General features: G+C 59.5%; 5 protein-coding genes across 13 annotated transcripts; 1 reads left to right on the plus strand and 4 right to left on the minus strand.

Moving 5' to 3' along the window:
* Nucleotides 1-17,974: 17,974 nt before the first annotated feature.
* On the plus strand, nt 17,975-47,913 carry LOC116499020 (protein unc-13 homolog A). Of its 9 annotated transcripts, none has more exons than XM_032203581.1 (44): nt 17,975-18,038; nt 21,004-21,033; nt 21,296-21,395; nt 21,636-21,753; nt 21,992-22,115; nt 22,245-22,318; nt 22,397-22,451; nt 22,930-22,965; nt 23,465-23,675; nt 25,548-26,114; nt 27,128-27,221; nt 28,004-28,053; nt 28,589-28,667; nt 29,797-29,802; nt 29,889-29,960; nt 30,200-30,419; nt 30,667-30,894; nt 31,316-31,457; nt 31,631-31,800; nt 32,106-32,221; nt 32,324-32,487; nt 32,672-32,834; nt 34,602-34,670; nt 34,798-34,887; nt 34,975-35,109; nt 35,289-35,422; nt 35,644-35,729; nt 35,964-36,090; nt 36,180-36,276; nt 36,407-36,550; nt 37,045-37,128; nt 37,367-37,444; nt 37,679-37,767; nt 37,897-38,049; nt 38,173-38,296; nt 39,446-39,451; nt 41,180-41,218; nt 43,116-43,172; nt 43,283-43,363; nt 43,473-43,620; nt 44,186-44,242; nt 45,391-45,483; nt 45,582-45,741; nt 46,197-47,913. In XM_032203581.1, exons 1-44 carry the CDS (start codon nt 18,017-18,019, stop codon nt 46,483-46,485), a joined length of 5,181 nt encoding a protein of 1,726 aa, XP_032059472.1. In that variant the 5' UTR covers nt 17,975-18,016; the 3' UTR covers nt 46,486-47,913. The 9 variants fall into 9 exon arrangements, with proteins under 9 accessions (XP_032059472.1, XP_032059473.1, XP_032059476.1 ...); XM_032203582.1 differs by having other exon boundaries at nt 32,672-32,822; XM_032203585.1 differs by lacking the exon at nt 44,186-44,242.
* A 463-nt stretch (nt 47,914-48,376) lies between these two features.
* LOC116499130 (unconventional myosin-Vb-like) lies at nt 48,377-62,166 on the minus strand. The gene is made up of 38 exons (XM_032203758.1): nt 62,140-62,166; nt 61,081-61,191; nt 60,664-60,826; nt 60,434-60,578; nt 60,144-60,300; nt 59,858-59,998; nt 59,650-59,731; nt 59,370-59,471; nt 59,032-59,144; nt 58,687-58,952; nt 58,419-58,500; nt 58,063-58,203; nt 57,862-57,984; nt 57,498-57,581; nt 57,273-57,275; nt 56,902-57,045; nt 56,711-56,808; nt 56,495-56,581; nt 56,308-56,419; nt 55,836-56,047; nt 55,574-55,730; nt 55,066-55,305; nt 54,291-54,500; nt 54,073-54,166; nt 53,809-53,954; nt 53,354-53,467; nt 52,992-53,219; nt 52,820-52,914; nt 51,336-51,522; nt 51,074-51,167; nt 50,723-50,857; nt 50,410-50,561; nt 50,066-50,155; nt 49,662-49,812; nt 49,050-49,320; nt 48,790-48,964; nt 48,623-48,703; nt 48,377-48,535 (listed from the first exon to the last, which is right to left on the minus strand). Exons 1-38 carry the CDS (start codon nt 62,164-62,166, stop codon nt 48,377-48,379), a joined length of 5,172 nt encoding a protein of 1,723 aa, XP_032059649.1.
* A 2,452-nt stretch (nt 62,167-64,618) lies between these two features.
* MEX3D (mex-3 RNA binding family member D) lies at nt 64,619-75,252 on the minus strand. The gene is given in 3 exon segments (XM_032203756.1): nt 64,619-66,047; nt 74,672-74,856; nt 74,858-75,252. Coding segments are annotated over 3 exon segments (1,848 nt in total). The 3' UTR covers nt 64,619-64,779.
* An 11,541-nt stretch (nt 75,253-86,793) lies between these two features.
* MBD3 (methyl-CpG binding domain protein 3) lies at nt 86,794-101,626 on the minus strand. The gene is made up of 8 exons (XM_032203826.1): nt 101,560-101,626; nt 100,259-100,381; nt 94,953-95,112; nt 93,200-93,337; nt 90,791-90,881; nt 90,142-90,319; nt 88,732-88,929; nt 86,794-87,101 (listed from the first exon to the last, which is right to left on the minus strand). The coding sequence occupies exons 1-7, from the start codon at nt 101,571-101,573 to the stop codon at nt 88,737-88,739; spliced, it is 897 nt and encodes a 298-aa protein (XP_032059717.1). The 5' UTR covers nt 101,574-101,626; the 3' UTR covers nt 86,794-87,101; nt 88,732-88,736.
* A 7,123-nt stretch (nt 101,627-108,749) lies between these two features.
* LOC116499048 (cytochrome b-c1 complex subunit 10) lies at nt 108,750-111,803 on the minus strand. Its single transcript, XM_032203627.1, has 3 exons — nt 111,734-111,803; nt 110,406-110,540; nt 108,750-109,014 (listed from the first exon to the last, which is right to left on the minus strand). Exons 1-2 carry the CDS (start codon nt 111,781-111,783, stop codon nt 110,420-110,422), a joined length of 171 nt encoding a protein of 56 aa, XP_032059518.1. The 5' UTR covers nt 111,784-111,803; the 3' UTR covers nt 108,750-109,014; nt 110,406-110,419.
* Between the last annotated feature and the right edge of the window lie 8,028 nt (nt 111,804-119,831).

A 119,831-nucleotide genomic window follows, 5' to 3' on the forward strand; every position in this document is an offset into this window, starting at 1 on the left:
CGGAGCTACCGCAGAGCGGGGAGGAGCCGCGGGCAGCGCCGGGGCCGGGCGCCCCCGCCCCTGCACCGGGCGTCGGGAGGGGCGGCCCCAGGCTCCAGCCCCCATAACCCCCCCCATAGCCCCCCCCCCCATGCCTGCGCACCCCCACCCCGCGGGCACCCCCGTCCTTGCTCCGTGCCCCCCCCATGCACCGTTATCCCGCTTCCATCCCACGGATGCCCCCCCCCATCAGACCCCCCCCCATCATCCCTGGACCCCCGCATCCCCAGACCCGCCCCCCCCCCAGTATCTCTGGTCCCGGCGGACACCCCCAGCCCGCCTCCCCCTCCCTATTGCCCGGATCCCCCCAGCCCCCCCCGTTCCTGCCCCACGGTCACCCGATCCCCACGTGCCCCCCCCGCCCCGTCCTGCACATCCCCATCTCTGCCCCCCCCCGGGGGGCTTCCCCATGCCCCCCCCATCACTGCTCCCCCCTAGCCCCTTTCCAACCCCCCTTTTCCCCAGTTCCCCCCCAAAAATCCTCCATCCCTGCCCCCCCACGTGCCCCATCCCTCTCCCCCCACAGTCCCCATGCACCCCCTTCCCTGTGCCCCCCCCCGTGCCCCCCCCCCCATTTCTACCCCCCCTCTCTTAAAGCCACAGGCCGCTTTGCAGCACCCAGCAGACCCAGCCCCAGATTTGGGGGTCCTGGGGGGGGGGGACACGGGCACTGCCACCTGCTCCTGAAGGCCCAACTGGAGGGGGGGTCGGGGGGGGGGCACCCACCCCGCTGGGCCCCACTCCCAAACTTCACAGGGACCGGGTTGGGCTGCGGGGGGCAGCTTTTTTTGGGGGGGGGGGTCCCCGTCCTTTCCGCCGACCCCTTGAGTGTCTGGAGCTGTGTTTTTTAAGCCTTGTTACGGAGTAATCCTTTAATCTTTTAATCCCCTCAAATAACCATATTTTTCTATAGGAAGGCAACAAAAATTAGATATTTTTCTTTCCCAGTTTGTTACGGGGCGAAGCGTGCGCTGCGCGCTGTATTTTTAGGCACGCTGCGTAGTCCTGAACAAACAGGAACATAATCTCCGTCTGTCTGCTGCTCAAATGATTCCAGCGTGATAAATAACACACTAAATAATTTATTATATATTTTAAAATAAAATTAAAGCAAGCTACACTGCCATTCCCTTTTTTTTTTTTTTAATTTATTATTATTATTTTTTTATTTGCAATTTCCTCCCTCCTTTCTTTCTTTCTTTCTTTCTTTCTTTCTTTCTATTTTTTTTTTCACCCTGCTACGAGGGGGCTCGGCGAGCCCTGATCATTTTTACAAGGGATCAGCCCGATTTTAACAGGGATTCTGTGGACGCCCGAGGTTTATTTCATCCGTCCCCACATCCCCCTGGCCGCTCACCCCGCGGTGCACAGACCGAGGTGCCGGACGGTGCTCGGCAGGATTTGCGCCTCGCGGGGGATATTTTACCGAGCTGTTTGTCAGGCATCGAAGTACGCGGCCGGCCTTATGGAAATGAGAGCTAATTTTGTTGCAGCTTTCTATCAAAAAATACATTTTTTTTCTCTTTATATTTACAAGCTAGAAAACTTTTTTTTTTTTTTTTTTTTTTTTTTAATTTTTCGATCACCATCTGCTACCCCCAGAAAAGCCACTTCCCTCTTTCTAAGCCGAAAAAGGCTCCGAGCGCTTCGCTCGCCTCGTCCCGGCTCAGCCCGCCCCGGGGAACGCCGACCCCGCCGAGCTCCCGCTCCCCTGCCCCGCGCACACCCAGCACCAAAACCCCACCCCGGGCACGATTTCCCCATTTTTCTCCCCGCTGCCAGCCCGGCCTTCAGGCTCCCGCAGAGAATTTTTGGGGCTAAAACCCGCGCTCCATGTCCCCGGGGGGGGAGCGGGGATGCTCTGTTGAACAGCCCAGCCAAGCACTGCCAAGAGGGGGGGGGCAGAAAAAAAGGCAAAAGAAGGGTGGTTTTGGGGAAGGGAAGGCAGGGCTGGGTTTTTATTTTCACTTCTGCACGGGCCCGGCTGCAGGGACGGCCAGGAAGGGTTTTTGCACGAGCGGGGCCTGCCGTCTTTATTTATTTTTGCAACGCTCTTAAAATATTTCCTGGATGCTCCCGAGGCTGGGACACCCCGAAGGATTCCCGGCCACCGGAATTCGTCCCGGTCCTAAATCGTCGAGGGGCTCGCACCCACCCCAGCTGCACCGTGCTCACAGGGGGCTCGGGGCACCCAAGGGTGTGGGCTCAGGGTGCAGCACCCATGGGTGCATAAATCACCCGGCCCCCCGCTGCCATCCCAGCCACGGGACCCCCCAGCCTCAGCCTGAATCCCTCGTGGCAACCACAGGCTAAAAATCCGATGATCCTTATTTTTTTATTATTATTATATTTTTTTTTTCAGCGCTACAAGAGGAGGTAAAAAAACACCAACCAGACCAACCCCGATTTAATTTTCCCGTGCAGGTCACCGCTGCTGCCTCGAATAAAAAACCAAAACCTCGGGGTGCGGCGCTTCCCTGCTGGGATTTCGGGTCGAGTTAAGCCCGGGGGTTACCCCTGGTTACCCCCCCTCGCTCCGAGTGCCTGGATCAGGCCCTTTGCTGAACTGCTGGGGTTTGCATCCCCAAATCAGCACTGGGAGCAAGTGGGGAAATTGGGGAAATCCCCCCCCATGCAACGTCCTGCAGCGGGGGGCTCCCCTCACCCCCCCTCCAGGGCCCAGTTTTGTTTCCAGGGGCATTTCGTGGCTGGGCGGTGCTGCCAGGGCGCCAGCACCAACTTTTGGGTACAGGCACCCGCTGGATCACCCCCCCAGAACCATCGCCGAAATCCCCCCGAGCCTCATTAGCCCTATTTTGGGCTCTTTTCTAGCATTTCTCCCATTTCATTTTATATTTTTCAAAGGCCTCGTTCGGCTGGGGTGCAGCACCCGGCACCGCCGAGCCGCGTCCCTCAACAGAAATGGGGAGAGAAAGGGAAATTACCGGCGTACGGGCGGCTTCGCCGTCTTACGGCAACTTTAGGGAGAATATTCTGGTTTTGACCAGAATTTATTTACTTTATTTCTGCATATGGCTCTTGGCCTGGGTCCCAAGCAGGCAGAGGTCTGTCCCGGCTCAATTCAAAGCCAAAACGTGCAATGAAAAATAATTTCTCTTTTCTTTTCTCTTTCTTCATAATCAGGTTTTTAACTGGTGAAATCACAGCTGGAGGGGGGGGGATTTCAGCTCAAAAAAAAAAAAATTGCTGGCAGATTTCAGGGAATTATTCTGCAGAAATTTCAAGTGTTTTGAGGATTTTTTTAGGATTTTTTTTGAGATTCAATTTGCATGTTGGAAGTAAAAATAAAATAAAATAAAATAAAATCCGCATTTTATTTTTTTTCCTTCTGTATTTTTCAATCAGCCCAAACACTCTGTCCCCGATCCGGGGGAACCCACCCTGAAAAACCCCCTCGTGCAGCCTCCACTGGGAAGCTGTTGGGAGGCCTGGCCTCATCAGGGCCCGTCTCCCCAAACCGAACCTAAATCTCATTTCTTTGCCCCAAAAAGGGTTTTGTATAGCATGTTACACGTGTGGTGCTCCCTGAGATCGGGGCTTTCAGCGACGCGACTCTCGCTGCATGGAGCCGGGCACCGTGAACTCCTGCAACCACCGAAATCTCACTCGTTAAATAAAAAAAAAAAACACAAAACCAAATGCAACCAGGAAATGTTTCCTCGCATGATTTTTTTTTTTTTTTTTAAAAGAAAGAAATCAAGCAATCAAGCACAGCCGTTATCCTGGGGCCCAGCAGAGCTTTTGTCAATCTTTGGGAATTTTTGGAAATTTCTGAATTTGGAACAAGGAGCTCAGCATCCCCTCCGCATCGCTCGGCCCGAGCACATCGAGGTTGCCTTTTTTTTTTTCCCCTGCCTCCAGCGACCCCCAGAGCTCCCCCCAAAAATAACGTCCCTGCCCAGGATCCCAAAATAATGCTCCCAGTCCCTGCAGCGGGAGCATCCCGGTGCCATGGATGGGGCCGTGGTGCCACCGCGTGCCTCGGGGCCACCAGGTGCCACGGCCACCACCCCACAGCCCTGGTTGGGGGGGTCCTGGAACACCAACGGAGGGGGCAGTGCTGGGGGGTGACGGGGAAATGAGGCCAAATCTCACTTTTCTGGTTCGGGTGCAAGGAGCAGAAAGCGAAAGCAGGCGGCGGTGAGCCTGGGGGGAGTCAGCGCCCCGTCCCCATGCCGACAGGTCGGGGCCTCCCCATGTGTAAGGGGGACAAAAGGGGGCCGGTGGCTGCGTTTTGGGGCCTGAACAAGGAGGGTGAGGAAAAAATATATATATATAAAAACTGGTGGAATCGGGGTCGGTTGCCAAAGCAAGCAGCACCACGGGGAGGGGACGAGCTACCTGATGGGGGGGCAACGCAGGCCGGGCCGGGCCGGGCCGCCGGTGGGAAAAGTTTAGCAACTCGCACGACCAATTGCCAACATACTTCTATAGCTAAATCCAATTACTACAGACAAATTGGCATGGATATTCGCCTCGCAAACCTCTCCATCCACACAAAGGGCTTTTTTTTTTTTTTTTTTTTTTTCCCTTTTTTTCCCCCCCTTTCCCTTCTATGATTTTATGAGAGAGGAAAATTACTCAGATGCCGAATGTACTGTAAGTAATAAGGGCTTTGAAAATAGGCTCCTAATTAAAAATGATACCACTGCTCATTTGTTTTTAAGAACACATTCAACTTTTTCTTCCCTGCTGCATTCAAATGTTGGGGTTGCTGGCGTGTTTTTTTTGTTTTTTTTTTTTTTTTGTGAAAACTGGCTTTCCGTTTCGCGATTCTGGTTTTATTTGCCTCCCCCCGCCCCCCTCCGGGGTCTGCTTTGAATTAGCGAAATCCAAATCCAAGAATCTGCAGCGGGATATTATAGAATTTTCCATGTCCTTATTATTTTTTTTATTAGCGGGACCGGGCAGCTCGGGTGAGCGGGGAGGAAAAATGGCTTTTGTGGTTTCGGCAGTGGTGCGAGCCGTGGGTGCTGGGGCCGTGGGGACGGCAGGGGGCCGGGGGGGCGATTTCCAAACGCTTGGGGCATGGGGAGATGCTGGGCAGTGGGAATCTGGGGCTGGTTCATGGGGGCCAGGGTCGCTGCAGCACCCAGGGGTGGTGCATGGGGAGCCAGGGTAGCACCCTGGGGCTGACCGGGGGATGCGGGGATGGGCAGGAGGGAGGCAGGGATGGTCCCAAGGGTTGTAGGAATGGTCCCAAAGGATGTAAGGATGGTCCCAAGAGAGGTAAGAATGGTCCCAAAGGATGTAGGAATGGTCCCAAGGGATGTAAGGATGGTCACAAGGGATGCAGGGATGGGCAGGAGGGAGGCAGGGACAATACCGAGGGATGCAGGAATGATCACGAGGGATGCAGGGACAGCCAGAGTTGTTGCAGGGACAGTCCCAAGGGATGCAGGGGTGCTCCTGAGGGATGCAGGGATGGTCCTGAGGGATGCAGGGATGACCACAAGGGACACAAGGATGCCCCAGAGGATGTGGGGTTGGTCACAAGGAGTGCAGGGGTCACGAGGAATGCAGAGACAGTCACAAGTGCTGCGGGGAAGGTCCCAGGGGAGGCAGGGAAGGGCATGAGGGAGACAGGGACAGTCCCAAAGAACACAGGAATGGTCCCGAGGGATGCAGGGATGGTGGCAAGGGGTGCAGGGACAATACCAAGGGACACAAGGATGGTCATGGGGGATACAGGGACAGTCCCAAGGAATGCAGAGATGGTCAGGAGGGATGCAGAGGTGGTCCCAGGGGATGCAGGGATGATCCCTCAAGGCGCAAGCATCCCCTGGGGGCTTTTATCCCAGCACCCCGGGCATCCAAGAGACGGCAGTCACCGTGCATTTTGGCAGCACCCAGCGGGCAGCAGGTGCTGTACCTGCACCCAGGGCCAGCTCCTGGCAGGGGAACCGTGGCCGGTGCAGCAGCTCAGTGCCAGGGCGCCACGTGCTGCGCACCATTCAGGGCCCTTCCCTGCCCCAAAGAGCTTTAGGTGGGTGGAGGAAAAGGGCTGGGCAGGCATCAGGCCCCAGCACCGTGTATCTGGCTGCAAAAAATCTCCTAAAACCAGCCCTTTAGGGTCCTTTAGGCTGCCTTCTGGCCATGCTTTCTGTGTTTCTGGGCTTTTGCCACCTCCCCACGTAGGGCTGGGGGTGGCCCTGGGGTGTCCGATACCCCTGGGGATGGGATGCAGGGGCTGTTGGATGGCTGTGGGCTGGGATTCGATAATAAAGGGAAAATGTGTGCAGGAAGAGGGGCTGGGGATGGGGCGTTGCAGGATGCTTTGAGGGACCCCAACCCCTTTAGCACCCGTGCCTCAGTTTCCTCACGTGCACGGCTCCCAGAGAAAATTCGGCTCTTCCCTGCTCGGCCCGGAGCAGGGCCTGGAGAGTTAAAGGCGGCGACAAGAGCACATGCTCTGCCCAGCCCTGAACCGCAGCCAGCTCCGGGCCGAGGCAACAACAGCCGCTATTGTGTGCCAGCGGCCCCGCGCGAGCGCCCAGCTGCTGCGGCGGGCGGGAGGCAGGAATTTCGCCGTGACAAGTGGACTTTGTATCCGCTCGCTGGGCTGCTGGGGAGTTTTTTTCATAGGAAGTGCAGAAATCAGGGCGTTCGGCTCCCCCGGCGTTTCTCCCACCCTGCTTTATAGAGAACGAGGGGGAAAATATTTTTTTAAGTTTTTTTTTTTTTTTTTTCTTGGTCTTCTTCCTAGGGCAGCCGGCGGCTGCGGATGCACCTCCTCGGAGGGGCCGTGTTTACCCAAGTGGCACCGTGTTTGTCACCGGGGCCGGTTTGCTCCGGTGTGTAAATATGTGGTGGGAGCCACGTGAGAGCGCTGGCAAACATCCTCCTGCCGCTGCCACCACCAGGCCTTCCTCCTCCTCCTCCTCCTCCTCCTCCTCCTCCTCCTCCTCTTCCTCCTCCCTGCCCTGGGAACGCAGCCCAGGCATCCCAGGCAGCGCTGCCCTTTGGGCCGAGCCCAAACCTGCAGCTGCTTTGGGGTCCCAAAAGGGCTCTGTGGTGCCGAGGACAGGCTCCGTCCCTGCCGTCACATCCCCTCGGAGCACGGACAAACCTTGCTAATGGGGAAACTGAGGCACGGCAACTGGCAGGGCCAGGCTCTGGCTTTTTGCCGTCGATTGCAGTGGGCGAAGGTTTGGGGACAGGGACGGGGGGGGGCAATTTTCCATCTGAATCCCACAGCCCTTTGGAACAGCATGGCTTTGTGTTTTGGGGTGAAGGCAGCTGCTGCTGCAGGCACAATCCCTGCTCTGGGTGCTTTCCCCGAGGGACGTTGGGTGGTGCAAGAGCGAGGGCGATTGCGGGAGCCTTGCACAGGGCCAGCAGGGACCCACGGGGGGGTGTCACCGGGATGGGACCTGCCCGAACTGGGCAGTGGGGAGGTGTGGGGGGGACAGCTTCACCCAGCCCGGTGCCAACGATGACTGCTGGGTTTTATTCACCATCCTCCAGCCCAGCAGGACGTCGGCTCTGTGGTGGTGCCACATCCAGCCAGCCCCACCTGCGGGTCCTGGCCATGCTGAACGGCTCGGGGGTGCTGGGGGTGCTGGGGGGTGCTGGGGGGTGCCGGGGGTGGAGGCACCCCGAGTGCAGGGCTCGTTTGTGGGAGCAGGATCTGTGCTGTGGCTGGGCACCGTGCGAAGCCACGTCCCAGGTCCCACCCCTGCTGCTCTCAGAGGGGGACAAACGTACCAGAACCTGCCTGCCCTAAACCAAACCTGCTGCACAAAGCAGGGCGGGGGCAGCTGTTCCCCCATGGTGTGAAGCTCGGTGCTGCTCCCCACTCCCTCTGGCACGCAGAGCCCTCAGCCCCATGGCCAGCATCGGGGCTGCACCGGGGCAACGCACCCTGGCGGCACCCGGAGATGGGGAGCGGGTCCGCGGGGTGCCCCCACATCCATCCCCAGGATGGGAGAGGGGCTTCGGGGAGGGTTTGTTCCCCCAGATTAAGGGCAGATATTGCACCGCTCCTGCCCCGTCTTGGGCATGGCGGGGGCACGGTGCTGGGGTGCAGGGGGGCCCCGCGCTGCCCCCCCCAGGAGCCCGGCTCCAGCCTCCCAACTGGGAAGGCCGTCTGGAAACCAGTCTGACTAGAATAACTGGGAAGGCAACTGTGGTTTCTTTTCAGGAAAAAGAGATCTTGAAAAAGAAATGAAACTGTTTTTGCTTGGACAAAAATATTCCTAGACATTTTTCCACGTTTTGCCAGCGTGCAAGAGCATTTGCTTTTCATTTTTCAATGGAAACCCAGAGAAATATAATTGGAAATGATGCTTTCCCTGAGAAGAAAAAAAAAAAAAAAGGCAATTACTGCCGAAAATCCATTTTGGTAAAAACAAAGCAACTGGGTGAAAGAAAACCCTTCCAAACCCGGGCCGTGCCTGTGCTGACACGGCTCCCCCCAAGCCCTGCTCCTGCCTGAGGCCAGCACCAGGCAGGATACGGCCTCGCCGGAGCTCCCTTCTCCACGAGGAGCCGCCGTGGGGATGCCACGGGCTGGGTTTTGGGATGAAATCCGACCCAAATGGTGCCCGGTGGTGCCCGGGGCTGGCGGGTGAGCCGGGGTGCTGTGGTGGTGCCGGGGGCGCTGCTGGCAGCGGGGTGCAGCCGGCGTCCCCCCCGCACCCCGCGCCGCCTGCCCACATTTTCGAGAGGGGTGTGAAGCAAACATGAGCCAGCCTCAAACGCTCGGTCCCATGGTGCTTTTTGGAATAGTGATAATTAAATTCAGACTTTTTTCCTTTCAAAATGCCCTGGAAAAATCCAATCACTTTGCAAATCAAAATAAGCATTTCCAATTAATCCTCTAACTCGAACCACATGGCTTTTAGGGAACGCGGTTGCACTCTGCTGAGACGCTATTTTTAAACCGGTGACGGCTCCGGCGATGCTCTGGGCGTGCTGGAAGCGGGCGCGGCGCGGCCGGAGCTGGGCTCGTGGGGACGCCGGCCCCATCCCATCCCGTCCCTGCCCCCCCTGGGGGTGACATCTCCGCTGATGGCCTCGGTGGCCCCAGGGGACCCGCTGAGGCTTCCCGAACGCATTGTCGTGCTGTCAGTGTGGTGGCAGTGAGCCCTGCCCGAGGGGCTGAGGCCGTGCAAACTCATTGCGGTGCTGCCAGGGCCATGAGGACACTCGGCCCTCGCCGTGAAACATCCGCCTGGGTTCACCAGAGAGAAAATCCCCTGCCCTGCTCGGGAGGCCAGGAGAGCCTGGCACCGCTCCCAGTAAGACCAGTGGGAGGAACTGGTGTCACCGCTCGGCCACCGCCCCCTTGCTGCCTCCCTTCACCCTGGGGACAAGATCCTCTGGGTGCCCTGGGGCAGGTGAGGGTGCCTGGCAAAGCGACAGGGACAGCTCCTGTCCCCCTGTCCCTGTCCCCCCCCCACGGTGGTGGCATTTCCAGGGCCCCTTGGCGGCGGTGCCAAGGCGGTGCTGAGCGGTGCCAGCTGCCACCCGCCGAGCCCGGGGGCTATTTTTAGCCCTGGCTGGGGATTTGGGTGCTAAGCAGCCGGCACCTCGCAAGCTGATTTGAGCGCTAAGCTGAAAAGCTGGGGACGGGGCCAAGGCGGGTGTGCATCCGTCCCCGTCCCCCACCTGCCCCGGGGTGGGGAAAGTGGTACCCGGAGCAGCCTGGGGAGGGGGTCCTGGGTGGGTGCACGATGCTGCGGGGTGGCTCCCCCATCCTGCCCCCATGGGTGACGTCCTGTGCCCAGTGGGGCTGGCACTTGAGAAGCTGCCGTGGGCAGGGCGAGGTGCGGGTGGGTGCCACGGTGCTGAGCCAAAGTCAGCTCAGCCATCGCCGTTCCTGGGCTGGGTGCACACAGGGTGATGCTCCCCCCACCCCTCCTCCTCCTCCTCTTCATGCCACTTTTCCTCCTGGATAACCCTGGGAGCAGCCAGGAGCCCACAGCGAGCGGTGGCGGAAGGGGCAACCTCAGCCTGTCCCTGGTCCCCTACCGCTGGGCGCAGGGAGGTGCCCGCCGCTCGCCAACACCCCGCGGCCTCCCCGCCGTGCCAGCTGGCCCCCGTCCCTGCCTGGCACCCGCTGCCTGCCCGCTCCTGCCTGCACACGCTGCCGCCGGGGCCCTCGCCCTCGCCCCCGCCCCGGCGCGCTCAGCACCCGCCTGCGCCCTGCCCCGAGCCCCGGCAGTGCCAAGGAGCCCAGCCTGACCCCGCTCCCCGCTTCTTGGGGCGGCGCAGTCTGGCCCCGCAGGTATATGGGTTTTGCAGGTACAGCGATGATGGATTTATCGCCCGTAGCCAGGGAAACTGAGGCAGGGTCCGGCCCCCGCCTGCCAAGCAGCAGCAGGGGCAGGGCGGGCGCCCCAGGGCATCGTCTGCGGCCGCCCCGTGCTGGTGGGCGTTCGGCAGACGGGAGCGGGGGCGGATTTCGGCACCGTGCCTGTGCCAAGCTGCTGGTGCACGGTGCCTGGGACGGACTCTGGCTCCTCCGCTCTGCCCCAGCACCCTGGGGTGCCTGTGGCTTCCCAGGACCCCGATGGGATGTGACTGGGGGGCACCAGCCCGTGGGACTTTCCCACAGTTGGCGCCGGGGGCAGAGTTAAGGGTATTTTGCAGGGAGGAAGGAGGCCACCGCGCTCATCTCGGATCGAGGCAAGGTTTCCAAGCCGCTCGCCATTCATTTCTTAGCTTATTAAGAGCTGGGCTTTGTAAATAAGGCACCATGTAAAGCGCATTGTTGTCTCTTAGCAACCTTAACTGGTTTAAGAAGAATTTTGTTTGTTTTTTTTCGGAATATAGAAGAAACGCACCAGGAAATGGCTGCGCCAGCCGGGTTCATCCGGGAGCAGCAGCTCTCCCGCGCGCGGCGGCGGCGCAGCACAATGGCTTGGCCCCGGCTCCCCGGCGCCCGGCCCCGGCTCCCGGCGAGCCGGCCCCGCTCCCAGTTACAAAACGGGAGCACTGGGAGGCTGCTGGGGGGTAAAAGGGGGGGACGGATGTGGGCCCGGTGACAGCCGGCGGGGACGGGCGATGGTGGCTGAGGGTCACCGTGCTGTGATGGGCTGGTGCAGGGTGTGGTGGGAGCGTGGCCCCTGGGGACAGGAGGGAGACGTGGCCGTGCCGTGGCCGTGCCGTGGCCGTGCCCTCCCCGTGTCCCCGGCACACGGAGGTGGCCGTGGTGCCAGGACCCGTGTCACCAGCCCAGCGGTGGCAGAGGGGAGGGGACCCCGGACCTGCCCAAGCAATGGATGGATGGGAACAGGGCTCCCGTGCTGGCCGTGTCCCAGCACAGCCCCACTCGGACCATACTGGGAGGACTGGGCCGCCCTCCCTGTGGAGCCGGTTAATGGCAAACGGCGCCGGGGAGCATTAACCGAAGCGGGCGGGGGGGGTGGGGGGGGGCTGGGGTTTATAAACAAGCACAGAAGGTGAATCTGCAACCGCAGGAAGTCAGTTATTAATTCGAGTAAGACATTTTGCCCCTTGATTTCCTGTAATCGCGCCTTTATGTAACGGCGGGGGAAGGGCGGGCGGTGGCACCGGGGGTGGGGGGGCAGAGGGGGGCTCAGCATCCCCCTGCCCGCACCCCCCCCAGCCCCCGGCTGCCCCTCGAGACCCCCCCTCCTGTGCCAGGGGGAGGTGGGTGTCAGGGCTGGAGCTGGTGCCATTGCCGTGCCGGGGAGGGCGTGGGGGCCCTGAGCACGTCCCCCCCCTTCCCCACCACCCCCCGGGGGCTGCTGTCCCCCCTCCAGGGCCTCGTGTCCTCGTGTCACCTCTGGCGTTGGGTTAACCGCCCCCTGCCTGGTGGCCTTGTGCCAAAATGTGTGTGTTTGTGCACGGATGTGCTGGCACCTGGGTGTAAGCGCGTGTGTGCATGCGTTGGGGGGATGCACACGTGTGTGTGTGTGTGTGCACTTGTGTGCTCGTGCACATCAACATGCACACATGTGTATTTGCACGCATGTGCCCATGCACTTCTGCACACCGGGCATGCTCACGTGCACGCGTGCACACCGCTGCACGGGTGTGCGCCATGCAGCACGCACCACAGGGTGTGCAAACACGCGTGCACACGCAGGCCCAAGCCTGGGCTGCCCCACGCCGGGGGGGGGGGGCACACACACACAGGGCCCCCCCTGCCCCCCATGCACGGCTGGGGCTGCGGGGCCGGGGGGCTGCACCACTCCCCCGCCTCCAATTGGCTGAGCGGTAAATAAATAAAAGGGAATTAAATAAATAGAGGCGAGTCGGTTTATATAATCGCTGGTACAGTTTGTCCTGAACCTCTGCACGGATTAGAGAGCTGGCACCGGCCGTGGGTCATTAGCAGCTGGGCTGAGCCCCCCCAGCGCGCCCGCCTGGCCCCGGCCACCCGGCCAGCGGCCCCCAGCCCCGCGCGCTATTTACCTACCCGGGTACTTTTTAACAAGCAACCTTGGGAAGGGCCGTGCACGCGTGTGCAAGCGCCTGCGGGTGTGCATGTGTGTGTCTGCAAGGGTCTGCAGGCGCGTGTGCACGGGCAGCTGAGGGCACCCAGGGGTGTGCGTGTGGCTGTGGGTGTGCCTGGGTGCGTGTGGGTGCACGGCTGTGTGCATACGTGCACGAGCGTGCATGCGTGCACCTGTGTGCGTGTGCTTGGCAGCACGCGTGTGCTTCTACATGTGCTCTCACGTGTGCTTTTGGGGTGTGCATGCAGGGGGATGTGTGCACGCCTGTGTGTGCACGTGTTTGCACGTGTGGGTGTGCCAGCACACGCGTGTGCCTGTGTGGGTGCGTGTTCATGCGTGTGTGTGCACGCGTGTGTGTGCTGGCACCCAAGGGTGCCCGTGGGCCAGCAGGTGCCAGCAGGCCGAGGTCCCCCCCGTGTCCCTGTGTCCCCACGAGGAGCAGAGCCGGAGGTGGGGTTCAGGACCCCCCCACACCCCCGTGACCGCTCCCCCGGCCACCTCCAAACCTCCCCCACGCGGGGAAGCCCCACGGCCGTGCCCAGCAGCCCACGGCAGGGCCGCCCGCGGGGGCACCCACGGGAGATGCGGGCTGTGCCCGGGCACCCACCCGGTGCCACGGAGCCGTGGGGACGCGTGGCCGTGGCCGTGCGCGCTCTTCTGCTGCCACCTAGTGCTCGCGGGACACGGAGCCACCCGCCCGTGGCCACCGGCGACCTCCACGGGTGGCCCACGAGGGGAGCCCATCACGCGTGGCCCCCGGCCACCGCCGTGCCACCGCCCGGCGACGGGGCTCTGGGGACCCCAGCGCCTGGATCGCTGATTTTGGGGAGGTGCCGCTAGGGCAGGACCCCCCCCCAGGACCCCAGGCTGTGGGTTTGGGGGGACCCCGCGCCCCGTGGGGACCCCCAGCAGCATCGTGGGGGTGGGAGCTGCTGCTCGGCCCTGCTAACAGCTCGGGGGGGGGCTGCGTGTCCCCCGAAAACCTGGCCTTTCGGGCAAAATCCTGCAAATATCAACGCAAGGGTGTGATATTTTTATTATTATTATTTTTTCCCAGCTCAGCCAAAAGTCTCTTCTGAGCACACAGAAAATTCCCTTTAGAGCATTTTTAGCCCCAGCCCTATCAGTGCTCCCATCCCGGCCTCCAGCATCGCTCACCGGGCCACAAACACCCCCAGGAACCGGGGAGCAACCCCCCCTTTCCTATAATAACCCCACCCAGCCACGATGCCAGGGGAGGCTTCGGTGACATCGGGACACCCCTGCGCCCCAAACCACCCCCTTGCTGGACACAGGCTGGGTGCAGGACCCTGACTGCAGCCAGCAGTGACCCCCCCGCTGCGTTTCACCCCCATCCTCAAGGAGCTGGGCGCAGAGGGGCCCCACACCCCACACCTTCGTCCCCACATCCCCGCGATGTCCTCACCCCGCGCCCGAGAGCTGCTGACTCAGGGCCCCGCGCTGACACTGACGGATGGGCACGCCACAGCCCTGCCGGGGCTCGGCTGCAAATCTCGCCAAAAAAAAAAAGATGCCAAAAAGATAAAAAAAAACTTGCCACATGCTGCTGCGCGGACGCTCGCGCCAGCCCCGCGGTCGGGGTGATGGATGGGGTGTCAGCAGAGGCTCGGGCTCCCTGCACGCTTTGCTTGGGGACGTCTTGTCAGGAGGGGCCGCGGAGGTATTTTTAGCCCCGTAATTCACGGTTACCTCCAGCCTGATGAATTTTTTCCCCATCGGTCAATCCATCACGCGCCCTTCGGTGGCTCGGAGGTGCGCGCAGGGAGCTGGGCGTGCAGGATGGGGGCTCTGAGCCGGAGCCTTTGCTGCCGTGTTGTGTGGGATAACACAGAACTGGGGACCGCTGGGCCCATCCCGTGTGTTCCCAAAACATTTTGGGTGTTCAAAGCAAGTGGCCAACTAGCTCGTCCCTTGTCCCTTGTCCCTTGACAAGCCAGAACATGGCAGACCACGTCCATGGTGGGCTGGAAGGACCGGGAATTTTGAGGCTTTACAGCCACTTTGGGTTCTTTGCCACCGTTTTCTGTGCGTTTGCTCACCTCCCATGCACCCACATCCCGACTGCGCTCCCCCACACCAGCACACGCGTTACCCCGCTGCCCCCAGGGGGGGGGGTCCCGGAGCCCCTGGGTCCCCGCCAGCCCCTTTCCAGCGTCACCGCCACCCCGGCGTCCTGGCGCGACCCAGCTCCCCCACGCTGGCGGCTGCGGCCGGAGGAAGCGCTGGGCCGCGGGCTGCGGGGGCTGCCTCAAAGGCCCCACTTTTCTCGCTCTGAAGCCCCAGCTCTGTTCGCCAGCGGGCGGGCAGGGCTCGGGGCCGCGTGGGCGAAGGGGCACCGTGTTCCCGGAGGGGATCGGGGGGGGGCCGGGAGGACGATGCCCTCCACCTACGGCCCTTTGATACCAACCCAACCTCTTGCCCTGGAAGCTGCAGCCGCCCACGGTGGGGCAGGGCAGGATCCGGCCCCGGCTCCGTCACCAGGCTGCAGCCTCGCCACCGCTCCGCCGCCCGCCTCCCTGGGTGCGATGCCCGGGTGGGGATGGGGAAAGCCGCGGGTCCCCAGGGTCTGCCCGTCCCCGAGAGCCCTGCGCAGCTCATGGCTGAGCGCCGGTGCTTCCCGGCTCTCCCGCACGGCAGGAACCAGCTCAGCCCATCTGCTTCCCAGAAAAACCCTTCGGCATCTGGGTAATATCCGCACACGGGGGACGGGCGCTGGGGAGCTGCCGCAGACGCCTTGGCTGAAGCCGTCACTGCCCCGTGGGGCCCCGACACAACACCCTGGGGGTTTGAAGCCACTGAGGGATTCGTCTCATGCCCGAAATCAGCTCAGGGCCACGTCCAAAGCTGTGCCTCGAGCCGCAGTGCGTGCTGGCGGGTGGCCGCCAGGTCCTGTCCTCGCGGCACCGTCCCAAGGATGGGGCCCGGCCGCGTGCGGGCGATGCTCAGGTGCCAGGCAGCCCAGCAGGGGGGTGCTGCTCCTGGGGTTTCCCCCAAGAAGCGTTTTTGGAAGCCGAGCAGCCGGGGTGAGCCAGGGCAAGACCCAGAGCAGGGCCAGTGCCAGCAGCGGAGGGCACGAACCCAAACTCCTGCTGCACACAACCTCGGTCCCAGCCCTAATCCCCCGTTTCCTTGGCGCACAGCCCCGCTTTTGCCTCCAGATCCTTCTCCCCACCCCAAAATCGGTTTCTCGTGCAGTGACCCCCCCCGGCCGGCCGCCCCCACTCACCATCCACCACGTCTTGGCCGTCACGTCGTAGCACAGCTGCCAGCGCACCGAGCTCGCCGCCGCCGCCGTCCCCGTCGCCTCCATCCCCTTCTGCCGCCCACGCCTGGCCCCAGTTCCCCCAGTGTGCCCGTCACCCCGCTCCCAGTGCCATCGAGGGCCCTAAAACCACTTGGGGGCTGGAGGGAGAGGAATGAAGCAGGCGCTGGATGAGCCCCAGCCCGGGATGTCCAGGGCTGCCCGGCTGGGGAGGCGGGGGGGTGTCACCGAGCCTGGGGGGGGTGTCACCGAGCCTCAGGGGGGTGTCACTGTGCCACAGAGGCTGTCCCAGGGCCGGGCACGCCTGTGGGACCGACCCATGATGGGGACACAGAAGCATCCCCACGGGCTCCGTGCAGCCCACCCGCACGCATGCATCGGGGGCTGCGCCCCTCTCGCCCCTACAGGGACTGCAGCCTCGTGTGGGGACGTGGGGCTTGTGGTGTGACCCCAAGGGATTTGGGGTGGCAGGGGCTGGGCATTGGGGAAAAGAAGCTGCAGGGTTGTGGTTTTTTGGGGGGGTTGGGGTTTTGTTTTTTCTTTGTGTTGGCGTTCCAGGGGTCATAGGAAAAGCTGGATTTAAGCCCAATGGGGATCCGGTAACATTTGGGGTTGATCGGAAGCTTTTGGGGTGAGGCTGGGCTCTGCCAGCACTGGGACCTGGGGGGGGGGGAAACTGCTGGGGGGGCAGTTTGTGGGGATTCGGCTCCTGGAAATGGCTTATTTCACGGCCTGGAGACTGCTCTCTGATTTAATACAGCACTTAAATCCTTGTTTCTGACCCCAAGCTGGATTTTGGGGAGGCGGGGAAGAAAAAGGAAACATTTCACCAATATCTCCCCTTCGGGTGAGGCTCACTGACACCCAAAATAGGGTTTGGGGCAGGAAACAGACCCAGGCTGCAGCCCTAAATCGGCCCCCCCGCCCCCCACTAAGGAGTGTGCGAACCAGAGAGCCCCGCCCCGGGGCAATGGGGGCCGGACAGACACCCCCCACCCTAAAGCCAGGACAGACCCCTACGTACACTAGGGTTGTAGGGGAAAGACCCCCCCCCAATACACTGGGGTCATACAGAAGGATTAACCCCCCCCCGCCTCCTGTATGAGCAGGAGCCCCTCCCCAGAGCCATAGGGGCAGGACCCCCAGTGTTATATGGGCAGAACAGATCCTATCCCCGATGCTTATAGGGGCAGAAAAGAGCCCCCCCACCTCGCCCTCCACCCCGGTGCTATATGGGGGGGGGGGGGGGGCAGGATCTGCCTTGTGTTAAATGGGCAGAAAAATTCCCACCCCCCAGGGTCATAGGGGAGAATGGATCCCAGCGATGCCATAAGGGCAGCATAGATCCCCCCCCAGGGTCATAGGGGCAGAATAGACCCCCCCCAATTCCATAGGGGCAGAATAGACCCCCCCGATTCCATTGGGACAGAATAGACCCCCCCGTCCCAGTGCCATATGGGCAGGACCCCCCACCCCACCCCGGTGTTATATGGACAGAGCAGCTCCCCCCCCCCGGTGCTATATGGGCAGGACCCCTTGTGTTAAAAGGGCAGAACAGACCCCCCCGGGGCTATAGGGGCAGAACAGCCCCCCCCCCCCACTGCTATAGGGGCAGAATAGACCCCCCCTCCATTTCCATAGGGGCAGAACAGACCCCCCCAGTGCCATAGGGGCAGGATAGACCCCCCCCCGATTCCATAGGGGCAGAACAGCACCCCCCCCCAATACCATAGGGGCAGGACCCCCCCCACTCCGCTGTGATATGGACAGCCCCCCCCCGTTATACCGGCAGGATCCCCCCACTACCATAGGGGCAGAACAAACCCCCCCCGGCTGCCCTACAAACGCTACCACACGGCCAAACCCCCCCCATCCCCAAACCCCCCCCATCCCCAAATGCCCCCCTCTCCCTAAATCCCCCCCCTTCCCCAAACCCCCCCATCCCCAAATCCCTTTCCCCAAATCTCTCCCCCTCTCCCCAAGTCCCCCCCCCTTCCCCAAATCCCCCCCCCTCCCCAAATCCCCCCCCCTCCAGCAGCGCTACACAAGCAGCCGCCCTTCCACCTTCCCATCAAAAAAAAAAAAAAAAAAAAAAAAAAATTTTTTTAACCCCCCCCCCCCAGACCCCCCCCCTCTCCTTGAAGCCCCGGGGCGGGGGCGGCGGGGGGGGGGGGGGGGGCGCTGCTGACGTCAGCGGCGCTGTCCGAGGTGCTGAACAAGATGGCCGCCCGCTAGCGCCGGGACCATGTCTCTGCTCTGCGTCCGAGGTGCGGGGGGGGCCGGGGGGGGGGGGAGGGCACCGAGACCCCCCCCACACCACCACGGGGGTGGGGGGGGGCACAGGGGGAGGCCCCGGCTCTCAGCTCGTTTTTTTTTTTTTTTTTTTTTTTTTTTTTTTGAGGGGGGGGGTGGGGGGGGTGGGGGGGGCGGCTCCATTCATAAAAATAAAATCGCGGCGGGTTTGTGAATGGAGTGGGGGGGGTGGAGGGGGGGGGGGTGGGGGAAAGGAGGGGGGGACAACCCGGGGGATGTGGTGGTGCTGGGGGAGGTGGGGGGTTTGGGGGGTGGGGGGGGTTAAACGAGGCCCCCCCCCAGCCCCCACATCGCAGGGGTGTCCCCCCCCCAAAAAAAAGCAGCTACCCCCCGTTCCCGTCCTGCACCCCCCCCATCCACCCCCCATCCACCCCCCCGCCCCCCCCCGCATCCCCCCATCTCTCCCCGAGCACCCCCCCGCGGACCCCACGCCCCCGAGCACCCCCACCCTAAAGCCTCCCCCCCCACCCCCCAACACCCCCCCATTTCCCCCCGCTCCCCCGGATGCGCCCCATCCATCCCTGCCCCCCCCATCCACCCCCGACCCCCCCATCTTTCCCCAAGCACCCCCCGAACCCCAAATAGCCCCCACCCCATTACACCACCAGCCCCAATGCCCCCCCATGCCCCCCCAGCCCCAGCCCCACACCCCCCCACCCCCAACCCACATTCCCACCCCCCCATCTGTTCCCAACCCCCCCATCTTTCCCCAACCCCCCCAAACAGCCCCCACCCCAATTACACCCCCCCACCCCAATTACACCCCCATTCCCCCCCGTTCCCCCCCCCAGCCCCTAACACCCCCCCAAACAGCCCCCCCACCCCAATGACACCCCCATTCCCCCCCAGTTCCCCCCCCAGCCCCTAATACCCCCCCATGCCCCCACCCCACCGCGGGGGGGGCCGGGTTCTCCCAGGGGGGTCAGGGCAGCAGGAGGGCGGCTGGGTGCTGGGGGGGGGGCAACTGGGGGTGCCGGTCACGCCATACTGGGAATAACTGGGAGGAGCAAGGGGGGGTGCAGGGGGACTGGGATTCCCCCTCCAGCGTTCGGGAGGAAATTGGGGGGCCCCCCCGTGCCCCCCCCCATGTGTCCCAGCCCCCGCAGCACCCAGGGAGCAGCTCTCGGGGTGGGGGCAGAGTCTGGGCACATCCCCATGTGCCCCCCCCCGGTTATAGGGCAGCCCCTATGCCCCCCCCAGATTTGGGGGACCCCCCAGATTTGGGGTTCCCAGGGGGGGGCCGTGCTGGAGGGGCTGTCCCAGGGGGTGGCACCCGGGGGAGGACGGTGACACACGGCCCCCCCCCGGCAGCGCTCCTCCTGTCACCCTATTTCTGGGGCCACGGGGGCGGAGGTGCCACCTCTGCGCCCCCGCCCCCCCCCTCCCCAAATGTCCCCATCCCCCCCTTCCCGAGGGGCTGCAGCCACCCACGGCACCCAAAGGAGCTGTGACGGGGGGGGGGGGGGGCACCAAAAGAGGCCCCTGGGGGTGTGGGGTGACCGACGGACAGACGGACGGGGGGCAGGATGGGGGGGGGCAGAGGGATGGGGGGGGTGGACGGACAGACGGACAGGGGGATGGGGGGGTGGCTGGACGGACAGACGGATGGACAGGCGGGTGCAGGGGTGGATGGACAGGGGGACAGACGGACGGACGGACGGGGGGGTGGACGGACGGACGGACAGGTGGGGGGGTGGACAGACAGATGGGGGGGGGCGGATGGATGGATGGACAGACAGGGATGGACAGACAGACAGACAGACTGACAGACAGCCCCCCCCAGGCCCTGGGGTCCTGCTGTGGGGGGCTCGGGGGGGGGGCCGCAGATGGTGGCAGATGACAGCCGGGGGGGGGCCGCGCGTTCCCCCGGGGGTTCGTTCCGTCACCTCGGGTATTTTTGGAGCTTTCCCCAAATATTCCCGGGCTATTTTTGGGGGTTTTTCTCCCGTTTCGGGGGCAGCGGCTGGCGGAGGGCGCACGGGGCCTGGATGCCCCCCCGGTACCGGGGTGTCCCCCCCCAGCCCCCCCGAGGCCACACCGCCCCCCCCCCCCCCCTCAGCACCCACATCCCCATGGTGCACGTGCTGCCCCCCCCCGCCTGATTTCCCCCCCCCAGGGCTGGGCAGGGGCCACCCACCCCATGTGCCCCCCCCCCGTGTCCCCCTGTCCCCCCCTCCCCGTGCACGTGGCCCCCGCGGTGGCACGGCCCCGAAATGCAATCGCCTCGGATAGCGCCAGGGCTATTTTCATCCCTCCTCGGTCACGTTGTTCCCCCCCCCCCGCCACCCCCCCCCGCCACCGCCACCCCCCCCGCCGCCCCCCCCCGCCCGCTGCCACCCGCGTCATTCCCCCGTTCTGCGGGTGCTGTGTCATCCTGCCCCCCCCCCACGTCCCCTCCTGCCACCCCCGGGACACCGCTGGGGACCCCCCCAGCTCCCCCCCCCCAAGCTGGGGGTGGAAATTTCCCCCCCCCCCCTCCATAAACCCCCCCTCCCCATCTCCTGGCTGGGGGGGTCGGCGGCTGCCTGCAGGGTGGGCTTGGGGGGGGGCGGCTGGGGGGGGCGCTGACCCTGCTCACCTGGGGCGTTATTTCCCCAAAACGGACCCAGATTCAAAAGGGGACCCCCCCCCCGATTTGGGACCCCTCCCCCCAAATTTGGGACCCCCCCCCCCAGACAATGAAGGCTGCTTCATTTTGGGTTGCCATCGCTTGTCCCACACCTTCTGTGGGTTTTCTTTTTGGGGTGGGGGGGCTTTGCTGGGGAGGGGTCCCACCGCCTCCCCCCTGTCTCAGGGTTTGGCTGCAGTGGGGGGGGGGGGGGACAGGCCTGGGGACCCCCCCACCCCCTTGGCAGCCTCGGGGGGGGTCCTCAGCCCCCACCCCGGCTGAGCCCCCTCCCTCTGTCTCTGTCCCTGCAGTCAAAAAGGCCAAGTTCGACGGGCCCCAAGGTGAGCGCCCCCCGCCTGTCACCGGGGGGGGGGGGGGGCTTGGCTGTGGGGGGGGGACACAAGGGGACCCCAGGCTCAGCCTTACCCCTGGGGACATCGCTGGGGGGACAGGGCTGGGGGTGCCCTGGATGGAATTGGGGGGGGGGGGGGGGGTCACGGCCAGGCCACCCCAGCAGCGGGGGGGGGGTGTTTGGGGTGGGGGGGTGGGGGGGGGGGCACACACTGGGGGTCCCCTCACCCCCCCCCCCGCTCGCTCCCGCAGAGAAGTTCAACACCTACGTGACGCTGAAGGTGCAAAATGTCAAGAGCACGACCATCGCGGTGCGGGGCAACCTGCCCGCCTGGGAGCAGGACTTCATGTTGTGAGTGTCCGGGGGGGGCACCCCCAGCCGGGACCCCCCCCCAACTCCTCTCCCCTCCCCTCCCCTCCCCTCCCCTCCCCGCCGCTCCCTGCGGCCCCCAGAAGGACCCCCCCGGTCCCTCCCCGCCGCTGCTCCCTCTGTCCCCAGCCCCGGCTGAGTCCTGGGGGGCTGGGGAGGGGGCTGGGGGGTTGGACTGGGGTGGGGGTGACCCCTTTTTTTTTTCCCCCCCCACCCCCCCAGTGAAATCAACCGGCTGGACCTGGGCCTGACGGTGGAGGTGTGGAACAAGGGGCTCATCTGGGACACCATGGTGGGCACGGTGTGGATCCCCCTCCGCACCATCCGGCAGTCCAACGAGGTAGGGCCCCCCCCCCCCCCCGGCACCCCAAATGACACGGAGCCCCCCCCCCCCACCCATGGGTGGCTCCCCCGTCCCTGCACCCCGTGATTTGGGGGCACCGGGAGCCCCCTTGGGTGCTGGCCCCTCGGGGTGTCCCCGCACCAGGGCTGGGCGCCTGGGTCACCGAGGGGCGCGGGGGTGTCCCCGGTGCCCCCGCTGAGCCCTGATTTCCCCCCCCCCCAAAAAAAAAAACCAGGAGGGCCCCGGGGAGTGGCTGACGCTGGACTCGCAGGTCATCATGACCGACAACGAGATCTCGGGCACCAAGGACCCCACCTTCCACCGCATCCTCCTGGACACCCGCTTCGAGCTGCCGCTGGGTGGGTGCCCCCCCTGGGGGCTGCACCCTCCTCCGGGGAGAAGGGGGGGGTTCAGGGGATCCGATCCTGCAGCCCCCCGCCCGCTTTTTGGGGGGATCTGAGCTTTTTTTGGGGTTTTTCCCCCTGCAGATATCCCCGAGGAGGAGGCGAGGTACTGGGCCAAGAAGCTGGAGCAGCTCAACGCCATGCGGGACCAGGACGATGTGAGTGGGGGGGGGGCTGGGGGTGGGCAGGGCTGGGGGGGCCACGGGCAGCCCTCACCGCCCGCTGTCCCCCCCCAGTACGCCTTCCAGGAGGAGCAGGAGAAGCCGCTGCCCGTCCACGGCTCCCAGTGCTGTAAGTGCTGCCCTGGGTGCCCCCCCTTTATCCTGCCCCCCCCATGCGGTGGGCTCGGGGCTGCTGGACCCCAGCCCAAGGGGGCTCAACCTCACCCCGCACCCCGCACCCCGCACCCCGCACCCTGTCCCTGTCCCTGTCCCTGTCCCTGTCCCTGTCCCCACTTTCCGTCCCTCCCCTCTCTGCTGGTGTTTTGTCGCCCTTGCGTGGGACCCCCCCGTGGGGCTGAGCCGTGGGGGACAGGGGCAGGGGGGACATGGGGGTGGCACGGGGAGCCTGGGGGCTGGTGTGGGGGCTGCTGAGTGGGGCCAGGAGCAGGGGGCCCCGGGGGCAGCTTGTTTTGTCCCAACCCGTGCCTCAGTTTCCCCCTTTGCAGTCGCTCCGGGGCCGTGCCCAGCCCTGGCGCTGTCCCCAGCCCAGCTCGGTGCCACCCCAGAGCCGCCACCATCCTTATTTCCTCTGCCCCTTTTCTTTGTAGGCAACTGGAATTATTTTGGCTGGGGAGAGCAGCAGAGTGAGTATCCCGTCCCCTCCTCGCCTTCCAGCCCCACGGTCCCCAAGGCGTCCCCTTCGCCCTGCCACGGCCTGGGCTGGGGTCCCGCTGGTGGCTTTGCGCTGTGGCTCTGTGCTGGGCGAGGACGGGGACACCGAGCGCCCTGTCCCGGGCAGGGTTGTCCCTAGGGGCTGGTGGGGACACAAGGCTCTGTCCCCTCAGGCTGCCCGGGGGCCGACGAGCAGCTCAGGCTTTGCCTCCGTGGCACAGCATCCTGGGGGCGCAGGGGGGTCCCCGCACCCCGTCCTCCTCTCCCCCCTTCCATGTATCCTATTCCCCCTCCGATGTCCCTGGAACGGGACACACACCCTCCCCTCGCCCCCAAGTCCCCTCTGTGAGGGGTCCCACGCAGCCCCCCAGCCCCTTCCCCGCATCCTGCTCCCTGCACCCTCCCGTGGCCGTGGGGACGCGCGGTTTCGGGGTGCCCCCCCCCCATCCCGCTCACGACACCCCCTTGCAGACGACGACCCCGACAGCACGGTGGACGACCGGGACAGCGACTACCGCAGCGAGACCAGCAACAGCATCCCCCCGCCCTACTACACCACCTCGCAGCCCAACGCCTCGGTCCACCAGTACCCGATGCGGCACCAGCAGCAGAGCTCCCGCGACTCCTACACCGACTCCATGCAGAGCTACGAGCTGGACTACTCGGACCAGCGGCCCATCAGGTAGCCCCCCGGCGGCCGGCGCCCACCTCAGCCTGCTCTTCCCACCCTCCCGCGGGTGGCCGAGGCCAGTGGGGTGGCACCGGGGACATTAAGGGTGACGGAGGGACGATGGAGAGGCGAGGAAGAGGAGGGGGACGGTGCCGGCCCCGAGCCTCTCCTCGCTGGGGACCGCGGAGTTCTCCAGCTCGCTTGGGTCAACTCGCCCTGTCCCCAGCGGCGTCCCCAAACCATGAGCGAGCCGGGGACGCAGACGTGGCCATAGGGCAGGTGGGGGACGAGCCACACGGTCACAGCTCCCCGCCAGCACAAGGTGCCAGCCCCGTCCCCAGGACGGAGCCCCCCCAGCCCACGTCCCCGCAGCGGCGGGGGGATGCTGGGGCACGGCGGGTGGCGGCGGCGGCGCGGCGCCGGGACCTCGCTCACCATCGTCTTCCTCTCCTCCCCGGCAGACGCTACGGTAGCGTAGACTCTGCCGCAAACGACGCTGAGTCCGCTTCCGCGTCGAGCAGGCGGACCAGCCGCCAGCCTTCCCTTGAGAGCAGGCGGTCCCTAGACCTATCGGATAGGTGGGTCGCGTCCTCGTCGCGTGCCGTGTGCCGTCGCAGAGTGCTGTGGTCGCTCCTTGCAGCCGCGGTGAGGCCAACACCAGTCCCGGCAAGGGCGGCTTCGCGCCCCGCCGTGGGGTCCCCCCAGCACGGGAGCAGCCTTGGGATGCTCCGAGGTGGGGGGGAGGAGGAGGGGGGGGGGTATTTTCGCCCCTCTTGCTGCTGTGCCGGAGCCGGCGGTGGGGATGTGCCCGTGTCGGGGCGCAGCGATCAGGTCCCCATCGCGGCGCGGGAGCCGGTGCCGCGGGGACACGAAGGCCGCCTGCGTCCCCGACTGCCTCCCAGGCTGCTACAGCTCGCCAGGCAAAACCCCCCCACAGTGATTTGGGACCCGAGACTCACCCAGGGGTCCCCCTCGGGCCAGGGTCAGGCCGGGTTTCCAGGCATGAGCCGTGTCTCCTGCACCCCTGTGCCCCAAGCCCCCTTCCCCGAGGAACCCCTCTGTTGCCGGATGATGCCTGCGCCCCTGGGTGTCCCCAGCACCCCTGGGTGTCCCCGGCGCCCTGCTCCCCGCAGCGTGTCCCCATCCTCCTGCTGGCTCCCTGCCTTCCCCAGGGCGCTGCCCGACCCCTTCCCGTGTCCCCCTCGCCCACCCCGAGCCCCGGCTGGAGACGTGGTGTCGGCCTCTTCCTAGGCATGTCCCTGTCCCTGTCCTGTCTGCATGTGTGCTTCTGTGAGTCCCCGCAGCCCCGCGGCCACCGGGCCACCCCGTCCCCAGCAGCACCTGGGGTGCGAGGAGTCCCCCCGCCCTGCTGCACCCATGGGTGCCGGCAGCAGCGAGAGGAGGGTGCAGCGGGAAGGGGGCGGTGGAAAGGGCCTGGCCCCACAACAAGAGCAGAGAGGGGACCCCAGGGGGTGTCTGTGGGGAGGGGGCATCCGTGAGGGGTGCAGGAGAGCAGGGATGGGGTCTGGGGGCAGATTTTGCAGGAGGGGGGGGCAGGAGGCCAGAGCTGGCTGTGGGTGCCACCCTGCCACGCTGTGCCCCCACCCTTGGCAGGGGTGAGCCCAGGGGACAGCCACGAAGGTCCGGCCCCCCCAGCACCCCCCACCAGCCTGGGGGTCCGGTCCCAGCCTTGGGTTCGTGCCTTCGACCACCAGGACGAGGAGCCCGGTGCCCACCCAGGGGCACGTCCCGGGGGAGCCCCCGCCACGCCAACCCCATCCAGCCCTGCTGCCGCGGGGTCCTTGGGGGGCGAGGGGGTGCGGGGCGGGCGGTGTCGTGGCACGGACCCACGGGAACCCCGTCCTTGTCCCCCTCGCCCCGCAGCCCCACGGGGAGCAGCCGCTACGCCTCGTCGGCCGAGCTGAGCCAGGGCAGCTCCCAGCTGAGCGAGGACTTCGAGAACGAGAGCCTGCGGGACTCGGAGCTGGACGAGCGGGACGGCGACTCCTACCACTCCTGCCACAGCTCCGTCAGCTACCGCAAGGACTCGCCGCGCTGGGAGGAGGATGAGGACGACGACCTCTACCTGGAGGAGGAGGAGGAGGAGTTCAACGAGGACTACAGCGAGAATGAGGAAGGCTACCCCAAGGAGGAGGAGGAAGAGGAGGAAGAGCTGCGGGAGCCGGGCACCTACGAAGCCCCCGAGCATGATGCCTACCCCCCGACACAGAAGGCGCAGCAGCAGCAGCAGCAGCAGCAGGTCCCACAGCCCCAGCTGGTCCCGCAGGCGAAGCCACAGCAGCAGGAGAGGAAGGAGGAGAGGAAAGAGGAGAAGAAGGAGGACAAGGACACCTCTGTCCCACAAGAGACCCCGGAGGCCCAGCGGGGAGGGGACGAAGCCCCCCTGCCAGAGGCAGAGCCCGAGCCTGAGCCCCCCAAACCAGCTGAGAGGTAGGAAGGCGATTTTGTCCTGGGGTGGCACTGGGATGGCACCATGGGGATGCTCTGGACCCTCCAAACCGGCCGTGGTGGCTCTGCTGTCACCCCTGTGTCCCCTGCCTGGAGATTACCCCAGCCAGCAGCTGGGCACCAACACGGTCAGAGAAGGGAATTTGGTGAAAGCTCGGCCGTGGTCCCCCGTGCTGCACAGAGGGGGTGGGGGTGGCTGAGTCCCTGGCACGGCGCGTGGATAATTCAGGTGCCGGTCGCTGCCTTCAGTTTCTGAATGCACCCATTGTGCCATGGTTCGGTGAGCACAACAGCTCCGCGCAGAGGGGAAGCTTTCTGGTCTTTTATTTGGTTTAAATTATAGACTGGGCCTGGGGAAGCTCTGATTTAAAGGAAGACACAATGATTTTTTTGCATGAAAAAAAAAAGTCTTTTTTAGGCACAAGGGCTGGCGAGAGCCCTGGCAAAGGTGCCGTCGGTTCAGGTCTGCCTGCAGGGCCCGTTCTGTGGGCAGCCACTGGGTGGCCCCTCACAGGGGACCACCCAAAGCACAGGTGAGGTCCCGCAGGGTGTCCCCAGCTCCCCGTGGCCTCATCCAGGCACCAGCCCCGCTGCCACTTCACACCGGGCAGCCTGGGAGGTTGGGAGCATTTCTTTTCCTTTCCTCCTTTTCTGGATTTTACAAAGAGAGGAGGAAAACAACCCCATCAGCACGTCCAGGCTGGAAATTCATCCCTGGGCGCATCCACCTGCTCCTAGCCCTGGTGTGGTGGGAAGCCCTCCAGCTCCCTTGGGTGCCCAGGGCAGGGTCCCCTAAGGGTGAGGGGACTCTGGCTTCTCCTCTCTCTGCCTTGAGCCCTTTCCTTGGGACCTGCCACCACTGCAGAGCCCTCCCTGGTAGGAAAGTGACATTTGCCATGGCCACGTTTGCTCAGGACCCATTGGGACCCCTAAACCTCATCCGTGCCCGCGTCCCGGTGCCGTGCGGGCGGTGAGCGGGCTGTGTGTCCTTGCAGGGAGCCGGCGGAGGCGGAGGTGCAGGACCCCAAAGCGCGAGCCAAGGCCAACTGGCTGAGAGCCTTCAACAAGGTCTGCCTGCAGCTGCAGGAGGTGAGCGCCCCCGTGGCACGGCACGGCACGGCGAGCCCTGCCTGGCACCTCCGCTGCCCACCCCGTGGTGACCCGCACCTCGAGGGCAGCGGGGACCCGGCTGTCCCCAGCCCGTCGGTGGCCCCACGAGGGGCAGGAAGCGCTGAGGACCTTCCCCGTGTGTGCTGCATGCCGGTGCCAGCCCCTCCGCCCCGTCCCCTGCGTTGCGCTGACACTTTTTTGTTCTGTTTTTAGACTCCATCCTCCATCTTTTCTTTTTGTTTTGGCTCTGGATTCACCCCACGGGGCTTCCGTCCCCCTCCCTGCCGCTTCTCTTTTCAGTTCTCCACCACCATGGCCCTTGCGCCCGCGTCTCCCCTGCCCGCAGGGGAGGGCTGTAGCCCGCCTGCAGGTAAGCATGTCCGAAAGGAACCGGCCCCGCTCCGTGCGTGCCTTCCCCGTGTGCGTGCGTGTGTGCAGGGATTGCCCCGCGAGGGAGGAAGAATTGGCTCTTTCCTCCTTTTTTTTTCACCTCCCAAAAAAAAAATTCCCCGGGGGTCCCTGCACACACCCCCTTCCCTGCCATCTCCCTCAGCTCCAGCTCTGCTGTGCCCTCGAGTGCTGCTCCCACTCCCCAAAAGCTGTGGTTCTGCACGGTGCAGCCGCCCCCACCTAACTTCACCACCGAGCTTTCGGGGCCGTTTGGCCTCCTCTCACCCTGCTCAGCCTCTCGAAGCTATTGTAGAGCCCCATCCTTTTAGGACCAGGTGCTGGGTGCTCACAGCCCCCCCTGTGTTTTGCAGGCCCGCGGGGAAGGCGATGGAGAAGCTAAATCGCTGTGGTTCAAAGGCGGGTGAGTACCCGGGGGGCGCGGGGCTGGCCCCTCCTGCCGACTGTAGGACGGGATGAGCGCTTTTTGGGGCTGGGGAGAGACATGGGGAGGTTGGCCCCATGAACTGGGGGCTGGGTTTTTGGGCTGGAAGATGGTCGTTTGGTGCTTTTGGAGACGTCCCCGGCTGCCGCTGTGTCCCCAAAGAGGCACCACCAAGGGGACAGCAAGGAGGTGAGTGGGACAGGGGGGCATGGAGCCGGGTGGCAGCTCCCGCATCCCTCCTGCTGTCCAGGACCTGAGCGATGCCACGGGGCACCCTGAGCCCCCATCTCACCCTCACAGGCAGCCCCGCTCCGCACCGAAAAGCCCCCAAAGGCTGTTTTTCACTCCATTTCCCCCCGCACCACCGCAGCAAACCGGCTCACCGTGGGGCAAGCCGCAGCTTTCCAGCAGCCCCCCCCTTCCCCGCGCCTTCCAGCCTGGCCCCAGGAGTGTGGCGGGGGTCCCCTCCTGCCTCAGTTTCCCCCTTCCCCGCTGACTTTCCTCTCTCTTGCAGGCCTGGCGGCGGGCTGATCATTATAGACAGCATGCCGGACATTCGCAAGCGAAAACCCATCCCCTTAGTTAGCGATTTGGTGAGGTTCCTCCCGTAACGCCTTGCACCCCACAGCCGCCGGCTTCGCTCCCGCTGGACCGCGCCGCCCGCGCCCCGCTCCCCGGCCGCCTCTAACTTGCTTTGTGTTCTCTGTTCTCTCTCCTCCGGCCTGGCTTGGCCGCCCCCGGCTGCAGGGGGGCGGCGGTAAGGTTTCTGCGCTGCATTAACAGCATGCCCGACATTAAGCCCGGACGCAAATCTCTCCCTCTAGTCAGCGATCTGGTGAGCGCGGGCCGAGGGGTTAAAGGGAGAGCACCCTTGGGTGCTGCCAGCCGGCCCCACCGAGCAGCCTCTGCTCCTGATGGTGGTGGTGGTGGTGGAGGGGGGTCCCGGGCTGATTTGGGGTCTCCTGGCCCAGGACCGCGGGTGGGGGCTGTGAGGACGGCGTGGCCGGGCTCTCCCCACCCAAGGGTGCTTCTCTTTAACGGAGCTGCAGGGCCCTGACACCAAGCATCAGCCCGAGGCGTCTGGTTTCCTGAGTTTTGCCGGTGCCACAAGAGCATGGACGTGTCCCCAGTCCCCTCCTGTCCCACCCACCTGCGGTCCCCAGGGCTCGGGCGGTGCCGGTGCCAGGCAGACGGACCCGTGTGCTGCAGGAGTGCTGGATTTTGGACCCCGTGCTCTCCTCCCCAGCATCCTGATGGGCTGTGCCATCCCCTCGCTGGGCACCGTGGTCCCATCCAGTCCCTGCATTGCACAGGGTTCCCCTGCTGTCACCTCTGGTGACAAAAGACGGCGATTTTGGAAACCAGACACCCGTTGTGCCCAGAATTAGGTGACCTTCGCCTCCTTCCTCCGCCTCCAGGGTGTCCCCATCCCGTCCCCAGCCCCCTGCCCCGTCCCACCCCGCTGCTCCCCCTCGCTGCCCTTGTCCCCAGCCTGCTCAGGACACCTGCTGATGCTTCTGCTGTGCTGTGTCGGTGTCGGGGTTTTGGGATGCTGGGTTGTGGGTGGCAGTGGGGTGGGCACTGTGGGAGGGAGGAGGTGGGGGCTGCTGCCTTGTCCTGGTGGGATTTGGCAGGGGACAAAGCGGGGACACTCCTTCTGCTGTGAAATGGCTCCTAATAACAGCCTTTCATTCCCTCCTCGCTGGCCCTGGCTGCCCGCAGGCAATGGTGAGTGCCCCCACCCCAGTCCTGGGGGTCTCGGACCCACGGTGAGGGGCCTTGCTGGATCTGGGGTCTCTGTTTCTTTCCCACAGTCCTTGGTCCAGTCCAGGAAAGCCGGAATCACGTCCGCACTGGCCTCAAGCACCTTAAACAACGAGGAGCTGGTAGGTGCTGGGCGGGATGGGGCTCGGGGCGCTGACAGTGACGGGGACGCGGGGTCCACGCTGCCATCCTCCGGCAGTGACAGTGCAGCCACGTTTGGGGACAGTGACATTTGTCCTGTGCCTGCTCCACGTGGTGCTGAGCTCGTCCCCATCCAGCGGTGATGCTGCGGGTGGCCCGACAGCCGTGGTTGGGGGCTCTGCGAGAGCTTCTCCCCCCTCTCTCTCCCTTCCTTGCCCAGAAAAACCATGTTTACAAGAAGACCCTGCAAGCCTTAGTGTACCCCATCTCCTGCACGACGCCCCACAACTTCGAGGTGTGGACGGCCACCACCCCCACCTACTGCTACGAGTGCGAGGGGCTGCTCTGGGGCATCGCCCGGCAGGGCATGCGCTGCGCCGAGTGCGGCGTGAAGTGCCACGAGAAGTGCCAGGACCTGCTCAACGCCGACTGCCTGCAGAGTAAGGAGCCACTGCCCGTGGCCTCGGCCCTTCTCGCCTTGGGGTGGCACGGAGCGAGCGAGCAGCGATCTGGGAGCTGGTCTGCTGCATGCGTGGGGAGGTGGTGAGCAGGGCAGAGCTGCTCTGGGCAGGGTGTAAACCCCTCCTGGTTTGAATTTGTTCATCATGGGGAGCTTGGGGAGGTCTTGGCTCTTTCCCAGGCACTGGCTGTCCCCCCCCAATCCCACCTGTCGCTGTCCTCTCCCAGGGGCAGCGGAGAAGAGCTCCAAGCACGGAGCAGAGGACCGAACCCAGAACATCATCATGGTGCTCAAAGACCGCATGAAGATCCGGGAGCGCAACAAGCCGGAGATCTTCGAGCTGATCCAGGAGGTGTTTGGGGTCACCAAGACCACGCACACGCAGCAGATGAAGGCGGTGAAGCAGAGCGTCCTGGATGGCACCTCCAAGTGGTCGGCCAAGATCAGCATCACAGGTGGGCACCGGCCACGCCTGGTGACCCACACTGCGGGGACCCTGTGGCCCTCCAAGGGGTCACCCTGTGGGCACAGCTCCTGCCCCCCCTGCCTGATCCCTCTAAGAGCCACAGCATTTGAGGCGAGAGTGGAGATGTGCTCCCTGAGCCACGCTGTCCCTCCACACACCTCTTGTCCCTGCAGATGTGGCTGTCCCCATGCACAAGCACGCTTTGTGCGCCAGCCCTGCGTGTCCTGCAGAGTGGCTTTGGTCCCCGGGGCTCTGTGGGATAACACTGGGGTGACACCGGGTGCTCATCATGGGGACCTTGGTGTGGCCACAGCACTGACTTTGCTCTCTGTTCTCTCCGCTATGCCACACGTGTGCCTGGCGTGGATGGCTGTACGTGCTGTGCCGTGCCGTGCCGTGCCGTGCCGCAGTCGTTTGTGCCCAGGGCCTGCAAGCAAAGGATAAGACGGGCTCCAGTGACCCATACGTTACCGTCCAAGTTGGAAAGACAAAAAAAAGGACTAAAACTATCTACGGCAATCTCAACCCGGTCTGGGAGGAGAATTTCCATTTGTAAGTTGGCCCCTGGCCCTTTCAGCCCCTCCCTGGCCGTTTGGGTGGTGGGTGGCAGGGACCTGCCCCAGCTGAGGACGGGGGGTGCTGCTGGGTGCCGGGGCTGTCCCTAGCCCTGGTTTGGGGAACCGGAGGCTGGGTTTCCCTGCTCACCTCGCCCCTCTCTCCCCCAGCGAGTGCCATAACTCCTCTGACCGCATCAAGGTCCGCGTCTGGGACGAAGATGACGACATCAAGTCCCGCGTCAAGCAGCGCTTCAAGAGGGAGTCTGATGACTTCCTGGGCCAGACGATCATCGAGGTGCGGACGCTGAGCGGGGAGATGGATGTCTGGTACAACCTGGGTAAGCAGCCGTCCGTGTGCCACCCACCCTGCCGCAAAGGGGGCTTTCGGCTTGTTGGTGTGGGGTCTGCTGTTAAAAACATCATGAGATATTGGGATCAAGTGTTTGTGTAGGGTCGCTCAGGGAAACTGAGGCACGGAGAGGGGCCCCGTCCCTGTAGTACCTGAGGATCCATTTGAATCCCTCTCCGTGATGCCTCGGTTGCTTTGTACTTCGGACCCTCCGCAGTGGAGCCGCTACAGGATGGGGGTGAACAGAGTGGCTCCAGGGGGCTCACTCCTCACCCCACTCTCTGTGCCCTCCAGACAAGCGGACGGACAAGTCGGCCGTGTCGGGAGCCATCCGGCTGCACATCAGCGTGGAGATCAAGGGCGAGGAGAAGGTGGCTCCCTACCACGTGCAGTACACGTGCCTGCACGAGGTGAGCCACGCACAGACCACATCTCCGCACCGCAGCGCGCCGGTCCCCGCCGTGCCACTGCCGGGCCCAGGGACCTGATGGGACTCGTGTGTGTGCCCCCAGAACCTTTTCCACTTCGTGACGGATTTGCAAAACAATGGCGTGGTGAAGATCCCCGATGCCAAGGGGGATGACGCCTGGAAGGTGTACTTTGACGAGACGGCGCAGGAGATCGTGGATGAGTTTGCCATGCGCTATGGGGTGGAGTCCATCTACCAGGCCATGACGTGAGTTCCTTGCCCCCGGCGTCACGCCTGGCCCTTGTCCTCCCCACATGCTGCTGTTTGTGCTCCCACCCTCACCATGGGGACACGCACCCACCCTGCTTGCATCTGCTTGCCACCTCCTTCTCCATGAGCACCCCGAGCCCCGCGGCACCCAGCGCCCTCACCTCACTCCTCTCCCCGCCAGGCATTTTGCCTGCCTCTCCTCCAAGTACATGTGCCCGGGGGTGCCGGCGGTGATGAGCACCCTGCTCGCCAACATCAACGCCTACTACGCCCACACCACCGCCTCCACCAACGTCTCGGCCTCCGACCGCTTTGCCGCTTCCAATTTCGGGGTAAGTCCGATGGTGCGTAAACACTCCTTCCTTCTTCTTCTCTTTTCTCTGGGGATGGGGGTTGGGGGGCAAAAAGGGGGCGAAAAGGGCCATGCAAGGCAGCTCCCCACCCAACGGCAGCTGGGCAGTGGGATATTGGCCCCCGCTTGCTCCCAGATTCATCCCTCTCCCATTTTTGGGGAAGGAAATGAGCCACAACCTTCCTAGGAGAAGGTCTAAATTCGCTCCCAAAATTATTATGGTGAAGGCTGTCTTGAAGTCAGGACCAGCTGGGATGGCAACACGCCGTGCACCCTCGGTGCCAAAGCTGGCCGGGAGCTTTGCACAGCCCTGCACGTGTCGGGTGCGAGCCCTGACCGCTGCAAACTCACCCAGCTGTGCCAGCACCCATGGGTGCCTCGCTGATCAGGGCTGAGTTTGCGCCGGGACTGGGTGCGCCCGTGGGGACGCGGGTGAGGAGGGGGCTGCGCTCTCACCCCGGCTGCCCCCGCGTCTCCCCTGGGTGCACGCGGGCGCTGCGGGGTCGGAGCCCAGCCCCGGTTAGGGCGAAGCGCTGGGTAGCGAGGGACGGGATAGCGAGAGCCGAGCGAGCCGTGCCGCAGGGCCGTGCGGAAGGAGGAGACCACACGACAAACCTTTTCTCTGACGTGGAGGGTTTTAAAAACTTGTTTCTTTCTCTTTTTTTAGAGAGCCTAAGGCTGGGTCCTAAAGTGCCCGGCCGTGTCGCTTTATCCCCGAGTGCCAGCGTGTCCGGTTTTAAGCGCGCTGCAGCCGCTCGGTGCCGGGGGCCGTTGCTGTCTCTGGCACTCCGAAGGTTTGCGGGCGCCAGCGCAGGCTGCAGGCTCGGCCGAGCCGTGGCCAGGTGGACGTGGGACTCGTCCCCGGCCCCACTTGGAGGCAGGGGGATGCCAGGTCCTGGGATAGCCCCGGCTCCATCACAGCTGACGTGGGGGTGTCCAACCCCTCCCCACCCAACCCCAGCACAGGGGCACAGCAAAGTGCCTCCCAGTTGCTTTGCTTCCATCTCATGTGCCTGATTTGCAACCCGATGTGAGGTTCACATCCCTTCACCCCATGCGCAGTGGCTGGGAGCTGAGTTAAAGCCTCTCATCCCCAAAGACCGTCAGCCCACGGCATTTCCCCTCCGAGTAGCCTGGGCAAGGAAGCAAGGAGCCCTCAGAGCACCCACCTCCTGCTTTGTCCAACAACACTCCATCTCCAGCAGCCTTGCTTTGTCCTGAAGCAGCTCAGACCCAAAGCTGGGAAAACGCAGCCCCAGCACAGCTGCTCTCCCCGTGCCCTTTTTTCCTGAGCTCTCCGAAGGCTTCGTTCCCGGCACTGCGCACCTGGAGGTGCGATGCTGCAGCCCCCTCCATGCTCCTGCCTCAAGCCCAGGCTTGGAGGCACCCGAGTGGGCAGGGCAGGGGTCCCCCCATCCCCCTCCAGCACTGCAGGAGCTGAGGGGATGCATTCTCCTGCCTCTCGGTCCTGCACCGAGGGGTCCCCACTCTGCAGGGGCCACACGTGCCCCAGAGCCACCGAGTGCTGCCACGAAGTCCCAGTCACCGGAGAGCACGGGCTGCTCCGTGGGCACCCCAGCGCCCAGGCACAGCGTGGTGGTGGTGGCAGGAGGGAAGGAAGGCAGGGATGGAGGCAGGAGGGGAGGCAGGGCGGCAGGACAGGGCCGAGCGGGCTGGGGCGCAGAGGCAGGCGCAGCGGGGAGGGGGGCGGCCCCCGCTTCCTCCCCCCGTTCACCCGGCCCCGGGGCTTTCTCCGCAGAAAGAGCGTTTCGTCAAACTCCTCGACCAGCTGCACAACTCGCTGCGCATCGACCTCTCCATGTACCGGGTAAGGCACCGCCGAGCCTCAGTTTTAGACATTTTCATGTTTAATAAGGTCTGCTTTCACCTCCCCCCAGACGGAGTCCTGCCAGCAGCTCTTCTTTTGCCACCAACTCTTCTTTTTTCTCCCCCAGAATAACTTCCCTGCCAGCAGTCCCGAGCGGCTGCAGGACCTCAAGTCCACGGTGGATTTGCTGACCAGCATCACCTTTTTCCGGATGAAGGTATTTGCCCCCTCGGGAGTTGCAGCTTTGGAGCCCGGGCTCCCCGGCTGCCGGCTCTGCCCGCAGCCCCGCTGCCTCCCCACGCAGGTCCAGGAGCTGCAGAGCCCTCCCCGAGCCAGCCAGGTGGTGAAGGACTGCGTGAAAGCCTGCCTCAACTCCACCTACGAGTACATCTTCAACAACTGCCACGAGCTCTACAGCCGCGAGTACCAGACGGACCCGGTGCGTGGGCCTGGGCCACCGGGCGCTGCAGGGACCCCGGTGCTCCCCTCCATCCATCCCCTGCCCTTCTCCATCACCCCCCTGCACTCATCCTTCCCTTCTCCCCCCCGTGATGCTCCCCATGAGCCCCGTGGGGCAGACGGGTGACTGGAGCCTCTGCTGTGTCCCCGTTGCTCCAGAGCAAGAAGGGCGAGGTGCCCCCCGAGGAGCAGGGGCCCAGCATCAAAAACCTGGATTTCTGGTCCAAGCTCATCACCCTTATCGTGTCCATTATCGAAGAGGACAAGAACTCCTACACGCCCTGCCTGAACCAGTGAGTCGCCAATTAATTTATCGCCAAGAAAGGGACGCTTGGGGGGATGCTCACAACGTGCCAGCAAAGCTGGGTTTGCCCTCTGGACGTGGGGCGCAGCATCCCTTGCACAGCTGGAGAAACTGAGGCAGCGGGGAGGAGGCCGGGGGCTGGGTCTGCAGTCACGGGGGCCCCTTCTCACGCTCTGAGCACCTTGTGCCCACGCTGCCCCCCTGCCCCAGGTTCCCCCAGGAGCTGAACGTGGGGAAGATCAGCGCCGAGGTGATGTGGAACCTCTTTGCGCAGGACATGAAGTACGCGATGGAGGGTGAGTGCCCCCGTGCTGGGCAGAGGAGCTGGGCAGGAGCCGTCTCAAATATTCCCCTGGAGAAATAGGCAAACCCATTTCACCCCTCATCAAAACCACGCCTAGCTTAAATCCCTCCCAAGAGGCACTCCCATCTTCTCGCCATCCCCCTGGCATCCCTGGAGCTGCCCAAATTCCCCCGCCAGGGTTTGGGGCTGGAAGCGACCGCCCCACGCTCTCGCCTTCCCCGTGCAGAGCACGACAAGCACCGCCTGTGCAAGAGCGCGGACTACATGAACCTGCACTTCAAGGTGAAGTGGCTGTACAACGAGTACGTCACCGAGCTGCCCTCCTTCAAGAGCCGTGTGCCCGAGTACCCCGCGTGAGTGCAGCTCTGGGGGGTGGGGGGCCGGGCAGGGGGCTCGCGGCTCCACGCTGCCTGGTCTCACCGGGGACGTGCCTCTCTTCCAGCTGGTTTGAGCCCTTCGTTATCCAGTGGCTGGATGAGAACGAGGAGGTGTCGCGGGATTTCCTGCACGGAGCGCTGGAGAGGGACAAGAAGGACGGGGTAAGGCCGGGGCAGCCGATGGGCACGGGAGCATCCCAGGCTGCTGCAGTGGCGCAATGCCCGGCGTGTCCCCACTGGGGACGAAATCCCTCGTCCCCTCCACCCGCTCACCCTTCCTCTCGCCCCCCAGTTCCAGCAGACGTCGGAGCACGCGCTCTTCTCCTGCTCCGTGGTGGATGTCTTCTCCCAGCTCAACCAGAGCTTCGAGATCATCAAGAAGCTCGAGTGCCCCGACCCGCAGATCGTCGGGCACTACATGCGGAGGTTTGCCAAGGTGGGCAGCTCATGGGGGGTCCCAGCACCCCCTGGACCCCAGCCCCCCTGCGCCAACCCAGTGCCCTCTCTGCCACCTCCCACCCAGCCACGGAGCACAAAGTGCGCGCTGCTCAAGGGGACGTGCCACCACCAGACCCCATGTGTCCCCCCGCTTTGCTAGCGTGGGCCGTTATCTAATGAATGCGTTGATTAGTTAATTAATCTCAATTAATTAAATGCCACCGGCTCGCTGCAGAGTGGGAGGGAGCTGCAGGCAGGCTCGGCAGCCGGTGCCTTCCCTCCTGCACCGGCACGGAGCTGCCCGCAGAGACCGGGTGCGCTCAGTCTGGCTGCACCCACGTTCCTGGCACATCCACGGGGCCGGGGGTCCCGCTGTGGATCCCAGCCTGGGAGGTTGCTTTGGTGCTGTGGGACTCATGGTCTTCTTCTCTCCTCCTTCCTCCTTCTGTTTGCTGCTCACCGGGCCGGTCCCCGTCTCTTGTCCGGCTGCAGACCATCAGCAACGTGCTGCTGCAGTACGCCGAGATCATCTCCAAGGATTTCGCCTCCTACTGCTCCAAGGAGAAGGAGAAAGTGGTGACGTATCTCCTGCTGCTCGCCGCTGTCCCCGCGCGGTGGCCCTGGCTGTCACCTAGCTCAAGAGCTGGTCCCTGTGACCAGCCTGCCCTCAGTCTTGGTGCCCGATGGTGGCCCCCAAAATACTGCAGGGCTCGGTGCCGTGGGGCTCTGATGCCCCCCATGCAGGGTGGGGAGCTCACGGGGGGCTGTTGCAGCCACGTGTGCTGGTGCTGACCCCCCCATCCTGCCCCTCCAGCCCTGCATCCTGATGAACAACATCCAGCAGCTCCGCGTCCAGCTCGAGAAGATGTTTGAAGCCATGGGGGGGAAGGAGGTGCGTATCAGGGGTCTTTGGGGGTGGGGGGGACACCACAGGGAGGGGCCGGATCTGTTCTTTTTCCCTGGCTCCACAGCGCTGGAGCAGTCCCAGCTCCTCGCTTCTGCACGGGTCACCCCACCCCGTCCCACCCTGCTCTCCCACCACACCAGACACGGACGGGCAGGGTTTGGGGTGCGGAGGCAGCCCCCCGGGGGCCCTGCTGCCTTCTCCAACCTGTTCTCCCTCCAGCTGGACACCGAAGCCAGCGACATCCTCAAGGAGCTGCAGGTGAAACTCAACAACGTACTGGATGAGCTGAGCCGAGTCTTCGCCACCAGGTGAGGGGCACGGGTGGTGGGCCAGGGGCTGGGGTCCGGGAGCCATGGTCGTGGCCGGGCTGGGGGCCTGGGCCCCCCTGTGGTGTCACCGGGGGGGACGCTGAGCCTCCTGGGCACTGCGGTCCCCAGCTTCCAGCCGCACATCGAGGAGTGCGTCAAGCAGATGGGTGACATCCTGGGCCAGGTGAAGGGCACCGGCAACGTCCCTGCCAGCACCTGCAGCAGCGTCGCGCAGGATGCCGACAACGTCCTGCAGCCCATCATGGACCTCCTGGACAGCAAGTGAGTGGGGACGGGTGCGCAGGGACACCCCCCGCGATGTCCCCAAACCACCCCAGGAGCAGGGGGGACCAGCAGGGCTGCGGTGGCCGTGCCGGAACCTTCAGCCCCGTCCCCTCTCTGCAGCCTGACGCTCTTCGCCAAGATCTGCGAGAAGACGGTGCTGAAGCGGGTGCTGAAGGAGCTCTGGAAGCTGGTGATGAACACGATGGAGAAGACCATCGTCCTGCCCCCGCTCACCGACCAGACGGTGAGTGACAGGGACGGGGACCAGGGACAGGGACCCTGGAGCTGCAGCCACGGGGGACGTCGGTGCCAGGGCCCCTCGCTGGCTTCTTGAGGGGTGCAGGCTTTGGTGGCACCCCCAAACGTGTCCCCAGCTCGTGGCTGGGGACAGGATGGAGGAGGGAAAGGTCATCCTTGACCTGAGTGCCCAGTGAAGCCAGCGCCTGCTCACCAACAGACTGTCACCTGGTGCCATCGTGGCACCAGGAGGGGGGACCCATCCTCTCCTCCCCGCCACGCTGGGGCAGCGCCCCGTGCCCTGTGTCAGGAGGGGACTGTGGAGATTTGGGGGTGCGGGGGGAGCCTTGCCAAAGGGCTGGGGGTGTACAGGCCCGGGGGGAACACGGGGCTGGGGCAGAGAAGCCCAGGAATGTCCCTCTGTGGGGGGAGGTTTCCTGCAGGCTTCAAGGCTCCGTGTCACCGTGCTGTGCGCCCGTCCTCCCCCACGCAGCGAGGCACCCCCAGGCTCTCGGGCAGGGACAGGGAAAGTCCCCCCTTGGGTGCCACCAAGGGCTTGGAGCTGAGCCTGTCATTCTCGGTGGCTTTTGTCACTGTCACAGGGCTGGGGTCCGGCTCTGCCCTGGAGCCACCAGCGGCTGTCAGCTCTGCAGGGCTCTGGGGCTTCTTGCGCTGTGTCGGTGCCACTGGCTCTCGGTCCCCATCCCGGTCCCTGTCCCTCCAAGCCACACATGGCTCCGCCACGCCGCAGTGGCAGTATGCCCTGTGCCAAGGGGAGGTGGCAGGGACGTGCAGGTGGCTGAAAGCCCCCCCTGGGTGATTTTTTGCAAGGGGAGGCAGCCCTCGGAGCTGTGAGGCTGGTCCCTATAGCAGGGCTCTGCCCACCCGGGGGGCGCAGGGCTGCGTGTCAGAACCGGGTCCCCTTGAAAGAGCCCCCCCGCTGCTGCAGGGAAGGACGGGGCGGGTTGGGACGGGGCCATGGTGCTGACAGCAGGGTATCGACACCGCGGCACGGCTGGTGGGGGACGGCCCCGGACCCTCGCCCCGGGGAGGGGGCGGCTGGGGCTGGCACCTGGGGTGGGGGACACGGAGGAGGGGGCCAACACTCACGCCACGGTTGTTCTCTCCAATTGCTCCGCTCGCCCCTCAATGGCAGATGATTGTAAGTACGGCAGCTCCCTGTCTGTCTGTCTGTCTGTCCGCTGTGTGTCGGTCCTGGCCTCGCCGGTTCCTGTCTCGTGTGGCTGCCCGCGCCCTGCCCGCGCCCTCCTCCGGCCCCCTGTGCCCCCCGCCGGTCCCCGTCCTCTCGCTGCCTGCTTGGCACCGGCCCCAGCTGGGTTTTTAGTGGGGGGGGACAGAACCTGGACACTTTTGGGGTGCCTGGATTTGGGGGTGCAAGGCTCAGAGCTGGGGAGGGGACGGTGCTGGGCAGCTGGGGCAGTGCCACGCGTTCGGGGCAGCCGAGGCCGGGCTGAGCCCGACTTCTTGCTTCGTGCCGGGGGGGCCGGGGGCCACTGGAGCCAGAGCAGGGGGAGCGGTGTGTGCCGGGCAGATGGCAGCTCTTCCTCACCCCTCGTGCCTCAGTTTCCCCGTGGCCGGGCTGTGGCCGTGGTGAGGGCTGCGGGGAGCATCGTGCTGGGACACGAGGTCCCGGCCGGGCGGCTGGCAGCGGGCGCGAGGCTTTTCCCCGGGCAGGGCACCGGAGCCCGGACTCGTGGCTCCCTCTCTTGGTGCTGCTGCTGGTTCTCAGACCAGGCGGCTTCAGTCCTTCCTCGTCTGCTGGGTCTAGGGCTGTCCAGGGCAAGGGAAGGGCCAAATCCCCCCCGGCCTGAGCCCTCCTCGAGCACGGGAGGCGCAGCAGCAGCGTGGGTGCGACCGGGTGCTGACCTGCAGGGACAAACACCCGTCCCTGTTCCCCCCGGGCCTTTAATTTCCAACAGCAGCATTTGGAGAGAACTGGGGCCTGCCCCCTACCTCCCCCCCCGACCCCACATCCCTGTGGGGGGGTCTGTGTGGTGCCAGCTCTGTGGGGCACGAGGTCCCCCTGTCCCCCCATCACCCCGTGCCTCAGTTTCCCTCCAGGGTAGGGAACCCTCCTGGTAGCCCTGCTTGGCCCAACCGTGCTGCTCCCCCCCCTGCCTCACCCCTCATCCCCCTGCTCCCCCACCCCCCCGCAGGCTCTCTCACCCCCTCTGCTGCCCCCTCCTCATTCAGACGTGCTCCAGCCCCCCCAGGAGGCTGCTCCTGACCCCCACCGTGTGACCCCGCTGTTGGCCCCATCTCTGCGGGGCCTGGGCACGGGGCCAGCGCTGGGACCAGAGCTCTGCCTGTGCCCACCCACCCTGAGTGTGCCCCCCCCGTGCTGTGAGCACCCACCGGTGCTGGAGGGAACGGCAGGGCACCGGGGGCTGCCCACACACAGCTCCTGCTGCCCCGCAGCCCATGGGGACCAGTTCCCTCTGACCCCAATGGGGACCAGTTCCCTCTGAGCCCAATATCCCATGGGGACCAGTTCCCTGACCCCGGCGTCCCATGGGGACCAATTCCCCCTGAGCCCAATATCCCACAGGGTCCACTTCCCTCTGAGCCCAGCATCTGCATCCCAGCACGGACCAGTCCCCCAGGGACCCTGCGTCCCAGCAGGACCCAGTCCTCCACTGGCCCAGCGTCCCAGTAGGAACCAGTTACCCCCAGCCCAGCACCCCAGGGTGGCAACCAGTCTCCCACCAGCACAACATCCAATATCCCAGAGGGACCAGTGCCCCCCACCCCTTAGAAGCTCAGCGATGCCCTCGCCTCCAGCCTGCGGCTCCCACTCCTCACGTCCCACCCCCGCCCCATCCCACGCTGCCCCCCCGCCACCGCTCAACCTCTGACATTGCTTCTACAGGGCACGCTTTTGAGAAAACATGGCAAGGGGACAGAGAAGGTAAATAGCCCGTGGGCTCCGTGTGTGTCCTCGCCCCGGGGGGCCACCCTGGTGGCCCCACACCCGGCCCCCCCACCCCCCCCGGGGCCTGTCCGTGCTTCCTCTGTCGTGCTGTCTGGCTGTGGCGTGCTGTGGTGTCGCGCTGTGCCGTGTTGTCCAGGACGTGTGCGGGATGGGGCCGTGACCCGTGTCTGTGTTACAGGGTGGGGTTGTGCCGTGTGTCCCCCCCCAGCCTCTGTGTGTGTGTGGGGGGTGTTTCCCATCCCAGGCAGGCATGGGGGACGCTGCCCCATGGAGATGGACCCGGGGGGGCTCAGCATCCTGCTGGGGTACGGGGTGTGTGAGCACGAGGGAAGCTGGGCACGAGCCCGTCCCAGTGCTGCTGGCCTTGGGAACGGGGCTCTGGGCCATGCTGGGGGGGTCAGGGGGCTGCTGGGATCCCCTGGATCTCTGCCCCCCCCCAACCCCATGCCTGGGGGACCAGCAATGCTCACCGAGCCCCATGACCCTCCCAAAAGCAGGCAGGGCAGGCAGGGCAGGCAGGCGGGCGCTCCCTCCACCCAGGTGCTCCCCACTGCCAGGCTGGGGGCCAGCACGGCCCCCAACAGCCGCCCCCCCGCTCCCCAACCCCGGGTGCCCCAAAGAGCGACACCAGCACCCCGCGGGGCGATGCTGTGGTGCCCGGCCCCACTGTCCCCATGCTGTGACTCAGGGGACCCCCAGGTCCTGCCCCGCTGTGTTCCTCCACTGGCCGCAATTCCCCAGCCGTTGGGGGGCTGCAGGGAGCGAGGACCCCCCCCCAGTAGGGACGAGACCCGGCACTGTAACTGTCCCTCGCTGTTCTCCTCAGAGCAGGGTGAAGCTGCCCAGTCACACTGCAGGAAGGACACGGCTCCTCTGCTCCCCGGCCTTGTCCCGTGCGCTGTGGGGTGGGGGGGTCCCGGCTCTGTGCCGTGTCCCGTGGGGGTCCCGGCTCTGTGCCGTGTCCCGTCGGGCTCCGTTTGACAGCTGCATCCCTGGGCTGCTCACCGGCCGGGGAACGGGGCCAGCAAGGGAAGGGTTAACGGGGCAGGAGTTGGGGCCACAAAACGTTAATTTGGGGTCGGGGGGGGGGATGTTACGAAATGAAGGTGTGGGGGGGCCAAACCCTTGCGTAAGGCAGCGGTTCATGGGGGTCTCACTGCTGGGAAGGACTGGAGCTGCTGGTGCTGGGAGGAGCCGGGCCTCGCTGGCTCTGTCCCAGTTTGCCCAGTTGCACACTGGAGGGCCTGGGACGGGGAGCTGGGGCTCAGCCTGATGAGCGGGTGCAGACCCGGGGGTGGGTGACACCCCTACACCCCATGCCGTGGGGCTGCACCCCCTGGGGCCGTGCCGGTGCTGCCCGTGGGACGGCGTCGTGTCCCCGTCCATGGGGGCGGCACGGTGCGGGGCAGCTGGGGACCGGCACCGTGGGGGCCGGTGACACCGAGCCGTGGTGTCCCCTGACTGGGGGGACCAGGGGTGCCATGCGGCCTCGACACCAGCACCATGGGGCACAGGGGGATGGTGCCAGGTGCCACCGCTGTCCCCCTGCGCTCTCTCCGTCCCCCCACCCCGCTGCACTCTCGTCCCTGCGGTGCCAGCAGTGCCCGGTGCTCGTGGACACGGACACGGGTGCTTGGGGAGCAGGCTGGGACCCCAGGGCATGCGGTGCCTGGCTCCAGGGTGACACCCTGCCCTGGTGTCCCCGAGCCTCGTCATCACTGTGCCCTGTGTTCTGGGCTCTTGGGGAAGCCCAGAGGGCTCGGAGGAGCCCCCCCAGAGCTTGGGGGTGCCGAGGAGCCCCCAGGCAGCAGCGCACCCAGCCTTGCACCCTGGCCGCTCACCGGCGCCGTTCCCTTCTCTCTGCTCTCCGCAGGGCACGCAGATGATCTTCAACGCAGCCAAGGAGCTGGGGCAGCTCTCCAAGCTGAAGGTGAGGGTGTGGGGGGGGGCCCAGATCCTCTCGGTGCCGGGGCGAGCGGCACCGTCCTCCTTGCAGGGTCCCGCTGGCCCCGCTCTGAGGGCAGGATTTGTCCCCGGCAGGACCACATGGTGCGGGAGGAAGCCAAGAGCCTGACCCCGAAGCAGTGCGCCGTGGTGGAGCTGGCCCTGGACACCATCAAGGTGAGGGCACCCTGGGGCGCAACGGGGAGATGGGGGGGTGCCCATGGGGGAATGTGGGGAGGGGGGGCAGCAAGCAGAGCCCCCACCCCATGGCCGGCCGTCCCTGCAGCAATACTTCCACGCCGGCGGCGTGGGGCTGAAGAAAACCTTCCTGGAGAAGAGCCCCGACCTGCAGTCGCTGCGCTACGCCCTGTCCCTCTACACCCAAGCCACCGACCTCCTGATCAAAACCTTCGTGCAGACCCAGGCTTCACAAGGTAGGGCCCCCCCCCACCCCCCCGGCCTGCTTCTCCCCTCCCACCCCTCCCAGGGCCGTATCCTGCCCCCGTCCTGGTGGTGCTGGGGTCCCGGAGGCTGCGGGCGTGAGGCTGGGGTGGGTTGGATGAGTTCTGTGGATAAAGAGGGGCCGTGGGGTGCCCGGGGCAACCTCATCCCCCCCCAAGGAAGAGCAGCGTGGCCCCGGTGCCAGGCTTGTCTGCGCCCCCGGGGCGTGCGTGTGCTGTCTGTGCGTGTCCCGAGGGACGTCCGTCCGTCCGTCTGTCTGTGCCTCCTGTGCCAGCCGTCCGGGGGCCGGCGGGGTCCCACGGGTGCCCGCAGCACCCCCGGGTGCCGGGGTGGTGCCCGGCGCCTCCGTGTCACTGCAGTGTCGTCCGGCTGTCGGCCGTGCGTCTGTCTGCCCGATCTGATCTCTCTTTCTCTCTCTTTCTGTTCCCCCCCCTTTTCCTTTTCCTTTTGCTGTCCCCCCCCCACGCACGTTGTCTCCTTCTCCTCTCTCCGTCCGCTCCGTGCCGTGTCTCCGTCTCTCTCTCTCCTTCCCACCAGTTCATGGTGGAAAAGGTGTTAGGTTTACCCTTAGTGAAGAGATTTATCCTGAGAAGGGTAGGTGCACCGCTCGCCCGCCCCAGCACCCTGCCTGCAGCCGCCGGCCTGGGCTAGTAACCGTCCCCCCCCACCCCCCCCATGCCAAGATCTGTGCCCCCACCCCCGCCCCAACCGAGCGCAGCCGCTTTGGGCTGAATCGGGAGGAATTTGGGGGCGCTCAGCCCCCTCCCTGTCACCGCAGCCGGGGGTGCCGGTGCTCACCTTCACTCGTGAGCTCGGAGCGCCCCCACGGTGTCCCCAGAGCTGCTGCTGGGGGGGGCACCTGCCACCACCCGTGGCCACCCCCGTGCCCCCCCACCCCGCTGCCAGAAGGACCATTACTAGCCTTGCTCCGGCGAGCCCCCCCCCTCGAGGAATGAGCACAGCCCCTCCCGGGCCCCGCTTGGCCTCCATCGCACACCGCCGGGGTGGGGGGGCCGGGTCTGCACCCCCCCTGCTTGGCCTCCTGCACCCAGCCCCCCCCCCCCTCGCCCTCCATCGCCTCCATTCCGGCTCAGCATGCGGCACTGCCCAGGCAGGGGTGCCCGCGGGGACGGGGGGCTGGGGGGGGGCAGAGGATGGAGGCTGGAGCGTGGCATGGCCGCAGCGCTGTGCCCCCCCCACGCCGTGCTGTGACACCCGGGGATGTGTCCTTCTCGCTCTGATTTCCTTCCCACCGGCTCGGTCGGATGCCCTGAGCCTGCCTTGCCCCACCGAGCCTGGCCCCCCCCCTTCGCCTTGCACCCCCCACTCCTTCACCCATGGGTGCATGCACGGCTCAGGGGGTGGGGTGGGGGGGTTGCAGGTCACCAGATCCCCGGGACTGGATGTGGTCCCCGAGATGGAGGGGCAACGTGGGGCCACTGGTGGCCCTGGTGGTGGCACAGGGGCTGGGACAGGTCCCCTGGAGCACTGACCCCCCCCCAGCCCACAGGCACCCCCGCCCCGTCCCACCTCTGCCCCATCAGGGCAAGGGGCTGGGGCCCAGGACCCACAGACTGGGGGGGGGACAGCAGTGACCCAGCCGTCCCCACGTGGGGACCAACCCCGCTGTCCCCACCCGGTGGCGGTGACCTGCCTCCTCCAGCGGGGTGGGTGGCAGGCAGGGGACACCGGGGACACGGGGGGGGGCTGGCACTCATGCTGCCCCCCCCTCGGCCACGCAGGCTCCGGCGTGGACGACCCCGTCGGGGAGGTGTCCATCCACGTGGAGCTCTTCACGCACCCCGGCACCGGAGAACACAAAGTCACCGTTAAAGGTGGGTGCTGGTGGCCTGGGGGGCAGGGGACTGGGGGGTGGTGGGGGTCCCGGGGGGGTGGTGACACCCCGTGAGCCCCCCGCGCCTCCTGCACGCAGTGGTGGCCGCCAACGACCTGAAGTGGCAGACGTCGGGCATCTTCCGTCCCTTCATCGAGGTCAACATCATCGGGCCCCACCTCAGCGACAAGAAGAGGAAATTCGCCACCAAGTCCAAGAACAACAGCTGGGCCCCCAAGTACAACGAGAGCTTCCAGTTGTGAGTGGTGGCCCCCGGGGATGGGGACACGGGGATGGGGACCCCTGGGGACACAGGCTTGGGACACGGGCATGGGGACCCCAGGGGATACAGGGAGGGGGACACGGGGATGAGGACAAAGGGATGAGGACCCCTGGGGACACAGGGAGGGGGACACAGGGATGGGGACATGGGGATGAGGACCCCTGGGGACATGGAGATGGGGACACAGGGATGGGGACCCCTGGGGACACAGGGATGGGGACACCACCACCAGTTTCAGCTGCGGTTGCTCATCCCCACTGGGATATTTTGGGTATTTTCACCTTGGCAAAAAACACACAGGGAAAGCAGGAAAAACAAAAACAAAAACAAAAAAGGGATTTTGGGGGGGCAGGCGGGCAGCGCCCACATGCGCCGCTGTCTTGGAGCCCCCTCCCCGTGCCAACACCTCCTGTCCCTTGTCCCCCCCGCAGCACCCTGGGGACGGAGACGGGCCCCGAGTGCTACGAGCTGCAGGTGTGCGTGAAGGATTACTGCTTCGCGCGGGAGGACCGCACGGTGGGCATCGCCGTGCTGCAGCTCCGCGACATCCTGCAGCGCGCCAGCTGCGCCTGCTGGCTGCCCCTGGGCCGCCGCATCCACATGGACGACACCGGGCTCACCGTGCTGCGCATCCTCTCCCAGCGCAACAACGACGAGGTGGCCAAGGAGTTCGTCAAGCTCAAGTCCGACACGCGCTCGGCCGAGGAGGGCAGCAGTTAAATCCCCCCCCCCCCCCTTGTCCCCCCCCCTACCCAGCCCAGCGTCCTCCAGCCACGTATAAGCCATAAGAGCGGCCACGAGAGGAGGCGCCTGCCCGGCCCTGGTGTTTGAGGGGGGTGCAGGGGCAGCGTTGGACCCCCCCCGTCCCTCCCCTGGGTGGTAGCGCTGAGCACGAGCACCCCCCCGTCCCACCCCGATGGGGCTGGGGGGGCTGCAGGGAAGGGCTGGACCCCAAGCTGGGCGATGGGGAGGCTCTGCCCCTTCCCAGCCTGGGCTGGAGGGACCCTCATGCCCCATCCCCACCCCACCCGGCCCTAAACCTCATCGAGTGACACAAGGGAAGCACTGGGATGGGGGGGTGGGAGGTTGCGGGGGGGTCTTCCCAGCGCGATGACCCCTTGTCCCCCACCCGGTGTTAACCAGGGGCAGGGCCCCCCCAACCCAGCACCCTGTACATATGTAAATAGCTGTACATACACGGGGCAGCAGGACACGGCCGTGTCCCGCACCCCGAAGGGCTATAGGGGCTGGGGGGCCGGTGGGCACAGCCCCCACCACAGGGTCCCCCCCCCAGCCGGCGGTGGCACCACCAGGGCCGGGAGCAGCAGGGAGCAGCCCCCGGCCCCTATCCTGTCTTCCCTGCCTGGCCGCCGTGCGGGTGGCCCCGCTGCCCCCCCCCAGGGTGCCAGGGTGGGGGGCACCCCCCTCCCACGGGCTGGGGGGGCACCCATCTCCCTTGGCTCTGGTGAGCAGGGACTGCCCCCCCCAACCCCCCCATGTGGCACAAGGTCTCTGCAGCAGCCCCCGTGGGACCTCTTTGGCACAAGCAAGACCCTTGGCCCCCTCCCCAATAGGACCCCCCCCACATATTCCCCATTAACCACCATTTCTGTGTGATCAGTGGTGTGCGTGTCTCGGGGGGGTGGATAGGGAGCACAGCGTCCCCCCCGTGCTGAGAGGGACGGCCACCCCTCAGCACCAGGGGGGACAGAAGCCTGAAGCCCCCCCAGGTCAATATATACCTCTCAGCCCCCTCCCCACCCCAAAACAGGGTAACCCAGCCCCCCCCCTCCCAGTCCTTTTTCTATAGGATTTGCCTGGGACCAAAGGGTTTAGGTATCCACTCTCATTTCTGTTCAATGTTTACACCCCTTTTCTAACTGCTGCTCCCAGGGGGGGGGCCCAGCCCCATTCTCCCCCCCCCCAAAAAAAAATTGTGCCCCCTCTCCCCCCAGTCCTGTTTGGCATGTGATTGAACCGACCCCCCCGCTCCTGTACCCGTGTCACCGATGCCCCTGTGTCTGTACCTCCCCCCGCCGGGGGGGCTACCATGGATGCATGACCGTGAGATGTTTTGCACTATTTTGACTTTTTTGGGCTCTGTAAAAATATTTTATTATAACTGACATTAAAAAGCACACCCTTGGCTGTGGCTGCAGGTGCTAGGGGGAGGGAGGAGCAGGCACCCAGGGGCTCCCTATCCCCACTGCCCCCCCCTTTAAGCTCAACCCCAAGGATAAGGACCCCAGGGATGCTGCACCACCCCCCCCACAGCTCAGGATTTGCTCTTCCCACCCCATGTAAAGGCCAAACTCCATCCCAGGGGTTAAAGGGGACTGGGGCAGACCCCAAACACCCATTCCCCCCCCACCTCCAACCACCCCCACCCTGCAAAGAGCGCATGCCCACAGCCAACCTCAGACACCCAAATTATCTGCAAAGACTTTTATTAGCACCAAAAGGATTAAAAAGTGGCCAGAACAGATGTGGCTGCGCCACAAAACAAAGTACCCGCGGGGCTCAGCAACAAACAGCCCCCAGGGGAGCACCACGCAGCGCAGCAAACCCCAAATCGCCGCCGTCCTCCTGCTCCTGGGGGGTCAGACGGGGCTCAGAGGCGGAGGAGGAAGGCCAGGTCCATGGTGTCAGGGATGCGGATCTCGTCCAGGTGCACGGGGGAGGCGACGAAGGGCAGGTTGACAGGGAAGAGGTGGCTGGTGTCCACCAGCAGCTGGCTGGGACCCCCCTGCTGCTGCTCCTGCAGTCGCTTCTGCAAGGGACACGGCGCTCAGCAAGGGGGTAGCAAAATGGGGACGGCGAAATGGGGACAGAGCCCGGGGCCGAGGTCCCCGCTTACCTCCACGGTGCTGATGAAGTCGGGGCTCACGCGCTCCTCCAGCCCCGCAGCGGGGGTGTACGCCCGCAGGATCTTCACGACCTGGAGGGACATCGGGGGAGCTCTGTGACCCCCCTGCCCCAGATCCCAGCCCCAGGGGGTGACCCCCAATCCCCCCCCTCGGGTACCTGCTGCGGGGACAGCACCGTGCACAGGCTGCAGATCGCCCCAGCATCCTCCTCCGTCGCCTTCTTCACCTGCAGCAGCTGGGCAGCCTGCACCAGCGGCTCCAGCATCTCGCGGGCCCCGCTGTGCTGCAGCCCCTGCGCCCGCAGCCACTGCTCCAGCTGGCTGATGTTGTACCTGCCGTGACAAAGGGGGTCAGGGGGAGGCACCCACCGTGTCCCGGCCCCCCCAAAATGCACTACAAGCCTGTGGGGGCACCAACCTGAGCTGGATGCCGCGGGTCCAGGAGCAGGCGTCCTTCCTCAGCAGCAGGTAGTTGAGGGTGGTGCCACTGACGAGGAAGAGGAGCTGGCGCAGGACCTGGTGCCCCACAGCTGGGGCCAGCCCGTGGCGACCCAGGAGCTGGTGGAAGGAGCCCAGCTGCTGCAGGAGCTCGGGCAGGGTGTGGGCTACGGGGGCCGAGGGCCGGTGGAGGCCGGGAGGGCAGGAGGAGGCCAAGCCCTGGATGGTCTCGCTCTCCAGCATTGCAGAAACTGGAGGGTTAGGAAGAAAAAAGGGGAAAAAAAGGTTGGTCAGAGCAAAGAGGTGCTGTGTTGTGCTTTGCAGGGCTCCTTAGCTCTGCATCGTGGTTGGGGACATAAAGACTGGTGGAGCAGGGGGGTGAGGGAGCCCCCCAGGGGTGCTGAGCCCCCTCCAGCTCCCCCTTCCAAGCTGGGAGGCTCAGGGAGCAGCAGGACCCCACAGAGACCCAATTCTAAGCCCAGCTCCGGGCACACCACAGGTTGCTCCTGCAGCGCTCCCCTCCCCAAGCCAGCATCCCAGCACAGGGGCCCTGCGAGCCCCCCAGCCCCCATTCCTTGAGCCCCCTCATTACCAATCATGGGCTTGAGGCGCTTCTCGGCGGTGCGGATGAGCTGCTGGTAGAGCTGCACGGCCAAGGCGCCCAGGCTGCGGCCGGCGCTCTGCAGGTCCAGGTGCTGCAGGCAGTGCGTGCTCTGCCGTGCCGTGTTCCCCTGGGAGCAGCTCTGCGGGCACGGCCAGGTCAGGGGGACAAAAAATAAGAACAAAGAAATACAGGGTACCCCCCCCATCCCTCCTGGGGGATGAACGCATCGGCTCCATCCCTCTACAGCCCCATGCACACCTAGGTTGGGATGCTTGGGATGCAGCCCCAGCCCTGGGCAAGCTTCACTGCCCCCTTCCCAAAGTCCCCAAAGCCCCCACACTTCCCAGGAAGGGTGTAGGGGTGTGATGTCCCCCTCCCCAGCCCAACCTCACCTCATCCCGGCCGTACTGGCGCAGGCAGTTCAGAAGCTGGCAGGTGTTTGCCAGCCACAGGGCCACAACTTCAAAGTCATCGCTGTGCTTCTGCAAGGGGGGGGGGGGAAAAGTGAGCACAGTGGGGGGGTCAGCAAGGCTCCAGCAGTGCCAGCAGCAAGCACCCCCACCCCACGCTTTCTCCAAACCCCCCCAGCCCCAGGGGATGCTCAGGTTGGACTCCCCAGCTCCCCCACGCAAAACCCTGGGGACCAGGCTGCAGCCCCAGTGCCTCCCCCCCCCACGTTGGCCAGCAGAGCTCCTGCTCCTCAGCCCAAATCCCCCCCGGGGGCCAGGCCCAGCACCTTCATCACCCTCTTGATGGCGTTGATGGCTGCATCCAGCAGGGAGCGGGCCCGTGGCTCGTCACGGCAGTGGTCTGCGTGGCGGAGGCAGAGGAAGAGGAGGAAGGCCGGCAGCTCCGGCAGCGCCCCAGGGCTGCTCTGCGGGCGGTAGTCTGCAGGGGGGAGCAGGGGACAGGCACTTACAGAGAGCTGAAGGGGGCAGGGGGCTGCCCCAGCGAGGTGGGAAGGATGAGACCATCCTCTGGGGAAGAAACCCTAGTAGGGATCAAGCTGCTCCGTTGGGTAATAGGGTCCCTGTCCACCCAAACCCTACCTGTGATGACGGCCTTGATGATGCGCCCTTCGTCCTCCATCCTCCACGCCAGCATGGCCTGGAACAGCCCCGGTGGGGATGGGGCTGCTTGGGACGCTGCTGGCTCCTGCCCCAGCCCGGTGGTCTCTCTCTTCACTGGTGGGGAGGAGCAGGGGTCACGTCCTGCTGTGCCCTGGGCTGGGGGACCTGGAGCAGGTCCCTTCAGCTCAGCCCAAGAAGAGCTCCCCGTGGTTTGTAGGTACCCTGGTCCCCACACCTTGAGGCCGGGTGATGCACCAGCCCCAAAACAGCCTGCACCCCCCACCCCAGCCAGCCTCGTGCTCCCCCCCCCCTCCCCATGCAGGCACTCACCTGTGAAGTCCTGGATCTGCTTTGCATAGGCTCTGAGCTGCTTCTGGAGCTTCATGGTGGTCCTCTCCTGCTTCTCCAGCTTCTGGGACAGCTCCTGGGCAGGGACAGCTCTTGTAGGGTCAGCCACCCCCACCAGCACCCAGCTCATGGGGTACAGAGCTGGGGGATGCCTTGGGTCCCCTGCATCACTCCCCAGTGGGATGCTGGGGCTCACTATGGGGTGGGGGGAGCTGCCCGAGCCCTGTGCCCCCGCCCCCCTTACCCAATTCTCCTCCTTGAGCCGCACGACGTGGTGCTGCAGCCCCTCCTGGCCCTGGTGCCGCTGCAGGTCCTGGATGAGGGCTGCCTGCTGCTGGCTCAGCTGCTTGAGCGAGCGGATGTCGAGGTGCAGCCCCTCCACCTCCTCCTCGTGCTGCTGCTTCTCCTCCTGCAGCTGGCTCGCCAGCAGCCTGCGTGCGCCGGGGGAACCCGAGTCACCGAGCCAGGCTGGTGTCACCTGCCTAGACTGCCCTGGGACCCGTGCTGTCATTGTCACTGTCAGTGACACACAGCGGGGTCGAGAGCACCCTCAGCATGCCCGTGCACCCCGCTGAGGGGTGCAGACCCAGGAGGAGGGGGTGCCATCCCCGGGGACCTGGCAGGGCTCAGAGGTGTGCCCACGGGAACCTGGTGCAGGCCAACACGGCCACACGCAGGGCACTGCACCTGGGTCGGGGCAGTCCTGGACATCAGCACAGGACAGAGGGATGGAGAGCAGCCCCGTGGAGAAGGGCTTGGGGGTACTGGTGGGTGGGAAATAGGACATGAACCAGCAGTGCCTGCTTGCAGCCCAGGAAGCCAGCAGCACCCTGGCTGGGGTGAGGAGGGGATTGTGCCCCTCTGCTCTGCCCCTGTGGGACCCCACCTGGAGCACAAGGTCAGGGAGTCCAGAGGAGGCCACAGGGATGCTCAGGGGCTGGAGCAGCTCTGCTATGAGGACAGGCTGGGAGACCTGGGGGTGCTCAGTCTGGAGAAGAGAAGGCTCTGGGGAGACCTCACAGCGGCCTGCCAGTGCCTGAAGGGGACTTGTAAGAGAGACTTTTTCCACAAGGGCACGTACTGATATGACAAGGGGTAAGGGATTTAAACTAAAAGAGGGTAGGTTCAGATGAGCTGTTAGGAAGAAATTCTTCCCCCTGAGGGCGGTGAGGCCCTGGCTGAGGCCTCCCCAAGGAGCTGTGGGTGCCCCATCCCTGGCAGGGCCCAAGGCCAGGCTGGATGGGGCTGGGGGCAGCCTGGGCTGCTGGGGGGGTGTCGTGCCCATGGTGGGGTGGGACAAGGTGCGCTTCAAGGTCCCTTCCAACCCAAACCTCTCCATGGAGCTGTGAATCATCACACCCCATCCCTCAGGGTGTGATTTGTCCCTCAAAGCCTGCAAGCTTGGGACTTGACCCCCTGCTCTGATCTTCCCTCTGGATGCACCAAGGCCAGTTGGGGGCACCCAGCAAGCTTGTGGGGTGGGGGCACCCATTCTGGGGAGCCCCAGCCTCCCAGGAGGATGCAGCACAGCAGGGAAGAGGAGCCATGCATGCAGGTAGGGAGACTGCTGCTTTAGAGGTTTGGAGCTGCCCAGCATCACAGCACTGCACGGGTGAGGTGGCTGCAGCTGGCCAGGACAGCAGGGAACCCCCCAGCAGCACCCCACGATGCTGCACCCCACTGCAGGGAACTCAGCCCCAGCCAGACCCTCCCTGTGGCCCCACTCACTTGTTGGCAACCTGCACAGCGTCGTATGCATGCTTCAAGTCATCATCCGCTGCCTTCTCCGGGCTCCTACCCAGCCCCAGCATCCCGGCGATGTTCTGCCAGGACAGCAGGGCAGGGTGAGAGCAGCCCCAGCAGCCCCATCCTGCCCCATATCAGTGGGGCAGGGACTCACCCTTCTCTTGAGGAAGTCCAGGGGTTTCTTCTCCTCGTGCTCAGCAGAGGCTTTGTTCCTCCGCAGCTCCTCACGGGTGCGGGCCAGCTCCTCGGTGACAGCGTTGAGCTGCCCCAGCAGCAGGAGGTACGCCTGCTCCAAGGGGTCCTGCCCCGCGCCGCCGTTGGGCAGTGGCTCTGCCGCGGGCTGGGGACCCTCGGACACCGGCTGACAGCGCTCCTCCGGCCCCTGGGTGCAAGGAGGGGGCTTGGGGTGGGAGCCAGGGGCTGAAATCCCTGCAAACACCCCCAGGTGGGCGCATGGTGGCCCCACAGGCTCCTTGTCACCCCCAACTCTGCCAGCCCCACCATTGTCCCCACTACCTCAGGCTGTTGGTCGGAGCCATCCCGCGACGGGGCGGTGGACATGGAGGACAGGTAGCTGCTCTCGGAGCCCAGGAAGCTCTCAGATGAAGGGGAGCGCCTGAAGGTGCTTTGCTGAGGGGGAGGAGGGCAGGGTTGGTGCCCCGCACCCCAAACACCGACCGGCAAGCACACACCACTTGTCCCCTCCCCAGGATGGGGCACAAGGACAGGGCAGCTCAGCCCTCCAACCCCACAGCTTAACAGAAGGTAGTTTTGGAGCCTCCCCCTTAAAGAAAGGTGGTTTTGAAGCCCCCCCAAAGGATGATGGCTTTGGAGCCCCCCTCCTTTAAAGGACAGTGGCTTTGAAGCCCCCCAGGCTGCCTTAGCTGGGGGAGCCCCCAGCACACGAACCCAGTTGCCCACTTCCCATAGTCCAGGGGTCCCCAGGGGGGTCGAGCCCCCCAGCCCCTCACCCTGTGGAAGGCCACCTCATCCCGCAGGTTCTCGTAGCCCTGCTCCAGGCGGGCGTACTCCTTCACCAGGCTCTGGTAGCGCGCCCGCTCCTCCTCCAGCTCCTGCTGCAGCCCCCGGCTCTCCCGCACCGCGCGCTGGTGCTGCTCTGCAGGGGACAGGGGACACACGGGTAGGGGACAGGACGCGGCCCCTGCAATGGGGGGGGGGCACACCAGGCCTGCAGGACTAGCCTCATGCAGGATGGGGCAGGGGAACCCTTCTACCTTCCAGATCCTGCGACTGCTCCAAGGTGCGTTGGATCAGGGCATCCCTCTCCTCCCCCAGGTGCAGTTTCACCGCCTCCACCTCTGCCAGGCGCTGGGGGGGGAAGCAGAGGGGTCAGTACAGCCCAGAGACCTCTCTGTGGGCACTCAGCACCAGGCTCAGTGTCCTGGAAAACCCCCACAGATCAAGAGCAGCCCCAGCTATCCCCACAACAGACCTTCCGGAGCTCATCAACCTCCTGTGCCAGGCGGCTCTCGGCGCTGTGCCTCTCCAGCTCTGCCAGCCGCTCCTGCAGCTGCTGGACCTGGGCATCACGAGCTGCATCCTCCCGCAGCCCCTGCATCTCGGCCCGCAGGCGCTGCACCTCCTCGGCGTGGGCAGTGTTCAGCGCCGAGAGCTGCTCTGCCAGCCGCTGCTTCTCCTGGGCCTGGGGGGGCAGAGGAGGTTATGGGGTGCTGGGGGCATCCCCTCAGGTCCCCTTCTCCCCATCAGTGGGAGCCCTGAGCCTTGGGTACCCCCCCACCACGCAGAGCTGTCCATCAGGCACCATCCCAGATGGAGCCACGCATCATGAGCTTTGCCATGCCTTCACATCCTGCTCCCCACCTCCAGGGACAGGGCAGCACCACAGGGGCCCTCCCTCCCACCCCGCAGCCACCCCCAGAGCTGGAGCGGCGGCAGCCGGAGCCGAGACGCTCACCCAGATGGCAGCAGGAGATGTGGCCGGTGGGAGAACGCACTGTGCCAGAGCCATTCCGGCACACGCTGCTGTGCTGTGAGGCTGTGCCCACCCAAGCACCCAGGAGGGCTCCAGCACCTCCCTGGGGTGCATCAGAAACCCAGCACTGACCCCTCAGCGCAGCACTCCTGCCTGGGGACACGCGTCCTGCAGGGCCAGCTCCATGGGCAGGATGGGGCAGCCCAGGGCTGTGCTTCTGGTGATACAGGGACTGGTCGGCAAAGGCAGGTCCGAGGCAGGCTGCAGCACCCACCTGCTCATCCAGCCTGCACTGCAGCTGCATCACCTTGATCTCCATGCCCTTGTGCAGCTGCTTGTAGTGCTCCACCGAGCGTGCCTCTGCCCGCAGGCGCCGCAGCTCCCGGCGCGCCCGTGCCCGGCGGTAGCAGCACTGCAGGTAGAGCACGGCCCCGTGCAGCCGGGTGTAGTGTCTCCGGGCCAGCCAGCCCCTGACGGCTGCCTGGATCACCACAGCTTTCTGGTGCCGCACCATCTGCAAGGGAGAGACGGGGCAGTGGCACCGCCAGCAGGCGCAGGGGCAATGGTGATGCCAGCCCTGTGCACCTGGGGACACCGGGGGCAGTGCCACACTGTCACCAAGAGGTGCTGTGATGCCAGCTGACCCCAAGCAGCATGGCAAGATGTCACCAAGGTGTCAGGAAGGTGACAGCATCACCGAGAGCATGCTGCTCCCCCAGCTGCATGGGGCAGGGGCTCCCCACCACAGGACGGGGGCACCCAGCACCCTGCCAGGCTCCTACCTGCCGGTACAGACGCCGGGCAAACATGCCCCGGGCGAAGGCTTGGATGGTGACAGCAGCCCGGCGTGTGCGCAGGTAGGAGCGCCGCGCCAGCACCATCCTCACGGTCTTCTGCAGCACCACGGCAGCCCTGCTCCTCCGCAGCATCGCGGCAAGCCTGCGGGGAGGCGAGGAGCTGGGTGCAGGGCAGCAGAGCCCCCAGCACACCCCAGAGCCGGGTTTCTGCCCATTGCATCTCCCTCAAAGCCCCATCCCTGCTCACCTGCGGGCCAGCAGGCCCCGGGTATGGCGCTGCAGGCAGAGCACCGCGGCACGCACCCGCCCGAAGCGCCGCCGCGCCAGCCAGCCCCGCAGGTGCCGCTGCAGCAGGGTGCAGGCTGCCCGCAGCCGCCGGTACCGCAGCTCCTCCAGGTACGCCACCTGGCCAGCCCGGAAAAACACCTTGCTCTTCCCACACTGGTACTTGCTGGGGTCCTGGGGGCAGAAGAGGGGAGTCAGAACCAGGGAGGAGGCACGCCCCAGACAGGTTCCTCTAAAGTGATGCTCTGTATGCTCCCAACCTCCCTTGCTCAGCTTCCCCAGCGGCTGGGGGAATCCCAAATCCTCTCCACCAATATTACACCCATTCCTGCACCCCATGGGGCACGTACACACACACTGGGAGAAAGATGGGAAAAAGCATCAGCAAGGGATGCTCAGGTACTACAGCTGCACCCCCTGAGCAGAGCCCTTACCTGGAGCAATCTCCCCAGGGCAAGGCTGCAGCTCTGCTTCACATCAGCACCCCCCAGCTCCTCTCCGCTCACCAGAGCCCTGTATCTGTCGAAGAACTCCTGATATGTCCACCTGTGGGGCACAGAGGGGATCAGGGGGGTGTTCTGGCCAGGGGAAGCCCTGGGGTGTCAGGGAAGCAGGGGGTACCTGGAGGGGTAGCCCGCGGCACTGATCCGGATGGTCTCCAGGACCCCACAGGCTCGCAGCTGCTCCACTGCTCGCCTGGAGTCAAACCTGGGGCCAAAGATAAAAAAAACAACTGATCCCATGCAGCTCATCAGGTGTGCACCAAGGCATGCAGGACAGGAGGGACAGGGCTTGGAGGGTGGGAGCAGAGCCCCGTGGTGCCCCCACTGCACTCACACGAAGGGCAGCTTCTCATCGTTGGGTTTGATGCAGCGGACATAGTGCGGCGTGGTGCTGCCCAGCGTCTCCATCAGCCGGTTCAGGGAGGCTCTGAACTGCAGAGCACAATGGCGAGGTGGTCAGGGCCAGCAGGAGGGCCTGGGGGTCCCCTGGGACAGGGCAGGGCTCGGGGCTCCCCCATCCTGTACCTGGCTGGAGATGGACTTCTTGCTTCTCTGGCTGCCAGGCAGAGACCTGCGGCTGGGGCGGCCGGGCAGCCGGTGGCCGCTGGACCTGCGGGACTGCAGGGACACATCCCCATCCTCCAGGAAGAGCTCGGCCAGCAGGGCAGACTGCACGGAGCAGAGCTGTGAGCAGCAAGCAGCACCCCACACCGCCCCAGAGCCAGCACCGGCAGGACACGGCCCCAGAGGCCAGCCCCGTGCAGGATCCTGACACGGCCACAGCCCCAGTGTGCCCTAAATGTGCAGGGACCGGCTGTGCCACCTAGGGGAACCCAAGGGCAAGTCGTGGGCACCCTCCCGGGTGAACAAAAGCTCTCCCCCCAGATGTCCCTTACCTTCTGCCAGGGCCACATGGAGCAGAGGGGAGGAGAAGACAGCATTAGTGACATGGGAGCAGCAGCACGCCCCAGCCCGAGGGCAGGAGAATGAAATTGGGGTACCCACATCATGGGGCACCCTGACCGTGGGTCACCACCCCCAGGAAACGCAGGGCTCACCCTGCACGGCTTCCACCTCCCTCAACACCCACCCCTCCCAGCACCCACGGGGCTGGCTCTCACCTTGCTGGCTCGCAGCAGCCCCACCAGCTCCTCAGGGATGGTGTCCCTGTTCTTCTCCACGAACCCACTGCACTGGTACTCCACCTGGCAGGGGACAACACCCTGTTAGGGGCTTCCCAGCCTGGATTGGGGCAGGGCTCTTGGAAAGGACCCTTGCAGGAGCCAGGGCTGGCTGTGGCCACACTACTGATGGCACCACCACCACAGGACCTCTTGTTTTCTGTAATTCCTGCCCTTGGAGCTGCAGCCCAGCATGGAGAGGGCAGAGGCTGCAGGAGATGTCCCCAGCAGCTCCTGAGGGTCAGGCTGGGTGCTGCCAAGCCCCCCACCCAGCGAGGTACCACCACCACTGCAGCTCTCCTACCTTGCCAGCGAAGTGGCAGACAATGAAGGCATCCACGGGCCTCTTGGGCTTCTGGAAGTGGGAGCTGCCGAGGTGGGTCTGGTAGAGCTTCTGCGCCCAGCTCCCGTCACTGCCTTGGGGCATCTGAAAGGCAGAGGGGTTGGAGGGGTGGCCGAGGGCTCAGGACAGCCACAGCAGCCTGCTCCAGTGCCTCGTGCCCACCTTGCACTCCTCGTTCAGCAGGTCCAGGATGCCGAGGCGGCCCTCGATGAGCTCAATGCATGGCTGGTTGTCACAGAAGTCGACAAAGACCCAAGGGATCTCCTCGGTCACATACTCCTCCTGCTCCAGCTTGAAGACATGCTGGAGGGAGAGATGGGGAGCAGGATGAGGTGGGGCAGAGGTGGCCGGTCACCGGCCTGTTTGCAGGCAGCAGCTGGGTTTCTGCAGGGCAGGGGCACTTCTGGGGCTGTGCCCAGCTCCAGCAGCCTCCCAGAGCACCAGCCACATCCCCAGGGCAGAAAGCCAGAGGCACAGGCACAGCAGGGTGCTGGAGGGGACATCTGGGTGACACCCACCAGGTTGAAGAGCTGCTGCAGCTTCTCGTTGGCGTAGTTGATGCAGAACTGCTCAAAGCTGTTGAACTCAAACATCTCAAACCTGCGGGGAGAGACCCAGCTGAGCAGGACAGAGCCACCCCAACCAGCCAGGAGCTGCAGGTGGCCACGGACCCAACCCCGCTGCAGGGACAGGCACTGCCCCACGACCCAGCTGGTGGCCACAGACCCACAGCAGGAGCAGGACCGTGCTCTTCCACGCAGCATGGCATAGGGGAGCCACCCTTACCCGTAGATGTCCAGGATGCCAATGGAGGTGTGGTGGCCCTCCGGTGACCGCAGGGCACGGTTGACCCTGCTCGCCATCCACCTGAAGACCTGCCCGTACATGTGCTTGGCCAGGGCATCCCGGGAGTCCAGTGCCTGCTGCCTGGAGAGCGGCTTCAGGTAGGTCTCCCCAGCAGTCACCAGCTTGCGGTGGCAGAGCCAGCGCGTGACCTGCGCCTCCTCGATGCCCAGCAGCTTGCAGAACTGTCTCAGGGCCTCATCAGCAGGCTGCAGAGGGACAGAAGTGTCACCAGCACCACCGGGATGCGGGTCCCGATGCAGCTGGGCATTGTGAGCTCTCGCCCACCTCCACGAAGCACCCGTCCCCGTGGCGGTCCCTCCCTCTGACCGCGATGTCACCCAGATGCAGGATGGCAGCAAGGACGGAGAAGAGCTCCAGCTGGTCGGCCTCGGGGACACCTGCGGGCACAGCGGGGGCGTGAGGGGCTGCCCCCAGTGCTGGGGGGATCCCCACATCCCACAGGCTGGGGAGATGGGAACAGCCAGCAGATATCTGGGCTCCCCAGCACCGGGGTGTCCATCCCTGGTGCTCCCACCAGCAACGGGGTGAGGGCAGTGGGATGGTGGGGACCAGCCCTGCCCACCCCCACGGTCTCCCCCACCCATGCCCCACCAGGACAGTACCCAGGAGGGAGAAGGCGTGCCGCGTGTTGTCCAGGTCGGCTGCATCATTAATGTCAGCAGTGCACTGCCCCTGGCTGGTGTAGTGGAAGGTCTCTGCCCCACCTGCGGGTAAGATGTGCACGTGGTGAAACCAGCACGGCCCCACCAGGCCCCAAACCCCCTCATCCTGCGGTGCAGAGCACACACAGCACCCAGCTGGCGGCCCAATCCTGCCCCCGTTTTGGGGAACAGCAGGAACACCAGTACTGCCCGCGCCATGCCACGGGGCCGTGGTACTCACGGAGACCCAGGCCCTGCAGCTCAGGCAGGGCGGCCGAGGCACAGAGCTGGTAGAAGATGTGGTAGTTCCTCTCTGCTCCCGCCTGTGGGAAGAGCAGCCAGGTCACCTCAGGGCCCCAAAAAGCCCCAGACTGGGGACAAGGGACACTTTGCTCTTCCAGCTTGACCCAGGAGGAGCACAGCAGCCCCTGTGCAGCCCCGAGACCCACCTGGAAGGTGACACGGGACTTCTCCAGCAGGTAGGTTTTGATGGTGGCCCCAGTGACACGGGCTTGGCTGAAGCCAATCTCGATGTACTTCCCAAAGCGGCTGCTGTTGTCATTCCTGGTTGTCTTCGCATTCCCAAAGGCCTGGCAGGAGGTGTCAGGTGGCCTCAGACCTCCAGGTGCTCCAGAGACCTTCAGTCCCCTCCTCCCACCCATGTTACTGGGGGGAACATCAGGGATGCAAGGCCACGAGGAGCACAGGGAGAGCCTGGGATGGGCAGGGACCCACCTCCATGACGGGGCTGGAGGCCAGCACCTTCTCCTCCATGCTGGAGTCCCCCAGGCAGCCCCCGACGGTGGTGAAGTACCTCATGGCGTACTTGGCCGACGCAGTCTTCCCTGCACCCGACTCACCGCTGATGATGAGGGACTGATTCTTCCCGAACCTGCAGGAGGGGGACATGAGCCCGTGCCCCAGGGGAAGGTTCTCCATGGACCGTATGGGGGCTCCAGCCCTGCCCCACCACAACCCAGGGGGCTGCTCTCACAGCAAGCCCCCCCCCATGGTGCTGCTCTCACCTCACCATCTCCTTGTACGCCTCCTCTGCCAGCGCGAAGATGTGCGGGTCCATGTCCCCCATCTCCCGGCCGCTGTAGGCATAGATCACCTCTTCCTCGTAGATGGGCAGCGGCTTGTAGGGGTTGATGGCAACCAGGATGATACCTGGAGAAGGGGACGTGCACAGGGAAGGGGCACGAGAGCACCCATCCCGGGGTGTGGGGGGGGACACGGGGTGCAGGGGGCTCACCGCAGTAGGTGTAGATGGCGTTGGCCTCCAGGAAGCGCACGCGGAGCGAGTGCAGCACGGCCGGCTCGTGCAGGTAGCTCAGGGCCACCAGGTCATCCTTGCCCGAGAGGCACTCGGGGTTGCAGAGAGGCGGCAGCTGGGACTCGAGGGGGTAAGCCAGCGTCTGTGGGGACGGGGCAGGATGAGTGCTGAGCAGGGGCAGGCGGCCCCACGGTGGCAGCACAGGCAGGGGATGTGGCCACAGCACGCTGTGCTCAGACAGCAGACAAGCCACCGGGCACATCCACGGCCTCTCTGCTCCCCGCTGAGGAGCCCAGGCTGGTTTGGGGGCACAGAGCGAGCCCCAGCACCCAGCTCGGGATGCCCGGCCGTGCAGTGAGCAAAGGGACCCACGGGGCCACGAGGCCCCAGCCTCACCGAGCCATCCTCCAGGCGGAGGTGCAGAACAGCATCTCCTTCCTTGTAGTCTCTGGTTAGTTCTGCTGCCCTCCAGACCTGGACAGAGTCAGGGATCCAGACCCGGGCACCCTGCAGGGACACAGAAGGGACGAGGTCCCAGCAGATGGCCTCAAACACAGGACAGGAGATGCAGACAGCCCTGAGCTGGGCATCGCAGCCCCCTGTGGCTCTCGCAGGCAGCAGCCTGGTGCTCAGCATCACCACCAGGCACCCATGGACCTGCTGCTCCTGCTGGCAGGGATCCTGCCCAGCTGTGCAGGAGGGCACTGGGGCTACTGCTGTGGGATCAGCAAAGATCAGAGCCCGACACCAGAAAGCTTCTGCAAGAATGGGATCAAAACCAGCTCCGGCACCCCAGAAACAGAGCCAGGGAGATACCCCAGCCCCAGGTTCCTTGTTCTGACCCAGCCCCATGGCTCTCCCACCCCAGCAGGCAGCACCCCCTGCCCTAGTGCTGTAGGGCTGGCCCTGCCCCACTGCAGGATGCAGGGAGATGGGGAACCCACAGCTCCAGGACCCCACTGCAGCAGCTCCGCCAGCCTGCAAGGAGCGAGGGCTGCTGCAGGGGACCGGTGCCCCCGCTGCTCCGTGCAGGCAGGCACGAGGCCATATTGCAAGCTTAAAAAGGGAAAAAAAGCTCCTCTAATGGCTGCAGTGCTGCTGCCGGGCTCAGGGAGCACCTCACTGCTTCCACACGCCGCCTCGGAGCCCTCTGCTGCTCTCACACCCCGCTCCCACCCCAGCCCCTCATCAGGAGCCAGGGCTGGCGATGCCATCCTGCTGCTAAATCCACAAACCCAGGGGGGCAGAGGGCAGCGAACCCCCAGGTCTGGGGAGCACCCACACCACTGCCCTGCTGGAGCCCAGCAAACACGAGCCCAGCAAGCTGGGGAGGGGGCGCAAAGGGGGCTGCACTTTGGGTGCCCCCTCGCAGGGACCAGCAGCAGTCCCAGAGGTGCTGGGGGGCGCCCAGCATTGCAGCCCTTTCCCCCCACCCCCAGCAGCACCAAGCCTCACCTGCCCGTAGGGCTGCCCTGCTGCCATGGTCCCCCCACTTCTGCCACACTGCTGCCCCCCCCGCCTGTGGTCCCTTTATGGCTGTTAATTGCTGCTAATTGGCTGGGGGGGCCCCGCCCACTAATTGCTGCTAATTGGCTGGGGGGGGTCCTGCCCTGTTCTGCCACCTGGTCAGCCCCACACACCCTCACCCGCTAGGGGAGATGATGAGGGGCGGTGGCTAGCTTCTCCCCACCCCACAGCTGCAGCACCCTAAGAGACCCCCACCTTGTAGGCACCCCCAAGACACCCCCACCTCCCATTTGGGGCATCCAAACCCCCTCCTGGGACCCCCCTGAGAAGGGGACAACCCAAGACCCCTTGAATCACCCCCCTACCTGGGACCATGGAGGGCACCCCAAGCCTCTCCTATCTAAGACACCCCAAAATTGCCCTCATGCAGGGCAACTTGGGCCACCCACACCCCGGCCCCCACCCAGGGCACCCCAAGCACCCATGGGTGAGCAATGGAGCGGGGTGCTGCTGAGCTACCCCTGGCTGAGTTCAGTTCAGTCCATGAAGGGATTTTTTTTAATCAGCGCACCTCCAGCCTTTTTCACTGACTCATGCCATGGGTGCATGGGGGGGACACCCAATTTGGGACCCTCATCTGGGGCCCCCCTACCATGTGCAGTCCCTGTGGGGCCCTGACTTCCTTGCCCCAGGTCCCTGGGTCTGGGGGGTGGCACCCTGCACCTGCGGTGTGCTGGTGGGTGTCTGGGGGTGCTGCTGCCCATGGGTGGCCACAGCCCTTGGGAGTAGGTCCCCATGGCCTGTGGGTGCTATTTTCTGTGGGTCCTTGTGGTCCATGGGTGCCACTGTCCACGGGTGACACAGCCTGTGGGTCCTCATGGCCTGTGGGCACCCTTTTCTGTGGGTCCTCCTGCCCCATGGGTCCCACGTGCCCATGGTGGCCCTGGATGCTGCAAGGAGATGGCTGATGGCCCTGTGCCGAGGGGCTCAGGGTTGGTGACCAAGATGAGGCCATGGGGTTGGCCTGGCAGCTGGGGACAGGGGGATGAGGGGCTGCCCAGGCAGGGTAAGAGGTAGGGGACAGCGAGCAGCCCTGGGGACAAAGCGGGGGTGCTGGCCAGGATGGGGACAATTCACCCCGTGGCAACATCCCCTTGGGACCCCGCTCTTGCCCCAGGCACCCGCCTGCTGTGCTCTGAAGCAATCCCACAGGGCGCTCTGCTGGGCAAATGGGAGGAGGGGAGCCTTGTCCCCCTTTAGGACAGTGCAACAGGGATGTTTGCTGATGCAAAAATTAATCCCCGCTCACTCGAGGTCCGTCAGTGCCACGCGGCTCGTTAATGAATCCCATAGGTGGGCTCGCGCCGTGCGCACCCTGCGGACACCAGCCCAGGCCCCAAAAGCCAGGGAGACAGCAGGTGCTGGGCAACCTTTAGTTGTTTTTTTCTCCCCAAACTGGTCCCAAAACCCGGCCAAACCACCCCGGGGATCGCCAAGTGGGGACACAGACAGACAGACAGACGGGAGTGCTGTGGGACAGCCGTGCCCAAGGAGCCCGGTGCCGAGACGCCGCGGGCAGCGATGCAGTGGAGGCAGCACATGGGTTCGTATATAGTAAAAAGTCTTTATTAAGAAGGCTTTGAAGTCAAAAAATAAAACTCTTGATACAATTTTCATAACCGTCAAGTCAGCTCAGCAAATATATAATCAGTACTTTAGCCATGTAAGGTTAAAGGTCCGTTATTTTCTTTTTAAAATAAAATATATTTTAGTTTTTAAAATTTATTCAATAAAGTACATATTTTCCTATAAATTCCCTACATATACATAAAGAGGTAAAAAATAAAAAAATAAAACTAAAAAAAAAAAAACAAACACAAAAACGACCGTGAAATAAAAAGGAGATAGAAATCTGTCAGGTTTTTGCGACGTGACGTGTCCACCGTGCCCCCTCCAGCCCCCGCCCGGGACCCCCAGCCTCTCGTAATGCGCGTTTTGGGCAGTTTTCACATTGGCAAAATAGAAGATAAGACCTGTGTTACAAAAAAAATATATATATATTTATAGAACCGTCAAGAATCATCCAAAAAAATAACTACATACAAAAAGAACGACAACAAAAAAATTATAATAATAATAGAATGCTTTTAAAAAAATAAAAGACAACCCTTGCGTGTCCTAAAATAAAAAGTGCAACCGGACCTTTTCTTTCTGTTTATTTAACTTTGCAAACTGAATACTGTTATTTGGAAAGGACTGTTGAAGAACAGCTGGGCTTTCTCCTCCCAGCCGCCACAGCCGGGTTAAGAGTTAAAGCTATTCTGTAAACATTTGATTTTGCTCCTCTCTGCGGTTTTGCGCCCCTCTTCCTCGTCGTCTTCGTCCACCCCTTTCTCCCCACCCCTCCCGACCCCTTTATTTTTTTTTTTTTCTGTCCGCCCCTCCCTCCCCACGATCCTGCCCTCCGGCTTCCATCCAGCAAGAGAAATAGCATCTCTGTCCCCCCCCCCGCGCCCCCAGTCTGATCCGTTAAATAAAAAGGTTGATTCCAACAGTTTAAAGTCCTTAAAAAGCTGTGTTGGGGGGGAGGGGGGGGGAGGGCTGACCGCCCCGGCTGGCCGGCCCCAGCTAGGAGAAGATGTGGATGGCTTGGGTGGCCGGCGTGTGGCACGCGGGGCACTCGGGCTCGGCTTTGCCGCAGATGCGCATGGCGCACTCCATGCAGAAGAGGTTGTGGCCGCAGGGCACCAGGGCGGCGATCACCTCGCTCTCGAAGCACACCATGCACTCGCGGGAGCTCTTGCGGTGCCCGTCGGAGCTGCTCGAGTCGGTGGGCGAGCCCGAGGCGGCCGAGATGCTGCCGGGCAGGGAGGAGGAGGAGGAGTAGCCCGTGCTGGTGGAGAAGGAGGAGAGCGAGCCTTGGGTGGGCAGCCAGGACAAGGTGCTGACGGGGTCGCTCTGGATGCGGCGGGCCAAGGGGTGCTCCAGCGCCCCGCCGGCGCTCTCGGGCAGGGTGGGCGAGTGGCGCGGCGTGGCCGCCCCGCTGCCGCGTCTCTGCGAGCCGCCGACGGAGGAGGAGCAGCCGCTGAAGGCCTGCAGGGGGTTGGCGGCGCGCTCGAAGGGCGACCAGATGGTGGTGGGCGTCGTGAGGTCCAGGGCCAAGAAGTCGAAGCCGAAGTCGCACTCCTCCGAGCCCAGCGAGGCCGGCGGCTCGCTGAAGGCGAAGCCGCTGCTGGTGCTGTAGGGGCTGGTGGGGCTGGCGTCCGCCACCCGCCCGCTGTAGAAGGACTCGGTGGAGGCGCTGCCCAGGGAGCTGAGGCTGTCGTTGCGCAGGGCGGTGGTAGGGCGCCGGGCAGGGTGCGGGGCCTTGGCCCACAAGACGGCCGCGCCGCCCTGCAGGTCGAGGCAGACGTCGGTGCCGTTGGTGTGGAAGTCGTTGTCGGCGTTGACGTCGATGAAGGAGCCTGTCCGCATGGTGATGTGAGCCTCGATCTCCTCCCGGGCCCGGTCCACGTTCTCGGGCATGCCCGTCACCTCGAAGACGGGCTCCTTGTCCCGGCTGGGCGTCACGATGTAGGTGTGCGTCTGCTGCTGGATGCGCTTGATGGTGGCTCCCTTGGGGCCCACCACCAGCCCCACCACGCGGTACGGGACCCTCACCTGGATGGTGGTCTGTCCCGGCAGGTTGGGGGGCCCCTGCATGGCGCCCGTCAGCCCGTTCACTTTGTTGCGCGTCGCCCGGATCATGGAGAAGTGCTCGGCGGCCGAGAGGATCTCCCTCTTGGCCATCTCCACGTCCTCCTTCCTCCCGGTCACGATGAAAACGGGCTCCTCGCCCCTGACCGGCGTCTTGATGTACGTGTTGGTCTTGGCACGCAGGGCTTTGATTTTGCAGCCTGCAGAGCGAGAGCAGAAAAGAAACATCACGTCAAAGGCAAGACCCCACGGGGACCCCTGCTCACCGCCTGGGGGGGAGATGCAGACCCAGCAGGACCCAGCAGGTCCCAGCAGGTCCCAGCAGGTCCCCCAGCTCTGCAGCAGCAGCACAGACACCCCTGGAAAGGGCTCTTGCTGGTTTGCCCGCACCTTGCACCAGCTGCCAACACCGGGAAACAGCCCCGGCCGTGCCCAAAGGCAGCGGGGATGGATGTGGAGGGAAGGGGGAGCCAAGCACCAGCACCCCCTCCTCGCCTCCTCCCTAATTCCTCCCTGAAGGGACACAGGGGACACCAACGCAGGGACACTGCATGAGGGACAGGCTGCCAGCACTCCTGTTTCTGGAAAGACCTGCTCACCCCGCACCAGGAGCGTGATTCAGCGGGCAGAGCCTGTGCTGGGACACAGCAGCCTGGGGTTTGGTGCCTCGCACAGCCCGGCTGAGCCCCTGCCCCTCTGCTCCCACCCGGCTGAGCCCCTGTCCCCGCAGCACCCTCCCAGCCCCGCTGCTCGCTCCGGCTCTGCCCACGCTTCACCAAGCACCCGCTGCACATCACACCCGAAGCAAAGCTGGGAGCCTGTGGGGACGGAGGCTGCAGGAACGGAGCCCGAAGCCCATTCCTGCCCTCCGCCAACTCGGCTGCTGCAGACCCCTGCTGATAACCCACGAAATTGCTGCACGGCACCAGGGAGGGCTCGGCTGCTCGCGGACACAGACACGGCGGCTGAGAGCACCCGGCTGGCTCAGGGCATCGCTCCTCCTCCTGCCCCGTGGGAGGGCAGGGCTGCTCTGCCAGCAGCGAGGCTGCAAAAAGCAGAGCCCCGGGAGGCTGCCGCGACGCAGCCGGGGCCAGGGCTGGAGCAGGACAGCCGGGCAGCCCTGTCCCACGCAGGGGCACCGACCCACGCTCGGCTCCCTTTCGGCACTGCCACCAGCGAGCAGAGCCCTGACAGGCTGCGCTGTTCCTGGAGACCAGCGTGCTCAGCAGGGCATTAAGTGTCATGAATAATTGAAAGTTAAAAAGCTGTCAAAACCAGCGAGCGGCGGCCGTTCCGGGTGTCACACCCCGCTCTGTGGCTGCGCTGAGCCCTCTGTTTGCCACGTCCAGGGGGAACTGAGGGGGTACGAAGCCAGCCTGTCCAGACACCACCTCCAAAAAACTGTGGCTTGTGCCAGCAGCCCGGCTCTGGGGCAGAGAGAGGAGTGACCAGGCACAACTGGGGACACAGCAAAGCCACCAGCTACAGGCTGGGACTTCACAAAAACACCAAGTGTCTTTGGAGGCCACCTCCAAGCACTTGTTGCAATCCACCACCTCGAGCCCCTCTTGCCGTGTGTTGCCCCAGGGATTAGCACCCGCCCAGGCTCAGCCTTCCTGCAGCAGGGCTCAGCACGGGGCTGCCCGGTCCCACGCCGGCTCCTGGAGATGGGAAAGCCACTGAGCGGCTGCGGGAGCTTGCAGAGGAAGAATGTGGGTGGAGAAGGGTTTGTCTGGGCTTTTCCTAATTTAGGACAACAACTGGAAGGTGTATTTATGGCTGGGGGCAGCACAGGGGTGGGGAAAGCAATGGCCCAGTCACCAGGGCAGGGCAGAACGAGCAACCATCAAAGACCCCCTTTTTTTTTTTTTTTTTTTTTTTTTTAAACAAGCATGTGTCAGTCCTGGCGAGGCTGCCTGGAGCAGGGAGCCTGGCAGCCCCACGTTGCCCTCCCAGATTTATTCCAGCACCTGCTGCAAGCTCCCTCCCTGCTCCACGTCTCGGCAGCACGAGGCCGGCACAGGCGGTGTCAGCAGCACCAAGCAGGGGGCTCGCTCCCCCGAGGTGACGCTCAACCTGGTTATGGAGAGGGGCACCTCAAGCCCAGGCGATGCCGTAAAGTGGAGCAGAGGGATGCTCACACCCTGCTCTGGGGTACGGCGGGGAAATAAATCTGTGCTAAAACCACCTGGCACCATTTGGGGGGGCTCGGGGTGGGGAGAGCTACACCAAGCCCTCGGGAGCCCACAGAGACTCTCCCAAAATGCTGGAGGCAGCAGCGAGGCTCTGAGGGTGTCGCTTGCTGCGGGGACAGGTGCTCTGTTTGGGGGGATGCAGCATGTTTGGTGCCCTGAGACCCCACATAGCCACCAGCACCCTCCTTCCAGCCCCCTCCGGGGACACGGTGGCACTGAAGGCAGCAGGCAGGATCTGCCCCCCTGAGAGCTGCAGGGGCACTTTGCTGGTCCCCCCTGCCCGGATGCCATCCCTGCAGCTGAGATCTGAAACTGTTCTTCCGATCGGAAAAGTGATTTCAAGACAAGGAGCTATCAAAAGCTGCCAGCAGTTCTGGGAGCTGCTCAGTGACAACGGCCCCTGGGGACACACCGAGAGCTGCTCGCGGAGCCGCACGGGGATTTCTGAGCGATCGAGCACCCGAGGCAGGGGCTGGGGAAGCTGCTCACCCGCGGCCACCTCCGTGCCTGTGCAGGAACAGCGCTCTCACGGCTCCATGCGAGGAGCCTGGCGTGATGAGCAGACGAGCACTCACAGACGGGCACCACGGGGATGTCAGAGAAGTGCTCGCTGCTGGGACGGGCACCGGGAGAGCCCCACGGCCCCGAGCAGCTGCAGGGACCGGCTGGGGACTGGCTGCATCCATCCCTGGTCCCAAAACTCCACCTAAGCCAGAGAAACGGGGCTGGCAGCTGCTGGCTGTGGGGCTGCCCGAGCAGCGGGTGGCAGCTGCGGTGCTCTGAAGGTCACGGCCACCACCGGCAGATGGGCAGCTTCCCCGGGCTCAGATTCAGGACCACGTTTAAACCCACGCTGCACAGTGAACCATGGGTCTGCGAGTCCTGGGGACTGCAGAGGACACCCAGCCTTGCACTGGCACAGATCCCAGCAAACCCTCTCCCTGGCGAGGTGGCTGAGCTGATCCTGCTCCTCCCCAGGGGGCTCTGGGAGGTGCCAAAGCGCTCGTGCCGAGCACCCCGCAGCCCGCCTGGGCGACCCCAACTGAGCCCGGCGGCCTCAGACCGCGCACCACACATGGTTTCACCCGCAACCTGCAACTGGGGGAATGCTCTGTACCAGTACGAGCTATTTTAGATCAGTCTCAACACGCCCCCACCCAAGCGCGCTGCGCAAGCCTCCATCCCAGATGGCCGCATCCATCTCGAGTCTGCACAGCGCAACCCCAGCGGGCGGGGGCCGTGCGGGACGGGGGCTGCGGGGAGGTCCGGGCGTCCTGCAGTGTCGCCAGCCCTCGCCCCAGACCCAGCACCGAGCCCCAGCCACGTGGCAGCGGTCGGCATTCCCAGGGTTTAGCTTGTTGGGGTGGCCGACGCGCAGCAGTAATTATGAGGGAGGAGGAAAACAAGGTGCCAGACTTTGCTACGAGTCTATAAATAAGGTGGCTTTAAAAGTGTGTTTCAGATCCAAAAAAAAAACCAACCCAACAAAACAGGGGGGCAGACCCTGGGGAGCTGCAGCCCGCACAGATCCCTTCCCGACACATCCCCGCCAGCCCCAGGAGCTGCTCTGTCTCCAAGCTACGGCTCTTGGGGACAGCTCGGCGCCCCGTGGGCCCTATTTCACAACAACCCACGGCCCCGTGATGCTGCCAGCCAGCACCTTCGCTCCAGGGGTCTGCCACGCGCACCCCCACCAGGTGACAGCCACGGGGCAAAGCCCCTTGCACCGGAGTCCTGCCCTTACTGCCTGCAAACGGCAGCGGCAGGACGCAAGCTGGAGGCTGCTCTCCAAAATGCTCCCAACCCGCAGTCTCCACACCCTCCATCTACGAGCCGCCCTCTGCCAGCCCCACGGATGCGCCCATGGCACCTGCCCACGGGGCTGCCCCTCGCTAGCAGGTTACAAGAACAGAACCCGGGGGATCATCGCTGTGGTGGCACCCACTGAGGGGGGTTTTTCGCTCAGGGCACCCTCGCACGGCACCGCCAACGAGGCCCCGGCCCTCTGCCAGCAGCCCCACGCCGCTCGGGGCTGTGAGCATCGCAGGTGCCCACGAAACCTGCAGAGTGGGATGGGAGGCACCTCGCCATCCTCCACACTCCCGGAGTCATCTGGGCAGGAGACAAGAAACCCACCACGGCGCGCGGCACACAGCTGATCTGCTCGCTGGTCCCAAGCACAGCCCGGCCACAGCCCGCTGGGACGCGGTGTGGCCCCTCCACGTGAGGAGGACAACGCCAGCTGGCTCCCTGGCCGGTGACCAGGCCACGTCTCCGTTTGCACGAGGAGCTTTGGCTTGTGGTGCCCCAACCCTGAGCTACGAAAACCCAGGGGGCAACCGGGCTTCTCTGGAGGAGTCCCTGGTGGCGTTAACCAGCAGGACTGCTGCCTGCAGAGCCTCCAAGACCTCGGCCTTCCTCTTCCCCGGCACTTCCTCGCCTCTGACCCTGCACCACGGAGCCCCCTTTGGTCCGGGCGAGCAGCACCAGGACCAGACGTGGAGAAGCACACGTTGCTCCTCCGCCGCATCTCTTCTCCCCTCTTGCTGAGCGCTTCTCTCCACCTCTCTGCAAACAGTAATTAATTCTCCCTCACAACAGCTCTGCGGGAGGCGGGCACCTCACACCTTTGTTTCTTCTCCAGACTCCGGGGAAAGCGAGGCAGGGAGGCTGGGCTCCTCGCCACGAGACGGAGAGGAGGGAGCTGGTGCCAGAGCCAAGATCCAGAGGCAGAGCCTTCAGCGACCGGCCCAACCCGCGCTGCCAACCCCAGGACTTTCTGGCTCTGCTCAGATCAGACGAGGCAGCAGGAGGTGGCCGGGCCAGCCGAAAGGACGTGGCACGGCGGGCAGAGGATGGCGCGGTGAGGGGCTCACCGGCAGGCCCAGCCAAACGCCGCAGGTTGGTTTGCAGACGCTGGGGCTGGCTCAAAAAACAAGGCCCGCGGTCTCTCTGTACATTTTCCAAGCACCGAAACACCCGCTGCACTCCGGCAGGGAGGAGAGCGGCCGCATTTCATCCTTCCTGCATCTCCCCTTCAAGCATCCCAGCGTCTCCTATAAACAGCAACTTCCCAAAATCCTGCACAGAGCTGAGAAGTGCCCGCACGTCGCAGCGGGGAAGTGGAACCAGGCAGCGAAGCTGCACGGGGCAGAGCCAAAAGCAGAGCCCCAAGCCCTCAGGATGCTCCGGCAGCCCCCAGGACACACGCTGCTGGGCACGGACCCCCCAGCAATGCCCGCACGGGGCTTGGGGCTCCAGCAGCCAGCCCGCCCTGTGCCCCAGCCTCCCCTTTCCCCGGCACGGCTTCGATCACCTTCACGTCACCGCCCTACTTCTGCTGGCTGGAAAGAGCAGAACGCGATCAATGCCCACAGCGCTTTTTGGAGACAGTCCCTCCCACGGCAAGAGTCATGAATGGGCTTGCATGCGAAGGCATGACCACGTAATCCTGCCCGGCCACGCTGCCTTTCGGGAGCGGTGTGGGCAGGGACGAGAAGGGCCTCGGATGCAGGCAGGCACCGCGCCGCCACCGAAGCCGGGCTGGACATGAGGGGCTGCAGCCACAGCCTCCGGCCCAGCCGACACAACACCGAGGTGCTTTGCGCAGCAAAGGTTTGCTTCCTGAGCTGCTGCTCCCTTCGGGAAAGGTGTAACTTAGCAGGTCTGGAGGAGAGAAATCAAAGAAAAAGGAGGAATTGGAGAAATCCCGGCCAACGCCCTCTGTCACGCAGCAGCCCATGGGACAGCCTCGCGCCGGCTGGATGGGGACAGTGCTGCCTGCCTACGGGACCTGCCTCCACCCCGATAAGCAGCACGGGCAGAGGCACTGCTGGGCCTTGGGGACAGGAGACGGGTCCCCAAAGCACCCCGAGAGCTGCTCCAGCACACGAGGTGCCGTCAGGTGCACACACCCACCCCCAGCTCGCAGAGATGCTCAGCACCTGCACCTCACCGCTCGTGAGCGCAGCCCTCCCGCTCCAGCCATCGCCTGGCCGGGGACGCAGGGACCCTGCGGGCTCGGCCCCGCAGCCGAGCATCACCCCAGAGCCACCAGCGATGCCCCAGGGCAGCACCTTTGGGACACACATTTCTGATGGCGCTGCCTCTTTTGTTGCGGCGGAGCTGAGGGGACGGGAGGCAGGGAGCAGAGCCCGGGTGGCGGGGAGGTGACAAAGCCTCCCGAGCCTTTCAGCCACCAGGGATCCTGGTCCCTGCCCACGCGTGGCACCACAAGAGCCCGTTGCAGGCTCTTGGCCGGGCTGGGTGCTCAGGATGGAAGCAGGCACAGGAGAAATGAGAGCAACGGGGACATGGCTCGGTGGGACCCAACCTGAGCCCACAGCACGGCTCGCTGCTGGAACGACCGCGGACACTGCAAAGCACCCCAGGCTTGGTGCCCCCCCAGGGGACACCCGCAGCACACTGCTGCACCCACAGGGGGACCTGGGGACCTGAGGGACACGGTGCGAGCACTGACACAGGAGGACGAGGCACAGGAGCCCCAAGGAGGAAGGGCTCTGCTCAGTTTAAAGCCCCCGGTGCTGCAATGGGCTTGCACTTCCCTGACTTAGAGCAGCTGCCAGCAGCGCTGGAGGAAGCAGAGCACAGCAGGAGCACAGAGACACCCTGGTGACACCCCGGTGACACCCCTGTGCCCCCACGTGCTGCTGAACCAGCCCCTATATACCACAGCAGCCCCCTGCCAGCAGAAACACAGGGTGCCAAACGCTGACCCCTCCTCACACCAAAACCCCAGCACAAAGGGGCCGCAGCATCCTCGGGGAGCCAAAGGCACCCACGGAGCAAATCCCACGGGGACGGGCACTGTGGGCAGGCTGGGGCACCCACGGCCCATCACTGGCACCGTGTCCCCCCAAACCCCGCAGCAGCACCCCACTCGCCCCACCTCGACGTAGCGCCAAGCATCTCTCCCTGCAGCCCCACGGGGCTCCCCGAGCACCCTGAGCTCCACGCGAGGTGTGCGGGTACCCGGGCACACGGCGAGCTCCTCGGGGAGCAGAAGCCACCCCGAGGCCGGGTGCTGCCGGAGGCAGGACACCTGGACAAAGTCAGGTTCACCCAACCCACCCACGAAGACGTTTCCCAGCGGAGGCACGGACCTCACCGTGGGATCGCCAACCACCGAGGGACCCCCGGGGGGCCGCGAGCCCCTCGCCACGCAGCCGAATCCACGCCCGCATCCCGAGCGGAGCGCGCTGCTCTCCCCGCGGCGCTCCTCTCCCCTCTCCTCGAGCCGCCGGCGACGTCCCGGGCTCGGCGGTGCCGTTGTGCCAGGCTGGGCCTCCCGGTGTGCCGGCGAGGGGTGCGCGGTGGAAAAGTTGGGGCCGGCCGGGAGCGCGGCTGGCGGGGAGGCAGCGCAGGCCAATGGGAAGCGCAGAGCATGATGTCACCACGCTCATCGCAGCGTGGCTCGGGCTAACAAAGAGAACAATGAGGCTGCCCAGCGCCCCGCTTCCCCGCCGATAAAATGCCCCCCGGGACCCCCGCGCCGAGCCCCTCCGGGAGGGACGGGGCTGGGGCAGCGGGGCTGGGGGCAGCGGGAGCGGCGAGCGGCACCAAAACGCCCCCAGGTCGGGGCGCGAGCAGCCCCAGGACCCAGCTCCACCTGGATCTCTGCGGGAGCAGCTCCCTTCCTTTTTATTTTATTTTTTTTACCCCCCTTTCTGTCTTTTTTTTTTTTTTTTAAATTTTACTTTTTATTTCCTTACCGGGGGGCTTTTTCCTTCAAGGTGCAACTCGGGGAAACGGCTATTTGGGATTTCCTCGAGACAAAGCCCACGCCTGGCACACACACGCCCAGGGCTGAGGCGTGCCCGGGTGTCCTTTTGTGACAGATCCCAGCGAGCTGGGCTCCCCCCCGCCCCAAACTGCTCCAAATCTGGGGAGTTTCACCTATTTCCACCAGCGGATCCATCCGATGGGCGCCCTTTGGCCGCGGGCTCCGAAACGCCCGGCGTTAGCGCAGGGCGAAGGGGGGAGAGACGGGAGGGTGTGGTGGTGGGGGGGGGGGAGGTTTCTGGGCTAAAATAAAATCAAGGCTCTCCCCGCAGGCCGTGCCCGTCCCTACCCACCCCGCTGCCACCGACTTGCGAGAAGTCCAGCCATCCCGAGAACTTTCCCTACGCGCCAGGCGTTTATTCCGCCCGTGCTGGCCTACGTGCTTTAATTCATATTTACCCTTGCTTTTATTTTTATTTTTTTTTAATTTTCCCCCCCCTCCCATAAAAATCGCAGCTCGCTCGTAAAAGCCCCGAGGCGAGCGGGTGCCGCCAGGAAGAGTTTTTTTGGGTTTTTGTTTTTTTTTTTTTGTATGTGTTTTTTTTTTTTTTGGGGGGGGGGGCGGGGGGGGGGGCAGGGATTTATTGCCGTCAAGTTTCCGCCTCCGCGCCGCTTCGAGGGGAAAAAAAGAGACAAAGCCCGAAAAGTGACCCAAATCGGAGGGGAGGGGACAAAGCAAGAATTCAAGAAAAACCCAAACGGGGGGAGCGGAGCGGCACCGAGAGGGGGGGGGGGGCGGCTCCGGGCATCCCCCGGGGCCGGTCCCCGAGGGTGGGAGCGGGGTCAGGGGGGGATGTCCCGAGGGGGGGGGGTCCCGGGGCCGTTACCTTGGCGTCCCACGATCTCGGCGACGTGCTCGGAGCTGGGCACGGGCACGCACTCGGTCATGTTGACGCTTTTCTTCCTGCCGCCCAGGATGCTCATCTGCTCGGGCAGCGGCAGCGGCGGGGCGAAGGGCCCGAAAACGCCGGGATGGGGGGGGTGGGGGTGGGGGTGGTGAGGGTGAGGAGGAGGAGGAGGAGGAGGAGGGGGGGGGAGGAAGAGCAGCGGCAGCAGCAGCGGGAGGAGGAGGAGGAGGGGGGGGGGAGGCGGTGCCGGTTAGCGGGGGGCTGCCCCCGCTCCCCCGGTGGCCTCCCCGAGCCTCGCCGGGCTCCGCTTCCTCCAGAGCCTCCCCCGCCGCCTCGTCCAGCCCCAGCAGCGACAGCTGCGACAGGGCGAACCGCAGGGCGGCCGCCTCGTCCGGCGGCGGTGCTGGCGGCGGCTGCTGCTGCTCCTCCCGCTCCGCCTCGGGCTCCGGTTCCTGCCCGCTGGGCGGCGGCGGCGGCGGCGGAGGGCTGAGCAGCGCCAGGCAGCGGGGCGGGCCGCGGGCAGCCTGCCCGCCGTCGGGCTGGTAGATGGAGCCGGGCATGGCGGCGGGAGGAGCGGCCGGGGCGGTGCCGGTGCCGGTGCCCGGGGCCCGGTGCCCGCCGCACGCCGCCGCCGCCGCTCTGCGCCCCCTCCCCCCCCCCACCCCGCCACCGCCCCCCCCCTCGGCCCCGCCCCGCCCCGCCCCGACAATGGGCCGCGCCCCGCCGCGCGCCTGCGCGTGCAAGGGGAGGGGCGGGGCCTAACGGAGCCACGCCCCCTCCCTCGCGCTCCGCCTCGCCGCTCGCACGGCTCCGCCCCGCCCCTCGCTCCTCGGCCCCGCCCCCTCCGCGTGACTCCGCCCCCCTCGTTCCATGGTCATGCCCACTTTCGTCGTGGCTCCGCCCCCCCCCCGGCTCCGGGAGCTGAACCCCGGGGCCACGGCCACGGCCCCGCGGGGACCCTCCCGGGGGCTGGAGGGAGCCGGAGCCCGGCCCCGCCTGGGGAGGGTCCGGAACACGATGTAAGAATGGGGGAGGTGGGCGGGGGGGGGCTGCGGGACCCCCGGGGCTGGGGCCCGAGGCTCCGGGACCGCCAGGCTTGGGGGCTGCCTGCGGGACCCCCAGTGCGGGGACCCCCAAGCTTAGGGGCTGCCTTCGGGACCCCCAATGCGGGACCCCAGTGCTCCAGGGCTGCAGGACTCTCAAGCTTGGGGGCTGCCTTCAGGACCCCAGTCCCACCCCAGCCCCCCCAGTCCCCCCAGGAGCCCCCAGCAGTGACAGCAGGGACACAGCATGTCCGGCTCTGCACAGGCCTTTATTTGCTGGGGCGCCTCTCCCCCAGGACGGAGGACACAGCAGCAAAGGGTCGGCCGCAGCCCACCCGCCCCCCCCCCCCAAACACAGGCAGCCAGCCCAGGTCAAGCCCCCATGGTCACAAATTCAAGGGTCTGGGCTCCCGGCCCAGCTGCTCTTCCAGCCCTACAGCCCCTGACACCCACAGAGGTCCCCGAAGGGCTGGCTCCAGGCATAAAACACCTCCTGCCCCCACAGGCTAACTCACAGCTTTCCTTTCCAGCCCCTTTCCTCTCTGCCAGCCGAGGGGTGCAGTGTGGGGGCTCCCCAGCTGTGCCCCCCAGTTCTGGGAGCTCCCCTGGCTGCCACCTCTGTAGGAGCTGTTCTGCAGCAGGCTTCAGGTAGAGAAAGAAATTTGTTGAGTAACTGGGGAAGAAGGAAGAGCTTGTTAGAACCCCATTATTTTCCAACATGTACTGCTGCCCACCACGCTGTCGCTGTAGGGCTGCCCCCCACCGACCAGCTCCCTGCAGAACAACTTCCCCCAAATCATTTTCTCCACCTGGGCCACGGGGTTATAGGGAATTTCCACAGACGGAGCTTTAAGAAACCCTTCCTGGCAGTGACGACACGCTAACTCACCCTAATGCACCAATTGTTAGGTCACCCGCTACCTCACATGCCCAGATTCCCTGCTCAGATTCCACAGGTCCCATTCTCAAGCTTCATTTTCTCCATTCTCACGTAATTGCCTTCCCAAAGCGCTGTCTTTGGGACTAATTCAGCCAGGCAGCTTGGGGTTGTTTTTAATTGCGAGCACCACCACCCGCGTCTGGTCCAGAAACCCCCTTCCAAACAGCCGCGCTCTGTTTGCGTTTCACAGAGCCCTGTAAACATTAACTCCTGCCAGCCAGCAGCCCAAACACACGGGCAGTCCCTCGGCTTCCACATTTTGCCCTTCAGTTGGTGACTGTGCTACAGGGATGGACTTTCACCCCATACTTCTGACACTCCGGATGGTTCAACTTGTATGTCATCTTCTCAGCGAGATAACAGCCATGGGGAACTGCCCCCGTCCTTCTTTCCATTCCTCTTACCTACCCATCTAAATGTAAAATGTTTCCATGAAGGATTTTCAGCAGCTGGAAAATATGTGAAGTTTCCTCCTTTCACCTCAGAGCTCTTTCTTGGTTTTGAGCTGGCCGGCTCTTCTTGGGTGGCTGCAAAAAGGAGACGGCTGCAACTTCTCCTTCCCCAGGCATTCACAGCTCCGTTTCACCAGGATCAGGCCGCGTCTGCCCAACCTCCTCAGCTCTTGCAGAGATGCACCAGCACGAGCACATCTCCTTGCTTCCTCCCACCTCAGCCTCCTCTTCCCCTTTCCCATCCCCGTGCCACGGGCTGGCAGCTCCCGGCGCGTTAGGGACAGCTCGCCCTGCTGCAGGCTGAGGCTTCTCCTCGAGGGACAGATGTGGCAAAACCAGCAGATCTCAGCCACGCAGGCTGGCTGAGAGACATCCCCTCCTCTCACTTCCCAAAATATTGAATTCACTAAGTTGAAACACCCCGCTGAACTACTAAAAATAGTGGGTTTTCCATTACTTGCGGTTAAATGGTACGTCCCCCTTCTGAGCTTCTCCGATATACAGAAATTGGAAACTCATTAACGACCACCTAACCCTCTGCCTCTCAACTTCTGCGGGCAGCCTGCACCAAGGCAGGAGCCTCCCCCTGCGCTGTGAACCTGCCTGAACCAACCCTTACGTCCTCACAAGGCAAACCCTGCGGCACGCTGACCACCACGGGCCACCAGCCCGGCACCTTGCGAGCCCCACCAGGAGCGCTGCACGTGGGCTCTCTCACCCCAGCAGCTACACCACCAGCTCCCAACGCTGTCATTTTTGCCTACACTGTGCTCTCTCAGTCCTCTTGGGAATTCACTACGTCAAGTCCAACAACACTTAGAGACGCTGCCAGTTCTTAAAGTGCTTTTGGCAAACCTGGTTCGTAGATGCTCTGCCTATGATCTGTTCCATTTTCAGCAGAACTAGCTCACGCTTTCTTCTTTCCTTAGATTCTTAATTTCATTTGTGACCCTAAGTTGCCTTTTTTCTTAACCTGAGTAATGAGCAAGTCTTTAAAAGCCTTGCCTTTGTTAACAAAGAATTTGTCTATGTAATCCATTTCTCCAGCACAGCTCCAGTTCTTTAACAAAAAAAAAAAAAAAAAAAAAAAAAAAAAACATACAGATTGAACTTCCCTAAACACAACTGAAAAGAGAAGGCCCTCACTTGCTGCTTCCAAGCCCACCTCTATAATCCATGCCAGAAGGTTTCCCCATTTCCTATCCGGTCCCATTCACTCTCTCCTCTGCTGCTTTGCACTGCCTGTAATCCTTTGCCAGGCAGTCCCAGTTACCACAACCGATCCTAGAGATGCTTTCCGGGTCACAAACCTCCTTTGCTCACTTTCCACGTGGCATCACGCTTACAGAACAGGCATTTTTTTTGTCCACAGCTATCACGTGAGGAGAGACTTACTGCACTTTCTGTGTAGCTTGTAAGTGGGGTGCAGGCGTTGTCATCAGCTGAAGCAGGTCTCCGACCAGCACTGAACAAGGATGTCGCTCAGAGTGACCTGTACAGCCCCCTGTGTACGTACAGGGAGTTAAAGAATGCTGTACTAAAGCACAGCAAAGGTGTAACAGCACATTGAGCCATTTTCTGCACAGCGAAATAGATCAATATAGCTACAGCAAAGTTATTATTACCACCACAGCTATGCAAGTAAAACTCCCTCAAGTGTGATTCTGTGACAGCCACGTCTATTTCAGGTCAAGTGTGCAAATGCAGAAGTTAAAATGCCCTAGCTAGAATATTTATTGTGCTATAAAGACCAAGCCCTAAAAGAGGAGATACTGAACATAGAGGGGTGGGGAGGAAAAACCCCACACTTGTTTCCTTTCCTTTTAATCACAGCACATTAGCCAAATGCGATAAACGGGACCCAAGGTTTAGCTGGGGAAAATACTTTTGGAGGACGACTGCAAGTGGTTCCTCTAACTCTTTCGGAGATCAAACTCGACTTTCTGCACTGTTCTTCAAGCACATGCAAACATCATGCAAAAAATACACGCTCTGAGCGGTGCAGAAGAGGTGGTGCAGCTTGGAGAAGAACTATAAAAAAGTCCTCACTTGTGTGTGGGAAGGCTTATGGGAATATTTCAGCACATCAGGAGCTGAATCACTGCATGTAGGTGGAGCCAGACAGATTGACAAGATCTGCAACTTGAAAAATGACCTAAGTCTGAGATCAATCATCTCAAAAGTAGCTGACTGAGGGAACAACATATGGAGACGGATCAAGGTGACGAGGCTGAATGTCAGCACGGCAGGGAAAAACTGCATTAGATGCACATGCTACAACTGACCGAGCATTGTGCAACTCAAAGCACGGACAGCTGCATTCCTCCCGGCATAACAGGCTGAGCGCTCTTTTCTTCTGTTGCCTTTCAGTGTCACCACAACTTTATCTCAACAGACTCTTGTCTACTACAGCAGCACGTAAAAAAGGCACTCTGGGGGAAGCCATTAGCAAATGTCTCTTTTTCATGCATTAGATTAATGAAGAATCTGGCTTTCAGGTAACGACTTCTGAAAAGTTGTGGAGCAGCCACTTGATACAAAACTAAGAATTAATTGTACATCAGATAAAAGCATGAAAAAATAAAAAGACTGTGCACCAAGCTTTCAAGTTTCACAGCCCTTCAGATCACTGAATCCCAGTAAGATCTGCTCTAGAGGTTAATCCAGGACATAAAACCGGACTCAAATTACAAACAAACCCAAGTAATAACTTATTATTCAACTCTTTCAGAAACTTGGGAGCTGATTCGTCAGAAGACCTGTATTTTACACATGCAAACACACAGATTTCTACAGCTAAGCAGTTCCTGACTTCTGCCACCGGAGACAAAGAATTTATGAGGTCATTCAGTGCCCCACTATTCTAATTCAGCATGAGCTCAGAATATTTCCATTTGTGCCTCTGTAAGGTAAGAATACACTAAACATAAAAAGATTAATTTACCATCAGTATCATCAATACTGAATTAGAATGCTAACTGATCACCCTGACAAGCATTTCAAATACAATTTGGTAGGTCATTCTGAAGTTCAACATGTTTTTTCCTTCATCGTTCTCACAAGTGCCCTATCACTGTTAAACAGGCTTTAGCAAATGCTGTCCTGTGCTGTTGGGATCAAACTGAAGGGTAATGGTTTTCCCTCATTAGTTCAAGGGAAATTCCCACCCCTGGAAGTGTTCAAGGCCAGGCTGGACGGGGCTTTGAGCAACCTGGTCTAGCAGGAGGTGTTCCTGCCCCTTGTGGGGGGGTGGAATTAGATGATTTTTAAGGTCCCTTCCAATCCAAATCATTCTATGATTCTGTGAACACAGTTGATCTCTGCTCATCTGAGAATAAATCCAAGTTTTAAGCTTGCTATATCCTCTACAGGACACCATTTTCCATGCCGTGGAATGGATTCTGACCATGGGCAGGCAGGAGGCAGTACGCCACCATCTCAGGTCTGTGTCTGCTTCCAGCAGGAGCTGAGATGCACAACGCAGGTACCATCGAGTTTATGCTCAGTGACAACAGCTAAGAATATGCACTCCGTTTGATAGGGGATAACTGGCATCATCCAAAGACTCACGTGCACAGCAATCCCAAATGAACAGGACTGACTTGATAGTTAATGCTGAAAAACTTTTTTCTTCATTAGACACATTCTTCCCATTCCCTCCCTCCATTTGTTTCAAGCCCTTTAAACACGTTATCCTACCTGCTTTTTGAGGACTGGGAGAATCAGGCTACATTGAACAGGCTTTCTTTAAAGCGAGACAAAAAGGACATGACTCAGAGGTGCTGAAAGACTTAGTTACCCTTTTGTATGTTCTGCTGTATCTACCTCCTGCAAAGTAGTACGGAGTAGGAGTGAAGGGAAAAAAAAATACAGTAAGCAACTAGACACAGAGTCAGAAGGAAGAGCTGAGCCTGTAGGTAGGTTATCAGACCCAAGGAACAGACCTGAACAGAAGGTAGGGAGGGATCTGGATGGAGGTGAGATGGCTTCGCCCCCTCTCAGGGCGGGACGCAGCCTGGGAGGCCCCCGGCCCTCACTGCCTGCAGCGCTGCACCCAGCCTGACCTGGGCCTTGGGATGGGTCTGGGGGACATGGGGGCCAGGGCAGCTCTGCTACGAGGACAGGCTGGGAGAGCTGGGGGTGTTCAATCTGGAGAAGAGAAGGCTCTGGGGAAACCTTCCAGCGGCCTGCCAGTACCTAAAGGGGCTGCAGGAATCAGAGAATCACAGAATTGTAGGGGTTGGAAGGGCCCTCAAGAGATCACTGGGTCCAACCCCCCTGCCAAAGCAGTTCCCAGAGCAGGTTGCCCAGGCAGGTGTCCAGACGGGCCTTGAATATCTCCAGAGAAGGAGCTCCCCCAGCCTCCCTGGGCAGCCTGTCCCAGCACTCTGTCACCCTCCCCAGGAAGAAGTTCTTTGGCGTGTTGGTGCGGAACTGCCCAGGCTCCATTTTGTGGCCACTGCCCCTTGTCCTGTCCCCACAAACCACTGACAAGAGGTTGGCCAAATCCCTCTGTCTCCCACACCTCAGGTATTTGTAAACATTGATAAGATCCCCTCTCAGCCTTCTTTTCTTGAGGCTGAACAGACCCAGGTCCCTCAGCCTTTCCTCACAGGGGAAATGCTCCAGGTCCTGTATCATCTTTGTAGCCCTCTGCTGGTCTCTTTCCAGGAAATCCCTGTCTTTTTTTTGTACTGGGGAGCCCAGAACTGGAACTGGGAAAGCTGTGGAGGGGCTCTTTGTCAGGGGTGGGCAGTGACAGAACAAGGGGTAATGGCTTTAAGCTATAAGAGAGTAGGTTTAAATTCAGTATTAGGAGGAAATTCTTCCCTCTGAGGGCGGTGAGACCCTGGCTGAGGCTGCCCCATGGAGCTGTGGGTGCCCCATCCCTGGCAGTGCCCAAGGCCAGGCTGGATGGGGCTGGGGGCAGCCTGGGCTGCTGGGGGGGTCGTGCCCATGGCGGGGTGGGACGGGGTGGGCTTCGAGGTCCCTTCCAACTCAAACCACTCGATGGTTATGTGATTTTAACTGCTGGCAGGGAGCCTGGAGAGCCGCCTGTTGGGCGCATTGTGCGCTTTCACAGAAAGAACTGGGAACCCGTTAATTTTCTAAAATGCTCTCCCACACACAGAACTGTTGCAGTTGCCACAGAGGTAACATTCAATGGCAAACAGGAGGGAAGAAAGGCAAGAGTATGTTTGGTAATGATACTAAAAGAACAATTAAAAGTTGATGAGAAACAGCCAAGACAAAGTTAGACAGAGATGAGTAAGCAGCAGTCCTGAAAAACTAAGGATAAAGGATTAGGTGTAATATCCAAGGCCTCAGAAATGAAATAAACAGGCCTGGAAAGGAAATTTGATTACCAGCTTGTGTGTTTCAAAGGAGAAAGTCTTAAACCATGGACAATACCAACTACATGGCTACAAAATACTTACTACAGAGAAACACAGTTACGCAGCAGCTCTGCAGAAGGTACAGCAGCATCAGTGGATTTTAACTCTTTTAAAAATCTTTGGGTGCAGTCCTCAGTTGTGCAACTGGGTGCCTTTCACAGGATTAGCACAAATACTAGTTTGAACCAAGGAAACTTTAACTAACAGGATAGCCTGCTGCCTCTTCCCTCTGTTCCTCCAATTGCTACAGTCAGCCTGTAAAAGATTACTTTTCAGCAAGACAGCTGCAAAATACATTTAACCTTCATTTACATTCCTATTCAATGTTTTCTTAGTTTATAGAAAGGAGCAACGGGACAGTCTCCTATAGCTATAAAGAAGCTGAATTACCTCTACCAGTAGCTGATAAACTAGCACCGATGAAAAGGTTTCATTCAGCACAGTTTGTCTCGCACAAAGTGAATGCTTTTAGCTTCCACTGCAACTAAAATGCGTTTTACTGATGGAAACACATGTTTCTGATTTGCAAAGTTCATTTCAGCAAGCCTGTTTTCACACAGGAAGCAGAACAGAATAGTGCATTTATCAGTGAATTCTAAATTTAAATATTTTTGCTTTAATACTATCACTAATAATTCACAGCCCTGAAACAAAAGACTCCGTATGTCAGGCTTAACATACCTACATTTTAACAGTCCAGCCATGTCACTCATGCCTGTTTTCCCTTCCTAAGGTGCTCAGGTTACAAGCAAGACAACTCCTCCCTTTTCTTGCTCAACAGGCAGTTCAGCAAGTTCAACTTCAGATGCGAATCAAGCTAACTTTTTCTTGGGCAGAACCACCTACAAAAGGTCTGCAGGATAAATCTAAACTGCACCAATACCCATGCAAATTCATTTACGTTTATTGATTGCCCAACATTTTATCCATCTAGAATTCAGTAAAAATAATACTGGTAATAAACAAGCAGGGAGAATTAAATTCCCTTAACTTTGTTAGTTTTAAAAAACACAGCAGAGAAAAAAACCTGAGTCATCTTAACGGAACAGCTCCAACACACTTTGCGCAAGATAAAATCAGAAGTCTTAAACAACCAGGAGTCTCTTTCACTTTTGCACAGTAAAACTGTGTTTTGAGGGTTTTTGCCCTATCTACCAACATCAAGCAAAACAATTTCCCTCATCTCCTCCAGCCAGTGCCCTCTGGAACTGGGCAAGCTGCTGTTTCCAGATGAAACAAGAAAAATCTGAGCATGACACAGGATAAGTACAGCTTTTGTGAATGCTGATGGTATATATCCAATGTTACACTGCCTACAGAAAAAGATGAAAAACTTCAACTGTATTGGACAAGTTCCTACCCTTCCCAGTGAAGATGCACAAAGACCACTAAAATCTGCTTATATGTCACTTCCAAAAAGGATTAAACTAGCTGAATATAACTAACTACCCACAGAGCTTGGTGTAATTATTTTTATAGAAAATAGCCAACCAGAATAGATTACTGGTGCGCAACCAGTGCGCAGGACAAACCTAAGGCTATTTTACACTGCTGCTTTGTATTACATACATTTATAATCTTTGAGGACACAGAAAGGTGCCGTTACCGCTGATGGAAATAATTACTGTTTTCAAAAGCATCCTCACAACTGCTTCTCCAAGCAGAGGAACCTGGTCTCAGACAGAACCACTGCAACTACATTCACATGTAACAACTGCTGTATATTATGAAAAGTTAAAGATTTTGCTGAACTCCATTCAATTACTTTTCCTACATGTCTTATTAACTAATCATCTGCTTCAAAAGCTCTACCTCAAATAGCAACTACTTTCTCCACCTTGGGGATATATTCGACAAAGGCAGACAACTATGTGCCCCTTGGTCATGTCCATGGCAGTAGGCTGCGGCAAGACAAACTAACCCAGCTGTTGTTGCAGCACCATGAGAAAGAAAACAGGTTCATTTAAAAGGAACTTTTCATTCACTTACCTGTCTCACTAAGCAGGTAAAGTTATTCCCTGGGATGTGACAGGAAACCTGGGCCCCTTTTTGGTACTTTGAACAATCAACTCCATATGAATGAAAACAAACTTTTTAAAGGGCTGACAGGGAAAAAAAGAGCTCAGCAAGGAAAGTAGAGGTAAGAAAACAAAAGAGCTGGCACACAAGTTAGCAACAATTTAAACTTAATTAATTTTTCTTAATGAATCTTCAATGCATTAAAAGACTAGTATCAACTTCTTAATCATCTGAGTCCTGGTGCTTACATATGTTTAAAATTTATTTTGATTAAAATAAAAAGTAAAAGACATCACTAGATATTTAAAAAGTTTTTAAAAAGTCAAAAGAAATAGTGTCAGAACAAGATGGCCATGTTCAAGAAACCCCCTCCAGGATGGATTGTAAACTGCTAGAGTTGAGATTCAGACGACCACATCAGCAACTCGCCCATTACACAGGACATCCTGGTAGCCTCTTCCTCAGTGAGGACACAGAGGACTCCGCAGCAAGAAGGAACTGGCTTTCCACAAGTTTCATCCATTCTCCTCTTCTGGGTCTCAAACGTCAAGATCCAAATGTCAGAACAGAGCCCACCACAGAAACGCAAGAGCTTTTCTGCTGAGGTAACTGGAAGGGGCACAGCACAAAAACTCCAAGCAGGGGCTTGAGGGAGACCAGAAGAATCTCTACTTTGTGAGAAACATTTAATTCAACACAATGAATTACAAGAGGACAGATTTACAGAATAATAACCGTAACAGACTGTTCAAAAAGGAAAGTAATTTTCACTGGCTGCAGTAGCAGGTAAAGTTCCCCAAAGGAATACCTGGTAAAGCAGCAGCAAAGTACAATTCAGTCTTCTTGCAGTACTCCAAATGAGCAGTATCAAAGAATTTTGTATTCTCACATCTTTAAGAAAAGAGTTAATATAGTATCAGTCACTTTGGCATGGGATATTTTTCAAGGAGCTTAAACCTATTCAGATCACTACACTGAACTACTCCCAAAGGCTATTACTCACCAGGCAATTCCCCTGGTCCCTTGCTGTTCCTGCTAATCATTCTTACATGATGAAGGCTCTGGGAGCTACTTTCTTCCCCAAGTTTTGGGATACCAACAACTTGTACAATTGGTTAGTGGCACAATATTTCATCCACCACTTTATACTGTACTTTCAGCTGAGACATCCATGCACAAATTATGCAATGGATACCCTAAGACTAAAATAACTTCTGCAACCTAGTCAACGCATTCTCCAAGCTACACACGCATCTTTCTCCCATCTCTCTATCCTCCCTCCCCAGATAAATCCCTTTTTAGCCACAAGTTACCCCAATATGCTCACAGTTGTACTAGAAGAGACTGATGAATCAATCAAGGTACCCATGGTGAAGCCAAATACTTATAAACACATTAAGGCAGGTTTCACATCATTTCATTTTTTTGGACACAAAATGCTGGTCACTTCACTGCACATGCAAATAAGAAAGATTTAATACTTAATAAAAAGCTTTAGATTCATTTAGATATCAATTATAGAAAAATCAACCTTTTGCCTTTCTTGTTTTTAAAAGAGGTCAGAACATTACTGCACATGAAAGCAGATGTGTAGACACACCTATTGGAATGGATTCCCTTCCCTCCACACACACAGAAACAGAGGTCAGGGTTCTTGGCACCAGAAGAGAAAAGAGGAAGGCTTCCTCATTGTCAGTCAGAAATGAGTCATCCTTCCATTCTGAGTTGAGAAGGTCCTTCTGACCAGACCTAAGCCAAAGCAAAATATACCACAGAGCGGGTATATTTATCTTCAAAACTCTGTTCTGCTATGCTTGGACATACACAGAACTCTGTATCTAAAATGTGCACAGTAGTGCATTCGGTGTGGTGTTGGAACTCGCTAAAAACCAGATTGCCATTGACCAGCTCCTCACGTGTAACTTCCCCTACTCATCAAAACCTCAGGTGGAAGAGGCACTGGTAGTTCATCTCTGAGACTACGCTTTCAAGACCAATGTGGTCTTGCGAGGAAAATGAAATTCACTGACCCAAATAGACACATGGAATGACAATCCACAACATAAAATGACCTCCCTACAGTCTGGTACAAACAGGTAGCCTACAGCAGAGTAGCCAAGGAGTGAAACAGCATCTCTCTCACTTGCATTAGAGAGAAAATGGCTTTGATGGGTCATTGTTAAAGATACTTTGCTAGAAAAGCTTGAAAAAATCACTGACCCACAAAAAAAAAAAAAAAAAAGGACAGGAAGTTTGGTTCCTATTATATTCCCTCCCACTCTTTTTTATTCCTTTATCCCCTCCCACTTTTGTCTTCCTGATTACCCTACCCCTTTAGAAAAAGGAGGGGCAGTAGAGTTTAGTCAAGTTCCATCTTCAAAACTACCCAGCAATTAATGAACCATCAGCTTCTCAACTTTTCCTGAAGTGTACATCAAAATGCTCATAGGTACAGTTGGATTGTTGGTGCAATTTACTCTGCAGACACTCTTGGCTTTGTAAATAGTTGTGCTGACCCTGCTGATAGGGTTTATACTGGGAATTCTTAGATGGAACTCCCTAGAAGAAAAAGAAAAAAGACCTTGTAAGTTAGTAGGCACTTTTAAACACCTTTGTAGCAAGCACGCTCTTAAAAGAATAAATAAAGCACCATTGGCAAAACACAGCCGTTTCTTTATCTCCTGTTTTTCACCTTCAGCAGACAGTTTGTTCTGGTTCTTTGCTGTTGCCAGACCTTTGTAGTAGAAAGGAATGCAAGATATTCACTGTCCAAATAAAGCTACTGTTAGTCATGTGGTAAAACAGGAAAACATAAAGAGCCCAGATAGAAGATGGTATCTCCCGAACGCCAAACAGATTTCACAGTATAATCAACCTTCCAGCATGAAGGATCGCTTAACATAAAATCATTCTTCATTCTACCTGACACTGAAATACAGCTGCCGCTCCCTCCAAAGGGGGTTTTCTTTTCTTCTGCTCTTCATCCTAAAGATTCCTTTCTTCCTCCACATTCTCGACTCTTGCCTCACAGGCTCACACAACCGGAGTCTGCATAATGAAGCGCCCTGGGTATTCGCTATCCTATCCCAGCCACAGAGCACTAATTGCTTTTCTCAGGCTAAAACTTAAAATGATCAAAAATTAAAACCAGTGAGTTCTGTTTTTATCTCATTGCACGAGCTCCACCGATGAAACACGCAGGCTAGGGTTACATCAAACAACACAGCAAGGAAACACTTTGCTTCACAGGATGGTGCTCTGTCCCTGCCTAGTGCAACAGGCAATGCTTAAGGGAACTTCAGTTGGTGTACCTTGGCTTGGCTTTATAAAACTGCCTCCCCCCCCCTACCCCATTACTACACAGTGAGGATTTATTATTCAGAGCTATTTTGGTTTACAAGACAACAAAAAAAAAATCCATTTGCACCTTTAAAGAGGTCCACTGCACAAGTGGAAGTCAGAGAGAGACTTGAAAACAAGAAGCAAGCCCATTATAATTGTTTTAAGGGATACACAGTGTAAAGGCACATTTCTGGGAATCCTGCAGGTACCAGTGTAAACTATTTTTTTCAGTTATTCACAAATTTTGAATACATGCATTCTTCTGTTACTTTCGGTTTGCTAATTCCTGCCACAAAGTATTTTAGCAACTTCCTTCTTTTGATGGTCAGGTTGCCCTTTCTGACTTCTAAAATGTTAGTTAAAATTTCCACTATTCTGCCCTCTAATACACCCTGCAAGAAAATGCGTACTAAAAAAGCAAAGGTTAGCCAAAAATGGAGGGAGGGGAACTAAATCCATAAGATGGCAGCTGCCCTTCCTGCCCACAGTATCCTCTTCCCTGTCATAGGTAGTAATAAATAAACGGGAAAAAAATGACCACAAAACAGGTGAACGTTTAGGAACTGACCCAGTTTCAAGACAGAACCCTTCAAGTGCTTACACACACATTCTGGTTACGCTTTTAGCCCATCTAACACAAACATAAAGCCCCAAACATTTGATGACAATAAAAACTCACCAGCCATCATACCCCTCAAAACATTTGATTTTTTTGGTGAAAAGAGCACTTTTGAAAATGTGTGCTAAGAAGCAAAGATTTGTTGATATATGCCAGGATTCCCTCTGAAACCATTTCTGTCTTCAGAACTATTCGGTACAGTTTAAGGAAAAAAGAAAGTTGTCATACCTGGACTATACATTCTCCATCTCCTGGTCGTGATCCTGTTCCTCTTCCTCCTCCTCCTCTTCTCCTTCTTCCTCACCTCCTTCTTTCTCTGAAGGAACTTCCCCATCTCTTGCAATTTCCTCTACGTGGGCAAGCATGTCAGCCATCAGGGCTTCCTCCAGCCTCTTTCGCACCTGCTGCACCAGCTCCTCTTGCTTCCTGCCCCAGATCAATGAACACTTGAATTAATTCTCAAAGCTAACTATTTCAAGGGAAAGAAATCTTATATTGCTCATCCATGAGGCTGGGCAGAGAAGCACAGTTTTGAAAGAGCCCTCAGTAAGAACTGCACTGCAAAAAAAACCCACCTGGCATTACACTTTAAGTGAAGCTGAGAAACACTTTATAAAAGTTGCCCAATTCTTTCTATTGTGAGTCCTTACTACTGATTGTACAATTTCTTAATTCTGACTGAAATTTGCAGCTGGTTCAAGATTTTTTTTTTTAGTCACAAATATTAATTTAAGCAAGAAAAAGTCAGCCTACCCTGCTCAGATTTCCAAAAACAAGAATGGATTTTTTTTTTTTTTTGACTATTTCATTTTTTTTCCCTTCATTCTCCTTTTGAGTAACAATCTTAAATTTTACAGCTTCTTTTATCTCAAAGTCACAGTGATGTAAAGAAGCGGTCAACAATTTGTGGCTCATGGGACTCCTATTTCATCTCAGCCACAGGAAATCAGAAAGTTATAAACAGACCTTTTTTCCTGGTCATTCATGTATAAATCACACGGAAGGAGTCATCCTGTAGTTCAAAAAGATTTACCAGCTGAACAGTCAAAACAATTACTGCCTTTGTACACTGTTAATGAATGTGAAGTAGTGTGATTTCAGGTTGAGAATGGAATATACCAAGGACATTATCAAGTGCTTAAAGCTGAATTTGACCAATTTTGATTCACTGAAAGCAAGCTATACCTACATAAATGGCATCCTTATTTGCTGCCACAGCAGTGGTTAATGCTTTTATTTGATCTTGTGCTGTCACAAAGGAGTAAGATGGCGAAAGTCTCATTATTTAGCATTTCCCCAATCCCTCCTTTGCTTAAGAGTTGCCTTAGTCAAGGTTACTCAAATTCAGATACTCCTTTTCAGTAACAGGAGACATATTGACATGAAGAACAAATATGAACCTGAAACCTCAGAGTAAGCAAGCATGGGTTAAAATTAAAAATAATGTGCTTTAAGTACATCCATGAGAGCTGCTTTGTGTAACAATTCTTTCTACTCTTCTAATAAAGACACATTCAAATTAACTCAGCAAGCCCTAGTGCTCTATCAAACATTCCAACTCGCCAGTGAAAAACCGTGGTGCTGTTTTATCACAAGAAAACATGTTCTAAGACAGTATCTGCTATTTCTAGGTAATACCTAATATCTTCATCTGTCACCATAAATGCTTTGCAAAGCGGCTGTGAAGTGTTTAGCCAAACTCCAGGATTCTTCTCGACGGCTGCAGACAGCTGGCCAGTGATGGGCATAGTGCTGGTGTGCAGAGCACTAGCGATAGCAGAGAGAAGGGTTTCATCAGTGCAACCAGGTCCAACCCCTGCAAGCCAGAGGAAAAGCAACAATCAGCATGGCACGTGACAACATGGCACATCAAGACAACAGCAGTAATTTCAGATTTAACGGCAAAGCACGCGCTCTCATTTAGAAAGTCAACACAACATAAATCTCAGACCTCAACACTTCCAACGGCACCTGTGCTCCCAAGGTTATGTAAACCTAGATCAATTCTCATTATGTTACATAAAAAACAACCTGGGAATGGAAGCTCTTTAAACAAGCACTGCTTCTGGAAAACAAACCAACAAAGTCTAGAAACTTTGCCACTTCCTCTCATTATGCTTCAGCATCCCCTGAGGACGGAGGGCGCCTGAGGAGTACTAAGGGCTCCTGCTGAAGCGGGAGTGGTCCACAGCACCGAGGAGCAGGAGGAGGTTGACACAATACCTTCAGATCGCCGCTGACTGGGATCAAAACGCCACCCCTGGAGTTGAGGGCAGACTCTGATTACCTTGTAAACCTTTTGGAAGGTCCATTGTTTTCACCAGCTCCTCCGCAATGTCAAAAGCATTCAGTCCACTTAATTTCTTCTCCCAGAAGAGCTGACATCAAAGAAAGTGTTTATTGGTACAAAGCAGGGAAATGGAATCGACAACCACACAAAGCACCTGCTTACAAGCAGAAAGGGAAGGGCGCTGCTGCAGACAGTTTTATATTGGATTTACTGCAGAAGTGGTCTGAAGGCGGGGAGCAATCCTCATTACCAATCTCACATCTCTGTCCTGATTTACTGCCTGGAAAAAGACTTTCCTTTCCTCCAGGGACTGGTACTCACTGCTTCTGAACTGGAACAGCAAGGCAATGCTTGCTTGCTTTCACCCCAGTGCACACACAGTATGGGACAGCTGTTTTTTTTACACTACTGTTCCTCTTTTGCTGCCTCGCATATGCCACAGAACTGAAGTTAAGGAATGCAGAACTCGTCCAAGCTATTTATGAGGTCAGACATTGTTTTATTCCTCTCTAGGCGTTTCTCATGGGAAGGATCACCGCTAGACCTTCGAAGAATTTTGAACTACGGGTTCTCCTCAGACCTAAACAGAAGTGAACCCATGGTTTGGTGGGAAGTCAGATACTAAAACTAGATAAACTTTCAACTCTCAATCTACGTGTATAGGTATGATCAATGCATAGCTGGAGTATATTTTTTCTTACAACAAAGCAATTTTATTGAGGCTTTGAAAAATGGAAAATTTTACCCTATACAGTCCAGACACATCCCCTTTCCACACCTGTCAAAATCTGAGCTTAACTGAACCCACACTACTTTTCCAATTACAAGCTCCTAAAAAGAGGAAGGAGGACAGTCAAAGCCAAAACACATAGGCTGGATGCTCGTTAGCTACGACTTTCAAATAGGCAAATATAAAGCCAGCACATGATGGGACTTTGTAGTGCTTTAGAATTCTGAGGAAACATCTGGAGTCAATTGACCAGAGGTTTCACTATACTATATTCTGGTAAAGTAAGTAAGGAAAACCCAGACTGAGTCTACAAAGCTGCATTGCAACAAGTAGTAACGTGAGCAGGAAACTACAGAGGCTGGCTTACCTCTCTGCACTGGGGCTGATCTCTGCTGTCTAATGACTGTATTCATGTAACAATCTCTCCCTCAACAGGACACAAATCTCTATTCAGCTCAGGTTTTTTTGCACATCAACTTCTTACTTTTAGTGTCTTATTGTCCTACCTAGCCAAGGAGTTTATAGGAGGAGCAAAATTACAAACACATGTGTCCTACCTCTTTAGGAAACAAAGCTAAAAGCCCACAAGCCTTGTTTAAAAAAAAAAAAAGAATTAAAAAAAGCCACCCCATTTCAAATAGATTCTAAATCACACTTCAGAAAGATAAGTTCTTAAGTTTGCATAAAAAGTTTTCAGCACAAGAGGTTATTTTATAAGGTAAATCACTTTCCTCTTCAAACGATGCATTTTAATTCCACCAGACCTGCCAGAGTTTAAGGTATACCAGTAATTGACACCATTGACAGTGCATGAGCAGACTAATGAAGCTGAACATCTAGTTTCCAAAAGGTATAAAGACAGACGCGCCACAGGAAAGGATTCACAGAATCCCTGGTGTGAGCTCTGTGGAGGCAACAGGCTGTCAGCTCTACCTAACACTAATGAAAGGAGAACGCCTTCCAAAGGCTGCTTTGAACACGTAAGCCTCATTTGAACCAATGCCCAGCTTCAAAGGTACATTTGCCCTAAGCACACTTTTTGCATCTTTCACGAGATGAAATTAAGCTGAAAGATTTCCTTTACTTCTGGTGTATTCTCTTGTTTGAAAATATACAGTGCGTGAAGAAAGACAACAACTTTACATTAATGACGTTCCAAGGGAATTTCTAACCATACTCATCCAGGCAGAGTTAACTACTAATGATACACCCATCAAAAAAAAAGGCCCATGCAGGGGGTACAAGCCCTTGCAGCACATCACAAGCACCATGCTGTAGTCTGCACATGAAACAGGGATTTCTTGAAACACAGAATTCTAATACACTTGGAACATTTTATAATGATTACAATGTAAATTTCCTCTAAATTGTTTGACTTCTGCCTACATTTGTAGATAGGTCTTAAAGAAGTTTTTAACTAAAATAGAACTGTGACCTTAACAAAGGTTGGAGTCTAGTTATAAAACAGTGCAGATAGAATATTAGCTGTATACTAGAAACGTTTTCTGCTCTGATTTTAAAAGCTGGAAGCACTATAAGCTATTGTTTCTGAAATCTCAAATTACCGTGGACATTCAGTGTTAAAAAATGGAAGTGTTTTCTTTTGGGACCTTCTCAGCAGCAAAACCAAAAGTCTCCTAGCTCTGGAAAAATAGTTTCTAAGCTCCAAGCCTTACCTGCCGGGGTTGGTCCACAGCTTTCTGAGGATCGCTCTTCACCTTATTGCTGGGATGGTTTGTGATCTTTGTGACAGGCTGTTTGAATATGGAGGCTGTCTGTCTGACAGGCAATGCTGTATTCAAATCAGGCTTGCCCTACAAATTTCAAAACAAAAGGAAGGGAAAATCCCATAAAACATTTCCAGTTTACCAACATGCTACTACAGCTACAAAGATGCGCTGTGGGCAAGAGAGACGTTATGGACTTGAAAACTTGCCTGAGCTTAAGCTGTATCAGTGGGACCGTTGAAGATGGTTGTGCATTTTTAAATCTTGCACAAGAACTTTAAAACGTAACCAAGTTTTTCACTCTCACATTCTACTTAAGATACCAGCCACCTCTCATTCTAGTTTATACACGTTGGTTTTATTCCAATTTTGACAGAAGTCAGGAGTCAGAACAGTGGATTTTAAGATGACGAGCCACCTTTGAACCACTAACCCTGAAGGTTTTGACACAGTGTTTGTAATAATTAAAAAGTTTATTGTGCAGGATTTAGAGGCCAGTTTGCAAATCCAGAAGCCATTCTAACACCTTCAGCTGAAATTCAGTTGTGTATGCCAATAAATAAAACAATACAGCTGGAATCTTGATCACTTTTTTACCTTCAGTTCTTCATAAAATTCATTTCTTAACGGGCCTGATAACTACCAAGCATTCACAACATGACTGTATCCTACACTGCTTGCAAAACGGGAAGCATGTTCCTCATTCCTGAGATCTACTGTGCTAATCTTGAAATGGCTGTAGGACATACTTTGTTCTCGAGGATGCAGACACAGTATCTGCTTAACATATTTATTCATGAGATGTAGAAAACTATTCAAGACAAACACCACCCTGAATCACCTTGTGCACTAATCCTAAACTAATGATAACTATACATTTACTGAAAGGTTTGGGCAGAATTTATAGCCTAAGAGGGGTGTTGGCTACTGGTCTGACTGAGGCAAGGCATTTTTCTTTTACAGCATCACTACAGCACCTAGTGCTGCATGTAAATCTTCCTATCACTTAGATCAGAGTACTGTTCTTGATTCTTTACCAGTTGACATAATTAGAAAATAAGCATTATGCTGTTTTCCATATTTAACATTTAGGTGCAGAGACACAGCTTTTAGGTTCTGAAAAGCATTTTGGCATCTGCTGAAGATGACATGAGCCTATCTATGCAGACTGACAGTATACCACTGTAACCACCATTTTTATTCAACTATAATAATCAAAGCTACTGGGTGCCAAACACAGACTCTCTATTTTGCTCTGCAGACAGGCCTTGCTGTCCTCTTGTCCCTTCCTCTTTTCGCCCAAGCCATGTTCTGTCCACGGATCAGTTCCGAAGCAGAGGCACCAAGGCCAGCTGCACCACCTCGCCGTGCCAGCAGCACGCTGCAGGCTCAGGGCTCTGGAGGAGACGGTGCCAGATGCGGCCACCACCAGCCCTGGAAGAAGAAGAGAGGAGGAGGCCAGCCCTGCCTCCAGCCCTTCTGGCTGCAAGTTTCTCCATGTCTCAGTACTGTGGAAGAATCAGTGAGCTGCAGCTATCTGTCCAACACCCTACAACAGAGGTAATATCCCACACAACTCCAGCTTCCCCCATTCATTACAAAACGCTCCCTATTTGTGTTATCCCACATACTGTTCTGAGAAGCAGCCTGGCCAGCACAACCAGTGGACGGGCAGAAAGCTTCCACTGCATCTTACTCTTACTTTGGCTTGGTTGGAACAGTCGTAGCGCATCCTCTGTCTGTTCTTGTTCATTTTACTCATCAACATCTTTCCCGTGCGGAAGTCGAAAGTGCTGAGGTCCATGGAGCTCCCCAGGTAGCGAGCCAGCTGGGGCTTGCTTCGGAACTTTTTACCGCTTGGGCTGAAAAAACGTAGAAAAGAAACACGGAGGGAAATTAAAACCCTGTGGACTTCAATACCAGTGCTTGAGACAAATTTTGTTTCCTTCATGAACTTCCAGAAGTGAAGTTCACACTCAACACAAGATGGGTATCACTGCATTCATGTCAGCTCCCCGTGCTTATTGTGCAAGAGACAGACTAACTGCAGGACTTGTGAGAGTGTTTTTGTACATAAAGAGCAGAATTCAGACCAGGTATAAATTAACAGGGTGTAGTTCACACCATAACTGAAGTGGAAGACAATGACACAGAAGTACTTAGTGCTCAATTGTCTCAAATAATAAATGCCTGTTTTCAAGGATAATTTCTTCTCACAGGAGCATTGTCTGACTGGCACCATAAACTCTGCTCGGGTTCCTGCCTCCCCCTCGAGCTGTGCATTTGGGTTGGATTATAAGGCTTTGGTAGCATCTGGAGCACCAGGATTGCGCAGTATCAAGTACTCAAGGAGGACAGAAGTTAACTGCTGACAAGGTGCAAAGTAAAGAATTACAAAGCTTAATTAATGCAAGAATAAAGGCCAAAACCTTACAAAAGTTTCCATTAATGGCAAAGCAGAAGAGATTCTTTTTAAACACATGATTTTCCATGAAAGACTACAATCTGGCAAGCACACGCAAATTACTCCTGTTTTATTTTAATAAGAACTCAGCCTTTTGCACTACTACAAAAAGCACTAATTGAACCCTTTTGTATTTCATGCACAAAGCAAAAATAAGTCAATGCACTGCGACTGCACTGTCAGACCTACACAGACATTGAGCACAAAATAATCCTTCATGTTCTCGTTTAGCATCACAATGCCACTTTATTCTCTTAATTTCTCTCATTTCAGTTATTTTGTACCTTTAACACACCAAGTACTCCATTTTTTGGCAAGCAGAGGACACCACTACCTATGAAGCAGGCAACCTGCACATTCAGCCTCAGTGCCAGTCTGGTAAAAGCTCACTTCGCGTTGCGCTAAGCACAGGTTAGCTAGCAGATATTTAAGACCGAGAGATGCCAGCCTCATCTTCTCCCCCCACCCCACATTTATCTATTTTCTTCTATTACAAGGCAGTTAGCGTTAGAGCATGTTTTCAGCCATATCACAGGGAAGCAGGATTATCTCCTCACCACCCTACAAACACTGTCTGCACTCGATCTACCAGCGATCTCGTTAGGAAACGCGAGGTCCAATCCAGGCAGACCTCAGGAGCAGCCTGCCCCTGCACAACGTGGTGACATCCATGAGCTTGGAAATTCAGAGCAACTTCCAAATATCCAAGCACTGAACTTCAGGTGGCTCGAAGCAGCACCTACATGTTAGAGACCCCGATTTTCTATGGAGGAGGGACACGATACCAGCACGACTCAAACCTGCTGGAGATGAATTAATGCCAATGAGGTTCCAACGCCTCCTGGAGACAGACCTGTGATCAAGTCACCTGCTGATATTCCTGAAGCCAGAACCACAAGCTCCTTGTTCCAAGACTTACACTAGAAGGCCAAAAATAACTTGAAATAATAAAGCTGTCAGAGGCTGAGCAAAGCAGCATTACTAACTAGTCCAGCAATGCAGACCCCACTCTACCAGTGTTGCTGCGGGAAGATACTAACAACCTCTCTAGGGTTTTCTTTCAGGGTAGCTCAAAGGAAAAAGCCTTTTTTCACCACATTATCTGCTTCTTTGAAACCTTTATAGGAGTAAAGTCTGAAAAAAATAGCATGAGCATGGAATTTCTAGTCCCGTGGTAGTGACTAGCAGTGGCAAGTCAATTAGTCCAAGTCTTAAGACTCTCTACTGGAAAAAATAAGATTAAAAAAAAGAGAAAGAGAAAAGCAGATAGCCAGAATGAAGCAAAGCATTAAAAAATCTCAAAACAAACAAACAAACAAAAAAAAACAACTGTGAGGCAAAGACAGTATGAATTATATTAAAAATGTTACAAGCCTCTCAAAGGACAGATGATGCACATGGCAGCACCTGCCTGGGAAGCTCCTGGCCTTGGCTGCCCCGTGCCACTTATCCTGCCCCACAGCTGCCCTGCGTGCTGCTCACACACATGCACAGGTATCCAGGCAGGGAGAATTGTCATCTGCAGAGGGCAGGGAGAAGAGGAGCAAGCACTTCATCACCAGCCGTTCTTCAGCAGGACCAGCACGCTGCGGAGCTGCCCAAAGACTCAGGCATAAGGGCAGGAGTAAGCTGACAGAAACAGACTGGGACTGGACACCAAATCTGAAAACAGTGCTTAAAAATACAGAGGGAGTTGCATGCCTTGACCCCAAAAGAGGAATACCCAACTCCAGTACCCTAACTCTGTTAGGACAGGGCCATCGCTGCTGTTGGTGAAGTCAAAAGGGAAAACTGGACACTGCCTCTTCCAAGACCTGCAGCTCCAATTTACGGCTTGGCATCTTAACAGAAATCCACCAGAGGGAATTTTGGAAATAACATGGTAGGCTGGATGGTGCTGAGGTGACAAGTGCCTTGTTCTGTCACTTACAATGAGGCCACTTCCAGAACAGCAGAGCCAGGTACACTCGGAGGCAGCGTGCTGCAGCCCCTCAGCTTTTTGCTCGGTACGCGTCCTGGTAGCTCTGCAAGGGATCTGAAAAGCTGCTCGAAGTCAACTTACAACTAAAAAAATTCTGAAATGGCTCAGACTCCTGTCCCTTCCTCGGGACTCTTGGCCCAAAACAAAAGCACTGAAGTGCAAAGAAGGCAAACTTTTATTCTGATTACACACTGAGAAAGGCAGCTGGGTCCTGAGCCGTCCTGCAGCGACGGCAGAGAGGGAACAAAGCTCCTGCAGAAAGCCAGCAGCGAACTCACAGGGTAAACGCAGCACGAGCAGGCAGCTGCAGCCAGACCGTGCTCGGTGGGGCACAGCTGCTGGCCACCTACAGGCTCCCAGCAAGCCCAAATCCGAGCAGCAGCCCCTCAGAGCCCCCCTACAAAGCACGAGCGAGTTTTGCTTTGTGGTGGAGCAGCAGTTAGGGAACCCGAGTGTAACTGGAAGGCTGGTGTGCCTCTTGAACCACAAAACAGGGATTTTCTTTCTGCTCCAGAGCCTCTATTTTTTTGTTTGTTTTTGTTACAGAGTCTGAAGAGGCCCAGAAGAAGGAAATTGCAATACAAAAAATGCAGAAATCGACCTCTTCCAGATGGTACTGCAGGCGCTGGTACGGAATTACTGCCTGCCACGCTTCACCCCGCCACAAGCAGGGCGGCCGCAAAGCTGCGAGGGATTCCCCTGCCTGCCCATTATCTGCCCCGCACCAACAAACCGAGCCAGGCAGAAATGCGGGGCGGTGTTGGCGAGCCCGAGGAGCCCTCCTTTGTCGTGCAGGGGCTTTGGGGGCGCAGACGGGGCCGAAGGCAGGCAGCCTATTGAGGGCGAGCCGCCGCCAGGTGCCCGCTGTCCCCGCGCAGCTCTGCCTTTGTCTCCTCGCCTCCCGCGCCCAGGCAGCGGCCGCCAGCCCCGGCTGCTCCCCTCCTCCTGCCGCGCTCAAGAAGTCTCCTCCCCTCCGCTCTCCCCATTTAGCGTCCGCCAGATCCGCATGACTTGGAGAGCAAGGGACAAAAGACCAAAAAAAAAAAAAACAACAAAAAAAAACAAACCCAAACCACCAACCCACCCCAGATGTTGTCTGCCTTTGAACGAAATGGAGACGGCCGTCACCGAGGGGAAACGGGCGATGGGAAGCGTGTGCTTAGAGCCTCGCTCCCGGCACGGGGCGATGGGTGTAGCACAATGTGTTTCCTCCCCTGCTCAAACCCTGCTGCCTCCTGCGCCGCCGCACGCGCGGCTCCTCCCAGCCCACCCTGGGACCTCGGCACGCACCCGAGGGCGCGCGGCTCCCCGAGGAGGCACCTCCTGCACACTGCCACCCGCTCCCCCAGCACCTGCACGTTATTCGTGGCAGCGGGATCTGTACCGAGCCCTCGATCTGCCTCGGTGCTGACCTCAACAAAGCGGGTCCTGGAGCGGGACAGCACCGACACAGCATGGGTACAAGAGCAGGCAAGCACTGCAGCCACCGTAACACATCTCCTGTCCTCGCACCTCATCGGCATCTCCCTGTAATCTCCGCTCTGCCTGTCCCGAGCTGTTCTCCAGCACCCCAAAAACATCCTGTGGCGGAGGAACAGCCCCAGTGCAGAGAGCCGACCGTCTCCCTGAGGCTCACCTCACCTCCCGCACCAGGGCAGCTTTGCTGGGGGAGCTTGGGATAAAGCTGAGGAACTGAGAAGGAGCAGAGTGTGCTCTCAGGGAAAGCATCCTCCTCTGCTGCTTCAGGGGGGAAGGTAATTCTTTGCAGGACGGCATTACGAACATTTTCTTGAACTTTTTACTTAGGTGCTGCGAAGGTAACAAATTCACACCAAAATAAGCTTCACCTAAGAGACTTAAGTTTTCCAGAGCAGAGATGCCAACAGCTTCCTGAAGCAGAGACAAACAAGCAGCCCAAACTTCTCAAGACACTTTGCCATCAAACCCGCAACAGAAAACAGCACGAAGAGAAGCCACGCAAAGCAGCCAGCAACCTCCTTTCCCCAGGTGGGGACACAGAGCCTGGGGAGAGCCCTCGCAGCAAACTGTCTTTGAGAGCCTTGGCTGCCTTGCACAGCTCCTGACGTGCTCCCCTGCCCGATGCCAGTGCAAGCCCTCCGTCCCCACACCTTTCCTGCTCACTCAGGACGTGGCCCACGAGCCACACCACATCAGCCAGACGCCTCCTGGGCTCTCCCAGCTCTCACATCCCAGACAAAAGAACACACAAAAACCTAAAAAGGCGAAACACTTCTGCACTGTCAGCAGCTGGTAAGCACGAGGTTGGAGGACTGTTCGTAACAGCCTGCTCGTGGACTGCACCTCGAGGAGGGCACTGCCAGCAGCACACCGCTGGTCAGACGCACGTTGTGCAGAGCACGCTTAGCCTGCGAGATGCATTCACCTCCCAAAGCAGAATTCACATTCGACAGAAGGCAAGCTTTCACGTGGAAAGCACTTGCTGCTAGCATTTAGGGCTACAGAAGGAAATCTCCAAACACACAGCACAGCAGCCCTAAAGGAGGCTTCAGGAAAGCAGTACGTGCCGCCCGCCGCTGCTCACCTCGGACTGGTGTTAATTCCCAAGGCTGGCGATCGCACACGAGAGCGCTTGTTTCCAGTCAATTCTGACGTGAAACCGTGCACGCAGTTATCCACGCTTACTGCATCTGTATGCTCGGAGCAGCTGGGCAAAAAAAAAAAAAAAAAAAAATCAGCCAGGTAAACAACAGGCAGAAATAGCAGAGGTATTAATAAATTGCCACTCACATATTTTCCACTCTGAGGTAATGCAAAATGCAACAGTAACCAAAAATTAGTGCAGCAGGGCTGTGCTATACCTTTGATCTCTGTCCAAATTGATATAAAGGGAAAATCCATTATACCTTGGGAATAAAAATATGCTACTTATCTTCTCCCCCCGCTCTTTTTATAAACGCGGCTCTGAGACCGCAACTTTACAGATAAAGCCCTTGGACAACCAGGGATCTCGGGGGCTGTCAGCTGCGCTGCTCTGGCTGCTACAGGTGGTCCTTTCTTCTCCCCGCAGGCTGGGAGCTGCGGCTCAGGGGCTGGCACTTCAGCTTCGGGCTCTCGGCAGCGGCCGTTTGCTGCTTTGCTTACGGCTCAGCGCCGCACGCTACCCTCACAATCGCAGTGCGATTTCCCAGATGAAACTCCGCACGTGCAGCAGCTGATAGCACGCGTCTCTCCGATTAGAAAGGCCAGGTGAGGACACCCGGGGAGCCTGGGCTACGCTCCCGCAGCTCCCCACGGGCCCGAGCTCCGCACACCGCCTGCGGGCAGCCCCCGGGTGTGCTGCAGCCGCCCCACAGGGACGCGGGAGGGATCCCCGCAGCCCCCCACAGCCCCACGGCACCCACAGCTCGCAGGACGAGCGGCTCCCGGCCGTTTGCTGCCCCGGCAGCGCCGTGCTCGGGTTGGGGCGCCCGCACCGAGCCCCCTGCCCTGACACCCACCTGCTGCCGGCACCCAACGCTGCCTCCTGCCCCCTGCCCCAAATTCCTTGTGCAGAGGGAAAATGAAGCGGGCAGGGCTCCGAGGGGGCTGCACATTCCACAGACACCCCCAACCCCACAGACACCCGCCCGGGGAAGCCGAGCAGCACCGGGCGGGCACAGAAAGCCGGGGGGGGCCCCGGGGAGCTCAGCTCCCGGCCGTGGGGTGCCCGCAGCCCCCCCGGGAGACCCCCGGTGGCCGAGCCCAGCCCCGCCGCCACCCCGGGCCCCCCCTGCAGCGGGTCCCGGAACCCCTCGGCCCTTCACCCCCGGGTTTCACCCCCGGGTCCCGGCCTCGCCCCCCCCCCGGCCCCGGTACCGCCGCCGGCCGCCCCCCCGCTCCCACCTTTTCCGCTCCATCTCTGCCGCCGCGGCCACCGCTCGCCGCCTGCCCGGGCCCCGCGGGGCCTCCCCCGGCTCCTGCCTCCCGCCGCCGCCCCCCCCCCCTCCCTCCCTCCCGCCGGGCCACCGAGCTCGGCCTCCCCCCCCCTCCCCTCGGCCACGCCGCGGCTCCGCTCGGCTCCGCTCCGGGCCCGGCCGCTCCGCTCCGCGCCCGCCCCCGCGGTTCCGCTCCCGCCCCTTCCCCCGCCGCCGCCGCCGCCGCCGCCGCTCCCCGCGCTCCGCCTCCCGCCAGGGCCGGGGGCGGCCGCACCGGATCCCTCCGCCCGGGCACGCCGCGGGATATAGTCCCAAGCGGGGGGGCGGGCGGGGTGGTCCTCACCGAGCCTCCCCCGGGACCCCCCGGGCTCCCTCGGAGCCCCCCCGGTGTGCTCAGAGCCCCCCCCGGTCCACCCAGGGACCCCCCGCCTCAGCTTCCGCGTGGAGCCGCTCCAGAGCCCCGCGGCGACGCCACAGAGACCCCCCCGCGACCCCCCCTCAAGCTCCCCGGAGACCCCCCCCGGCCGCCCACAGCCAGCCCTCCGCCTCCACATGGACCCCCCCCCGGCTCCGCTGAGACGCCCCTGGCTCCACATGGACACCCCCCACCACCACAAAGACCCCCCCGGCTCCCCGGAGACCCCCCCCCAGCTTCACAGAGACCCCCCCCGGCCGCCCATGCCCACCCCTCCGCCTCCATACGGACCCCCCACGAGCTCCACAGCGACCCCCCAGCTCCACATCGACCCCCCCGAGCTTCACAGAGACCCCCACTTCCACGGAGACCCCCCCCGGCCGCCCATGCCCACCCCTCCACCTCCATATGGACCCCCCCAGCTCCACATCGACCCCCCCCGAGCTCCACACGGACTCCCCCGACCTCCTCGGAGACCCCCCCGGCTCCCCGGAGCCCCCCCCGGCTCCACGGAGACCCCCAAAGCCGCCCATACCCAGCACATGGCCCCCCCCCGGCTCCGCGTGGACCCCCCCCCCCCCGAGCTCCACGGAGACCCCTGCCCACCCCTCACCCCCAAATTGCCCCCCCCGGCCCCGGGCTCACCCCGGCGCCCTCCGCCGCGCCCCCCCGCGCTGTCCCGGCGGCGCCGCCTTGGGCATCCTCCTTCCCCCTCGCCCCGCTCCGCGGCCCCGGCCCGGCCCCGCGCCCCCCGCCCCGCCCGCTCGCGCCCCCTGCAGCCCCGGCCCCGCGCCGCAGCCCCGGGGGCACCGGGCGGGGGGAGAAAGGGGGAGGGGGGGGCACGGACGGGGCGCCCGGGGCGTGGGGATGGGCACCAAGGACGGGGGTCACGGGTGGAGCAGCAAGGACGTGGAGTCATGGACGGGGCACAAAGGACACAGGGCATGGACGGGGCACAAAGGATATAGGGCCGTGAACGAGCCGTGCAGGACACGGCCCGAGGATGGGCCACCAAGGACATGGCGCATGTAGGGGCCAACCAGGACATTGCCAGGCCACCAAGGACATCGGGCCATGTGGGACATGGCCCCGTGGATGGGCCACCAAGGACCTGGGGCCATGAATGGGTCATGCAGGACATGTCCCATGGATGGGTCACCAAGGATGTGGCCCCATGGGCAGACCCTCCAGGACACAGGGCATGGATAGGCCACCTGGGACATTGCCCACAGATGAGCCACCCAAGATATGGCCCTATGAATGGGCCACCCAGTTCATAGGGCATGGATGAGCCACCCAGAACATGGCCCCGTGGACTGGCCACGGCAGAGATGGCCCTATGGATGGGCCACGCAGAGCATAGGACATAGATGAGCCAGCCAGGACGTGGCCCCATGGACGGGCCACTGGGGCTGTGCCAGTGGCAGCCCCACGGTCTGGTGTTGTGGGCACGTGGGCAGGGCTGTGCCAGCGCCATGGGTGCTCAGTGGGGCCATGGGGCACAAGAACCCCCCGTCTCTGCTTCTCCAGGCTGCGGTGGCATGGCCCCAGCACGGGGGGCTTCTCCTCGACCATGTGCCCAACAGCAGGACCCACGCAGCTCACCGTGCCCAGCCTGCTGCACCCAAAACTGCCCTGACCCAACACCCGCTGCCTCCTGCAGTGCCTGGACATTGGAAGAAGAGAGCTGGTCTGCTGTGTGGCCCTCCTGGAGGCTTTTTCTGGGATGGCTGGATTTGGACATTTTACAGGTCTTTTCCAACCCAAATGATTCTGTGATTCTGTGGTTTTGCTGGGTTCGTTCAGCACGGTCAGTAGCACCAACATCCATTCTCCTGGGGTTAAGTCCAAAAAGAGATCCATATAAAAAATACAAGTAGGAAGAAAATCTGCTGTGGAGGAGATGGTGAGAAGACAAAGCAATGAGAAGCGTTTTAGGAAACAAAACAGTAACCAACTGCCTACTGGGTGCATAACGAGACCGTGTCCACGCACTGGGGAAAGCCCAGCCCAGGGGGCCATCGCCACGATGCTGACCACGGGCACGTGCCCCAAGGAAACAAGCACCACAAGTCACTACGTGCCGCCAAGCCACTGAGTGCAGTACCCCAGCAGAGAGGTTTCTGCCTCCGGCTGCTGGTGAACGACGTCTACCTGGAACCCCGTGGTTTGATAATCACGACCGAGCAGCTGCGTTTTGGCAGCCGGGCGTATCACAGCAATATCCACCTCCCGAAAAGCACCGAGCCATTTGTCTTGGAAGCACCGCGCAGCAGCAAGCTCCGCAAGGCAGCCTGCTGTCGAAAACATCTCGGAGCAATTAATTTTTCTTTAATGAACAAGTGACACACTAGGCTTTCGTTAAGAACCTTGCACAGACTGGCAGTCCTGAAGCGACCGCGATTGGAGGTGCAAAATAACAACGCCTCCCGGCGTGCGCCCGAGTCCTGCTGGCATCGGCAAGGCTCAGCGCCCTCCTGGAGACGAGCACGGCCCCGCCACCGCTCAGTTCTCCCGACACTGAACTTCTTCAGTCTGCTTGAACTTCCCGTACTTCCTCCAGCTTGCATCTGTGCAAAAAGCTGTTGTAGTTTTACTGATTTTTTTAAAAACACGTCTCACTCACTTGTTTCAAACTCCCTTATTTGGAAAGCAGCAGGGAGCGCGAGGAAGGATGTGAGACGTGTGTCGGGGATGAGAGGAAACCGAGTCCCACACACATGAGGCACGAGTTGTCCAGGCACGGGTAAAAGTTCAAAACAACTTCAAAGAGGTGGGTGCACTCCTAGGTGCAGGATTGCATTTGCTTGTACAGGAAGAATTTTATATTTCTGATACCTGACAGAGGAGATTGTGTCTTTACTTTAATCAATACAGAGCTTTCCGTTGCCCTAAAGGCATTCCATCTCTCTAGGGTTGTTTTTGGTTTTGTTGGTTTGTGTTTAACATCCTCTCCTTCTGGACTAACGCTTATGAAATGTCTCACTTTGCTATCGCTATTATTTCCTGCAATCTTGAACACGCAGACCAGAAAAGCTCTAATTGCCGGTATTGATCAAAACCACATTATTTTTCACAAACATGCTTTCCCTTTTTCTGTGTTGCTGATTTGGGGGGATAAAAAATAGACCAGCTAAAGTCATAGCATTCCAATCGAACCCTCGTGCTAAAACACAGCTTCTTGATGAATAAGAAAGGTCCGTGGAGCAAGCGGGCAGAGGGGAACTAAGGCAGTTACCCCGCTGCAGGCACAGAATCCTGCACGTTCCTTGTCCCCCTGCTCCGAAACACTCCTCAGCACCTGGGCTGGAAACTCAGTAGCTGTCTCTTTCACACCAACCATTCCTCTTTCACTGACTAAAATCAAAGCCACAAAAAGGAGACAACATTTCACTGAACAAGATCATACAAGACACAGCGTCCACATTGGAACACCGCATTTTGAGGAAGACACTCTGGGAGAGAGCCAAGAGGAGAGCAATGAAAATCATCAGCTGTCTACAAACTGACCTACCAGGCACGAGGGAAGAACCGGATTTGTTTAGTCTCGAGAAAGCATCTGAGATCTGATAACAGCCTTCAAACATGTAAAAGTGAAAGAATTACTGCGCTTGCATTGCAGAAGGGGAGAGAATTTCCTTTTTTCCAAGCATGTAAGCACGGAAATGGACCATGTGCAGGGACCAGAAGCTCTCCCTCAGTGGCACTTTTTAAGAACAAACTGGACAAACTGGAAAAGCTTGGGAGTGGATCCTGCTGTGGGGTGGGGATGGAGAAGCTGACCTGTTAAGTGTCCGCTGAACCTCAGGCACAGGGTAACAGTAGTTAGAAAACTGGTTTTCACTGACAGCGGGTGCAGGCAACAGGCTGCAAAAAAAGATGATGTTTACTGTAAGAGTACGTGGAAATTTGGGTAGGAACTCTTGAGCCCAAGGGAAAACGTTCCTGTGTTCCTTTGGGAATGCTGCTGAGGTACAGAGGATAAGGTACTTGTAGACACTGATACCAGCTGGGTGCACTTGGGTGCCAGGCAGCCTGCGTTGCTCCAGGACTAGCAGATAATCCAAAATCACCCAAATCGGCTGCTGCCAGACACAGAAGCTAGCATAGACTGTCCAGACAGAAAAACCTCTTCCACTGAGCTCCGCGGGTAGCTCTCCCTTCTGCTCTGCAGTGGCGCATCCCAGCCCCAACAGAGGAGCTCGTTTCAGAGCAGGATTCACCAGGGAGCAGCCAGCCCACCAGAGGGGCTGGAGCTGAGGTTGATCCGGAGGCTGCAGCAGTCAGGAGAGCGGCAAGGTCTCTAGAGCTGAATGCAACAGACTGAATGGGGCTGTGGTGGGCATGATAACAGCTCCGTGTTCCCACTCCACCTCCCGACACCCTTCACAAGGGAAGTGAAGCCTCCGGACCAAACATTCAAAAAAAACAAACATTCAAAAAAAAAAAAAAAAAAGGCATGCTGGAACACAAGTCTTACTGTTTTTAGAGCTTGCTTTTAAGTTACGCAGCTGACACCAAGCTGAAGGCGCTTTTTGATTTCTGCAAACGCTCAGCCCTGCGGCTGAGCCACCGCTGTGCCCTCTAGTGGATCTCTCCGGCTGCGGAAGGGCAGCTTCTCGTCTATCAGCTCCTGGTCTTTAATTAATTTATTCACGTATGTAATGTATGTGACATTTTGTCAGCTCATTCTGAAAAAAATATTTAACTATTAGAAAAGAGGTAATGCTAGAATATTAAAAACTAGAAGGATCACCCCTGGCACCTGGAGAGTAATTACTCATATTTTAACAGAAATTTGCCCAAGAATGCAAAGCCACTTCCAATAGTGTATTTTTGAAGAATGCTTGCTCTTGTGGAAGGAATACTAGAAATTAAATTAGTTATAGGCTAATCCTAGGGTTAATTAGAGACAAAAACATCATTTGAAATGCAGCAGAAAACACAAGCAGCTGAACAATCGCCAAAGGGTAAACAAATCCAAAGTCCGTATATTCCTTACGGTGCCTGCCTGTGCAGGCAGCTGGTGTTTGGAATATGTTTCTGAAGTATCTGCTGATCCAATCTGCTGTGCACAACGCTATCACTGGGCCCTTGCTGACAACCCTCACTCAGGAGAGCTGCAGGCTGAGAACACGGGAAGACCACGGCCCTCCGAGGAGCAGGCAGGTCCTGGGCCTGAGGCCTCCTGGAGACTTCCCTGAGCAGTGGGAGCAGAGGCTCAGCCGCCCACAGGAGCACGCCAAAACTAGGTCATCTCTGAAGTCAGCAGCACGTTGTGCCCGTCCTGTCTAGACATGTTGAGCAGGTAAGAGAGAGCACAGACTAACTGTTCAAGCCTGATCTTACGATCTTGATGGCATGTGAACGTAGGCTAGCACAATGCCCACTTTCACGGCATGCCTCAGATGAAGATGGGTTGATATCCGTGCACACGCTCAGGGATGTTGTCGTCAGCATTTCCACGCACAGGTTCAGCCCTCCAGGAGCCAGCCCAGAGCTCAGGAGCAGCTGGCAAGGGGACAGACTGCAGAAACAACACGATCAGCCCATTATGCTTCCGTACTGCCCGACTGGAGTGAGTTTTGCATAGGAAAATAATTTGTTTTCCCCACACAACTAATTACTGATGATGCTGCACTAATGCTGAAGCAGTTATTGTTAAGTAGCTCAAGCGCCCTATCAGATTTTACAAGTTTTCTGCAGAAACATCACTGAGGAGCCTTCAACCCTGAGTGTAACTCCCAAGCAGCACAGCTACTGCAACTGAGATAAAGTTTTCCTTAAAAAAGATTCAAGCATTAATGAAATGCCAGAACTTCTAACTAGGTGGAATCTGGCACTGAACAGAGAGAAAGCAGTGATCCTGTTATCACTCAGACACATTTGTTTGCAAATTTTGGCCTTTGGGGAAAAGGGCTGAACTTCCCCCCAGGTCTGAGTTGTCTGCTGTGGCTTCATGGCTGAGACTATGTCAAGACCAATCCCCACGCTTCATCTAACAGCTAAAGACTTTCATGTAAAGTGCTCTGCAGTGGGTTGTTTTGTCCCTAATTTACATTTTGATAGATACACCTAAAAAATACAGATGTGGGTGTTGAGTAGGAAAATAATATACATTAAAAAACTAACCCTGAAGCTCTCTAAGCCACTGAGTTTCATCCTTGTGTACTGAAAGTCTCCCAGGGTTTGCAGACTACCTTCCTCGAGCCCCTAGACAAGAAAAGCTAGCCTATTTTTAGCTAGCAGAAAAAGGCAGCCTATTTTTAGACAAGCATACAGCTTTAAAAAGGTGTTGACCTCTTAACCTATCTGTTTGGATGCAGAAGTTAAAAAAAAACAAACAAAAAACCACAAAGCCTCACACCAAAAGCCAGTGATCTGTGTTACAGCAGAACTCTGCAGCACTGGCTAAGGGAAGTTAACTGGAAGCAAGAGCCCACAGATGTGACCGAGCTAGGAAGGACCAGCTTACCATCAACACATCACTAAGAACAGTTCAAAGACCACAGCAGCTTTAAAAGTTATGAGCAACAACTACCCCAGGACAAACCAAAGGCTCAGCAAGCCCAGCCCTAACAGCAGGCACTTGTTGATGCCTGAGGAAACTGCACAGGAAAGGAGGCAAACACGTGGCACACTCCTTAGGACACACACTCAAACAAGCTGAAGACACAACACAGAACCAGAACAGGGATCTGGTTTAAAGAACGCAGGCAAAGAAGATCACAGCACCACCAAAACATCATTCACGTGGTTTATTTTGTACATCAGCTTTACAAATTACTTGCATTAGGCCAAGACCAGCTGTGGAAGTGATGAGAAGAGCACTAGGCAGGCTGGTACGTGGAGTAAAACCCCCTCACAACCAAGTGGCCACAACTGCTCATGGCAGAGAGCGGGACGTGACAGCCCACCGCAGAATCTGTACCAGGCATTTCAAGTTCACCTCAAAGCAGGTCTCAGCGGACGGATGGCTCCAACACACTCAATCCAGCGATAAATTTCCTACAATAAACACAAAGCAGTCATTAAGCACTGTGTCCTGCAACGTGCTACAGCAGTCAGCATTACAGAGAGGTTTCCAAACCCTCCGGTATTCACACAAGACATTTCTGTTACAGATACACAAACACCAGAAGGCTTTTAAGTCTCTTTGGAAGGAACTGTAGGCCACCACAGAAGCATCCTCTTCCTCTACAGCACTGAGCGTCTTCCAGATGATTTGTGCACGCTGACACGTCAGTGCTCTTATGTGAGGAGAGAGAATGTAGGCTGTGGGCTCGGGAAGGCATCCACATACCTACTACTGACCAGGACAGCTGTTCTGTACAGAAAGCCCTTTCTGCTTAATTTAATTGTTCCTACATCACCTGAGAGCTTTTCTGCTGACTTCTCCACAAACTTCCACAGTCACCTGAGATACTACGAGCACAGCTGAGTTTCATGAAAAATTTCTTTCATCCTTTGGTTACGTTGAGGAATAAATAACCTGTTTGATGCACATTTTGAAAACAGGGAAGACACAGTAAAACATCTACAATCCAACAGGTACCTCTGCAACAAGCCTTACAGAAGCACTGGTTTCTCTATGAAATTCTGTGTAGCTTGAAGGCAAGCCCCTCACTTTCATTTACCAACATTTATACATAAGTTATTCCGAGAAGCAGCAGCAAATATAGAGGGGCACACAGCTTCCTGACAGCCTCTCCCTGTCAGCGTCCTTTAATGTAAGGCAAAGTCTTCATAACTCATATCTGCAGCGAGGAATGAACTAGTTCTAAGCCTGCTTACTACACGTGTGTGTATTCAGAGGCCCAACAGCAGGTACTGTAATTGCTGCTCTAGCTTTATGAATGGTCAGTCTTACAAAAAACAGTGTATTTCATACGCAGTTAGAAAGGGAGAGGAAAAAACACCTTGAGAAAGCCAATTTTCAAATGAATTTTTTGTATATAGTAACCAGCACAGAACACGTAGCTTATTTTTAGTAACTCCATGGAAAGGAAAGGCATCCAAATTTGCCTGACAGCAAAACCAGTCTTGAGCTTGAAGCCATTCTAGCTAAGATTAGAAGTGGATCCCTCAGAAGTTCCAAATGACCACAAAAGACTTTATTTGGCTTATCAAGAATTTCAGTAAATTGTGAAAAATCCACTGCTTACAACATAATCACTTGAGAATAATGCTCTTAGTAATACTTCATCCTTTGGCACTCCGAGAAGCCCTGCCCCTAACACAAAACAAGACAAGACAGAGCAATAAACACTGAATAACCAGATTAAGCAGCGCTGTTTTGGCCCACCAATTTGGCTGTGCCCTGGAGAAACAAGGCACGCCAACTGCCACATCCACACACCTCCACTACGTAAGCTGCCAGGTGCACAAACCAAACTCACCGTTAGAGGGAAGCTTAGTCTTCAGTTTTATACTTGCCACCGATGTAGGGCACATACTGAAGGACGAGCTTCCAGTCTGTGATCCATATCACACCGGCACCAGCTACACCACCCCACGTGAAAAGGGTGGGAGTCCTAAAGAAGAGAGGCAGACACACAACACACACAGGTAAATGACCAACCCTCCAGTCAGAGGGCTGGCACACACTCACCCCGAGGTACCCAGGAAACTCATTTCAATCAAGAAAGCAGCTTGACAGAAATTTGGAGAGAATCCCATGCACAAAGGAGCTGGTTTCCAAGATAACCAAGATGTTTTACAGGAAAGGGTCGATATGCTTTTATTTAAGAGAGGTGCTACTAAGTTTAGAAAACACAGACTGGTTTATTACCCTAACTCTCCAGCTCATTTCTCCTTTATTCTTGCCTGTGGCTACCTCATCCTTCCTCACCATGAACTGGCAACCTCAGGCGCTGCAGCAAGCACCTCTGAAATGCTCTGAGGTCAGCCAGGACAACACGCAGGCCACACACACGGCTGTCAAACCATGGTAGGATAAAATCTAACCCCAACAACCACTTCTCAGTGCTGCAAACCCCACCTGAACCAAGAGAGAACCATGGAGTGGTTTGGGTTGGAAGGGACCTCGACGCCCACCCCATCCCACCCCGCCATGGGCACAACCCCCCCAGCAGCCCAGGCTGCCCCCAGCCCCATCCAGCCTGGCCTTGGGCACTGCCAGGGATGGGGCACCCACAGCTCCTCGGGGCAGCCTCAGCCAGGGCCTCACCGCCCTCAGAGGGAAGAATTTCCTCCTAATATTGAATTTAAACCTACTCTCTTATAGCTTAAAGCCATTACCCCTTGTTCTGTCACTGCCCACCCCTGACAAAGAGCCCCTCCCCAGCTTTCCCAGTTCCAGTTCTGGGCTCCCCAGTACAAAAAAAAAGACAGGGATCTCCTGGAAAGAGACCAGCAGAGGGCTACAAAGATGATACAGGACCTGGAGCATTTCCCCTGTGAGGAAAGGCTGAGGGACCTGGGTCTTAAAGCCATTACTCATTGTTCTGTCACTGCCCCCCCGACAAGGAGTCCCTCCCAGCTTTCCTGCAGGCCCCACAGCCCGCTGTCAGGTCTCCCGGGACCCTTCTCTCTCCCTGAGCACCCCCAGCGCCCCTCAGGGCTCCCCCGGCTCCTGTAGCAGCCCCCAGCAGGGCGGGGGCGCCCCAAAGCTCCCTGAGGGGAGCAGAACAGGGCCCAGAGGGGGAGCTGAGGGCTCCAGGGCCCCATAACCCCCCCCCCCCCCCCCAGCCCCCCCGGCCCTCACCAGTTCTGCAGCAGCTGGGCGTAGCGCGGCCCCAGCACCCTGCTCAACATGGCGCCGCCTCAAAGTCACCCCCGCGCCGCGCATGCGCCGCCGCCCCGCGCCGCGCAGAGGAAGGCCCCCGGCCCCCGGACCCCCGCCCGGGGCTGCCCGCGGCGCTGCCTGAGCGCGGCGGTGTTGTCATGGCAACGGGGCTCCGTGCCCATGGGGGGGGGTGAGGGGACGGGGCCTGGCCCCACAGCAGGGTGGGGACACGGGGCCAGAGCCATAAATCATCGTTAGGGTTGGAAAACACCTCCAGGATCACCTGGTCCAACTGTCCCCCTGTCACCGCTGTCACCCCCTGAGCTGTGTCCCCAAGCACCACGTCCAGCCTCAAAAACCCCCAGGGACCGTGACACTGGGAGGGACTGGCCCTGACCCCACACAGGGCAAGGGACACAAGCCCTCAGGGCATGTCCCCGATGTCCCCGTCCCTACAACAGAGAGCCCTGAGGGGACCGTCCCTGTCACCCCAAGGGAGAGGGGTGACAAGCCCTGAGGGGCTGTTTCTGCCCCTGGACAAGGGCAGAGATGTGGGGTGAGCCCCCTGTCCTCATGCTGGAGCAGGAACGTGACTGCTGGGGATCCGGTGCTGTCCCCAGACTGTCCCCAGCTCAGCTTCTCGCACTCGGTGCTGGGGGAGGCTGGCATCTGTCCAGAGCCATTTCTCCAGCGCCTGCCTGTGCCTCTGCAAACCCTCCTAGCTGCTGTCACTCAGGAGAGGGAGTTTTGAGCCAGATTTTTTTCATAAAACATCCCTAAATCCACCAGTAGTTTCATCAAGTTCCTCAGACTCCCCAAAGCCAGCTCAGCTTCTTGTTAATCTGCAGGTCCCAGAAAGTCCAGGGGGATGCTGGAGCCTGATGCTCTCATCTGCCTGAGCTCCGTGGCTGGGCTGCCTCAGCCTTGGGGCTGCAAACCCCATCAGCGCCAGTGTCCAGGAGTGATGCCAGCACCCTGCACCTCCCTTCACACCCTGCGCTGCATGTGCAAGTTTCACAGAGCCCAGACCCACAGAGCTGAATCTCTTGCAAAAATCCAGCCTGTATTTTTTTTTCCTTCTCACCAGGACACAGAACAACTATTTTATCAGCTCTTTGCATGATCAACTTCACCACCACATTTTGACAGTTTGAGTTTTTCTCTGCCTAGATACCAGCGGGGCGATGCAGGTTACTGAACCGTGCAGGCTTTTGGGTTCATTTCTGTGAGTTTTTTCTCCGTTGCCCACGCACCAGCTGGTGCATGAGGAAGTCAGACAGTGCCGCACGGCGTGCGTTCCTGCAGGAAACTGGTGCCTTTGCCACCGCCACTGTGGGTATGGAGGGGGAGTGAGCCTGGTGGGCAGGCTCTGCACAGGTTTGGCTTTTTTAATGACATTTCAACTGTGTCTTGAAGTCATGCAAATGCAGGACAGTCTCGGCTTTCAATTTGCAATGGGAGTTTCCTAGATGACCAAAAAAAAAAAAAGCAAAATAACTCCAAACTTTAGAAGCAATGAAAAACATCTCAACGTGTATCTTCAGAAAAGCCCTGGGGCTTTCAAGGCAATTCTGAGGGCATTTCCTCCTGCTTTTCCACAGTCCAGGCAGACACTGAAAGACACAATAATACTACCAATTTCCTGGTTAAACCAACAGCAATATTATCTTCTTCCAGCGTATTTTACTGTCATCTACAGTTCAAGTGCTGCACAAGGGGATCTGCTGGCTGCTCTGGACACCACACTGTGACACAACGCTTGCTCATTCCTTGCAGAAACTCATTTTGGCTGCTGGGAGGAGAACATGGCTCAGACTGCAGCAGGGAGCTGAAGCCTACCTCCTAGCTGTAAGAGGCCACCAAGGTGAGGGAGGGACACTTTCTTCCATGGCTGTCTTCTGTGGCACAGCTGTCCCTTTAGTTTTGGAAGCAGGAGAGAGGGCAGCAAGCCTGGTTGCCCAGAGCTGCCTTAGGTACACCACAGTGAAGCCTGGAGTGAACTATTTGCTCTTGACCACTCTGCAGCACCTCCTGCGTTGCTCCTGCCCTCAGCTCCCAGCCCAGGCGCTTGCCTGCTTTAAGTTCCGCCTGGTGCCATCTCTGAGTGTCTGTCTTCCAAGCTGCAGCCTTGCTCCCAGGCACACTTTTCTCCCACTTCTAGATTGGGTACAACCTTGGTTTCTCAGTCCTCACTCTTCCTTGTACCGATAGGGGTAGACAGCTCCATCCTCACCCTGGGAGTGCTCTTCACTCCCTGGCCTGGCAGATCACATCTCAAATTTCTTGATAACCAAAGTATTTGTGTCCTGAAGCAGTTTGACTTCCATGGACCTGTCCTAGCACTTAGCCAGCTCTAGGGAGAAAAGCAAGTAGGCTGGGCACATGGCCATGCAGCTCACAGGGCCAAGGAAGCGAGGAACAACGCAGGGTAAAACCAAGCCCTGCAAGGAGGCAGTGAAGGCAAAGAGGACGAGGCGAAGCGTATCAGCTGGGACAAGGAGATGCTGAATTGAAAGGACAGTCATTTGATTCACTCACTGTGGCTCGGGAAGAGCAGTGCACTACCTCAAAGAGAGCTTGCTTACTGCTGAGAGAAGGGAGACAGGGCTTAATGACATTTAACTAATTACTGCAAGAGTCACTGCTTAGTTAATTTGGCCAGTTTTTCCTTCATGGCGCTGTGTGGACAAGCCCTGGGCAGGAGCAGCGCAGCAGAAATGCCAGCAGCAAGCCTGAGGAAGGAGCTGCTGTCAGGCAGCATCACGACACCAGAGCCTCAGAGAGGGTCCGCTGGGGCTCGCTGCTCCTGGCTGCAGCTGCCACGACTCCGTTTCCCCCTGAAGTAGCCCGATGTGATCAGCAAGCTGGCAGCAGGGGGCTGACCCAACCACTGAAACCACATGGGTTAACGTGGTGACGAGCTGGGGGAAATGCCCATTGATCAGAGGGGCAATGCACGGGGGAGCTGCCCAGTGAGGGCTGGGGGACCAGGGAAGGGAGAGCCCAGCCAGGCAGCGCAGCGGTGGGCTGCAGATGCAGAAGGTGATGGAGCGAGACCAACCATCACGCCTGATGCAGCTTGGCCAGGGCACTGCCTCACCACTGCGATGCACTCGTGAGGCTGGGCGACCTCCTGCTGCGACTGGCTCCAGCCCGCTCCTGCTGGCTTTAAGCCCTCCCAACCCCTCTGCCAGGTCATCTCCCCCCTCCCCAGGCTGTGCTGGGCTCCTGGCAGGGGCTGGCCACATTTATCCCAAGTGCCTGCTTGCACCGACCTCACTGGGTGCTCCCCAGGCAGGGCAGAGGCAGGGAAGCAGCAGCGCCCTGGGGAGGAGGCCCAGGACCTCTTTGACCATGGCACGGCCGAGGGAGAAGCTGTGCCAGAGACCCCAGGTCTGCGAAAGCCCCCTGGGGCCAGCAGCAGCTCAGGCTGCCCCACGGTGGGCAGGAGGAACAGAGAGCGAGGGGAGAGCACCTGGGAACCTGCTGTGGCTCGTCTTTTCCTTCTTTCTCTCTCTTTTTTTTTTTTTTTTTTTGTACAAGGTAAAACCTTTATTACAACTTTTCATTCATAGGTATACAACATCTGAAAGACAGATATGGGGAAAAAAGGTAATATTGTTATAAAATGTCACATTTATTGCTACATTACTGTTATATACAGGACAGTTCTCAAAATCTACTTTAAAAAAGTTAGGATTATTTAAAAATTCCAAATAATCCAGCCAGCTGTTTTGACACTTGTATAAAATTATTTAAAAAAATGAAAACAATTCTTATCTTGAGGCACTCAGAAACACAATTTAATCCCCCAATTGTGATTCATTTCAGAGAACAACGCATTTCCCCACCCCCAAATACTTTATTTTTCTATTTTTTTATTTTTGCTGGGTTAGGCATATATATATATATATTTACTATATATATAGTTCAAAACTATAATGTGTATCTGATTTAAGAACAAGGATTTCAGCCACTTAAGTACATCTGGATTTACAGGTAGGCAGCATAAACATCAAAAGCAAGGACCAATTTTTTATTATTTTTTTTAAAGGCCAAAAAACCAAAACCAACCCAAAACTTTCTACGGGGTTAAAAATAAACAACTTCCGCAGGCATCTCCTGTCTGCTCTCCCACCCCCCCCCCTCCTACAAAAATATATATGAAGAGCAACCGAGTGATGCTTCATTTTCTCAGAGGGCTCCTTAGAAATTAGTTCCTTCCCCGCACACCGCGAGGCCGTCCCCGCTCGGCCTCCCCGGGTGCCTCCTTCCCTCCCACAGCTCCTACACCCCGGCAGGGGAGCCCACGGCCTCCCGCGGCCCCGTCCCTCCGCGAGCCCCCGCGTTACGAGGTCTGCTCAGACGCTGGTGGGTTTCAAGTGATTTGGCCTCGGCACCCAGGCCCCCACCGTTTTACAGCACAAGCTCTGCTCCCCCCCAGTGCCCGGTGCAACCGCGCAGTGCCCACAGCAGGGATGGCAAAGCTCGAGGAGCAGGAGGTGTACAGCAGGGGAATGGCAATACTGGCACGGAGCCCCACGGCGGGGCTGCCTCTCACCCCCTGGGGGGGGATGCAGGACAGGAACACAAGTTTTAGCAGAAGGGATCCCAGACCCGCTGCAGCAGCCATCTCCCAAATCCTCCTAGCCCAGCGGATGGGCTGGAGCCACCTCGGGGCTGGAGGTGGATGAAGGGAGCCCAGCCCAGCAAGGAGGTGGGACGCGGCTGCTCCATGCAGAGGTGCTGGGGAAGAGGGGGCGAGATGAAGGATGCTGGCAGCGAGCTGCTGAGCAGCGAGCAGAAGGCACGGGAGGGTGAAGCATGTGTGGAAGAGACCCAGGACAGGCCCTGCCTCTACAATGCAGCGCTCAGCTTCCACAGCACGAGCTGAGGGGGTGTTCCTGTGCTCTCATCACTCGTCCACCCCCCTGGTTCTGGGGCACCGGCCTGAAAATGGTTTTGGAGCTGCTAGAAATGAAGCTGGACCCTGAGAGCAGCAGGGAGCAGGGGCTCAGCAGTCATGGACGAGAGCGGAGAGAAGGGGCTGGGCTGGGACCTGCAGAGCCCTGGGGGGGAGGAGAGGGGGTTGCATAGGATTTCACAGGGCAAAGTCCTCGTGCAAGCTTGTGGTGCTGAGAACAGGTCTTGCTATTGCTGGTGTTAAGCAGGAACGGGGGAATCCAGCAGCCATGGTTTGCTCCAGGTCAGCCAGCTCCGTGTCTGGGGCTCGCTCCTGTCCCAGCCCAGCTCCAGCACCAGCTCTAGCACCAGCTCTGTGTCACCTCCCCGTCCCCAGCTCTTTGCTAAAACCCCAGGCCGGGGGCTGGCTGCACCTGGAGCTGGCCCCGATTCACCAGCACGGCACACAGCAGGGCCTGCAGGGCCACGGGCTCTGCTGGGACATCAGTTGGCGGCCATCCCGTGAAAGCAAAGATCAGGGATGGAGAGGAAGGGGGATGGGGGTTGGAAGCCCCCTGTTTCTTGAGGGCCCCCTCTCCTCTGCGGGCTGAGGGGAGGGAGCAGTGAATCTCCCAGCCAGGGCCCAGGCCCCAGAGGCTCGGCTGGCTTCAGCGTGCGTGAGACACAAAGGACCTCTGAGAGAAGCTTCTGCACTGAACCTGAAATTGCAGACTCCTGGGGAAATCCCAGCCTGCTTCTGCCCTTCCTGTTCGATCACCACCGGGCGGCAAGTGCAAAACCTCGAGGAAACCGGCGCATCGCCAACGCACCGACTGCCCGCCGAAGTCACGGCTGGGGAGCTCGCACATCACGCTTCTGCATTTCTCAGCTGGAGAGGGCAAAAACCCCAACTGCCAGGCACAGACCAGGGCCCCAAGCAGCGTGCAGGCAGAGCACGTCCCCACACCGCACACAGCCACATCCCTCACACCCAGGCTGGAGCTCGGTGCAGGAGGTGGCACGGGCTGCGACCCAGACGTCGTGGGTCCTGTCCCCTCCCGCCGGCACAGCACCTCAGGAAACCAGAGCGAGATGTAAAAGCAGGGGGCAGAGAGCCCGAGGAGATGTTGGCAAAGAGCAGGAGCTGAACGGTAGCCAGGCAGGTTGGCTCGGCTGTGAATGGGTCTGGTGGTGGGTCACAGGCAGGGGAGCGATTCCCTAAGGAGCTGGAGCTGGAATTGGGCTCCCCAGGGAGTGCTGGCAGCAGGCGGGGGCTGCCACCACGAGACCATCGAGGTGCGGTCTTGGGGAGGCTGCAGCTGTTTTGCTCTGGGGCAAAAGCAGGTGAAGGTGAAGAGAGGGATAAAGAACAAAAGTCTGCGAGTTTTGCAGTTACCAAAGCAGATCCCAGGCACTCCCCAGCACCTGGCGGCACGCTCGGCTCTGGAAGCAGGGCCGAGGGAGGAAGCACAGCACCGAGTCCACCTCGCAGCGCATCACCTGCCTGCGGCACCTCCCTGGGCAGGACCACCGACACGAGGGATATAGACAGGGAAGAGAAAGGGGCAGAAAAGGGATCTCCGAGTTCAGCAGCAGAGTTCTCTGGCCACTCCACATGAAGAGCTTCATTGCAACAGGATGGTGCTTCGGGAACAGCACCTGGCTAATGATTGTTTTTAGGAAAGCCACTGTCCCTGCAGGTTACAGGCACCACGTTCACTCCAAGCCCAGCACACCAGGCAATCCAGTCAATTTTCCTTGCTACACTCCTGTAAAAGAGGCAGCTCCTGGGCACAGCAGTGCCAGGCCCCTGCCTCGTGCTTCCCTGCTGGAGAACGGAGAACCCAAACCCTCCCCAAGCCCTGGCACAGTGGGGTTTATGCTCCAGGACTCAATGCCACGCCTTTGTCCAAGCCCTGCCAAGGAAGCCGGCCAGTTTTGCTACAAACAAAAGATTGAAACCACCTAAACACGGATGGAAAGCCCCTTCTCTGTGGGAATGCCTGGCGGTTGGGGGTGTTGTGTCAGCCAGAGCCCCCTGGGCCTGCGCAGTGTCAGGCAGCACTCAGAGGGGATGAAGCATTCAGTGAAATTTTGACCAAATCATAAATTTTCACACGTTCTTTGCTGACAGTTTCTGCATTATTTTTTTTTTTACAGGACCTTTTCTTTCAATCCACCTGTACACACGACCACCTTCTCAAATTCTTGTTGCTAAATCAGTGTCGGGGAAGCACTTGAAAGTCTTTTTGTATGGTTTCAAGCTTGCCAGGCTAGGACATCGCTGCATCCCCCCACTACTGGGGCAGCCGCACTGAGCCCGCAGAAAGCCCCACACAACGAGTGCAGCTGACTCCCCACTCCCTACCCCAAAAAAGCACCCAAAAGAGCTACAGTTGGACCAGCAGGGAGAGAGGGGCCCATCCTGCTCCAGCAACCGCACCCGGCTCCTGTCTGGGATGCCTGCGGGGAGACGAGCGATGTCCTGAGTGTTTCCAACACGTTTTGCTAGAGCACAAAGCATGGCTACAAAAAAAGAGCACCAGGTTACGCCAAGGAAATGCTGCGGGAGACCTAATCCTGTTCACCAGCCCTTCCCTTTCTCTAAGCTGAAGCAATGCAGCTCCCCGAGAAACACAGGCCAGAGAAGCAAAGAGGAGAGGGATGGGCCCTGCTGCTGGAGCTCCAGCTGTGCTCGCTGTCCCCACGTGTCCCCGGCCAGCCCTGCACCCCCCGACTGTCCCGCTCAGCCCGGCCCCGCCAGGCAGAGCCAGGCAGCAGCCGGCCCTGGGCATCGGAGGCACTGCCGAGCTGGGGCTTCACCTCGCCCTGGGGTGCTGACCCCGTCTGCTGGGAAGATCCGGGCACAAAACACTTCGGAAGTGATTCTGGAGAAGGGGAAGGAGAGGGAAGAAACAAAAAAATCCCGGTGGACACTGTTCCGTTGCCAACTGCTGCTGGGCTGCTGCAGCTCAGCACCATCGTGGCCCTGCTGAGCTCCCTGTGCTGGCTCCTGTGTTGGTGGGGCCCCTGCCGTGTGCTGGGGCTTCCTCCTGCTGGGTGCACTGGAGCCATCTGCAGCGGCCCCGGTGAGCCTCGGAGTGAAGGGGTCGTTGGCACAGCTCGGCTACCGGAGCCTGTCGTGTGGGACGGGTGCTTGCTGCTCCCCTTCCTT

This window comes from Aythya fuligula, chromosome 26 (assembly GCF_009819795.1).
Source record: "Aythya fuligula isolate bAytFul2 chromosome 26, bAytFul2.pri, whole genome shotgun sequence".
Classification (NCBI taxonomy): domain Eukaryota; kingdom Metazoa; phylum Chordata; class Aves; order Anseriformes; family Anatidae; genus Aythya; species Aythya fuligula.

What these genes read in the sequence shown, in the direction of transcription:
- MBD3 (XM_032203826.1), bottom strand. An exon ending in ACTGTTCCAACCAAGCCAAA is followed by an intron (nt 93,338 to 94,952) that starts GTAAGAGTAAGA and finishes TGAAATTTGTAG; the next exon opens with GGCAAGCCTGATTTGAATAC. An exon ending in CTGTGGACCAACCCCGGCAG is followed by an intron (nt 90,882 to 93,199) that starts GTAAGGCTTGGA and finishes CTTTGATGTCAG; the next exon opens with CTCTTCTGGGAGAAGAAATT.
- LOC116499130 (XM_032203758.1), bottom strand. Translation starts at nt 62,166, where the DNA reads ATGGCAGCAGGGCAGCCCTACGGGCAG. An exon ending in GATGAGAAGCTGCCCTTCGT is followed by an intron (nt 56,582 to 56,710) that starts GTGAGTGCAGTG and finishes CTTTGGCCCCAG; the next exon opens with GTTTGACTCCAGGCGAGCAG. An exon ending in GCCAGTACGGCCGGGATGAG is followed by an intron (nt 49,813 to 50,065) that starts GTGAGGTTGGGC and finishes CCGTGCCCGCAG; the next exon opens with AGCTGCTCCCAGGGGAACAC.
- LOC116499020 (XM_032203581.1), top strand. Translation starts at nt 18,017, where the DNA reads ATGTCTCTGCTCTGCGTCCGAG. An exon ending in TCTGCCTGCAGCTGCAGGAG is followed by an intron (nt 27,222 to 28,003) that starts GTGAGCGCCCCC and finishes TGTGTTTTGCAG; the next exon opens with GCCCGCGGGGAAGGCGATGG. An exon ending in AGAGGGACAAGAAGGACGGG is followed by an intron (nt 36,277 to 36,406) that starts GTAAGGCCGGGG and finishes CTCGCCCCCCAG; the next exon opens with TTCCAGCAGACGTCGGAGCA.
- LOC116499048 (XM_032203627.1), bottom strand. Translation starts at nt 111,783, where the DNA reads ATGTTGAGCAGGGTGCTGGGGCCGCGCTACGCCCAGCTGCTGCAGAAC. An exon ending in GCCCAGCTGCTGCAGAACTG is followed by an intron (nt 110,541 to 111,733) that starts GTGAGGGCCGGG and finishes TCTCTTCTTTAG; the next exon opens with GACTCCCACCCTTTTCACGT.